This window comes from Mytilus californianus, unplaced genomic scaffold, assembly GCF_021869535.1.
Source record: "Mytilus californianus isolate M0D057914Y unplaced genomic scaffold, xbMytCali1.0.p SCAF_8, whole genome shotgun sequence".
In the NCBI taxonomy this organism is placed as follows: domain Eukaryota; kingdom Metazoa; phylum Mollusca; class Bivalvia; order Mytilida; family Mytilidae; genus Mytilus; species Mytilus californianus.
Genome location: NW_026262734.1, coordinates 28,357,955 through 28,502,133, shown reverse-complemented (window position 1 = coordinate 28,502,133; position 144,179 = coordinate 28,357,955). Strand labels below are relative to the sequence as shown.

General features: G+C 32.1%; 5 protein-coding genes and 2 long non-coding RNA genes across 64 annotated transcripts; 4 read left to right on the top strand and 3 right to left on the bottom strand.

Moving 5' to 3' along the window:
- Positions 1-5,544: 5,544 nt before the first annotated feature.
- LOC127711970 (complement C1q-like protein 3) lies at positions 5,545-15,223 on the top strand. The gene is made up of 2 exons (XM_052218126.1): positions 5,545-5,782; positions 14,769-15,223. Exons 1-2 carry the CDS (start codon positions 5,545-5,547, stop codon positions 15,221-15,223), a joined length of 693 nt encoding a protein of 230 aa, XP_052074086.1.
- Positions 15,224-22,515: 7,292 nt separating this feature from the next.
- Positions 22,516-26,770, bottom strand: LOC127712604 (probable serine/threonine-protein kinase clkA). Of its 50 annotated transcripts, none has more exons than XR_007987182.1 (8): positions 26,561-26,770; positions 26,213-26,386; positions 25,429-25,863; positions 24,212-24,820; positions 23,779-24,124; positions 23,430-23,603; positions 22,995-23,255; positions 22,516-22,907 (listed from the first exon to the last, which is right to left on the bottom strand). XR_007987182.1 is itself a non-coding variant. In XM_052219130.1 (8 exons), the coding sequence occupies exons 1-8, from the start codon at positions 26,768-26,770 to the stop codon at positions 22,836-22,838; spliced, it is 1,761 nt and encodes a 586-aa protein (XP_052075090.1). In that variant the 3' UTR covers positions 22,516-22,835. The 50 variants fall into 50 exon arrangements, 30 of the variants coding, with proteins under 30 accessions (XP_052075090.1, XP_052075085.1, XP_052075100.1 ...); XR_007987185.1 differs by having other exon boundaries at positions 24,386-24,820; XR_007987186.1 differs by having other exon boundaries at positions 24,473-24,820.
- Positions 23,028-26,469, top strand: LOC127712608 (uncharacterized). 5 transcript variants are annotated; one of them, XR_007987203.1, is made up of 7 exons: positions 23,028-23,109; positions 23,458-23,544; positions 24,153-24,326; positions 24,675-24,761; positions 25,370-25,543; positions 25,892-25,978; positions 26,415-26,469. It is a non-coding gene; the product is annotated as an uncharacterized LOC127712608 (long non-coding RNA). The 5 variants fall into 5 exon arrangements; XR_007987201.1 differs by having other exon boundaries at positions 25,892-26,065; XR_007987202.1 differs by lacking the exon at positions 23,028-23,109 and adding an exon at positions 23,234-23,370 and having other exon boundaries at positions 25,892-26,065.
- Positions 26,771-34,262: 7,492 nt separating the features above from the next.
- LOC127712603 (protein pelota-like) lies at positions 34,263-52,556 on the bottom strand. 2 transcript variants are annotated; one of them, XM_052219121.1, is made up of 13 exons: positions 52,409-52,556; positions 48,343-48,435; positions 47,652-47,802; positions 47,060-47,150; positions 45,903-46,066; positions 45,365-45,425; positions 44,607-44,647; positions 43,826-43,946; positions 39,150-39,270; positions 38,540-38,611; positions 37,854-37,960; positions 34,951-35,081; positions 34,263-34,915 (listed from the first exon to the last, which is right to left on the bottom strand). In XM_052219121.1, exons 1-12 carry the CDS (start codon positions 52,447-52,449, stop codon positions 34,999-35,001), a joined length of 1,146 nt encoding a protein of 381 aa, XP_052075081.1. In that variant the 5' UTR covers positions 52,450-52,556; the 3' UTR covers positions 34,263-34,915; positions 34,951-34,998. The 2 variants fall into 2 exon arrangements, with proteins under 2 accessions (XP_052075081.1, XP_052075080.1); XM_052219120.1 differs by having other exon boundaries at positions 34,263-35,081.
- Positions 52,557-66,561: 14,005 nt separating this feature from the next.
- LOC127712150 (uncharacterized) lies at positions 66,562-106,032 on the bottom strand. Of its 3 annotated transcripts, none has more exons than XM_052218416.1 (5): positions 105,850-106,032; positions 100,117-101,224; positions 73,707-76,574; positions 72,130-72,162; positions 66,562-71,225 (listed from the first exon to the last, which is right to left on the bottom strand). In XM_052218416.1, the coding sequence occupies exons 1-5, from the start codon at positions 105,985-105,987 to the stop codon at positions 71,194-71,196; spliced, it is 4,179 nt and encodes a 1,392-aa protein (XP_052074376.1). In that variant the 5' UTR covers positions 105,988-106,032; the 3' UTR covers positions 66,562-71,193. The 3 variants fall into 3 exon arrangements, with proteins under 3 accessions (XP_052074376.1, XP_052074377.1, XP_052074379.1); XM_052218417.1 differs by lacking the exon at positions 105,850-106,032 and adding an exon at positions 105,410-105,589; XM_052218419.1 differs by lacking the exons at positions 100,117-101,224; positions 105,850-106,032 and adding an exon at positions 93,131-93,344.
- On the top strand, positions 73,242-132,928 carry LOC127712151 (CDP-diacylglycerol--inositol 3-phosphatidyltransferase-like). Of its 2 annotated transcripts, none has more exons than XM_052218421.1 (6): positions 73,242-73,344; positions 118,788-118,922; positions 121,908-122,061; positions 127,168-127,249; positions 129,031-129,112; positions 131,280-132,928. In XM_052218421.1, the coding sequence occupies exons 2-6, from the start codon at positions 118,829-118,831 to the stop codon at positions 131,426-131,428; spliced, it is 561 nt and encodes a 186-aa protein (XP_052074381.1). In that variant the 5' UTR covers positions 73,242-73,344; positions 118,788-118,828; the 3' UTR covers positions 131,429-132,928. The 2 variants fall into 2 exon arrangements, with proteins under 2 accessions (XP_052074381.1, XP_052074380.1); XM_052218420.1 differs by lacking the exon at positions 73,242-73,344 and adding an exon at positions 106,113-106,275.
- On the top strand, positions 110,881-114,523 carry LOC127712152 (uncharacterized). The gene is made up of 3 exons (XR_007986970.1): positions 110,881-111,090; positions 112,346-112,434; positions 114,036-114,523. It is a non-coding gene; the product is annotated as an uncharacterized LOC127712152 (long non-coding RNA).
- Positions 132,929-144,179: the final 11,251 nt, after the last annotated feature.

Genomic DNA, 144,179 nt, shown 5'->3' with positions numbered 1-144,179 from the left:
CGTCCTGATTTAATGAAGTTTTTGCAACTTGGCGTTAAATGTACATCAATCAATTAAACAATAAATTGGATGTTTAATAACTAGCATAACTCTTACCCAAACAAAATGAGACTAAAAACTTACGTTATGTTTAGTTAGACGAGAACTTATCAAATATTTAGTAGTTAATTAGTCGATGCCGAAACATTTTATGTATGACAACCAGGAGAGGAGTAGTTCACCAACTGTGGTATGGATTAAGTTCTAGTAAAACGTAAAATTTCACTGGGCAGGATGCATATTTCTTCATTCGACAAATTGTATGATACTGGTCGTAGGTCGTGAAATCGATATTTACTACATGACCGATTGTGTAGAAGAAATATCCTTGAATATGGTTTCACGCCGTAAAATGATTCGAAGACAGCAAATAAACATTGATCATCAAAAGACGATGAATAACATATAATTGGTCTAAACCGGGAAATATATACATGTTTTATTGAGATGCCCATTAAATCTATTGCAGACGAATGAAGTCTACACTTAACGTAAAACGTCGATGTTTTTTTTATGTTTTTTTATAGAATTTTCACTTGTTGGAACCATAAGAAGGGAAAGATAACAAGGAGCCAATCAAAAACCATACTGCGAAGAAAAACGGTCAATACCGTAGCCAAAAGAAAAATTTCTTAAGCAACCTACAAATCACTAAATAGAAAACTAACGATGGAGCAGTTCGAACCTCACCAAAGTTCAATAGATGCCCCGGACGGGTCAGCGTATTCTGCCCGAATAGTAAAACTCGTCATTTAAATCCAAAATGTGTTGATGAGTCTTATCCAGTAATAAGGCATCATACAATAATGGAATGGTAAGTTTCTCTTTTCTAACCCTTCGACATTACCAAATTTATAGGTCATGTAACCTCGCTAACCATAAAATTTTAACAAAGATGAAAGTTTTAATATAAATGAGTTTTAAGCAGGACAAAGAATAGACAGGTCGTTTACGATAGAGACATTGAAGGCACTGAAAACAACACTGAAATTTAGACCTTCTCGAAGCACTTTAAAACAAAACTATGCATGAATTCAGGTGATCTGTTACACAAGTTGCAAGTCATATTTCTCATGCCAAGTAAAATGGCGGTTATACTGAATCGCATTCGATGTTTTGTTTGAGGAAAAGAGGGTGAGTTTGTGGCTACAACAAATTGAACATATTCGTTATCATCTGTGACGCAGATATTGATAACGGTCATCTAATTCATGATAACGTCCATAAAACTTTGGAATGGACGACTTGCACATACTTGTTAATTCAAATTTAAGATAAGGAATAGCTTTCACAAGTTTTGATGACGTAATTGATAACAGATATGTTTGACATTCAAGACTTATAGTTATAACCAACATGTTGAATTGTACAACGCAGTTCAAGGCTGCTCTTATTTCAATCTAGTAACTAGTACCGTATTGAGTATTTGTCTTATCTATTTAGAACTGATTTTACATTAACATTGCCAAAACGTGGTGCATGAATCAACCCTCTAGGCCGAGAATTATCAATTCATTGTCCGGTTTTATACAAACTATTGATACACCATTCAATAAAAGAGATGTTTTAAATACTTTTATATTTTAGAATTCTTCTATTTTGTTCAAAAATAAACCTTTGGTATACCCTTCATTTTTAAAAAGCGATATCAAAACTATCAAGGAATTCAAAAACTACTGATTTTATTAGCTGCAATGAAATTTATAGGAAGTTTATTAAACGGATAAATTGTATTTTTGAACTTTCCAGAATTAAACAAGCAATTCCTAATATATTTTGTGAAAATTTTGAAATCTTGCGGAAAACAGAATTCTCATAATGAAATGAAATTAAAGCTATCAAATGACCTTGAGATTATGAACTTAAACAACCAAATAATAAAACCATCAAAGCTTAAACTAAAATGTATTACGTTATTAAATAAATACGTATCTCCAAAATGTCAAATGAAATGGAAGGAAGTATTCTGAAACAATTTACTTGGAAATCTGAGGTCGGGATTAAAACAAATGGGCATTGAAAATAAAGTAAAAGAATTTCAATGGAGATCCATGCACACTATCTTATATATCGAAGGTCATTACAAAAAAGGGAAACTATGAAATGGAACCCCCTACTTGTCAAAACGACAACATTTTGGTGGAGTACATCAAATTGATTTTAAACAACCTTCAAGAAATACTAATCCAACCAAACATAAGAATATATGCTGTTAAGAATTAACACAGGCGTATTAAAATATGACAATTTTCTCAACACAATTATTACATATTCTAAAATGGACGCCATGGAAAATTATGGATCCAATAAAATACAACTGGCCGAATGTCTTTTGAAGCATTCCTGTTAGTTAGTTACTCATTTGAGTGATTTGCGAACCTTGAGATCTAGATGAATAGCAAATATCAAATCACTCAAGCATTTTTCATCACCAGAATAAGCGTATTCGAAAACTAGAAGAAATTGTAAATTGTTAATCTGCGGAAATAATTGAACTTAAAGGTGAAAAGGCTATCGCTAAAAGTGAAAAGATAGACAGCGAGCAGCAAACTTCTGGTTAAAAGAAAATACGATTGAAAAGAACTGGATGAATAACAAATTTCAAAACACGGAGAGCAGGACCAGAATGAACGCATTCGCAAACTGGAACAAATTATTGCTAGTCATTGTTGACGTCTGTATAGTGCTCTATATGTGCTTACATCCTTCGGTCACTGGTGAATAGTTCTTGCATTGGCAATCATACCACATCTCCCTATTTTTATAAAGATGTAAATTATAAAACCCACTGCAAGATACATCTCACTGTAAGTACGAATACATGACGAATAAACACATTAACGAATAAAACTTTGTTTTAACTGTTCAGATCGGAAATAACCATAAGCTTTGAAAACGTAACAAAATATAAGTTCAATAACATCAATTCAATAATATGAAATACAAAATAAAGTTACATTCCTGAAAAACGTAGGAAACGATGACTATAACTTGGTTATATAGCTCTTCAACTGTTTCGGTTCTTATACATCCTTGGCTTTCATATATTCGGCTTTGAGCGTTCTCGATGAAGGTAAATCCAGAAAAGCGCTTCGGGCGCATGAAATTTATAACAATTTTATTTCATTTTTACAAGCTATTGCGGTAATCAGGCGTCAAATATGGGCAATTCAACCGAGATACAAAATATAAAAATACTTTTGCAGCCATTTAATAATACGATTCCGATTTAAAAAATAATATAAGGACAGTGACATTGTATCATATTCATGGTGTAAGAAAGAGGCGGAAGATACCAAAGGGAAATTAAAAACTCTGTTGTCGAAAAGAACTTGGCAAGACCATGGTAATAATAGAAAAACGACGAAAAGCAAACAGAAAAGACAATTCCACAAAAAACTAAATAGAAAACTAAGACTGAGCAACACGAACCCGATAAACTGGGGGCGAACCTAGGTGTTCAAACAAAAAATCTCCCTATAACACTATGATAAACGGAAGAAAAAAGATTACTTCAGTAGATTGATAAAGCACATTTCGATCTTAATATATTGTATTGACACCGGTCTTTTTTTTAAGATTGAATATTGACCTATATATGTTTAAACTATTTGTGTTGTTGGTTTGCTATTTCATTGGCGTATTGCCAAATTTATCTTATTGTTCACACACCAAACAGAAAAATTAACTACAAGTGGGAAAACAAGCAGTAATTATCAAAATAAAAATTTATATGGTTTACGTATAATTGAATGTAATCGTATTTAAACAACGCTTAAACAAAATATTAAACATCATTTGTTTTGTTTTGTTGGGACTACCGCAATAATCCATATGATCTCATTTTATTCATCTGTATATTTGAATGCCTAAAACAAAGTATAGAATCGAATGTTTGTAAATGAAAATATATATTCAGATGTGATAAAATTTGTTCCGATAAAATTTGTTCCAGCTATTTTGATTATCAATCATGAAAAAACAACGACTTTAGACTTGGTATTATCTACTTCTCCATCAGGCACACTGCATTTATGATTTAGAGTAAGGACTTAAAGGCTCGGATTCAGAGAAGGGTTATATGGTTTCCTGGAAACTGTTACCCTGTATAAACACTCGATTCAACGTTCTTGTTTAGTATAAAGCAAGGTATATTCATATCTCATTTACGTGTTTTCGTCCTGAATATACACGATGATGCTGGACGTTATGCAGCCATATATTATGGTCAATCTATTCTAATAAAAAATGCTGCTTCAGTGACAATAAACCAATTAGTACTTTTCTTTTTTTCATACAAATTTATTTTACGTTTCTATGTATGTTGGCGTTTGTTTTGTAACAGTTCAGTGTTTATGTTGTTCCGTTGTTTTCCTCTTATAGTTGATGTGTTCCCTCGGTTTTGGTTTGTGACTCGGATTTCAGTTAAATCGATTTATGACTATTGAACAGAGTATACTACTGTTGCCTTTATTTACAATAGTACATCATTTAATTTTGGCTATTAAGGATGCACTTTGTAAAAACAGCTGTTTCACAAACCACGCCTCTTTTGTGGAGAAATTTAATATTCATAGATATTTTATTGTGTTTACCAACTGGTTCCCAGATATGATATATATGCTTCCTCTCGTAGAGACACACTTTGAAAATGTTACCAGTATAAATACACATGGATGGGGAACAATTGAATTCTGAGGAAGACCCAAAGTGAAGGGAGGGGTAGTACACAATTTTAGTATAATTTAAACTCTCAGAAGTTCGAGGCATGTAAATGTTAAAAATATGCCGCACAGCCCAACCTTTGAAAAAAATAGTAGTGCATATAAACTTTCAACTCTATGAGATATTTTTTTACGAAACTTCATAGTAGCACAGTTTTAACCGTAAAATGCATTCCTATGGGAAATTGTATTGTCTATATTCACAGAAGTGCACCATTAAGGGGATTCCCTATAGGAATATAATAGTGTACCTACATAGGAGCGCAAAATGAATATTGTCAAAACTTATTTCTGCATTACTTCAGTTAAATTATTTTCTGATTTTTGTTTGCATTTTTTTCAGACAACTGTTTGGTCGACGAAAGTATCAACACTTCCACGTGCTCGGTTTGTCTGATCGTTTTCAAACTGTACTAAAACGTTCCGAAGCTATTTAAATTTTTATTAAAATGTTGAAAATATTTATAATGGCGACTTGCGTCGCTCACACGGGCTTTGATAAAATGTTTGATATCAGAGGCTTACAAATCTTTCGTGACAACTTCTATATGTCGCTATTCTAGTTGAATTGTACAACGCATTTCGAGGATTGTTTCTATTTTAATCCAGTTATTGTATCTCTATCTAATCTATTTAGAACCACATTTCTACTGTCACAAAGTAGTGCTGTATCACAATGTCTGTTCAAATGTCTGTGGTCGTTTTCCTGCTATTATCGATAAGTTATTCTCATGCGTCATTTGAGGATCTTGAGGCCCGCATAAATAGCAAATTTCAAAACATGGAAGGCATTTTGCAAGAACAGAATGAGCGTATCCGAAAACTGGAAGAAGTTGTGACCAGTCAAAATATAGAAATAGATGAACTTAAAAGTGAACTGGCTATCGCTAAAAAGGAAAATATAGACAGAGAGCAGCAGATTTTTGGTTTAAAGAAAATCGTATTAAAAGGTGTTATTGAACAGTCGACCGGAAAGTTAGATGATGAAATCCATAAGAAACAAGCGCATCTTGGCAAAGGTACGTACAGTTTCCTTGTCCTTCCGAAGCATTCTAACAGCAATAACATATTTTTAAAGTATTCTTGATTTGAATTATAATTATTTAACTTTATAATTAATGTACATCAGGTTTATATAATTACTTGAATACAGTAGCACATGAATCAACCGAACACCTTTTGGCCTTTAGATGTTATTTCAATAAGATGGGATATCTCGTCTATGGGGTTATTGGGATTAATCAATTGTAAATATCCAGTCTGGGTTTCTATACATTGTATGTTTAACACTGTTGTATATATCATATCCGATAGCGGTTAGAAAAATATAAACATGCATGATGAATCAGCAGACGTTGATTCATGAAGGTGTACAAATGTTCGCCAAACACTTGTACTTGTCGGGTAGTGAAATATAAATTTTTAATGCTCTGGGTTTGTGAGGTTTAACGGACAATTTCATCCCCGGCTACAAATGAGACAAGTACCTAAGCTAAGAACTACAAGGGACAAAAAGTGTCAATTATATATTTGATTAAACAATCATAATCTATTGAGGAATATTAAACATTCTTCTGCGTTTCTCCAAAAACTTGCAAATATAAAGTATATAACATTGTTAATCGTTTCAACAGTCCGGGATTTTTGAAACCGGATTTCCGAAAAATAGTCTTATTTAAGTCGAGTAGGAGTAAAGGACGATCCTGTCAACTTTCTTGTGGAAAACTGACTTATACTGTGAAAAATACGGTTATTGGTCTGAACAGATTATTTTAACAAAAAGAATAATTTTTATTTTTGTCGATTCAAAACTTCCTTTTAGACCGGTTCCCATTTGCATTTTACAACTAAATACAGTCAAACCTGAATATAAAGGTCACCCTTGGGACCACAGAAAACTGACCTTACAAGAGAGATGACCTTTGAATTGAGGTTATACTACAGAGGGAAAAGCAGAGGGTGACCTGCCAAGACAGGTTTTTGCTGAAAAGAGGTGACCTTTATAACAACTTTGACTGTATATTGTAAATTTAAACATATGTTTAATTACATGTACTAAAAAAAGGAAATGGTGTCAAGAAAATGACATGATTAGTAATAACAAAAATATCAAAATGTATGCGTGTTGGATCAGAATGAAAACTGGGAAAATGCAATTAATGTTTATGTATTCTTTCATTAGAAAGGATCTCTTTAGATAATGTAGAAGTTGAAAAAACCTTGGAATTTATATTGATAAATATATATCATTGTAAAATCAAATTGATAAAATATGTGAAATTGATCCAAGCATGTTAAAAAAGGTTGAAACATAATTTACCATTGAAGGTTCTTATTTTTTTCTTACAATAGCTATATGATACCAATAGTTGACTACTGTGTTATCCTGAATTGCATAAGCTAAAAAAATAGTGCTGCACGATTAATTTTCAGCGGTTTCGTGATTCTGTGTGTTTAATTACTATTTGCACAAAGATATAGTAACAATATTTTCAAGCTATCTTAATGTTTTGAATGGTCGGGTGAATGTTATAATGATGTTACTCCTATTTTTCTAAATTATGAATTTGGGAAATTGCATATAAAGTTTAAATGCGCAATGTCATAAATATTTGACTGAGATATAGAGATTATGTATGAATCGAATTTATTGACTTAAAGAGCAACTCTTTGTTCAATTGTGGTTTTAATAAAAAAAAAAAAAAAAGTAAATAAAGCACCCTCCTTTTTAGAGGTAGAACTCTACAATAAAAAAAATTGTTTTAAAATTTGTCCTATATTTCTATTAAAGATAGACCATTGATGTTTGAAATCTGTAATATCCCCAATTTTGTAACGCTTGATTTGTTGAGATTTACTCATAAATTGAATTCAAATCATGCAAAATATTAAAGCATAATATTACTTAAATAATTTTGATAATATATTTTTAGAGCAAAGTATCTGCGAAATAGTGGAGATACAACGCAATAAAAATATGTTTCCCAACTTCCGGTTTCAACTAGACGACTAAGGTCTTCGTGTACTAAAACCTAATTCTGATGTGTTTGATAGTACAATTAAATATTCTGGTCTTATTTTATATAATTAGCTCGAATAATCTGCAAAATAATATAAATGGAACAAATAATTTTGATAATCCAAGATCAAATATTCAAATTATTTTTTTGTTTTTACAGAATGAAGATACCTGAATCAAATGCATTTTGTTGCTTATTAATTACATATGTTCTAATTCAATATTTCAGCTTCAATATATATATGTTTTCGGGGAAAGACCTTTTGCTTTTGTTGTGATTATTATTTTTTTCTACTGCCGTCTGTTTTTTAGTTTTAAGACATATTGAAAGGATTTTTGACGCATGATATCCTACAGTGAAAAGGATTTCCCTATTGAACCTGCGTTAACGAACACTTATTCTTATAGGAGTAATCTCCGCATGTCCTTTTTTCTTGTTATCTTTATCTCTGAAACCATAAAAGATATCGACAATTGTTTTCCCCCAATTGTTCGTAAAATCTTAAGAATGCTAACCGAAGTGATCCAATGACATCTTATGGGAGTTATTTGTCTTTTCAAATTTAACATAGCTGATATGTTGAATTAATTCTTACACCTTAAGTCATAGAGACCTAAAGACTTTTGATATGAAGTCCATGGTTCATTAAGGGGAAATTGAGGTTAAGGTCATGTTCTTAATTATGAACTAACTTGTTATCTTTATTCTAAAGAAACCGTAACAGTTAATGATAAGAGGCTTTTGCCCAATGATTGTTTACGACATGGAGTAACTTCGTCACATTTGAGTAGAAGTGTCTCGGAGACACTTTTTAGGAGTTTTCTCCCCTAGTGTATTTGAAATCAGTATAACTCCTCAACAATACAAGTGAATGATCTGGGGTCTTTCGATTTGAGAACAACTGACCTATGACCTTGAAATTGAGGTCAAGGTCATGAACAAATCGTGAGATAATCCGATTATGTTACTCTTAATAATAGATATATGTACTAGCTGCGAATCATCGATTTTCAATCCGTTAAGATAAATGCATTTTGTGTTAATTAAGTTTAATGAATAAAGTTGCACAATTAGAATAGTTATTTATTTGGCTATTAATCATTAACATTATATGTGATTTCTTTAGATAAGCGACTTCTTGAGAGGATCAAACCTTCTCCGAAACAGATTCATACCACAGCGTTCTACGCATACATAAGTCAGCACTTAAGCATGCTGGACCCAAACCGTATTTTGGTATTTGATACAGTAAAAACGAATTTAAATGGCGGCTACAGTCCAAACGCAGGAATTTTCACAGTCCCTGTTGATGGTGTGTATGTTTTTACGTTTAGTGTGAGAGACCATAGTAGCAGCTTCTGTTCATACGAAATAATTAAAAATGCCGAAGCTATAGGTTCGGCAATAGGTGTTTTAGATGGTACGACTATGCAGCAACACGTGATTGGGACAGTCGTAATTTCGGCAAATCAAGGTGACGACATTTACGTTAGAACACACTCAAGTCTCCAACACAAAGGTGCGATACTGAGCAACGATCATGGAAGAACTTCGTTTGCGGGATGGTTGATTTCTCATTAAAGTTTTTAGCTGAAATATGGTATTTGAGTATCTGTGAAAAGTATCTGATGATAAATAGATCATTCTTATTCAAAGAGGCAGAGAGTTAATGCTTAACCTAAGCGATAATCTCCTAGCCACGTTTCACTTACGGAGCCATCATGTCGTGCATTGTTTTTCGTTTATATCATCAACATCAATAAGACAAAACTTAAATAATGAACGCTTTTAAAAGAATAACTACGGAAATGCGAGTTCTTGATACACGAACTTAACAAATCCGATAAAAAGGTGCAGCTATTGTATTGCTGTCTTCATCTCAGAGTGGAAATTGCGGCCTCAGTGCACATCAAATGGTTACGCCTACACCTCATTGCAAGTTTAAGACATCCCCTTGTAACGGTTTGTGTGGCCTTTTTTGTTAGATATCGATAACGATATATATACGGTATATTCAATCACTCAGATCCTGGGATGTGTCAACAAAGAGCAAAGAAATCTAGGTTTTGGTAATAAAGAGTTGAAACATAAAGGAAACAAGAAGTTGTCTTTGACTGTTACCATAAAGGGGACAAAATAATCAATCTTTATCAATTGCATGTTTCTGAGATTCCAAGCAAACATAATACAACTTTTAGGGCATGTGTCAACCAAAGAAGAAGAACTGGATCTTCCTTTACTGTATTGGATACTTAAATTACATAAGTGTCCTTACAAACAACGTTATATTGCTGGGCCTTCCAAGTGCTCCTATCTAAAATATTAACACCAGTCTTATCAGCAATCATAGCTGGGCTTCAAAGTTATTGTGAAACTACCTATTCTAGAGGTGGCGTAAATCCAAAATTCCAAAAATCTTTAAGAGTATCTAAGACTCTTTCATCTTGCAATAGTATTAAATCATTTGACTTTTTTACACTTTACACAAGTATTCAACATTCCAAACTAAAAGACAATTTGTAAGAGTTGGTCCTGCATTGTTTCATAAAAACGAATGACCGACGTATATACAAGTATCTTGTCTTACGGAGGGATAAATGGAACTTTTGTAAAAAAAAATCACTCTGATTCAAACACAAAATTCTCTGATACTGACATTATAAAGATGCTTGATTTTTTAATTGACAACATACTTGCTACGTTTGGAGGACATGTCTTTCAACAAACAATCGGCATTCCCATGGGAACCAACTGTGCTCCTCCTCTTGCCGACTTTTTTCTTCATTCATATGAGGTTGGCTTCATACAGAAAGAAAAGAAAAGAAGTTAGCAGTATCCTTTAACTCCACTTTCCGCTATAAAGATGATGTTCTCTGACTGAATAATTCAAAATTTGGTGACTATGTTGAATGCATCTTTCCCATCGAACTTGAGATAAAGGATACAACAGATACAGTTAAGTCTGCCTCACATCTTGACTTACATCTAGAAATTGCCAACGAGGGTCGGTTGAAAACAAAACTTTACGACAAAAGAGATGATTTCATCTTCCCAATTGTGAGCTTTCCATTTCTATGTTCTTACATGAGCAACACGCCAAGTGCCACATATAGAGCAGGATCTGATGACCCTTCCGGAGCACCTGAGATCACTTCTTGTTTTGTTTTAAGGGGGTTCGTGTTGCTCTTACTTTAGTTTTTAGTGTTGTACTTTGTGTTTTTTTAATTTTTCAATGTGTTGTATATACCGGTAACCGCCTCGTCTATCCTTTGTCATGACAACGTTTTTCTGTTTCAAATTTTTACAGTCGGTCAAGTTTCAGGGTTAAAAGATTTACTTTAACAATTGGTTTATTAATTTGGTGATGTCTTAGGGTTAGATAAGAGAAAACTACCAATCCGCTATTTTGTAATGCCTTATCACAAGATACTTATCAACATATTTTATAGGAGTTACAGGATGGGTGTCGCATGTTGAGCAGGATCTGCTTACCATTCCAGAGCACCCGAGATCACCCCCAGCTTTTGGTGGGGTTCGTGTTGCTCAGTCTTAAATGTTCTATGTTGTGTTTTGTGTACTGTTGTTTGTCTGTTGATATTTTCTTTTTTAGCCGTGGCGTTGTCAATTTATTTTCGACTTATTAGTTTGAATGTCTCTTTGGTATCTTTCGCCTCTCTTTAACAATCAACCATTCGAATTAACTTACCAACTCCGAATTGTAAATGAGTGCACAAGTGTGAATAAAAAGTAATAAAATTACAAAACTATTGTGAATAACAAACGTAGTCAACTTCTATGTATGTTCTAAAAAGTCATTGCCAATGTATACGGTTAGTTTTGAAATTCTTTATAAAAAATTAAAATATCACTGTGGATATAACACTTTAAAATTAAATGCCATCTGGCACGCTCGAATCCGAATATTTGAAAGTCAAGGATGTATAAATACCAAAACATGTGAGGAGCTATATGTAACAAAACGGACCTAAATGTAATAGACAAATCCATCTAAGTTCAACCTTGCCTGAGGGAGTTCAAACCATCCTCATGGGCAAATATTGGCGGTTGACTATCATAGTCCCGACTTGGTAAAGCCACTTTCAAAAGAAATGTGATCAATTGGACCAGGTTTTACAGTGCATCACATTCTCACCTGTATTATAGTCATAAATATGATTTCAGTTCATATTAAAAGACATTATTGCTATTTAGGAATCTGCGACACTTGAGCTATTGATGTCATACACCATTGTTTTGGTTTTTTTTTTGTGGCGTCAGACATTTTTTCTTGTGATGTAAGTATTTTACGGGAACGTCTGTAATGTCCATTACTGATGGATATATAACTATAAAGTGTATTATTACATGACCAGCAACAACAATGCATCATTCTACAAATTAAAGACTAACGATACATTCCTGAAAACAAAAGAAACAATGCTTATTATCTGACAATAAAGCAATAATATCGGTTGTACGATTTTATTCACCATTTGCAAAAATACTTTTGACAGCCATTTTACAGTATGATGTCATATCAGATCAAAGTACATTCAAACGTTAGGCCAGTGACATCCTGGTTTGGCCAATTTTGCAAAACCTACACGTACGTTCTTGTGAATATGCATAAAAAATAGTCTTTCTTTCAATCAACCATAAGACTACCGAACGACTTACTAGCTGAGGTTACAAGAACGGCTTCCCAACAACGCTCCAGTGAATGTGTATATGTATTTTAATTGATAAGTAGGTCTAAACAAGTGACAACTCTACGACAGATCCATCCATTGGATCAACAGTGAAGGTGATACACGGCTGAAAACACATATTATATTCATAACTACTCTAAATATCAGCCCAACAATGTTAAATCTACGGAAGCTGATATTTAGATTAGTTATGTATTTTAATTGTACACACTCCGGTTTGTATTTTAATTTGGTTTTTGTATGCTGTTTATCGGTGAGCATGCAGCATCAAGCCTGCTACATGCGTCAGAGACGTAATAAAGGTAACCTATAAGAAGATAAGGTGTAATACATATTTGTATGTAAAAACATTTTATAACCCCGCAAAAATAAAAATAAAATTCATAATCATAATGGAAGTGGTTGTGTATTTATAGATCCCAAACAACCAACCCTTGGTATAAGTGGTTGTGCGCGGACACTACATCGTAGTCCTGTGTGACCTGGTTTACATTTATAAATCCGACACAGAAATAGTTATATTCTTGATAAAAACAGTTATCATAGTCATTACACATTTTTTAAAACGATTCATACTATTATATTGTTGACAATTTCTTGAATATTTTGCGGTTTGCGGATATATAATGAATGGAGAACAGTCCTGTACCTTTAATCTGAAGAACACATATCTTTGGCGTAGACTTTTTAGTGATTATGACTGAGGTCGATTCTTTCGAAACATTTGTAAAATGTGCAACACTACCCATGAATATTGATATCGATATTTCCAAATATTTTTAGCTTTAGAAAATGAATAATATTGAGGACTTACATCTCTAATAAAAATTATGATAAAATGTTTGATTACAGAATTGAATGACATAATTGTCTTATAATGATAACCTCTTTGTTCAATAACAAAGATTAATTCTATTTTAATCAAGTTACGTTGTCTTTGACTTGCCTATTTTAGACCTATCTTACATTTGCATCAACAAAAAATGTTTGGTGGAATGTCTTTGGTAGTTTTTCTGCTGTTCTTTGTTAGTTATTCCAATGCGTCAATGGAGGAACTGGAGACTCGGATGAATAGAAAATTTCAAAACATGGAAAGAAAATTGCGGGACCAGAATAAACGTATCCAAAAACTGGAACAAATTGTGACGAGTCATACAATTGAGATAAATGAGCTAAATGGTGAATTGGCTCACGTTAAAACGGAGAATTCGGACAAGCAGGAGCAGATTTCTATTTTAAAGAAAATAGTATTGAAAAGTTTTCGTGAACAGTCAAAAAGAGAAGAAGATCCTAAAGTGCATGATAATCTGGTTCATCTTGATAAAAGTAAGTGAAATTAATTTACAATTATAAGTAAGCTTGCCTTCTAAAGCACTAGAACTAGAGAGGCGAACGATACGAAATGGACATTCAAAATCCTAAGTCGTCTAAAATGAACTAACAACGCCATGGCAAAAAACAAAAAACGAGCAAAAAAACAAACAATAGTACACACAACACAACATAGAAAACTAAAGACTGAGCAATACAAACCCCACCAAAATCTGGGAATGATCTCAGGTGCTCCGGAAGGGTACGAAGATCCTATTCCACAATTAGGCACCCGTCGTGTTGCTCGTGTTAGTATAAAACTGGTGATAAGTTGAATTCGGTAGGTCACATTCGACAAAAAGAGAACATGAATGTGGTTACGACAATTGGGAAATATATGTCGTCATCTGTGAAACGGTCAACCAAACTCGTGATAGTGTCCGTAAAAATTTTCGAAGGGAACTACATCTCTTAGAACTCTTGAAAATCAAGCACGGCAGTAGTTACATATTAATTTTGTGTGTTAATTTACGTTTTTTGATTGAGTCAAGCCTTCCAATTGATATTTTATAGTGTGTCTTTCTATGTTGTGATGTTATACTATTGTTTCAGGAAAAGGGAGAAGGTTTGGTACCATTAAAACGTTTATTCCCGCTGCAAATGTTTGCATCTGTCCTTAGTCAGGAATCTGATGTACAGTAGTTGTCGTCTGTTTATGTAGTTCATACGTGTTTCTCGTTTCTCGTTTTTATATAGATTAGACCGTTGGTTTTCCCGTTTGAATGGTTTTACACTAGTAATTTTTAGGGCCCTTTATAGCTTGCTGTTCGGAGTGATTCATTCCTCTGTGTTGAAGGCCGTACCTTGACCTATAATGGTTTACTTTTATAAATTGTTACTTGGATGGAGAGTTGTCTCATTGGCACTCATACCACATCTTCCTATATCTATTTGTGATTTTTCAGATAAGCGACTTCTTGAGGGTATCCAACCTTCTCCGATCCCTGTTCATGCCACAGCGTTCTACGCATACATGAATCAGACATTAACAACGCAGGACCAAAACCGTATTCTAATATTTGATACAGTAAAAACAAACATTAATGACGGCTACAGTCCAAACACAGGAATTTTCAGAGTCCATTTTGATGGTGTGTATGGTTTTACGTTTAGTGTAAGGGAAGACGGCAGTAGCTATGGTTCATACGAAATAATCAAAAACACCGAAGCTGTAGGTTCTGTGATAGGTCTTGTAGAGGGTACCAGTATTCAGCAACAAGTGATTGGGACAGTCGTAATATCGGCAAGTCAGGGTGACGACATTTTCGTTAGAACACACTCAAGTCTGCAACACCATGGTGCGATACTGAGCAACACTCATGGAAGATCTATGTTTGCTGGATGGTTTATATCAAATTAAAGTATTTAACTTAAAGATGGTGTTAGAGTATTATTAAAAAGAACCTGGGGTAATAAGTAGATTATTTTTATTCATTAATGCGGAAAGTGAAGGCGTAACCTATTCGATATATCGATCCACGTTTCACTTACAAAGCCACCATGTTTTGCATTGTCCTTTTGTTTATCTCAACAAGAAGATATATGAAGTCAACATCAATTAGACAAAAATCCAATAATGAACGACTTAGAAATGAATAAGAACGGAAAAAAATACGAATTGGTGATATACTTACTTGAAAAATCCGAAAACAAAGGAGCAGAGATTGTATTGTTGTTCTTCGTCTCAGAATCGCATCGGGACCTCAGTACATACCAAAAGGTTAAACCAACAGAATTAACTTCGACTTTTACCAAGAAATAGGGCAAAGGAACAAATTGTAGGTTTCTAAAATTTATCTTTTGTAACAATACCAATTAAAACTCATTAAACTTTTAGTATAATAGTTGATGGTATATTCGAGTATTCCCTACTGCATATTTACTCTTTGTGTCTCCAAAACATGAACTTGAGAATTTCTTAAATTGGTAGAAAAGGGACCTTTTGTCATCTACAACTTTCTTGAGATAGAGCACAAATGTTCTCATTATGAGCCACGTTAAGTCTGCTGCACATCTACGTTGTATGGTCGTCATCCGGGTCACAAGGTGATTTTCTGGAATAAAACCCGATTTCATTTTTATACGCCCGTCTTTAAAGACGGGACGCACTATGGTATACTGTTGTCCATTCATCCGTCCGTCGTCAACACTTCGGATTTTAACTCAAAAACGCTTTCACAATGTTTATATCTATTGACGTAAGCTCCCTTTCGGTTTTTATAAATATAAGATTTTACCGAGATTTGGGATTATATTCATAAAAAAATGGGGGAAGTTCCAGTTCACTGACTATAACTTTAAAATGCTTTGATCAAATTTCATGTAATTTTGGTGAATTGTTTATATATATTGACATAAGTTCCCTTTCGATTTTTAAAAATTTCTGATTATACGCTTTGGAGTATTGGGACTTTATTCGTAAAAAAAGGGGAATTTTCCAGTTTTTGGACAATAACTCAAAAACGCTTTGAGTAGTTATCATGAAACTTTCGTGACTTGTTTATATCTATTGTAATAAGCTCCTGTTCGTTCGTTTGGTTTTTTTTTGTTTGTTTTTTTTTTATATAAATTTCTGATATGACATTGCGGAGTTATGGAACTAAATTCGTTGAAATATCGTCGAAAATCTTTTTTTGGGGGTGTTCTATTTGAGCAGTGCTCGCAGTATTTCTTGTTATCATATAAATTCATTTGATGCATAAAGACGAGCTAAAAGGGCGACGGACGTATCATGCGCTCATGGCGCAGCTCTTTATTAAAAACGTTTTGACCTTAAAGTTTGTGATTTCCGAAATATCTATATTTATCACTGCGCCGCAGCATACTTTTAAAACCTTTTTACCGCCTGATGTTGTTTGAAGAATACAATGGACATCACAGTTGGATCAGAAAAGTTAGTATGTCATATGATATCAGGGTCATTTCAAATATGGTCCACCGACATCATAATTCATCACTAGTTTCGTCACGCGAAGAAATCAACTGTATAATTATCAAGCGTGTAATCATATTTTATGTTCGTCAAAACAGGGACAGAAATTAATATCGATGTTTTTCATTACGATGAGCACTGAAATAAACATCGTCTTCCGGCACAAAACTGACAAATAAATAAATTTCTATACACATCATAAGGAGGTAAATCATCGACAACATATGCTTAGTTGATTTAATAATTTGTAACGGAGACATTCAGATGTTCACAGGGTTACCGCTTGGTTCACAATTGCTTGACAGGTATCAGACTTTTACATTAAAAAAATGAAATTGAGTCTGTATTTGACTTACAAATGCGTCAAATGTAGCAATGGTTTAACGTCAAATGATAAAACTAATCCAGTTGAAACATAGATAAACGTTCATCATTCGGTTTATCGAGCACAAGTTTACAACATAGGTCAGTCCGTAAAGAGTGCTTTTTTAAAGACCATGTTGGAAGGAAGTAATGCTGTGTTTAATACATCAATTTTAATAATTAATAGCTAAATTTATGTCTATCAAAAATGCTAATAGTTCCTATTTCAGCGCATTACAGAAATTCCAGGTTTGGGACATCGTCAAGGCAAAAGGGGTATTCCAGAATGATTTCAATCTTGCCCGTTTTCTAGAAAGCCTAAAACATAAAATTTGAATTTCTTTGATTCCTGGATAATAAATTCCTGGTCATTTAACTTTTTAATTGCAGAAAGTATTTTAGTGTTTTTTAAGTATCTGTTTATGAATATTTTTCTTTTAAATCTGTAATCAACACACATTACTCGGATACGGACAAATTTTACATGTGGTCAAATGGAAAATAACACCAACGGACATGGGTCTCGATTAACAGAATGACGCAAAAGAGATAATGATACTTAACAGATACGCTAAAAGTCACAATTATGTAAAGTCTGTAAGATAAAAAGACATACATGAACAGCAAAATTATCTCAAGTCATTTGTGTTAGATTTGATCGACGTACAACATTGTGGATACAAATTTTGACATTTTTTTAAGTTTTACAAATAAATAAGCAGGTTTTAGTTAACAGACAAAAATATCATTCTTAATTGATTTAAATTATGAGCTTTTCAAAGATCCCTAAATCGTGATCAAATCAAGACATATGTTAGTTTTATTGTTGGTAGTAAAATAGCGAAAAGCGTCTGACCATAGGTCATGAGAGGTCTTCATAAAACACTGACAGTGCGTGAAAAATGAAAATTAATCAGATAGATATGTTTAATCTTACCGACGGTGCTCATCTTGTATATTGACATATTTTTTATTTGTGCTTTTATCGAGATTGAAGAAGACCGATAAGACGTGGAAATTAAGTGATGCCCAGAAGCCTCTGTCTTTATGACCTAACAAACGCGAAGTTCATTGCTTGTTCATTTGTTGTAATTAGACAAGTGGATTTTGATTTAAAAAATCAGTTTTCCGCTCGCCTGGCTTTGATTGTACATGTCTAGCATCATTATCTCGAACATCAGTTATTTTTGCAAGATAGTTTTGTTACAAAACAATTAATGATAAAATTATTAGAGATTTGATAAACTCAATTTTTTATTATGTAAAAAAAAAATAATCTTGTTAAGTCATTTGTAAGATATCTTGCTGTATTTCACATTTATTCAAATGAATCAAATGAATTAAAAATTTATATATAAGAGGTTGTGAAAAAGAGCATAGCTTTATTTGTAAGGATCTCGGATTCTCTCAGCGTAATGCAAGGTAGTAAGATCATACGGGATTAACACATGCACTGTCAGGCACTTGTCCCTGAAAAATTACCTTTATATACCTTAATATAACAAGGGGGTTTGTTCAGAGACAAGTGCATGGCTGGATTTATTAAGCCGAGAAAATCCAGGTTTAAGCCGGTTGATAGATTTAAATTAATTGATACAAGTGGTTAAACTGTGCCATATGTGTGTGATTATATTTTTTCTGTTTCGTTGACTTTATTCATATAAATTAGAATAAATATATTTCTATATCAAAGCTTTGGCATAATATACTGTGAAATGAAAAGTAGATATAACACCTTTATATGGGTTAAACTTCGATATTCTAGTATCAAACCTGTGATACCATTGATGATTCCATCTATAAAACTTCGGACAAACAGTAACAGATAATACTTCAATTTTTTTAAACCAATTTTTGTTGACTATCTAAGACACTGGCATTTTCACTTTATATATTGTATTGACTGTACATTTGATAATAATACTACTGTTTGACCTTAATATTAATGCCAAAAAGCAATTATTTAGTGTTGTCATTTCTTGTTTCTTCTGAAACAAGCTGTATATTTTTCAATCAGTCATTGCAAGTGGCTCTCAAGAGCATAAATAGCTCACCTGGCAAAACTATGTCATTTTGATATGTCATTTTACTTTAATGAAATCAGTTATGTTTAAAGATTACTCCTATAAGGGGTCAATTGATGATTTCAGTCAAATTGACTTATTTGTTAGATCTAATTTTGCTGACCATGCTCGCTATGTAAAGTTTCTCTCTGTTTATAATGATTTCTGAACAAATAGGTAAACTCATTTTTCTAGGAAGGTAACTCTTAAAAGGGTTCAATTGACAATTATTGTTATGTTGTCTTATTTGTAGATCTACATTTGCTGAATATGTTTGTCAAAACAATTTCTCGATATCTATTTAGTTTCTGCAAAAACACATGAAATGGATACAGAACATCATAAAATGACAATAACTCATATAAAGGGTCAATTGACGATTTCGTCAATGGAAATAATTTGTAGATCTTATTTTGCTGATCAGTATACTAATTAAGGTAGACTAACTGCCTATCGCCATCTTAGATTGTACAATAACAGTACATAATCGGTCTAGTTCTTTGCTTAAATCTGTAAGCTTTGAGACAGATTTGGGATTAATGTTTTTTTAAGACTGTTTATCTAAATAAAGACAAAATTGTGATTTATTGCATTATTCAGACTGTTTTAACAAACATCAAATATATGATTGTGTTTGGTCCGACCGTGCAAGACTCTCATGGGTAGTCAAGGTCGTAAAAAAAAACCCTCGTCGTGTTTGATTCAATTTGTTTTAACTTAGTCAAATAAGGGAAGATAACTCGTATAGTAAAATGTTTATGAAGGAATGTAAATGAAATTTTCATTTTTTACTTATAGAAAGAAAACAAGTTCGGCGACACCAATTGTCTTTTTCCTTTCTTATACTATATTGTAAAACATCTTTTCTCACATTTTATTTAAAATTCTATCTCATAGATTTTTTTTTATTCGCAAAAAGTAGTTTTTTTCCATGAATAATCTATGCAAAATTGGGCAGTTTTGTATGACTTGTAGCTTGAAAAATAGCGCGTTGACACATACTTATACTTTTGAAAAAAGCATGGTAAAATCAACCTTTTGGCGTAGTATAAAAAAATTCTATCTAAGGAAATATATACTGATTCAACTTAAAGTTGGTTTATGTCTATTATAGTTTTAGAAAAAAATGCAAAAAGGTTTAAATCGTCATTTAAAGGGAATCACACCTATAAGGGGTCAATTGACGATTTCTGTCAGGTTGACTTATTTGTAGATCTTAATGTTCAGATCTGGTAATTTTTGCTGAAAATGTTTCGATATGTTATAGTTTTCTAAAACTTCGAAAATTGCCGAAAATTGACATTTAAGTGCCAGTCTTTGTAAGAATCAGGCAATTTTGAAAAAAAATAAAACAAAACATGGACGAAAAAAAAAACATCGACCTTACCATCCTATTTTGGAGTTACCCTCATCCTGAGTTAGAAATGGTAGGTCTTTCATTTCTGCGTGTCTGGTAATTCGAGTAAATCTTTAGATAACTTTTGGTTAGAATGATAGTAATATACGGAGTTAGCTCCCCTAAATTGTTAATTTCTAGTGCATTTCAACCAAATTATATCTTGAATTGCCAGAACAGGAAAAGGAAACGAATGTTATATTTGTGCACCATTATACATTTTGAACATAAATTAATGTCAACTTGAGTGGGTTTTTGTTTGTCATGTTTTCATCACTGCCTGATTCTTAGGCAGATTGGCACTTAAGGGCTATAACTCCAAGATGGGTTGTCTGGTTGTGATTTTTCTGACTTTTTCATTAGAGATAGACCTTATCCTGCTAGTCATTTTTAGTCGCGTCAATTTTGCTCTAAGTCCTTTAGTTAACAAGATATAAGCCAAAGGCTGCATTTTATCCCCAATATTCTTTTTTTAGCAACAGTTGCCATGTTTGTTGATGAATCAAATCCACATATATATTTTTTAAACAAGATTCTCCAAGGAACATTCAGGTAAAGTTTGTTTACATTTGGGTCAGTAATTTCAGGAGATTTAAAAAAAAGTTATAGACAAATGACACACGGACAGACTGACAACTGAAGCTGGCAAAAACTCACGTGACCTTTCGGGCCAGGTGAGCTGAAAATGGATGCAAACACAAATATAAATGCAGATGGTCATTTAATATTGTATATTTCATGTGCAGTTTGTCATGTTGAAAAATAGACTATAACCATATTGGTTGTATTCCCTCCAAGCTCAAGGTAATTTGATATCAATAAAATTTCGTACATGGCTGAAACTTGTGTCTTGCCTGTGACTGCTGCTATCAGTATTAAAAGAGTTGTTTTAACGGTTAAAAAACAAAATCCATTTATCAGTAAAATACAAAAGGGTTTGCGTGTTAAAAGTTCAAAATTGTACACAGGGTGCCATCTCTTGATTATGAAATGAACTGTCCAACCAAACATTGCTAGTCGTCTAGATGTTACTGTTGTTCTATAGCTAATTGTTGAAGAACTTTATATACTTACGAAATAAAGATCAGCAATGTTTTTTATTTGTAAATATTAATATGATAACTTGGATAAGTTGTCTCAGGTGCATTAACTTCATGTTGTTTTCTTCATTTAAATTAGTATCTAGTAATTCCATCTTGATTTTCAATTTTTCAAGGCATAAACAACACTTAAGGATGATTGAGACTAATTTTTTTTTAGATATGAAGATTGTATTTAGCATAATATATAATTAACTAAAGGCTATATCTAAGCTACTGTGCACATTGCAGACCGAGTTTTACTGTGTGTATTGGTGTGTGTTTGTTTATTCTACATTGGCTAGAGGTATAGGGGGAGAGTGGAAATCTCGCAAAACATGTTTAACACTGCCACATTTATGCGCCTGTCCCATGCAGGAACCTCTAGCCTTTGTTAGTCTTGTGTGTTTTTTAATTTTGGTTCATTTATGTTTTGGAGTTTAGTGTGGTGTCCATTTCGCTGAACTAGTATACATTATTGTTAAGGGGCCAGCTGAAACCCAACTCCGGGGATGGGATTTTCTCACTGCGTTGAAGACCCATTGGTGGCCATGGGCTGTTTTCTGCTCTTTGGTTGTGTTGTTGTCTCTTTTGACACATTCCCGTTTCCATTCTCAATACTTGTTATTCCAGTTTTCAAAAAGAATGTGGTATTTTGGCAGTTGAAAGACTATTGACATGTTATATGACAAAAGGCTGATTGCTGCTCAATAAATTCAATACCTTAGCGAAAGACTAGTAGTTCTACTTGGTTGTTTCACGAACAGTAACTTTACAATGTAGTTACCGGTACATGAAAACTATGAATAACAAACAAAATTTTATAAAAATCTAATTTTTATTTCTTTTCCAATAAATAATTATATGACAACAATAACTTTAATGATTTAGAGCTCTAACATGGGGTTTTAGGCCTAATAAAACAAATTCCTTGATTCTCATCCCCCCAGACCTTATATTTATTATTTAATGAATTAGAGCTCTAACACGGTTTTTTAGGCCTGATAAAACAAATTCCTTGATTCTCATCCCCCCAGACCTTATATTTATTATTTAATGAATTAGAGCTATAGCGTGGGTTTTAGGCCTAATAAAACAAATTCCTTGATTCTCATCCCCCCAGACCTTATATTTATTATTTAATGAATTAGAGCTCTAACATGGGTTTTTAGGCCTGATAAAACAAATTCCTTGATTCTCATCCCCCAGACCTTATATTTATTATTTAATGAATTAGAGCTATAGCGTAGGTTTTTAGGCCTGATAAAACAAATTCCTTGATTCTCATCCCCCCAGACCTTATATTTATTATTAAATGAATTAGAGGTATAGCGTGGGTTTTTAGGCCTGATAAAACAAATTCCTTGATTCTCATCCCCCCAGACCTTATATTTATTATTTAATGAATTAGAGGTATAGCGTGGGTTTTTAGGCCTGATAAAACAAATTCCTTGATTCTCATCCCCCCAGACCTTATATTTATTATTTAATGAATTAGAGCTATAGCGTGGGTTTTTAGGCCTGATAAAACAAATTCCTTGATTCTCATCCCCCCAGACCTTATATTTATTATTTAATGAATTAGAGCTATAGCGTGGGTTTTTAGGCCTGATAAAACAAATTCCTTGATTCTCATCCCCCCAGACCTTATATTTATTATTTAATGAATTAGAGGTATAGCGTGGGTTTTTAGGCCTGATAAAACAAATTCCTTGATTCTCATCCCCCCAGACCTTATATCTATTATTTAATGAATTAGAGCTATAGCGTGGGTTTTTAGGCCTGATAAAACAAATTCCTTGATTCTCATCCCCCCAGACCTTATATTTATTATTTAATGAATTAGAGGTATAGCGTGGGTTTTTAGGCCTGATAAAACAAATTCCTTGATTCTCATCCCCCCAGACCTTATATTTATTATTTAATGAAGTAGAGGTATAGCGTGGGTTTTTAGGCCTGATAAAACAAATTCCTTGATTCTCATCCCCCCAGACCTTATATTTATTATTTAATGAATTAGAGCTATAGCGTGGGTTTTTAGGCCTGATAAAACAAATTCCTTGATTCTCATCCCCCCTAGACCTTATATTTATTATTTAATGAATTAGAGGTATAGCGTGGGTTTTTAGGCCTAATAAAACAAATTCCTTGATTCTCATCCCCCCAGACCTTATATTTATTATTTAATGAATTAGAGCTCTAACACGGTTTTTTAGGCCTGATAAAACAAATTCCTTGATTCTCATCCCCCCAGACCTTATATTTATTATTTAATGAATTAGAGCTATAGCGTGGGTTTTAGGCCTAATAAAACAAATTCCTTGATTCTCATCCCCCCAGACCTTATATTTATTATTTAATGAATTAGAGCTCTAACATGGGTTTTTAGGCCTGATAAAACAAATTCCTTGATTCTCATCCCCCAGACCTTATATTTATTATTTAATGAATTAGAGCTATAGCGTAGGTTTTTAGGCCTGATAAAACAAATTCCTTGATTCTCATCCCCCCAGACCTTATATTTATTATTAAATGAATTAGAGGTATAGCGTGGGTTTTTAGGCCTGATAAAACAAATTCCTTGATTCTCATCCCCCCAGACCTTATATTTATTATTTAATGAATTAGAGGTATAGCGTGGGTTTTTAGGCCTGATAAAACAAATTCCTTGATTCTCATCCCCCCAGACCTTATATTTATTATTTAATGAATTAGAGCTATAGCGTGGGTTTTTAGGCCTGATAAAACAAATTCCTTGATTCTCATCCCCCCAGACCTTATATTTATTATTTAATGAATTAGAGCTATAGCGTGGGTTTTTAGGCCTGATAAAACAAATTCCTTGATTCTCATCCCCCCAGACCTTATATTTATTATTTAATGAATTAGAGCTATAGCGTGGGTTTTTAGGCCTGATAAAACAAATTCCTTGATTCTCATCCCCCCAGACCTTATATCTATTATTTAATGAATTAGAGCTATAGCGTGGGTTTTTAGGCCTGATAAAACAAATTCCTTGATTCTCATCCCCCCAGACCTTATATTTATTATTTAATGAATTAGAGGTATAGCGTGGGTTTTTAGGCCTGATAAAACAAATTCCTTGATTCTCATCCCCCCAGACCTTATATTTATTATTTAATGAAGTAGAGGTATAGCGTGGGTTTTTAGGCCTGATAAAACAAATTCCTTGATTCTCATCCCCCCAGACCTTATATTTATTATTTAATGAATTAGAGCTATAGCGTGGGTTTTTAGGCCTGATAAAACAAATTCCTTGATTCTCATCCCCCCTAGACCTTATATTTATTATTTAATGAATTAGAGGTATAGCGTGGGTTTTTAGGCCTAATAAAACAAATTCCTTGATTCTCATCCCCCCAGACCTTATATTTATTATTTAATGAATTAGAGCTCTAACACGGTTTTTTAGGCCTGATAAAACAAATTCCTTGATTCTCATCCCCCCAGACCTTATATTTATTATTTAATGAATTAGAGCTATAGCGTGGGTTTTAGGCCTAATAAAACAAATTCCTTGATTCTCATCCCCCCAGACCTTATATTTATTATTTAATGAATTAGAGCTCTAACATGGGTTTTTAGGCCTGATAAAACAAATTCCTTGATTCTCATCCCCCAGACCTTATATTTATTATTTAATGAATTAGAGCTATAGCGTAGGTTTTTAGGCCTGATAAAACAAATTCCTTGATTCTCATCCCCCCAGACCTTATATTTATTATTAAATGAATTAGAGGTATAGCGTGGGTTTTTAGGCCTGATAAAACAAATTCCTTGATTCTCATCCCCCCAGACCTTATATTTATTATTTAATGAATTAGAGGTATAGCGTGGGTTTTTAGGCCTGATAAAACAAATTCCTTGATTCTCATCCCCCCAGACCTTATATTTATTATTTAATGAATTAGAGCTATAGCGTGGGTTTTTAGGCCTGATAAAACAAATTCCTTGATTCTCATCCCCCCAGACCTTATATTTATTATTTAATGAATTAGAGCTATAGCGTGGGTTTTTAGGCCTGATAAAACAAATTCCTTGATTCTCATCCCCCCAGACCTTATATTTATTATTTAATGAATTAGAGCTATAGCGTGGGTTTTTAGGCCTGATAAAACAAATTCCTTGATTCTCATCCCCCCAGACCTTATATCTATTATTTAATGAATTAGAGCTATAGCGTGGGTTTTTAGGCCTGATAAAACAAATTCCTTGATTCTCATCCCCCCAGACCTTATATTTATTATTTAATGAATTAGAGGTATAGCGTGGGTTTTTAGGCCTGATAAAACAAATTCCTTGATTCTCATCCCCCCAGACCTTATATTTATTATTTAATGAATTAGAGGTATAGCGTGGGTTTTTAGGCCTGATAAAACAAATTCCTTGATTCTCATCCCCCCAGACCTTATATTTATTATTTAATGAATTAGAGCTATAGCGTGGGTTTTTAGGCCTGATAAAACAAATTCCTTGATTCTCATCCCCCCTAGACCTTATATTTATTATTTAATGAATTAGAGGTATAGCGTGGGTTTTTAGGCCTGATAAAACAAATTCCTTGATTCTCATCCCCCCAGACCTTATATTTATTATTTAATGAATTAGAGCTATAGCGTGGGTTTTTAGGCCTGATAAAACAAATTCCTTGATTCTCATCCCCCCAGACCTTATATCTATTATTTAATGAATTAGAGCTATAGCGTGGGTTTTTAGGCCTGATAAAACAAATTCCTTGATTCTCATCCCCCCAGACCTTATATTTATTATTTAATGAATTAGAGGTATAGCATGGGTTTTTAGGCCTGATAAAACAAATTCCTTGATTCTCATCCCCCCAGACCTTATATTTATTATTTAATGAATTAGAGCTATAGCGTGGGTTTTTAGGCCTGATAAAACAAATTCCTTGATTCTCATCCCCCCAGACCTTATATTTATTATTTAATGAATTAGAGCTATAGCTTGGGTTTTTAGGCCTGATAAAACAAATTCCTTGATTCTCATCCCTAATAGACCTTAATGTATTAATTGTATTAATTGAAATTCTCATTCCAGACACTGTCACAACTTGTTATCCTATGGTGTGGTTTAAAAATCATCAATTTATGTCAAAACTGTTAATAGAGTTATCACCTATTTGAACATTACTCATATGCAGCTTGTATGGCAAATTTATTCCCATAGTGAGTGTACAGAAATATAATGCTTATAAAATCAGTAAAGTTAACTGTTAAACAGTGTGAAACATGAAGTGTTGACTGGGATGAAGGGCAAGAAATTTGGACTTCCACTGGAAATGATTCTTTGTTAGATAAGGGCAGACATTTTTCCTTGCACAAAGAAACCTATGGACACTCAAGAGTTGTTGCAGTTGTTTGTAATATACAGTATTGCATTCTTCCAATAAAGGTCTTGGATTTAACAAACATCCCCATTCCAATCGAATGCAACTGTAAATGAGTTGACCAATATCTGTGGTATTTGTTTGGGTTTAAATGACTCTTTAGAAAATCCCACTCATATTTCTTACTCAATTTCCATGAGTGGTTGATCTAAGGAAAAAGTGCCTTTAACTTCTCCATCAGTGTTTTTTTTTCAAATCTTACTTAACAATCTGAACTCAAAATGTACAACAAAGGGGTAGCTGCTTTAAATAGCCCCAGTGACAAGTCAATTATTTGAAGAAAATAAAATGTTGATTTGATGAATAAACATGTGAGAAAGTGAAATACTGCAAATTCAGAAATTATTGCGAATATTGTGACTGGGTTGGTATTGCAATAATAAGAACTTGCATGGTGAAATCTGACATATAATTTGTAGGCAGCTTTTCCTGTATTCGAAATAATTATTCTAATTTTGGTCTGTCATGTTGAAATCGCAATAATAAATGCACACAATAATTTCTGTATTTACAGTAGAATGATTTTTGAAGAACTTTTCTAATGAAACGTTGAAATATACTCCCCTAAGTGGCCAAAAATAGATAATTGTGAAATTAGTTAAAAAAAAGTCGCATATATATATTGTAATCAATTCAGGCCTATGAAACATAGAGCACAGGGTTCAACTAACTAAATATTCAAGACATATATACCGGGTAAAGTTATTCGTTATAACAAATTCATAACTATAAAAGATCTTGTCGACTATGTGCTTCCTTTCCTGAAACCACAGTAAATTGGCTTATTTACTTTGGTTTTGTTGAAAAATTGAACTTGATGCTATCTGTGACATCATAAAAAGAATGCCAATAGGTAAATTATCAAAAATGAACATAGTTTCTATCCAGTCATTGTTTTAATTATAATTTATTGTGCTATTAAATAGGCATTAATATTAATTTGAAATTTTAGCTAGAAATGGGGGCCATTTTGGAGCTTTATAGCGCCTTCTCCTTTAATACTAAATTAGCATTTCTATTCAACATTAAAAATGTTTCAAACAAAAGTTATTTTGCTCCATACTGATTCATTTATTATCTGTCAACTAAATGGACCTCCTTCAATTGTGTTAATGGCTTAACTTCCATTGACCATTAAAAAACTTTATACAAGGAAGTTCGCCTATGCAAATAAATTTTATATTTACATTTTGAAACAATGTGTAGTTTTATTTACATGTATATGAAGGAAAACTGTTGTACATAAATAGTAATAACAACCTTTGATTTAGTGACCAATACACAAATAAAATACACACACGATTTTAACATTTGGAAAGATGAGAAATATATTACATTTATATTTCATAACAATTAAACAACAGATAAAAATTTTCATGGTGAAATAGCACTTTAAAAACAAAACAAAACAACATTACCGGTATAAAGTTTAACAATGAAAACACATGGTATACATGATAAAATTGACCTTGTTTAAACATGTTAAAGTTATCTTAAAACCACTTCAAGTTGTTAGTTACTGCAGGAATTGAATATACTTTTATATTGTATCATAATCTGTATCAAAGTTATATTTTTCTCAAATGTATAAGATCTATATGGCTGCAAATACTTTTTTTTTTAAATCTGACAAAACAAATGCCACTTTCTTCATTAATTTTAAATGAAGTAAAATACAACACAGTTTTAACTTAATGCTTATTTGATCAAAGTCAAGATCTGTTAAAAAGTTTATTTTTAACAACAGCTGTAAAATGCAATAATGTTGCCAAATTATCAAATTATCAAAACTACCACTACAAAAGTCAATAAAATGCTCCGCAGGGCGCAGCTTGATACGACCGCAGAGGTCGAACCCTGAACAGTTGGGGGAAGTATGGACACAACATTCAAGCTTGATACAGCTTTGGATTTGGATTGTGATTAAATATTTGACACAGCATAGGTTTCTAACACAGATTGAATGTGGTCTAAGAACTTAAAAATTTTAAATTGGACATTCACCTATTATGGTCTAATATCCAAAATCTAAATACATGGTTAGATTCAGCATATCAAAGAACCCCAAGAATTCAATTTTTGATGAAATCAAACAAAGTTTAATTTTGGACCCTTTTGACCTCAATGTGGACAAAGTTGATAACGGGGCCCAAAAATCAAAAATCTAAATACATGGTTAGATTCAGCATATCAAAGAACCCCATATATTCAATTTTTGTTGAAATCAAACAAAGTTTAATTTTGGACCCCGATTTGGACCAACTTGAAAACTGGGCCCATAATCAAAAATCCAAATACATGTTTAGATTCAGCATATCAAAGAACCCTAAGAATTCAATTTTTGTTAAAATCAAACTAAGTTTAATTTTGGACCCTTTGGACCTTAATGTAGACCAATTTGAAAACGGAACCAAAAATTAAGAATCTTAATACACGGTTAGATTCGGCATATCAAAGAACCCCAATAATTCAATTTTTGATGAAATCAAACAAAGTTTAATTTTGGACCCTTTTGACCTCAATGTGGACAAAGTTGATAACGGGGCCCAAAAATCAAAAATCTAAATACATGGTTAGATTCAGCATATCAAAGAACCCCATATATTCAATTTTTGTTGAAATCAAACAAAGTTTAATTTTGGACCCCGATTTGGACCAACTTGAAAACTGGGCCCATAATCAAAAATCTAAATACATGTTTAGATTCAGCATATCAAAGAACCCTAAGAATTCAATTTTTGTTAAAATCAAACTAAGTTTAATTTTGGACCCTTTGGACCTTAATGTAGACCAATTTGAAAACGGAACCAAAATTTAAGAATCTAAATACACAGTTAGATTCGGCATATCAAAGAACCCCAATAATTCAATTTTTGATGAAATCAAACAAAGTTTAATTTTGGACCCTTTGGACCTCAATGTGGACCAATTTAAAAACGGGGCCCAAAATCCAAAAACTAAATACACGGTTAGATTCAGCATATTAAATAACCCCATGAAATCAAGAATAAAACCCCATTGAAATTGGTCAAGAAATAAGCAATTTATAGGAAGTATTTTCTTTTGCACAATCCTGTGCTATTAAATATTTCTTGCTATTGCGCAATACTGTACAATTGACAATTTCTTGCTATTGCGCAATATTGTGCTATTGGATATTTCTTGCTATTGCGCAATACTGTGCAATTGAAGATTTCTTGCTATTGCGCAATACTGTGCAATTGAAGATTTCTTGCTATTGTGCAATACTGTGCAATTGAAAATTTCTTGCTATTGCACAATACTTATTATATAATAATTTACACATCCTGTTTGGTGTGTATCTCCTACCATATCATTATTATTTGATTTTAAATATAAATCAGAAATAACCAACTTAAAATGGAAAATTTTAAAAGAAACAAAAAAGGAAAAAAAGAAAAAAAAGGAAAAAAAAATAAATCCCCCCCCCAAATTTTTTGAACCCCCATTATGATTCATCACCCCCAAACTCAATCCCAGCCTTCCCTTTGTGGTATGGTACCTTGCAGTACAATTTCAGAGAGATCCATACACTTGAACACAAGTTATTGTCTGGAAACTAGAAAAAAATGTGTTTTTTGGCCCCTTTTTGGCCCCAAATTCCTAAACGTTTAGGGCAATTACCCCCAAACTCAAACCCAGCTTTCCCTTTGTGATATGGAACCTTGTAGTACAATTTCAGAAAGATCCATACACTTACACACAAGTTATTGTCATGAAACTAGAAAAATGCTTGTTTTTTGCCCCTTTTTTGGCCCCTAATTCCTAAAATTTGGAGGCAATTACCCCCAAAATCAATCCCAGCATTCCTTTAGTGATATGGAACCTTGTGGTACAATGTCAGAGAGATCCATACACTAACACACAAGTTATGTCTGGAAGTTACAAAAATGCTTATTTTTTGCCCCTTTTTGGCCCCTAATTCCTTTACTGTTATTACCATAACCCCCAAAATCAATCCCAACCTTCCTTTTGTGGTATTGAACCTTGTGGTAAAATTTCATAAAGATCCATTCACTTAAACTAAAGTTAGAGTGCGAAAACCAATGTGTCTTCGGACGACGCCGGACGACGACGACGCCGGACGACGACGACGCCAACGTCATACCAATATACGACCACAAAAATTTTTTTGCGGTCGTATAAAAAGTCTGAAAAGACCAGTTTTTGTCTGAATTTGCATGAATTTTTACTCGACATTCTTAATTTGTCTGAATAATTTTTAAAAGTTCTTGACATAGTATGAATTTGTCTAATAAGGTTCTTGATTTTTCTTGGCAAGTGTCTTGACAGTATGAACATTGTCTTAAAATTTCTCGACACTTCCTGTATCATCTGATAAGAGTCTGGATTAGTCATCGACCAATTCTTGACTGTCTTAAATTTGTCTCGATCTGTCTTGACATATTCTTGACATTCTTAATAATGTCTGAATATGTCTCGACATATTCTTGACATTCTAAATAATGTCTGAATATGTCTCGACACATTCTTGACAGTCTTAAATATGTCTTGACACTATCTCAACAGTATAAATTTCACCTGAAATGTGAACAGACTTATTCTGCACTGTTTATGACATTCTATTGCTGTTGTATACTCCTTTTTATTATGGCTAAACTAAACTTTGAAGAATCAAGGATTAATTTGGTATAGTAAGATACCCTTTTGGTGCAGCTAAGTTGGAATATCCTGAATAATCCCCCATGTAGTTTAATTTTGATTTATTTTTATTAAACATTTAAGTAATTGTTTTCACTTGGAATATAAGTCGAAGGTATTGACAAACAGCATTTAGATTTTTGCCGTTCGCAAAACTGCCAGTCAAATTTGCTTTACTAAAATAGGTGTCTTGTATCTCTTTTGGACCCCACAATTCATCTTTTGGGTTTGTGTAACTAAAAAAAGAGGGGGGGGGGGGGGGGGGGGGGGGGGGGGTGGCTTTCGTTTAGGTCAAAGAATTTGTTCCCATCTTGATTCAAAAACCTTATTCATTTTTTAGAACAACCCAAAAACATTTTTTATTCAAATTTGAGTGTTGAATTTTATATCAAAAATAAATATTTGTGATAACTCCTTCCTGAAAAGAAAAAAATGTTTAGATCTATATTATGCATGTCTGTTTGAGAACCATTTCATAAGACCGATGACTTCTATAGAAATCATTGATGGGACCCATTATAAATACATTTTTTTTTATTATTCCTGGAGTAGATAATAATTTTCTTTTAATCTTTGGGAATTATTCAATTTGTTTTTATGTTAAAATAATTAACTTCATAATTTTGATGAAGAAAATCCATTTCAATTCAATTTTTTTTCATCAAAATGATGATTTTCATTTTCATCTATCAACAAACTTTTTAAATTGTAGTGGCATGGTCGGTCAACTGATAAGTTGTATGGCTGATTACAGGTGAAGTAATAACTTCTATTTGACAGTTGCGTGTACTCTGGGGTGTGGAATACCTTAATTTTATGGGGAACATCCTGTCCATGTGTAATACTTAATATATTCCAACAGATGACATTACACAAATTTTTCTTCTGTTAAATGAATGATTTGTATATCATCATAATTTGCTATTTATATAAACCACATTTTGGTATAATAATTATTTACCATATCAACATTGAATATTATGAATGTAGAATGAAATATGTCTACAGTATGATTGGTTTGAATCATATAATTTATAAGATTTAGGAATCAAAATTTGTAATTATTTAAAAACCCACATTGAAATTGTTTTATATCAACACACCCACATTTGAATTATTTTATACTTTAGATTTCATAGCCATATTTGCATTTGTAAAAATATTTATATACCCAAATTTTCAATTATTTTACATGCCCAACTTTTATTTTTGTTGTAAAGAAGTGTAACTTGAAACAACAGTATATCATATAAAGAGAAATAAAGATTAAAGTTATATCATGAATATTGGTCATGATTTGTAAAACTGAGAACTGTCTAGTAAATTTAAGACACGATTCAAAATGTTCAGAATATGTCAAGCCATACTGAGAAAAAATAAGAATGTCGAGAATATGTCGAGAAATTTCAAGACAGTATTCAAATGTCAAGAATTTGTCAAGAAATTTTAAGACCATATTCAGAATGTCGAGAATATGTCGAGTAAATTTCATACAAATTTAATATAAATGAGAATTTGTCAAGAAAAATTAAAACACAAGTCATACTTTTAGAGAATGTCAAGTAAAAGTTCACGCAAATTAAGACAAAAACTGGTCTTTTCAGACTTTTAGACTTTTGTAGTGTACTGTTTTTGTATGAATTTTGTTGATTTGAGAATATAAACATAACATTAAGATTTTATGAAATCCACATAACACACAATCAGGAATTGTTTTCTCCATAAAATGTGAATAAATGTTTTGAAATTAATTATACAAAGGTAATGATGCACATTTACAAGGAAACAGATCACAAACTGTACCAACTCCTTTTTCATGTTCAAAATAATTTTTTTCAGCAGCATAGAAAATCACAGACATCACAGAACTTCCTTCAGATTCTTCAATACCTTTCATACTTCATAAGTAGTCATTTTTACCAGTTACTCCATAAATAATTAACACTAAACATTTGTATTTCTGAAAAATTATGTTAACAAATTATAACATAACAATATTATTATCTATAAATGTATTAACTAAATACCAGGAAAAATACTATGATAAATAAAACAGTGAAACAGGATTTTGCCAAAGTAAACTGGGTTTTACAAGGAATAATGCATATGCATCTAGAATAAAAATCTTGCACGGTACTCTTGTTCCTTCTTAACAGTATACATATACTACACACATAACTACCATTTAGCTGTATGTGGTGACTTTATTTAGATCTGATTTCTGAATAAAAAACATGGGGCTGTTCCATTTTTTTTGTTTTATATAGGGGTTTTAGAAGGCACTTTTTATTTTACCGTTTAATGCATAAAACTGTAATTGATTATTTCCCATAACTGTTCAGGATATGTAATGCATAAAATTGTAATTGATTATTTCCCATAACTATTCAGGCTATCTTTCTAAAATAATCACCACCTATTAAATTTTAATAGTGTACCTTCCAACCCCTAAGTTTATAGAATATGTCGTGATATACTTTTCTGTTACATAATTTGTTGAGGAACTAGCATAATAAACAAAATGTTTCACCAGCTGTTTTAACTTTACTTGATTACACCAATAATATATGTAAAAGATCATACTCATGCCAACAGACCATCAAATATCCATTTTGTGAATTTGTGATTTAGACATAATAGAAATTGATCTGCAAGATCACTCCTAAAATTGCATGTGTAAAAGGTGCACAATAAAACTTCAAGTAGGAAGATTCTAACGAAGTGATGTTGTATGATTTGAAGATAAATAAAGCACAAAGACAACAGATTTACAATGAGGGGCAGATAGCAGAAAATGATCCCTGTGTCACCTGGAGTCACCAAATGACACAAAAACTAGTATTCAAATGAATACTGATGAATTAACAATGACCTATATTCCATGGACTTGCTCTCAAATTCTATTTCTCATCTTGACAGTTCCTGGATGGTAATCACATGATAAAGCAAGACCATGACCATCCCCAGCATCAACACAAGCTGAATGAACATTGCACATGTAACCCTGAACGGGGTCAAATGAGCATTGGGCATGTAACCCTGAGAGGGGTCAAATGAACATTGCACATGTAACCCTGAGAAGGGTCAAATGAGCATTGCACATGTAACCTTGAAAGGGGTCAAATGAACATTGCACATGAAACCTTGAATGGGTCAGGTTAATTATATTTTTTTAAAAGTCTCGTCTTTCATCATCCTTCCTCTTCTGAATCATCATCCTCATCGTGAATCGGGAATCTTAAAATGGCTGCCACACCAGATAATTGTCCTAGTTCTGTAAAAATAAATAAAAGCGTCAATACCAGTGAATTACCATAGTTTTCTTTCATTGCAGTGGCCATCCTCTGCAAGAATGTCACACCTCAATAGTGAAAAGAGAAAATCATATTGGAATATGTTGTTTGTTCCGTAACTTTTGAATATAATAGTTGTGGATGTCCTGATCCAAACAAGACCTATTAACGTCTTTTCCTTAAATGTGCATGCAAAATAACTTCTTATTCAGTCTTATGATAGAAAATTCAAAGAATTGTAAATAATGAAATACAACAAGAGAAATACCAAAAAATATTCTGTTACTGCGATGAGTTTTTTTCTTGTATAGATTTTTTCCCCTGATATATTTATCTTATAATAAGTTAGATTAATACATAGCATTTCCAGACCGTTGTCAACTATCATATTAAAGTGAGGTTTATTAACACTTAACCAATTTATAACACCTTTCTCTTGTAAATTAACAATCCTTAACAAAATAAGCAAAATGACTTCACTTTCATTTGTTTCAAAAGTCATTCCACTTCCTTATTCCTTCCGTTTTATATACGTATACAGAAAAAGCACAACATAGATATCAGTAGCTGGAGTTATTTAGGATAGAATGGAAGTAGACTCATTGATCAAAGGGGCACAACTCAACAATAACATATATTGTCTACAACAAATATTGCATCTTACAGTTTTTGTATCAATTGTTTTGACCTATTTGTTTTTGCTTTATTTATTTATGTGTGCTATTTTTGTATTATCTACACTGTGTGATTCCAGTTCTCTTCACCTTCAACACCTTTACATCCAAATTCAGATTTAAATAAAATAAAGTAAAAATATAAACTGTTAACACAGAGATACATGTATGTCTCATTTTTTTTCTCAATTTTGATAGTATATGCAAATGCAGAAATTATAAAATGACAATATTTAAGCAAACTTTAACTTGTAAACTATGTAAAAGTTTCAAAGTCAATGAATCATGATGAAGAGGTGCCATATAATCTCTATGGAAATGCCAATACATTTGCATACCAAATATCATTGACTTAACATTAATGGTTCATATTAAACTGATCTAATCAAACTATATAACATGTCAACTATGCAAAACATTCAAAGTCAACAGACCAGGACTGAGAGGGTGGGGCCAAATAAATTCCATGGAAATGAGATGCGCTAATGCAAATACATCTGCATACAAAATATCATTGATCTACACATAATTGTTCCCCTTAACTGACCTAATCAAAAACTAATACATGTAAACTAAGCAAAAGTTCAAAGTCAATAGACCATGACTGAAGGGGCAGGACCAAATTATCTCCATGGAAATGAGGTGTGCTAAGGCTAAAACATCTGCATACAAAATATCATTGACCTAACACTAATGGTTCCTCTTAAACTGACCTAATCACAAATTAATACATGTAAACTAAGCAAATGTTTAAAGTCAATAGACCACTACTGAGCGGGCAGGACGAAATAATCTTCATGGAAATGAGATGTGCCAATGCTTATACAACAGCATACCAAATAACATTGGCCTACCACTAATTGTTCCCCTTAAACTGACCTAACCACAAACTAATACATGTAAACAAAGCAAAAGTTTTAAAGTCAATAGACCATGACTGAGGGGGCGGGACCAAATAATCTCCATGGAAATGAGATGTGCCAATGCTAATACAACTACATACAAATATCATTGACCTTCAACTAGTGGCTCCCCATAAACTGACCTAATGACAAACTAATACATTGTTGACGAGGCCCCTGGAAACATCACCCCTAAGTCTCGCTTTTTGTGACTTTGTCAAAGTGAAACAAAAAACTGAATGACACAAAATAGCCAATCGTGCTGAAATTGGCATATACACCAGTCCATCAATCTATTTCATTATTAATCTAAGTTTAGTTCAAAGAATGATCACTGTAATTTAACATAATAACATGCTTATTCTATGGACCTTTGTATCACTAAAGTTAAAGTTGATGAAAAGGAAGTTTTGTCTGTAAATATAACTCAACTCAGCTGAACTAAAATTGCATGTATTTGTATGGAATGACAAGACCATAATGAAAATTCTTCTCGTTTCAAATTTTTTTCAAAAAGTTGATCACAATGAGAGGTAACTTTGTACTTCCGATTTCCTTGGACTATGATAAATTTGATACTTTCTTTTGTAATTTTTAAGGCTATGTTGGATTTGTTTTTTCCTACTTTTTACTGTTCTTTACTACATTTGATTCATTTGAGGATGTAAATATTAAATACATATTCAAATTGACAGCATGAACCTGGCTTTATGTATGAACCAGATTTTTAAAGGGCTAGCTCATAATATAACAATTTTCAACAAGCCATGACTTTGAGATGAAGAACAGCAATAAAAGCGCTGTTCCTTTGCTTTATGTGTTGTTTTTTTTTGCTGTGCATGTATTGATTTTGTGTCATAGATGGATACCCATATCCTTAGTTTTTCTATTTTGTCGACAACTAAACACTTTGTTAAAGACTCCAAACAAACATGCATTTATAAGCCCTCATAACTAATTGATGAATGAGTACTTAGTGGAGAATAAGAAAATGCCACTTTTAAAGTCTTGTTTGACCTGGTCAGTGATTGACTGCAAAACCTCAACACTTTTAGCTTGCACACGAACATGATACCATTGAGGCAGTTGTTTACCCTGAATAATAAAAGTTGCTGGAAGGTCTTTTAACCTTAAGTCAAAGAAATAAAACTTAAAAGAGGCCATCATTTTGACTTACGTTCCCCAGAAACATGTAGACTTGAAAAAATTCTAACTTCCCCTCCATTCTCCTTGACACCATCAACTATTTTTATATATCTTTTCCTCTTTTGTACATCTTGAGCCCTACAATTACAATATCTCAAGTATACTTTATGCTACATATTTTCATAATATCATATTATATATCATGAGCATGATTATATTAAATAATAAATGGGGATCTTCTGGGTTAACATTATTTCAAAATCATAGGGGGAAATTTCTTCTCTTTTTCAAACTGATAGGGAGAAGTGGCGAGACTTAAAAGAGAGGTGATTGTTTGCTTGCAGTCCCCATATTTCCCTAAAGTTATGCCATAATGAATGTTTTGTTTACCGTGATAAGGAAAAGGGATTTCTTTGCCCAATTGCATAAGCACTTATTATACCCAAGGTGCCTGTCCTTTCTTTAAGAATAGTTTCAGAGGAATGAACTGCTGGTAGGGTTTTCCTACCATATAAATCAAGCATCATAGGAAATGGAAAACCCAGAAATCTGTACAAAACTTTCTTTTTGAGATCATGTTCCAAGTATAGTTGGTTTCAGTTGATTAGATTTATAGCTGTTTGGACAAAAAATTATGGAAGACAATAAGCCCTTTGTGTACATCCTGCTAAGAAAGTGATAGTTAAGTAGAAGTCAATGAATGTTGTCAACACATACCTGAACAACTCATCTGATATCAACAGAACCTCTACAGCCTGCAAATCTACTGCCTTTTCAACATGTTTCACTCTGCAATACATATAAATAATAATTTTACTATTGGACCAAATGTTATCATTATTTGGACTTAAGTACAATCTATCATTCTACTACTACTTCTATACAAGTTATTTGGAAAAAAAGACAATTCTATATTTTATCATCAGATAGGCTTTTTGTTTTTTTTAATTTCAAATTCAACAAATATTGATACATTAAAATACTTTTAAACTGCTTTTCTGATTAAATGTTATTTGTAAAATCTTAGGTTTAAATGGGCTGAAGATGAATGCCCATTTGGCAGGCGACAATGACAAAATCCAACAAAGCTTTTAGTTATTTGAGCAGTTTTAATGTGCCTGTAAAATATATCCCATCGATAAATCCATTAAATGTTTATTTTTATTTATTTTGCTTTTTAAGAGATCATTAAAAAATTGGAAAAATTAATAACACTTGTGACAGCAAGTAGAAAGTAAACCATAGTTGTCTCATTGGCAATCATACCACATCTTCTTATATTTACATTATATAAACAGAAGATGTCTAAAGCTGGAAGACATTTTACCCATATGAGGCTCTGTCTGCATCATTCATCAGCATTTGATAGAATTCATCTAAAGCTTTAACTTCTGCCGAAGCTTTGGTATCAGCAAGTCTTGGAGCCAAACTTGGGTCTTGTAATACTTCTGTAAATAAATAGGGAAATTTATTCTTAAAGTTTTAACCTATACCGAGGCTTTAGTATCAGCAAGCCTTGGAGCCAAACTTGGGTCTTGTAATACTTCTGTAAATAAAAAGGGAAATTTATTCTTAAAGTTTTAACCTCTGCTGAGGCTTTGGTATCAGCAAGCTTTGGAGCAAAAACTTGGTCTTGCAATAATTCTGTTAATAAATGGAGAAATTTATTCTTTTATATCTAAAGTGTTAACTCATGCTGATGATTTGGTATCGGCAAGGTTTGGAGCTAAACTTGGGTCTTGTAATTCTTTTGTTAACAATGGAGAATTTATTCTTAATTATCTTAAGCTTTAACTTTTGCAGAGGCTTTGATATCAGCAACTTTGGACCAAACTAGGGCCTTCAAATTTAAAAGAACACCACATGTTTTAGTTGTTATTTGAACATTTTTTATAAAAATTCTCATTCTATTCTGATTGTGGATGACCTTGTTGGCCAAAAAAAATACGTCTGTTAAAGGTTACATCATTAAAAAATAAATGTGGATAGTGTCCACATGTGGACACAAATGATGCCCCCGCTTGCATATCATATAGTTATAAAGGGACATAACTGAAGAACAGTAAAAGTGACGCTACCCAAATTTGAACTTGATCTGAGTTTTGTGTGTAAGTCTCATAACATTTGGTTGAGGCTAACTTAAGTAGAGAACAGAAACTAAAAATTCAGCAATTTTTCTATTTATAAAGGGGCATAACTCAATAATGGTTAAAGTGACACTACCCAAATTCAACTTGATCTGTGTTTTATCAGTGGAAGTCAAAATTAAACATTGCATTGTATAAAGCATTGATTGTAGTTGATTCAACTATAATCATGGACAAAGGAAGATAACTCCAATTTTAAAAATAAAATGCTCCGCAGGGCGCAGCTTGATACGACCGCAGAGGTCGAATCCTGAACAGTTGGGGCAAGTATGGACACAACATTCAAGCTTGATACAGCTTTGCATTTGGATTGTGATTAAATATTTGACACAGCATAGGTTTCTGACACAGAATGAATGTGGTCTAAGAACTTAAAAATTTTAAATTGGACATTCACCTATTATGGTCCAATATCCAAAATCTAAATACATGGTTAGATTCAGCATATCAAAGAACCCCAAGAATTCAATTTTTGATGAAATCAAACAAAGTTTAATTTTGGACCCTTTTGACCTCAATGTGGACAAAGTTGAAAACGCGGCCCAAAAATCAAAAATCTAAATACATGGTTAGATTCAGCATATCAAAGAACCCCATATATTCAATTTTTGTTGAAATCAAACAAAGTTTAATTTTGGACCCCGATTTGGACCAACTTGAAAACTGGGCCCATAATCAAAAATCTAAATACATGTTTAGATTCAGCATATCAAAGAACCCTAAGAATTCAATTTTTGTTAAAATCAAACTAAGTTTAATTTTGGACCCTTTGGACCTTAATGTAGACCAATTTGAAAACGGAACCAAAAATTAAGAATCTAAATACATGGTTAGATTTGGCATATCAAAGAACCCCAATAATTCAATTTTTGATGAAATCAAACAAAGTTTAATTTTGGACCCTTTGGACCTCAATTTGGACCAATTAAAAAAACGGGGCCCAAAATCCAAAAACTAAATACACGGTTAGATTCAGCATATTAAAGAAACCCAAGAATTCAAGAATAAAACCCCATTGAAATTGGTCAAGAAATAAGCAATTTATACGAAGTATCTTCTTTTGCACAATACTGTGCAATTAAATATTTCTTGCTATTGCGCAATACTGTACAATTGACAATTTCTTGCTATTGCGCAATATTGTGCTATTGGATATTTCTTGCTATTGCGCAATACTGTGCAATTGAAGATTTCTTGCTATTGCGCAATACTGTGCAATTGAAGATTTCTTGCTATTGTGCAATACTGCGCAATTGAAAATTTCTTGCTATTGCACAATACTTATTATATAATAATTTACACATCCTGTTTGGTGTGTATCTCCTACCATATCATTATTATTTGCTTTTAAATATAAATCAGAAATAACCAACTTAAAATGGAAAATTTTAAAAGAAAAAAAAAATGAAAAAAAAAAAAATCCCCCCCCCACAAATATTTTGAACCCCCTTATGATTCATCACCCCCAAACTCAATCCCAGCCTTCCCTTTGTGGAATGGTACCTTGCAGTACAATTTCAGAGAGATCCATACACTTGAACACAAGTTATTGTCTGGAAACTAGAAAAATGTGTTTTTTGGCCCCTTTTTGGTCCCAAATTCCTAAACGTTTAGGGCAATTACCCCCAAACTCAAACCCAGCTTTCCCTTTGTGATATGGAACCTTGTAGTACAATTTCAGAAAGATCCATACACTTACACACAAGTTATTGTCCTGAAACTAGAAAAATGCTTGTTTTTTGCCCCTTTTTGGCCCCTAATTCCTAAAATATTGAGGCAATTACCCCCATCATCAATCCCAGCCTTCCCTTTGTGGTATGGTACCTCGCAGTACAATTTCAGAGAGATCCATACACTTGAACACAAGTTATTGTCTGGAAACTAGAAAAATGCTTATTTTTGGCCCCTTTTTGGCCCCCAATTCCTAAATGTTTCGGCAATTACCCCCAAACTCAATTCCAGCTTTCCCTTTGTGATATGGAACCTTGTAGTACAATTTCAGAAAGATCCATACACTTACACACAAGTTATTGTTATGAAACTAGAAAAATGCTTGTTTTTTGCCCCTTTTTTGGCCCCTAATTCCTAAAATTTTGAGGCAATTACCCCCAAAATCAATCCCAGCATTCCTTTTGTGATATGGAACCTTGTGGTACAATGTCAGAGAGATCCATACACTAACACACAAGTTATGTCTGGAAGTTACAAAAATGCTTATTTTTGGCCCCTTTTTGGCCCCTAATTCCTTTACTGTTGGTACCATAACCCCCAAAAACAATCCCAACCTTCCTTTTGTGGTATTGAACCTTGTGGTAAAATTTCATAGAGATCCATTCACTTAAACTAAAGTTAGAGTGCGAAAACCAATGTGTCTTCGGACGACGCCGGACGACGCCGGACGACGACGACGCCAACGTCATACCAATATACGACCACAAAAATTTTTTTGCGGTCGTATAATAACTTGATATTTAGAAGAAAATAAAAATTTTGCAATTTTTTCCATTTATAAAGGGGCATAACTCTAGAACGGTTAAAGTGACGCCACCAAGATTCAATCTTGATCTGTGTTTTGTGGTAATAAGCATTGTGTATAAGTTTCATAACATTTGGTTGAGGCAAACTTAAGTTAGAGAACAACAACTAAAAATTTTGCAATTTTTCAATTTATAAAGGGGCATAACTCTAGAACGGTTAAAGTGACGCCACCAAAATTCAAACTTGATCTGTGTTTTGTGATAATAGGCATTGTATATAAGTTTCATAACATTTGGTTGAGGCAAACTTAAGTTAGAGGACAGAAACTAAAAATTTTGCAATTTTTCCATTTATAAAGGGGCATAACTCTAGAACGGTTAAAGTGACGCCACCATAATTCAAGCTTGATCTGTGTTTTGTGGTAATAAGCCTTGTGTATAAGTTTCATAACATTTGGTTGAGGCAAACTTAAGTTAGAGGACAGAAACTAAAAATTTTGCAATTTTTCCATTTATAAAGGGGCATAACTCTAGAACGGTTGAAGTGACGCCACCAAAATTCAAACTTGATCTGTGTTTTGTGGTAATAAGCATTGTGTATAAGTTTCATAACATTTGGTTGAGGCAAACTCAAGTTAGAGAAAGGAAACCAATTTTGGGACGTACGTACGTACAGACGGACAAGGGTAAAACTTAATGCCCCCACCGCTAAGGCGGGGGCATAAAAAATAGGGTAGGTAGGTCAGTATTTCCATTTTATTTTATTTTTCCATTTTATTTTTTGCGACATGATTATGAGTCGTGCGGTCCATTTTGCAGTGGTCCGAGTTGTCCATTTGGCGAGTTTACCCGTAATTTTAATGATTGGATTATTTCCCTTTGTCATTGATTGGAAAAAATGGCAGCAAAGTGTTTATTTCATCACACGAGTCGTGAATTTCCTTAAAACAGCTGTCATATTCACGTTTGTGAACATTAGGATGTATCAGGCAATTGATTTCTTTTATTGGCAACTCTAACTTCGCTTTTGACACGAGTTCAATTAATTTTTCACTTTATGACGGAAATAAAATGACTTAGGGTCAGCGCTTAAAAGCATGGTCGATCGGGTAACTGTAAACAGACATATATTTTTTTTTGGCCTAACTTCCGTGAATAAATACAAAATATATCCCTTAAGTTGATTGAGTGAATCTTGCATTTTCATAAATGACCAAAAGTAACACTTGACTTCTTACAATTGTGCTGACTAGCTAAAGTAAAGTTTATATATAGATGTTTAAGACTACACAGTTTACAAGATTCTTCCAGCTTCAGTCAAGAAAAGACTTTAAATAATGACCATTTAACCATGACATACACTGATTCCCAGTTCTTACCCTTCAGTGAATGTTTAAATCCTGATGAAGAGTGTACCAGTACAAATTTTGATTTATTATCTGTAAGTATTTTCCAGTCCATCTTCACTGCCATTGTAAACATATACTCTGCAAACTGGTCCTAAAAAATAAAGATAATCAATTGTTAACATCTACTTGAAAAAATATCCCTGTAAAGAGAGATTTGTTGTAAGCATATCTTGGGAACTGGTTTTGTAAAGGAGGGACATTAGCACAATTAAGAGTCAAGGGCTTTAAATTCTATTAACAGTTCAATGATACATCTTATTTTCAATTCTATTTGTTTGTTTGACATGATCAAATATTTGAATAATTTGAAGGCAGTTTTATACAGTTGGCAGATAGAACAAAATTTATTGAATATCAAATCTGCTGCATTTAAATGATAAATATTTTTTTTTCATTTCAATGTATTTTTTGTTTGTTTATGAAATAGTATAAATCTAATACAATGTTTATTGTAAGGGAAAAAACTCTTCCTTGCTTCCTCTTCAATTAATAATAAGAAATGGAATACAATGCAAAGACCCCTCCAAGATATATAAAACATTTACGCATTGAGACATTTAACATAACCTTGAAGATAGGACTTTGGATTTGTGTCAAACTTTCAAACTCCCCCATGACTGGATTGGAAATTTACTAATATAAATAATAAATTTCTCTGTTACTCCACAAAAATTAAGATATGATTTATCTACCATTACTGACAACAATTCTATTCTATTTGTTCAGTGTTAAATCATGATGTCAACATTACCTTTACAAAGCCTGGACTTGCAATAAGAACACACTTCACAACTGAAAATAGAAATATATTTCAATAAGAATTTGTTTCACTTATCTGTGTTTGTTTATATCACCTACTTTAACCATTCAGCTCAAAGGGAGACATAAAATCGGTTTCCACCACAGCTGAACACAATATTTTATGCTATAAAGTCAGAAATTACAGTAAACCAACTTAGAATTACAAATATGTCAAACTTGGAGATTTTCTAATTTAAAAACATGAGGTTAGAAAATGGTGAAAATATTTTGTTTGACCAAATGTCTGACAGTCCTTTGATGATTTTCAAGAAGTCTGTTTCAAGCATTTTTTTCTCCTAGCTATTTTGATTTTTGTATGTAAGGTCAGCTGATTATGAACCTGCATTTCGGTGTTTAATTTAAGGAAACACTGTAAGAACAAATTTCAGGATAATGGCTCAATTTTATCATTTTCCAGAGTCATGACAGTGCATCCCAATATGGGTAGGAAATATTTTCTTCACTGTTGAAAGTAATATAAATAATGTAAGAGGAAGAACACAAAGTATAGTTCATTATAATAACTTTACTATTGATTGATTTTATTAACTGTTTACTGTTTTATGCCCAGAAGGTATATCCCAAAATTTTTATTGATTGGCAATGACATTATGTAAAATCAGTCAGTAAAAAATATATAGATTCAGAAAGGGGGAAGATAATACGCTTTATAGATATGTGAAGTCATTGGTATATAACAGTACTTACTGTCAAAATTAACATGCCGTAGTACCGCCTGTATAATCTGATCATAAAACTTTGTAAGACCCTGTTAGAAAAGAAAGAAATAATTGGTATTATATAAAACTTATCTTTAATTATTTATACTAATGCCATGTAGAAAGGTGGAACTTAAGTGTACATGATTGAACATTGTTTGAAATATTTTTAAGTACAATTAGTCATTGACCACCAAATGTCAGTTTATCTGGTTAATCATGTTCAAAGGTCACACTCTGGACCAGCAAAAACTGACCTCATAATAGAGATGACCTTTGAAGTGAGGTTTAAAGTGTATATATATAATAACAGTGGCATAAGTAAAGATGACCTGACATGACAGGTATCACTGCAAAGAAATGACCTTTATCATGTTTATGAATATGTATTTCTGCTCCATTTTTCATTGACTAATTAATTTTTCATTTCCACAGTGCAGCTTTTCAATGAAAATCATTTAGCAGAAATTCATAATAACATAATTTGTTAACCAATCACAGCTCTATGATAATTTCCCTGATTATACCTTATCGTGTTGAGCACACATTCCTTTCCTTTTCCGAGGTATAGTGGTTTCTATTTTGGCACGTAACAATGTCATATTGGGTGTAATGAGACAAACATGAGCTAATCCTTCCTGCATTATCACAGCAGCTAAATCAGCATGTTGAGTGGGATCACAAGCCATATCTAGAAGTATACAAAATTACACATAAGTAGACACTATATAACATTGTCAACTGAGGCGAAGCCAAGGTTGACAATGTCTATTCGAGGGGTAACAATCTGTTCTATCACCCTCTCAAATATGTGTTATTTAATTTATTATACTGAATGTTCTGTTATTACTGTCTATCAAATTAAAATTCAAAGTGATAAACTATGATGTCTTGTACATAACAACAATCTGTATTTAATAAAGCACACACTTGATCAAGCATCTCCATGAAGGGTAATAGAGTATTTGCCATGGGATAGAGTAAATTATCTCCCTCGTATTAACCAATCAAAATCTGGCATTTTGACATGAAGTTTAATAAAAATAAATTACCTATTTTTAACTATAAATCAGAGAATCATAAACCATCAGACACTATGATAGAACAACCACAGTATAATGTTAAACAATAAGTCTGTAAGGCTAAAATGACACAAATGGTCTAGACATTAAATCTTGTCAACTTTAACAGTACAAACTACTAGGTACACATAATGTAAGGATGACAGAGGGAGAAATTGGGAATAATTGTTTGTCAAAAGAGGGAGATTTAACCTCTGTCAGTAGATTTTAAAATTCAAGCAAAAATATCAGGCAGTTCCTATGGATACGTGAAGAGTCGACACCTACATCATGTCCACTGTATGCAATTAAACTATTTTTGAACAGCACATCATCATTTCCCAGAAGAGACTGTATGGACTCTTGATAAAAATGTCAAACATGACCAATTTTAAGTGTAGAGATGTGTTTAAGCTATAATAGTATGATTTATTGTTCTTCATTGATAAATCTAATTTTACTATTTTGGATTATATTTAAAGGGAAGTAATATGTGTGCATACTTTCCTCCAAAATAAGCTACTAACAAACATTTATCAATTATCATCATTTAAGCGAAGATGTATTGATATTATTCAACAATATATATTACTACATAATCAATATGCATGACAAATAAATACCTATTCTATCTATTGCTACACTATCCCATTCATGTTTGCCTAGTGCAAATTTTCTATTCAGTTCCAGATCTAAGGTGTGATAGGCTCCCATCTGAAACATATCATAATACATGAAGTTTGAATAAAATTAACCCCATTAGGACATTGCTGCACAGAAATTTTTGTTCAGATAAGAGTCCATTTTTAAAGTAGGTTAACCTCTTTAAGTGATGTATATATCATGAAGTACATTTTGTTTAAGATCTCTTAGCTTTAGAATAGTGTTTTTTTGCCTTTTTCTTCTCAAAGAAATTTTGGTTGTTTTTCTTTAATTTATAAAACAGTTTACAGTATATGGAAGTTGTTTATAATTTGAAATACAGACAGCTTAAATCCTTACTAGGTGATTAAAATATCATGTTTATAACATGTCCCATCAAACGATCATAACATTTGGAAAGTGTAAGTAGGAAAATTGTAAAAGAAAATTAAAGCCAATTATCATTATGAGGTTTTAGTAATACATCTATATATGAGTAATTAATGTATAATCTAAAGAAACAGACTTAAACGCAATAAGATGCCCAAGTGAAGCTTTATCTTATTGTATTACCTTGACATATTGGTTCTCCTGTATATTTCGACCTTTGACCCTAAGAACACATCCTTGTGTATCAAAGTCGATAGTTTCCACCTGGATTGTAAGAGTTGTCCGCACTTTGTTTACACTAACACTTCCTGTCGCAGATTCAGTTTGTACTTTTCTGTGAAATAAAACATAAATTGTAAGAATACGAATAAAAGGGGATGTAGAATGTGAATGTGTCTGTGAACAACTTTCTCATTAACTTAGTGGTGAAACAGTTCATACTAAACAATGAATGCTTAACACCTAATGGCAGATATAACATGTATAATTAGGATAAACATTAATTTCACATGATGTATCCTACTTTGTACTGGCCTGAAAAGCTGAGTCATATTTTGAATACATATTCCACAAACTTAAAGTCTCCAGGAAGACAAGTTACATAACTGTTGACATATCTTTGTTCTTACTCCAGATATTGTTTTCTTGATGGAGAAACGGCAAACTCCAGACTGGGGATCAAACCCACAACTACCAGCACTGGAGGCAATCACTCGAGAAGTTTAACAGTAAAAGTCAGTATGTTGAACACACAGACCAGATGCTCAATTTTACCAAAATTTTATTAAGGTTCCATAGGCCTATAGAAACAATTTTTACAAGTTGGACATCAATTGAAAAACTGCCTCAGAATAATAGACATGCAAAATTTAACCTGATTGTTGTAGATCTCAGTGTATCACCAACTGCTACCAAGTTGTAGGCATGCCACATGTCCTCTGGTTCCTCAGGGACCAGTTCTACTGACCTAAAACAAAAAATATATAAAGCATGAATTTAACATACATGTAATATAAATGTACCATGTTACAATCCCAATTACAAGAAACAATATAATTTAACAAATCAATATATTCAAGCAATATGAAATGAACATTTTTACATATAGTATTTTCTACAGGTTTTAAGAGGGTGTGGCCCCTGTCATGTTTTCTTGACGCCCTTGCCTTAGGCGACATATCCCTTTTGGGCAGTATTTTACAATGCCCTGCCATAATTATAATCAGTACTGAAATTAAATTTTTAAATAAGACCATTTCAACTTATTCACTTGGACAAAATCAAAATTTAGATGACCAACATTTTATAGAATTTCACAATTATGTTTGAATATTTATGGAAGCAAGTACCAATACTGTTGATGGTCAACTGGTATTGAGACACCAGCAACTTTGTAGAGGCAAATTTTATGATACACCGGATGTTACGTAGCCAAACAGCTGATTATATTTTCATTTAGTAATACCAGATTTACTATTTGGTTGGTCAAGGGATGAGAACAGATGAAGACTTCCTTTCTGTTGTTATCTCAATAAAACAAAAGTTAGAATGGCTGACATAGTTTTGATTGCATTACAACACATGACTAGTTGTCTGATTGTTTTTCACTGACCAATTGCCTAGTAAGGTGGTAAGGGAGATAATAACACAACTTCTCTAATAAGATAATTAGTCATTTTAAACAAGTTAACTGATTAGGTTTTTAGTACCAATAACCAACACATTTTCTCCAGAATTTGATTTGATTTTGATTTTTGGTGTTTTAATGCCACTTTTAAGCACCGATTTTGGGCTATTTCGTGACGGCCAGTTTTTATTGGTGGAGGAAGCCGAAGTGCCCGGAGAAAACCAGACCTCCGATAGGAAAACTGACAATCCTAGTCAATTAAGATTGGAGTCGAGTGCACCCGCACGAGCGGGGTTCGAACTCACAACCTCAGTGTTGACTGGCTATATATAGCTAGTTATTACAGTAGTAACTACTTAGACCACTTGGCCACCGATGCCCCTTTCACCAGAATTTACAGAATTCTTGGCAATGTGAGACTTGGCACTTTTACAAAAATCCTCAGACACCCTGGGATCCAGTATTAAAGTTTTTAAGTTTTTTTTAAAGTTATCAAATAAAATGAGGCAGTTGCACTTTCAAGTTTCTATGAGGTGAGTCAAGAAGTAATCATTTTATTACAAAAAGGAATGAAATTAGTACCCAAATATACTCTATCTTTATTTCTAAAAAGGAAAGATGAACCAATGGTATATTTCAATTAAATCCCTGTTAGTAACAGTGCCTTTATATCTCTATTAAAGGTGCCTTAAATGTGTAGTCCTCTAGGTTAAGGGTGCCCTTAAAATGCAGCCAATAACACAAAGAGTGAACTTCTGAGAACACAATTACCCTGCCCTTTTCAAGCTGCAGAAAACACTTACATACATCATGCATTACACATTGAAGATTGAAGAATTTTCTTTTATTATTTAGGTCGTGAACATCCAATTACACAAAAGAAAGCAAAACTTGAATAAACAAAAAGACTTTAACATGTTTAAAGTTATAACAAAATAAACTCCATGGGAACTGTTCACAAAAATAGGGAATAAGCAAATAAATATTAATAAAAGAATTCCAATTTCCCCTGTGTTGCACATATTTTATCTGTCCAAGGGCAATAACTAAAAAAACCTTCTTTAAATTCATTATAAATATCTTAGAGAATTAGAGAAATGAAGGCTTGAGAGCAAATGCAATGCATTTTTTGATATAATCAATATTTCCAAGGGCATAACTCTTTTTAAAATATTTGACCAGTACTGATTTTTTAAAATGGTCCAAGAAATTTGCTGATATAAACCTTTGATATAGATTTGATAAATATCTGGTAAAAATTGTTCATGTGAGAGCTCTTAAAATGTTAATTTCCATATGATTAATATTTCCAAGGGCACAACTCTTTTAAAACTTGTTGATAGGCACTTATTTTCGAACTTGTCTGAGACATTGCTGATATAAACCAATGATATAAAGTTTTATAAAAATATGGCAAGAATTGTACAGAAAAGTGTGCTAACAATGCAATTTTCCATATGATTAATTTTCGAAGGGCATTACTCTTATTAAAATTGTTGATCCGCACTGATTTTTGAACTTTTTCGAATCAATGCTGATATATACACCTACATGTATGATCTAAGTTTCATAAAAATCTGTCAAGAATTGTACACATGAGATCACAAACAATGCAATTTTCCATATAATAAATATTTCCAAGAGGCATAATAAAACTTTTAAAATTGTTGATTGGCACTACTTTGATCTTGATAGGTATATTGTGAAACATCCAAGGATATTACTACACTATTAATTTACTTAAGTGGGACCCTCCTTACAATATCACTGAAAGTTTTAGCTGGTTCTTCTGCTGTTTGAATCTTGGTGAAAATATCTGGTGGTAGTAGGTTCCAATCTTTAATTGTGTTTGGTATGAAGGTGGATTTTAATGAGTCTGATTTTGTTTGCAGTCTCAGGAAATGCCAGCTATATGCATGTTCTTGGTTGTCCTAGATGTTTTTTTAGTTGATAAGATGGTAAGTTGGCTTGACCGTGTATGCCTTTGCAGAGGAGGATAAGTCTGTTTTGGGTTGTACAGTCTTTTACGGATGGTAGTTGCGGCGGGTCTAAAATTGCTGTCATACTTCCTGGGTCGTAATTGTAGTTTGATGTTATGAACCTTGCCGTTTTTTTCTGTACACTTTCAGAGTTCGCGAAAACTTATTTTGACCCGTCAGTCATGGGACCCACAAAGCATGATCATTTGCCAGTCCTACAAAATTTTAGCCAGTCCTACAAAATCTGTCAATTTTATCCTGAAATAAAATTAATAACATATTTTATCGAAAAATAACTTTATTAATACTAGTTTTATTCTTCGCACCCACAGGCAAATTAACAATGAAGGACCAGTTCAGGTCTTCTGATTGTTCTTATTTAAAGTCATCTTCACTATCCATTTCATCATCTGAATCACTTTCTCGGCTGTTACAGTATTTGTTTGCTCCATTGTAGGGCTCAATTGGCCAATCGCCGATTGTTTGCCAGGGATGGCTCTATGAACAAATTTAGTAGGCCATGTGTAGATCGCCGCTTTGGTTTGTTTATAATAAATCCGTAAACCAGTACTGGAAATTGGCAGCGGGTACATCTGATAACCGATGTAAACACTTATTGGAAACAGTTGCAGTACATCTAATAACCGATGTAAAAAAGTTGCCGAAATATTCACTACAAAGGCCATTTTTACATCTGTCATCGGGACCGGCACTAGCCTTCAAAATACTGGTCCGAGCCTCATTTTGACCGACAGGACCGACCTGCGAACTCTGCACTTTCCTGCTGACCTTGAAGATATATTCGGTCTGGGTCCCAGAAAGTGATTGCATATTGGAGGACAGGTTGTATAAGTCCTTTATATGCCTGGAGTTTAACTTCAAGGGGACATGATGAAAGATGCTTGTCGAACTTTTCTGAAACAATGTTGATATAACACTGTTCTGTTGACAGCTGTTGCCATGTTGTAAGTCACATTATTTCGCGAGCAAATTTGTAAATCTGATTACCATAAAGAATAATGACAATACAATGAAAATAAAATTTGTAATACTTTATCCTCTTTCAGTTTCACAGGTAACAACTGATTCATATTAGGGTTTGAAGGGATTCTGAAGGAGAAGGTTATATGTGTTTGTCAGCGTGTTTAAGTTGTATTATCTACATTCGATTTGATGCAAAATATTCAACTAGAAACTTGGCAAAAAAAATATGATCTTATAAGTTATAGACTTAACGCCACGTTCACACAAGTATGCTTAAAACTGTACATAAATTTTACAGTATACAGTAGAATTCTGCAAAACTGTTGTGATCTGTGAAATATGATGCATACCCTGCATTGTATTTATCAATATTCCTAAAGATTTGCTTCATTTTTAGTGTAATGTTATTATCATCCTCGTTAGATCGAAAACGTGATATATTTTTGACAGAAAAGTTTGCAGGAAGTTGGGCAATCAGGCGGCCTTCCGACTCTTAGAAACAAGTCTTTTAATTGGTCCAAGTCTCAATATTATCCAATCAAAATCCCAAATGGAAACTTCGGATTTTTTTCTAGGGGAAGCAACCTTTCTCTATGTAAAGTAGATTGCAACACGATCTTCTAAAAAAAACATCTGTTATAATTTTTTTTCTGTCTTTTTTTGTCAAATTATTATATTTGGCAGACATTCTGATCATATCAAATTGAATTTTTCTGGGTGAAGCTTTATCTTTTGTATTCGTTATAATATTCTCTTTTCAGTTATAAACTTACAAAATGCAGCCACTAATTCAGTGGACATGCAACTAGGATGAACACAGTAATAATATTTTTTTTAGTAAAACCGTTGATACTATTTATGAAGGTCTATACAGGATTTACAGAATAGAGAATAATGGGCAAAAAATTCAGAATAAATGGCGAAAAGGTAGAGAATAGAGAATATTGTTCGTTAAATGGGGTGCTAAAATATAAATAATAGAGGAAAATGGGCAAATTGGATCAAGAATAGAGAAAAATTTTCTAAAAAATTCAAGAAAAAAGAAATGATGGACCCAATCCATACCACCATTTGTAATTTCGTTCCATGTTTCAGAGACATTTGTACACAAGTGATTGGTATTCCGCTGGGGACTAACAGTGAGCTTCAGATTTTTTTACTGTTATAACAAACCGGGACACAATAGGGGCCCCATAATAGTATCACGACTCTTCACAGATAAGACTAACGCGAAGGTACCCAAATTGCACCTATTTTGACAGTTCTTTCACGTGCGTGTATTTAAACAAGAGGCTCATGAGAGCCTGATATCGCTCAACTGTAATTTCAGTTTCAGGCATTTGACTTATTTGTAGATCTTACTTTTCTGAACAATTTTGTCATTTACACTTTCTCTCTTTCTATACTAATATTAAAGATAATACATAACCCAAAACTGTAAAATTTCCTAAAAATTAACATTTTCTGGACATTAACCCAACAATAAGTTGTCCTATTGGTCTGAAGATTACTTGACAGGTAGATCTAAACCTGTTTAACACATAAAACGTGTTGTTTCCTTTTTTTTTTTTTTCACCTATGTCAGTTTTGCTCTTACTGCCAAAAACTTCATTTGACCCCTATGTTCTATTTTTAGAAACTAACGCCATGTTTTTGAATGGATCAAACCCCTAAGTACAATCTATAAACTAGATACCCTAAGGAACATTCTATTAAAGTTTTAAAGTATTTGGCCAACTCGTTTCAGAGAAGAAGATTTTTGAAAAAGTAATTACTTTCACAAAAAATGTTAAAAAAAAAACCATTTAAGGGCAATAACTCCTTAAGGGGTCAATTGACTATTTTGATCAGGTTGACTTATTTGTAGAAAAATAAACCATTTCGGACAGTAACCCTACAATGGGGGGGGGGGGGGGGGGGGGGGGGTCCAATTGGGCAGAAAATTTCATTGCAGATAGGTTTTGACTTATTCATTACTTTAACTCCATGTCACTTTTGCTCTAACTGCTATAGTTTTTGAGATAAAAGCCAAAAACTACATTTGACCCCTATATGTTCTATTTTTAGCCATGTCGGCCATGTTTGTTAATGGATCAAAACTTCGGATACAATTTATAAACCAGTTACCCTAAGGAACATTCAGTTGAAGTTTAGAAGTATTAGGCCCAGTAGTTTCAGAGGAGAAGATTTTTAAATGTTAGCAAAAATGATGAACACATTGTGTAAAATCGTCTTTAAAGGGCAATTACTCCTTAAGGGGTCAATTGACTATTTTGGTTCTTAAGTTTTTTGTAGATCTTACTTTGCTGAACATTTTTGCTTTTTACAGTTTATCTTTATCTTCAATAATATTCAAGATAATAACCAAAAACTGCAAAATTTCCTTAAAATTACCAATTTAGTGGCAGCAACCCAACAATGGGTTGTTTGGTTCGTCTGAAATTTCAGGGCTGATAGATCTTGACCTATTGAACATTTTTATCCCTTTCAGATTTCCTCTAAATGCTTTAGTTTTTGAGATATAACTCAAAAACTGCATTTGACCTCTATGTTCTATTTGTAGCCATGGCGGCCATGTTTGTTGATGGATCAAAACTTCGGATACAAGTTATAAACTAGATACCATAAGGGACATTCAGTTAAAGTTTAAAGGTATTTAGCCCAGTAGTTTCAGAGGAGAAGATTCTTGAAACATTTTACGACGACGACGACGACGACAGACGACGGACGACGACGGACGCCAAGTGATGGCATAAGCTCACATGGCCCTTTGGGCCAGGTGAGCTAAAAAAAAAAAAACAGACAAAAGTTGCCATTTTATGTTTATTTTGTAGATGTATCATTATTCACTATATAGTTCCACAAATATAATTTTGAATTCATACTGAATTATAGAAAATAGATTTAAACCGACCCCAAAACGACCCAAGATTACGTAATAAGGAGTATCTAAATCGCATCCATGCTTAACAACACATCTGTAAAAATCGAATAACTAATGTTTTGTTTAATTTTTCCACATTTTTTGGACAATTTGACAATTTGACAATAGTTCATTCTTGTTATGCATTTTGTATATGAAATGGATATTTCAATTTCCCATTTTCAAAAGTAGACTTTTTGTAGACGTCGCATGTGTACTTGTTTCACTGAGGACTTTATCTGTTGATACATAATAAGACTTTTTGTGTATATTTAAGTATATTTAGCGATGTTGAAAGACGTGTATAATGGCAAATCATAAAAATAAGAATTGTTTAGTCTCTTAGAAAAGCTATACGACCATCCTCTGCTTTTTTGTAAAATGGATGCAATTTGGGTACTCGGTGCAATTTGAGTACTGTGACATTACACTCTACGAAACACGACATGATAGATAATTGTTAACAATACATGCAGGGATTTAGAATAGGATCAATTCTGTTAACTGTCTATTTCCCCCTCTTTTTTATGAAGTACAGCAACTGATATTGCAGTGTATGCCTGCATAAATTCACATAGACAGATTAAGGTTTTCAGACAGTTTAAAAGTAACTAAGAACATTCTTTGATACGGTATATTATTATTTGTGTTGATGGCAGATCTTTGTTAAGTATTGATAAATTCATTTGCAACTCTTATAGACGTATAATAGATAAACTTGTTTTTCTTTTACATGTAATAGCTATAAACAAACTTATCCTTACAGGTTATCAATTTAGCATTGAAGTAAGTGAAGATCTTTTAATATGTTTAGATGCATAACTGAATATGTATTGCTATAACACTTGTGGTACTACACATGCACTATCGATAATTATATTTTGTCATTACACAAGGTCAAGCTTTAAGAGACTGTTCATGAAGTCCTTACACTAAATGCATCGGAGGTGTACTAATTAGTCAGAAAGAACATGATTTATTTATTAGTTGAATTCGGCTTTGAAATATAACTTTCATCTTTGTCCATTGGTCCATATCGATAGTTGCTCATCGACGATCATACCACATCTCCTTATTTTCACATTTTTATTGGTTGTAATTTATTTTCACATTTGATATTGGTTGTAATCATTTTCACATTTTTTATTGGTTGTAATCATTTTCACATTTTTTATTGGTTGTAATTCATTTTCACATTTGGTATTGGTTGTAATCATTTTCACATTTTTTATTGGTTGTAATTCATTTTCACATTTGTTATTGGTTGTAATTCATTTTCACATTTGGTATTGGTTGTCATTCATTTTCACATTTTGTATTGGTTGTAATCATTTTCACATTTTTTATTAGTTCTAATTCATTTTCACATTTATCATTGGTTGTAATTTCATTTTCACATTTTGTTATTGGTTGTAATTCTAATAAGAAATCATCAGATAATGTTTAGTTAGAATTGGCTAACTCATATCAGAATCGGAAGGCAATTTTAGACGACGGATGCATTTGAAGAGATGATATAATCTTATTAAGTCAGAAAATATTACTCCAAAATAAGAAAGTTAAAACGTTCGTCTCGTTCAGCACACAATGCCTAGACGATTAAATGTCAGATAAATAGATATCACATTAGTCCATAATGGTCATATTATGCATTAAAGGGAACCAAAGTCAACGAATGAAAATATATGTAACGGTGGCCTTCTTTTGTCTATTTGTCTACTTACATGTATACGAAAAGATGCATCCAAGCACTATGTCTAGTTTAAATAATCATAATGAAGAATGACTGAGGTATGAACTTGCATGTAAAACTTAATTAAAGTCAATGATTGATTGATTATTGGTTGCTTAACCAACGATAATGAAGTACAAAATGTAGGTCAAAGTGAAATATTTTAGTCTGGATGCTGATCTACCCTATAAGGTCCAATCATACTCTAGTTTACAATGAACATGATTCTACTATGTATAGTGACTTAGATATGTAGTTTGACATGAAATTTAACTAAGGTTTACATGTATCTAACCCTTAGCAAAGTTAGGGGGAACCTTTAAATATGGGTCACATGACCTTCAACTCAAGGCACATACACGAAAAATGAGGCAGAAGATACCACGGGGACACTCAAAACTCGTTAGTGAAGATAAACTGACAAAGCATGGCAAACCAAACTCCGAAAGTCGACGAAAAGACAAACATGTTCACAAAACATTACATAGAAAACTAAAACTGAACAGCACGAACCCCAACAAAACTTGGGTGATCACAGGCGTTAGCGCACCTAGAAGCTCTTACATGTGGAATGTGGTGGTTGTAAGCCAAGCAGTTCTCACGCCATGGCGGTAGTTAAGAACACAGGCGTGAATGCACACCGGCTAAAGGCTTTACTGCAACAGCTCCCATACTTTATTCAAACAAATTTAAAAAACGATATCAAAATCCCTAATGCGCCTTAAAATGACTGCAAACTAAAAATCTCCATGTTATAATTTAAACAGTGTGAACATATGTATTTTTTTCCTAACTGAAACCGCAGCACACGGGACCTTTGGGGGTTTCCAAATTTGCGAAAAAAAATAATCACACTTTGTACCCCGATAAGTTAACCACATTTGAGAAAATGTCTCCATGCGCGTAGCTACGTTTACGTCAAAACGCCCGGGCGTACACTTGAATTTGGTATAAAAAAAACTTTTCATCTAAATAAAATTAAAAGAATTGGTTAACAGTTCACCAACCTTCTAAGTCTTTCTTCAATGGCTTGTAATTGCGAATAAAAGTGACGAAAATTAGTAGCATATTATATATTTGTACATTTTCTGTCAAAGTCTAAATCTCCCCTGAATTCTACACTCCTTTTTATACGACCCAAAAAAAATTTGCGGTCGTATATATATTAGTATCACGTCGTCGTCGTCGTCATCATCCGAAGACATTTGGTTTTCGCACAATAACTTTATTATTCGTAAATAGAAATCTATGAAATTTATACACAAGGTTTATGACCATAAAAGGAAGGTTTGGATTGATTTTGGGGGTTATGGTCTCAACAGTTAAGGAATTAGGGTCCAAAAAGTGGCCAAAATAAGCATTTTTCTAGTTTTCAGACAATAACTTGTGGAATGATGTATGGATCTCTCTGAAATTATACCACAAGTTTCCATACCACAAAGGGATGGTTAAATTTGGCTTTAGGGCGTTATGGCTATAACCGTTTAGGAATTATTGGCATAAAAGGGGAAAACAAGGGTGTCCTGGTTAATGGACAATTACTTAAGTACACAACATAATTTAAAAGCAGTGTAAGGAAAGTGATTCAAACACAACATTTTGAATTACCTCCCTAACACTGCTTTTGAATTATATATAAAGAAATGTTGTATTGTCTTGAGGTGATTAGCTGTCAATTTCATTTTTGAAGTTACTATTTTCAAAATGCTGATGAAGGTAATTTAATTTTAGTCATGATTATGTACGTCATTTTCTATTTTAAGACTTTTATGATGTATTTATATGGGCTATTATGTTTGCAAACTCCATTTGAAATTTGAATTCAGATTATGAATTTATCTTGAGGGAAAGACATTTTCGGGGGTTGTGGGGTGGGGGGTTGGACAATTCGCAACATCATAGTGTATTGCACAAAAGCAAAAAAAAATAATATAAATTCACATCACATAACCAATTCAAGTTCTTTGACTACAATTATTCTGTGTCAGAAACCTATTATGTGTCAAATATTTAATTACAATCCAAATTCAGATCTGTATCAAGGGCGAATATTGTGTCCATTTTTGCCCCGACTGTTCAGGGTTGGACCTCTGCTGTCGTATCCAGCTGCGCTCAGCGAAGCATTTTTTTTTAATGCAATTCATTATGTGCTAAGATTGGATATGTGGTTTGCATTTTTGTCGAGCCATTGACATTTATGTCGCGAAAGTGAGACATTTCGATCCTAAATTTCGTCAGTAGTGCCAATATTATAACTATGTACATGTAGGTTCAGTATGTGGTTAAAGTTTAAAGATATCAATAACTTTGTCAAACCTTCGTAAAATTTTACAGTAGCTGGACAAACACTGTTTATGGTCAAAAGAGTATCCAGAGCATAATGACGAAATTATATATGATCAGTATTCCCGTTTTTTATGGATAAAAGGAAGTTCTTTTTACATCAACAGTCTGGGGTTAAAATTAGTTACATTTCAATAACTTTGTTATTCCTTTGACGAATTTAATGAAACTTTCTTGAAGTTTTTTTTTCATGGTTAATTTATGAAGCAAAATTTTTTTCGTTCATTTTTCAGTTTTATACTGACAGACGGAATTTAAATCAGACGATCTGGAATTTTTGTCACTTTTGTTTCGAGCGACGTTGATCAATGTGTCTTTTGCAGACGAAACGCGCGTCTGGCGTAAGTACAAAATTTCTATCCTGGTATCTATGATGAGTTAATTTTCATGATGAATGTCATTCTGGATAACTCTTAAACATCCGGAGGCTTCGTCCCCGCTAATCCACTAACAGCAGGTTCTTTGGCCTGGACCCGCTTGGGCCTTCATGTCCCTCACCGAGGTTCGGGCGTACACGTAAAAATGACCTAGCTACGCCACTGGTCTCGGCTTTAAAACGAGCTACATATTCAAGTTTACGATATGAACAAAGGAATGGAAGAAAAGGCTACTATTATTCCCCAATTATTGGCCAATCTATGATATATTCTTAATTTACGTATTTCATATTTAATTACTTTATCATTGGACAAACATAAAACATATTCAATGTCAATTGTCTGTGAAATTGAATCTAAGGAGGCAAACGTTTGATGGATATCTTTCAGCTTTGATTCCAGTAAAAGATTACGTCACCTTATGACCTTAGTATTAAAATAACTTTTTTTTAATTTTAAGAACCTTTATTGTTGAGGAGAGAGGCTTATATTGACCTGATGGCATACTTTGTATAATCATTCCTTTGAATATGTATGTTTCTTTTCTGTTATGATGCCAAGAAATTTCCTCCGTTGAAATTTTGCAAACATCCCAAAGAGCAAATTACACGGATGATTTATATTGACTATTTGGTAAATGGCCGTGTTCTAAGCGACACGTATATACATGAAGGTCATACATTAATTTGTTTAATGAAATCAAATATCTAACTACTAATGAGTGCCGTAGGAGGTCCACCGGAGTTTTGAGCGAGGATTTCTTGGTATGTAACATATAGACTGAGGGTTAGAATTCATAGAACAGACAAGGTGCAGTGGCAAATATTTCATGTATATTTTGGACACAGAGAGGGTACCCCCAGCACGCTTTGCAAAAAAAATCTTCTTTTTTTCTAGGTGCTTTCGGACTTTATGTTTTATTAGAATGAAATCGGTCCTGAATATTACGTTTTGAATTGTAGTTTCACTTTCTATATTCGGTAATATGTGGCAATGCAATGATACATGTAATAATTGATTAAACATCCAAATACAACTTTTCTGTACAAATTTCAGTCTATCATTACTAAATATGACCTTGACCTTGGACATAAGTGACCTTTAAACCAATTTTGTACTTCTCATTGTATGTGATCATATATCCAAGTACATTGCAATCCTACACGTATTTTTTTTTAATTTAGCATCCGGAAACCACTTTTCTGTAAGAGATTTAAGTCTATTTGTAGTAACTATGACCTCGACCTTAGATGAAGTGACCTCAAAATCAATAGGGATCTTCCTCTCCTTTTATGTGACCATGCATCTGAATTTGGTTGCAATTCGATATACATTATTGGAGTTAGCACCCAGAAATGAAAATGACTGACGGACTGACTGAGAGACGGACCAAAAACTATATACATCCTTGCTACTTCGTAGAGCGGAATATGCTGATAAAACTTGTTTAAAGATAACGTAGATAGAGTAACCTACTCGTTTCATGAACGGTACTAAATTTGGGTGTGTGTAAACATTATAACCATCCTTCAGAGATTAAGATAGTTAAGAGATAACGTAATAAGATGCATCCCCATGTTAAGTTACAAATCGATAGGATACCAAAGGCACTTACTTAAATTTTAAAACTTACCTGAAATCAATGCAGCATGATATGCTAGTCAGGAAAACCAAATTTAAGTTGACTCTCCTACACCAATTTAAGTAATTATAAAACAGTATCATAGACCTTAACTTAAATGTTAAACGTGCCAAGTTTTCAGACAAATGAAACATACAAGAGGAAGTCTGGATGGTGGTTCTTCATTTCTGTATGCTTTAATTTTTAGACCATTTTTCTGTATTCTTTTTTTTTGTTCCCCTTATTCTCTATCCGTTATATATAATCACCCCATTATTCTCTATATATATTCTTCCATTTTTTTTTTTACTTATTTTTACTTTTTTTTTTTTGGTCCTTCATTTTTTATTTTTTTCAAATTATTCTCTAATTTGTAAACCCTATCCATACCTTATACAAAGGAGCCACCAGACCATCAAAAATTTAATAGCACACAAATTTGAACGGGTCATTAACACAAATTCATTCGCAACTGAAATTGAGACTTCAAACAACCAAAGTAAATGAAACAGGAAATGTAGGTCAGATTATATCGACCTTTGTCAAGATCTATCATGCTGATCTAGAAGAAGCTAAATACAAAAGTTACAATTATGAACACCACAACGTGTGCCTCAAAATTTAAGTTCATGTAGTAGGAAATGAAGGTCATACATTTTGGATTTAATTTTGATGGGAAGCCTTATCTCACCAAGAAGTACCCCTATTTTAGGTTTCAGGACTTGTACGTCTCTTAGATGTTTTTCAGAAACGGCTTATTCAAGATGCTTTCCTTTATCAATTTAAATGACTGCAAGTCACTTAGTATAGGATATGGATTTAAATCACTGTTTTCCAATCATAAAATGATGCTTAATAGTAGAAATAGGTCACACTGATAACTTTTTATAGGAGTTTTCTTCAACGCATTGGTTATTATCAAACCAAGTCGAGTTGGGTAAAATATTGTTTAGATGGGTCAGAAGATATTGTCTGGAAAGTCAAATGTGATGCCCGGACCTGTTCAAACCAAAAAGATTCCAAATTGTAATTTGCTGCTTCTCTGCTGAACATACAACATTTAAAGTCCAGCAAAAACTGGTTAGCTGACTGAGAGTCAGAATAACATGTCTGGGTTGATAGACATGTCTTTCTATGGACTGTTGCCTTTTGAACTAGCAAGTTAAAATCAGGCTAAGGATGTCAGACAAGTACAAAGTAGGGTTCATATTCAATGTTCTGCATGGGGTTTATAGAATAGAGAATAATGACCAAATATAACGAATAGATAAAGAAAAATAAAAAATAAAAGAATAATGCGGTGCAAAAGTATAAAAAATAACTTTGAAAAATAAATTAGGCACTACTATATACAGATTAATACAGATTAATATGATTGCAGAAAAATTAACAGTAAATCATAACAAAAGCCCTAAACCTTTTCTTTTTTCAAGCTGCCGCTGAACCATGAAAATGAGGTCAAGGACAACAGCCATATGGCAGACGGGAACTTTAATTGTAACATTAGGCATCTGTTTACAAGGTATGAAACATCGAGGTCTTCTACCCTATGAAATATAAAGCTTTATAAAAATAGTTTACGCTGAATTGAAAATCCTGTAATTACTCCTGTTCTGATATGTTGCACATCAATTAAGGCTTGATGGGGGACATATCAAAACGATAGCAAATAAAGGATTTGATTCTAACTTTAGTTAGATTTGAATAACTTTATTTTTAATGACAAAGAAAATCGATTTTGTCCTCAATACACATTTAATTTACCGCTGGACGTTAAATAGTTATGCATCATCATTATCATCTGTAATGCAATATACACTTTATACCTTTCATTTCCAAACTTGAGGGTATCACCACACTAGTAGTCAGCTCGTTTGTGCCGACAGGAAATATCATTGACCAGTGGCGGATCCAGGGGGTGGGGGTTTCCGGGGGGTTGGAAACCCCCCTCTTTTTTGACGATTAATGCTTTTGAATGGGGACATATGGTTGGAACCCCCCTCTTTTTTGACGATCAATGCTTTTGAAAGGGGACATATGGTTGGAACCCCCCTCCCCCTTTTAAAAATGGATGGATCCGCCCCTGAATTGATATGTTCATTTTATGTAAATTTACCTTTTATACAATATTGTTTCTACCCCCAGGTATAGATTGACTTAATCGAATTTGGCACATTTTTTAAAGGAATTTTCAGTCATTAATGCTCTTCGACTTCTTAATATTTGATTTGGCTTTGCAACTGTTTTGATTCTAGCACCACTGATGAGTCTTATGCAGACAAAACGTGCATCTGGCGTACACAATTATGAGCCAGGTATCTTAGATGAGTTTCTTTTTAAGGGGGCCTTAGTGGCTAAGTTGTTCATCTACTGCTATCACTAGACTAAGTTCGAAACCTGCTTAAGGTAAGTACAATCGATTCCTGTCTTAATTGACTATGATTTCCAGTTTTCCTGCCAAAGGTCGGTGGTCCTCCATCAACTAGATATCATTGAGATGGGAGCCATCTCTGTGGGCCCCGCTGTGAATAATGTGTGGTAAAAAATTTGTATCTTTATCATTGGACATGGGGTTGTCAAATGAAACCGAAGTTTATGACCTTGACCTTTGACCTAGGAAGTTGTACATAAATTATGACACACCCTCTGGTGTTAGTTTATATACATGTCAAGTATAAACTTTGAAATCATAACGGTTCTCAAGATATAGAGCGGACACGATCTTTACCATAGGACATGGGGTTGTCAACTAAAACCAGTTTTTGACCTTGACCTTTGACCTAGGAAGTTGTACATACATTATGACACACCCTCTGGTGTTGGTTTATATACATGTCAAGTATAAACCTTGAAATCATAACGGTTCTCTAGATATAGAGCGGACACAATTTGTTACGGACGGACGGACAGACTGATCACTGTAGGGCGTCCACCATTCAGCGGGGCCGTAATAACAAGAGGGCACACGATGAAATGTCTCGCCTGCTTTGCTTTTTATGATTGATTTATGTTGATAATCCTAATGATAAAGTTTTAACTAAAGATTTCACATAAACTAACATTATCAATGATCCATGAAAATGAGATCAGGGCAAGATAAACCAAGCCAGATAGACATGTACACCTTAAAATCATTATATACACTAAATATAGTTGACATACTGCTTATAGTATACAGTAAACAGACCAAGCCATGAAAACTTAACATTGACCAATGAACCATGAAAGTGAAGTCAAGGTTAAATGAACCCTGTCAGACAGACACATACACTTTACAATCATTCATACATTAAATATAGTTGACCTTTTTTGCTTATAGTACCTGAGAAACAGACTAAACCAGGCAAACTAAACATTGACCAATGAAGCATGAAGATAAGGTCAAGGTCAGACAGACATGTACACTTTACAACCATTCAATATCCCAAATATAGTTGACCTATTACTTTAAGTAGTAGATTAAAATACTCAGCAGGGAGCTTGATACGACCCTATAGGTCAAACCATGAACAGTTGGGGCAAGTATGGACACAACATTCAAGCTTGATATAGCTCTGAATTTGGATTGTGATTAAATATTTGAGACAGCATAGGTTTCTGACACAGAATGAATGTGTTGTTAGAACTTAAAAATTTGAAATTGGACATTTACCCATTATAGTCCAATATCCAAAATCAAAATACATGGTTAGATTCAGCAAATCAAAGAACCCCAAGAATTTAATTTTTGATAAAATAAAAATTTAATTTTGAAACTTTTGGACCTTAATTGTGACCAATTTGAAAATCTGGCACAAAATAAAAAATCAATTACATGGTTAGATTGAGCGTATCATAGAACCCCAAGAATTTATTTTTTGTTGAAATCAAAAAAAGTTTAATTTTGGACCCTTTGGACCTTTATGTGGACCAATTTGAAAACGGGGCTCAAAATTCAAAATCTACATACACGGTCAGATAGGCATATCAAAGAACCCCAATAATTCAATTTTTGATGAAACAAAATTAATTTAGGACCCTATGGTACTCAGTGTGGACCAATTAAAAACCGGGGCCCAAAAATTCACAAGATAATTTTACACGGTTCAATTCAGCATATTAAAGAACCTCCAGAATTCAAGACATTCTAATAAACCCCATTGAAATTAGTTAAGAAATCAGCATTTTATACAAAGCATTAGAAAAGTATTGTTTTTGGCCCCTAATTCCTAGGGGTCATAACCCCCAAAATCAATCCAAACCTTCCTTTTCAGGTATGGAACCTTGTGGTACAATTTCATAGAGATCCATACACTTATGCACAAGTTATTGTCATAAAACAAGAAAAATATTTGTCTTCGGCCCCTTTTTGGCCCACAATTCCTGAACAGTTAGGACAATGACCTCCCATATCAATCCCATCATTCCTTTTGTGGTATAATTTCATTGAGATCCATACACTTATACTCAACGACTGTACAAGACCCTCATGGGTAGTCAAGGTCGTTAAACACCCCCTAGTAGTAGTACTTGTACTCAAGTTATTGTGACGTCATACCATCATATGGTCGCAAAAATATTGCGGTCGTATAAAAAGACCAAAACACATAAACTTAACATTGACCAACGAACAAGGAAAATGTACACCTCAATCATTCAATACACCAAATATAGTTGACCTACTGCTTACAGTATCCGAGAAACTGAACTAAGCATGTAACTTTAACCTTGATCACTGATCCATGAAACGAGGTTGAAGTCAGGTAAGCCATGTCTGACACACATGTAAACCTGGCAAGGAACCCAAGCAAGAAATTCACACAACCTACACATTTTTCAAGCAGTCGGTGAACCATGAAATGAGGTCAAGGACAACAGACATAACAGAGGGAAACTTTGTAACATAGGCATCTGTATACAAGGTATGAAGCCTCCAAGTCTACTATCCTCTGAAATATAAAGTTCAATACAGATAGTTTACGCCACCACCGCCAGATTGAAATCCTATGTCTCGCATTCTGCGACATTCGTAAAAGGCAAGACAAAAACTGTCCACTAAGATATAGTCTGGAGTGTTGAAAGTGGATTTGAACACCAGTAATCAATCATCAATCCAACCTTGGACCTTAACTATCCTTATTTATACTATCTGCAATTAGCATAATAGGTGAAATCTATCTCTTCATTCAATCTTTAATCCATTACTGAATTTCCAGATTCCTTGAAGTTAAATGGAATCATCCTTTCACCATATTTATGGTACCATTGTTGATGTATATAGGTTTAAAGAATTCAATAAACTGAGATTTGCAAATGCTAATACAACTGCATACCAAATATCATTGACCTAACCACTAATGGTTTCCCATAAACTGACCAAATCACAAAATAATACATTGTTGACACCTCCACTGACACTAAAACAGCACACCTAAGAGTCCCTTCTTCGACTTTGTCAAGGCGAGACTATTCAAAAATGTTTGCGAGAAATGTGTAAAAGACACCAAAATATAAGACAACATGTGAACTTTTGTGAAGCAATATTTATTAGAGTTTAAATATATTTATATCCAATTTTGTTTCAGCTACATAACTTAATCCCAACAACTTGTAATACACAGGTAAACAAATATCGTAATACACAGGTAAACAAATATTGTAATACACAGGTAAACAGAAAGAATACAATCACAACTCTGTATGTCTCCAGTTTGTAAAATACTACTGCAATAACAAAATATTAGGATTTATCTCCTTAAAACAGACATAAATCTATTTCAGATGGATAAACTTCCCCTTTTCAAAAGTAACCTTTAAACTGAAAATGTATAAAAATATATATATATAGGAAGTCACTTAACCCTGGTTCAAGATATTTTTTTAGCTGCAACTGTAACATTTTCAAAGCAACAATCTCAATAAAAGACCAATAAAAGTTAAAATCATAAATATGATTCATATCTTGGATACACTGCAGTGGTATTTTAGAATTTTGAGACAGTACAGGATATAAGAAAAAAATAATCATCTTAACAGGATATAACATTTTTGACACTTATATTATTTCAGGACTGGTTTACTTTGCTATGATTAGGAATGAGCAACCGAGAACAGAAGCACAGAGTTACATTGATGGCACATACTTTTAATTATAATACCAGCCAATAACAATATGTTAACTGAAATATGTAACATTGTTATGCATTTATCCTCCATCCCCCTCTTATATTTCATAATTTTAAAGTTTTAAACAAAACTATAAATATTTTATTTATGAAATTAATTTTTAACAATACATTACTACCTATAACTGACAAAACTAAAAAAATGCTTCTTTTGCTGACAAAACTAAATTTTAGGCACTTGCAAGTATCAGACAAAATGCTATTTACATTAAACCATAATGTTAATCAGCTGTAAAATACATTTGCCATTCTATGTTTAATTTAATACATTCTTCATTATTAAGGCATATACAAGAGAAGAGAGAAAACTGAAAAACATTGCAATAATTTCTGATTGAAGATCTTGCTATAGATAATTTATTCGACAATATGCATAATTTCAGTTAGAAAATTACCTCTGGTAGTAAATAATTTGTGACACCAGAATTGCAACTATGTATTTACAGTAAAAGATTGGTAAAAAATGTTTTGGCAAGGAATACACAATGATAGAGGAAAGGACACTTACACATTTTTTAACAGAGAAAAAGTCTTACAGCATTTAGTTACATGTAATGTATAATTCTCATTTTTGAACTTCCCCAAAATGCTTTAAAAAAATGAGTTTGATCTTTTTATTAATAATATTTCATCAACATTTATTATATTTCATGAAAAAATAAGCAAAATGTATACAGATCTCTGAACTGAAAATGAAGATAATTGTTTGAAGACAGTAAAAGACTCTTGAGTCAGTTAGTGCTTACATAACTATCAAACCGAGTTATAAATTATTTATAATTAGAAAGCATCACAAGGTTAATTCCCATAACTGCAAAAAACTTAAGCTTGCATCACATTGAAAATCATAGTTTTTCATATGTCATTTAAACTTGAGTGATTAATATGCAAATAATAGGCTTGTGACCCCTATAACTGTTATATATCATTAAAAGGTGTCAAATGTCTACAATATTATTTGTTATCAGATTTGTAAGTTATGTGGGTCCCTATTAAAAGATCTAGATAAACAAACTATTAAATCAAAAATATTTCATACTTATTATTTCTTAATTCCATGTAAAATATGACTACAAAGGGTAATAGATTCTAACAACAGTACCAAAAGGGACCTGTGGACAATCATTTTTACATAGGAAATTGACTCTAGACTTTTCTATGATCTTGGCTCTAACAAAACAGCTATACCTCTTTTCTAAAGAGCTATTTTACAACTTATAAATGATTATTAGTTATTCTAAATTGTTCATGACTTAAAAGTGATTTTCCTAGTAACATTATTTGCAAAAACCAAAATTCTTGTCCAAAAAAAACTCTGACTTTAAATTATTTCTTCTAGTTAAGTGAATAAGAATATATCTCAATTTTTTCAAAGAAAAGTGTTGCAGAAAAAGAGCATTTAGCATACAAGAATATAGGAATTACTGTAACAGACTATATGTTTCTGTTTTTGATGATATGAAAAACAATACATATGCAAGACAAACAGAACAATCGCCAAAAAAATATGACATTTAACATAACAAAACATAAACTCATGTAATATATATATACATTTGTAACACATGTTTCCATTCATACATATGTAGCTGAAACAAATCTAGGACAATAAACCTCTGCCTTCTTATACACTTTTTTGTTGTTGTTATCAAAGACACATGTGGACCTCTTGTTTCCATTAGTTTTGTTGTTCGATACAAAAATGATCTACAGCTGAAAAAAATATAGTACTTTGAAATATCTTTCTTATTCTTATCATCTGTAATTTATTTAGTTATCATTTCATTACAAGAATCAACAGAATGTGTTGAGAATGTAGTACTTTTTTTAACTAGAATCACAAATACACTGTTAAATGTTCATACTCTTTGATGGGATGAATTACATATTCAAACTACAATTATATAAAAGTATTTTTTCTATTTAAATAAAACTTTCTACAATGATTAACCATAAACATAAATTAAGACACCACTTGGTAACTAAATACTTCTGTGTATGGAAATGCATTTTATTTAAGTTGTGTAAATTATTTTAAGCTACATTTAACTCTTATCTTTTTTATTCAAAAGAAAAATGTCAGATTTGTTGCTAATTATTAGAGTCAAAATTTATGTGACCATATTTTAACATCACTTCCCTCTAATAAACAACTTTTGAAGACATTTTTCCTTATCTTATTTGATAACAGCAATAATACCTTGCTTTTAAAGGGAGGAAACTCCTTTATTTCAAAATGCAAACAAAATGTCCACATGGCACAATCTTGATATCAACATTTTAAATAATTTTTTATTTTCATTTGTGCTAAAAAGTACATTTATAGAAGTATATTTAGCCCACACATTTGGAATTGTAACATTTCAAATACAAATGTCAATATTTTCAACATATAAATTTTTCAAAGCAAAACAAAAAAATGGAAACAAAAAAGTACAATTAAAATATAGTAATGTTGAAACACATTGTTTGACAGAAAATGCTATTTTTACACTTGAATTCAGACAAAAAAAATAAAAAATAAATAAAAATCCCTTTTTTCCTCGAAAGTATGAACATATAAATTGCATTTTCTTCAAAAAAATAATCAAAACCTTAAAGTTCACATTTGGCAACTACAATACAGTTCACTATAATCTGTAAGTAACACATCTGTCTCTGAACAATGGACAAATCTTATCTTCTTTTTCATTATGGACCTTAATAAGTTAGTCACACTATATCTTTAGTCACATGATACCTTGAAATTTGAACATATAATTCATTTTATGTTAAATTTTGGTCTTTCAAATATAAGTAAAAACAGACTAAACTGTTAATTTTTTTAAGATCATTTAATTCACGATTATTCAAAAAAACAAAATTCAAATCCAAGAAAATGATGAATCATGTTCAACTTTTCTTGAATTGTGTTTGTCTGTAACCATGGTTACATACCCTGAAATTTTCTTTTAAATGAAACTGAAACCATCATTTGCATCTATAAATAATTTACTGAAAATACAAATTGATGATTTCATAACTTAAGGCTTTCATATGTATGAAATATTTAGAAATAAATCGAAATTCAAAAGTACAATTTCCTTGATTTCAAAAAAAGCAGAATGTGAAACTTTTTTTTAATGCACCTCTGACTAAACTTAACATAATTATAGTAACAAGTTTTTTTTTAATTTGGGGAAAATAAAAACATATAACTTTGAGATGAAGAACAGCAAGAAAAGGACAGGTGCATGAAGGGATTTTTGGTCACAAATAAAGACACCATATCCCTTCGTTTTCATTATAAAAGCTTATCAAAAGTTGCAAAATCTAAAATTTCATCCTGATTATAAGAGTTAACAATTCAATCTAAGTAAGAGAAAAATATTCATTTAAGCAATTGCAACATAAATTTCTCTTATAGGTCCATATTGAAACATTCAACTGTAAGTTTTTTCTGGTAAAGACCGTTTTTCCTCAAGAAGATAACAACAGGCACTTGAATTATATATATCGTGATTTTGATGAACAAGTAATAAAATAAAAGACAAAATAATACTGAGCCTTAGTTTTTTTTTAAAGATTTTCTCATTTATACAGGGCGATAATTTCAAAGAGAAAAAAAGATGCAGTGACTTAAAAGTAGAAAAGAAAAAAAGATAAAAAAAAAAAAGCAAAGGATAAGTGAAAAGAAAATTGAACATATTCTTAACATGCATGTCTTTACCAGAAAATATATACCCCTTCTTCAAAACAACTTTTAACAATAAATACAGTTTCTCATGTTATAAACTATAACAAGAAACAAAATCACAAATTTATGCAGTTAACTGCTTATGTCATTGAAAAATCTAATTGACTGTTTACGACATTGTAAAAACTAACAATGTCAATGATGTAAATATGTATCGATTCCCAGAGAAAAAGCAATGATTTCACTAGCCAGCAGTACTAATGCACACAACAGAAGTTCATGAGGTTAATCTGTGGTCTTCAAGCCTTGTATACTAGTACTTCATTTGGGTCTGAAAAAGAAGACAAAATTCATAAAAAAATAAGGAAAAATTCCAATAATGCCAATATCAATTGCTTTAATACTTATAAGCTAAATAAATTGGCTAGAAACTGCAATTTTTTTGGCTTTTGCTCAACCATGCTGAGCAAGTTTAAAAAGTTCTCTGCACTCATGGAATATAATGTTATCACCAGTTTTTCATTGTTTTTGTAATTAACAGCACTTCTGTTTAACAAACAATTTTTATAGATGAGTCTAAATGTTCTGTTTCAATGATAACCAGATAATTTATTTTTAAATTTGATCGATAAGATTTGTGCCCTAAATATTTGATCCAACTGTTATATTGTTTGTCAGATTAATGAAACATTGTAGCAATTTGTCTGACCAAATGTCTGAATTTTTTGGTGAATCTGTTGGTCTGGATGGTTTGTTTGTTCATTATTATAGATTGGATTGATTTCATTTTTTGTTTCCCCAATATGTTTTCACTCATATTAAGCTCTATAGCTTTTATTCAAAGATGTGTTAATTGGAAAACATATATCATCGTCATTAACAAAGAACATTGTGAAGAGTTTGATACAGAACAAAAGTCAGTAAATAATGATATCTCACCCTAAATAAGGTGAGAAAATAATAAATGTGTTTCTTTTTTTTATATTCAGATCAATATACAGTGAAACCTGTTTTTAAAGACCAACTAAGGGAGAGCAAAAAAGTAGTCTCATAGGACAGGTGGTTTTTTTATACAGGTTCAATTTATATGAAATGCACTATATATACATGATATATGCAGAGGGACCTTTAATTTATAGTCTTATAACACAGGTTTTTGCTTAATACAGGTGGTCCCTTAAGCAAGTTGACTGTATATGGATAAACATGTAACCATCGAGTACACATGTACTTACATTTTTTACTTCCATCTAATGCTCTTTCCCATTCTGAAAAAGAAACAATTAAATGAGATGACCATAAGATTTATTATAATTTTCCCTCAAATAATGTCAACATATATAAATCTTGGATTAATAGCATTTTTCGTATATATGATATAAAAATATTAATTTATAAAGCCTCATTAATCTTTCTTCAGGGTCCAGTAAAAGGCCTCATTCGCACCTAATTATTTGAGAATCATGCACAATTTGAAAAATTATTAGAGTACCTCAATAAATTTGACTCCCATAAGATCCTGATTACATGTTAACTAGATAACCCTTATCATTTCTTTTGTTGAAGAACAGGAGTTCAATGTTTGTCTCCTGTAAATTATGTTTCTTATGCCAAACTATTCTTTTCTAGTATGTTTTCCTTGAAATGGTTTATATTGTAAATGTGAAGTTTTTGCAAAATACAACTGGTGCAGCTTTCATCAACTTTCATATGATGGTTTGCCAAAAAGTGGCTACAAGGAAAGTTAAACTGTTTACTTACACAATGAACAAGATAAACAAAACATAAAACTGTTAGCTTAATGACAATAGAACAAGCACTTGTAATTTGGAATGTAACCTTGAGATGTTTACTGACTGGATTGAATTATCTCCCCTGTCAATGACCTTGTATTTACACAAATTCAGGATTAACCAAGCAAATGAGGTTCAAAGTTACTAAAAGTATCCATTTAAATGTTAAATAAATGTTCTTTCTACTTGACAGATTTTGAATAATGTGCAACTCTCATCAGGTGTAAAGTTTTTATTTCAGATTTCAGGAGCCATGTATTATGTGTGTATATTATTAGTACATAAAGTACATAGATATCCATATTTGAATTTCAGTGAGTCTACAAACATTTAATCTAAAAAAAAAACCTGCATTCCAAATATCAAATTTACACTCTCTAATAACAGATTTGTAAGTGTAAACTGTATATTATTAAAAAAATCTGTATTTTTGTTTTACATTCAAGTGAAGAAATTATAGGTACTTCACTTGCAATTTGGTCATCAGAAATTCCAAATCTTGATTTCTTACAATAAACAGATAAAAGGTTCTTGTTTCTCCACAAGTGTCAAATACTGAAAACAAGCAACACTCATACAGGTGTACCTATGACAACAAATGTCTATTTTTGTGCATGTGTTTAGCAGCTAGATTAATCAATGACATGTTGTGAATAGGTAGGTAAAAATAATCAATATTTATAACACTATGTAATCTTGTTTTTACATTGTATGTAATCACTGTATTGGACTTGAATACATGTTATTGAAAGTTCATTTATAGACCTTAAAATGATTTTTACCATGCAAAAATTTTAATCAACATTCTTGTTGCTGGGCCACACTCACCATAGATTCCCTACATTCAAATTAGTAAATCATGTAAATTAAGAAATTAAGGCAAGATTAAGTACATAAATGCATCTTGAAATTCGCATAAAATTCATGTCATACAAAAAAGCCTACAATGAATGTTGAATAGACAAATACCCTTTTTTTTAATTATTAAACACAATGTCCTTCCTTATGTCCAAACTTACCTTTATTAAGATAACTAACAGCTTCTGGGAAATTGAATCTTTGATTAGAATTGTTGTCTCCCGAATCCTGACGGAAGAAAAGCTGCTGTTTACACTTATCATCTTTTGGCAATGAATTCACTTCTAAGTCTATTCTATCTCCAATTGTAATAAGAACTACATTATCAGATTGACTAACGTTCGATTGTTCCTTGGAATTTGATAATTTTGAGTCACTTGAGATCTGGGCAGCTTCTATGACCTGGTTAGGCTCGCCAATGAACATGATAGTATTGTCTTTATGAGAAAGATGTTTGTTTTGAACATTAGGGTTTATGATGTGTTCAATAACACCATTTTTGCCAGCTAGAGGATGGCTTTTTTGTGAGGAGTCTGTCCCAAATTCTTTATTACTATTTGAAATAGATAATTTGTCTATCACAGAATTTTCTGAAGAATTTTTCCTAAGATTTTTGGAATCAGTTTTTGGAATATTACTTGAATTACTTTGTAAGCTAGAAGATGAGCACTTTTGTATGTTTTCGGAATTATTATCGGCAACATTAGACTCGTTTGCAGAGTCAAAGAAAAATGATATGCCCAAGTTACGAGGGGCCTGACTGACTCTTTTATCCATGAATATTACAGACTGTTTTACTCTTTTAGAATTATTAACTGTTTGTTTTACAGACTTCACTTTCTCAGCATTATTTGTTTCACAAATCTTTTTAGGGTTTGACACTTTGTATGATGATTCACTGCTGGACTTGTCATTTTCAAGAGAACACTCTAAATCTTCATTTATCTGCTTGGCAGTTTCAGACTCATATTTTTTACTATATGATACGGTCATTTGACTATCAATGATATTTGTATCATTTGGAATAACATCGCCAAATGACACATTACTACATAGACTAGTATTACTTTCTTCAGTTTTAATGGAATTTGTAGAGCTAACAACTTTGATATCAAATCCAACTTTGGGAAAGTCAGTATCCACTAATACAACATCCTGATCACTAAAGTCACCATCCACTAATACAACTTCCTGATCACAAACATTTAAAACTTCTTGACTTCCATATTTTTGTTTGATGGAAGAACTTTCAATTTCTTTTACGTTTTCTGGATGAGAACCAATGGAATGCCGCCTCTCCTTAATTTGTCCTTTCCAATTGGCTGCTTTCAAGTCCATGCTTGTTTCTTCAGGTTCATCATCTGCTGTAGAGCTTCCCAAGGAAGTAACACTAGGTTTTGGAGAAGCGGCCATTTTTGCATAGGAAACCGGGAGACGTGGGGATAGACTATTTTGTAGCCAAGCTCCTTGTGAAGAAGCAGGGAGGGATTTCACTGATTCAATATCACTGTCATCTTGAGCTTTTATAATACTTTGAACTTCCATTCGAACATCACCAGTAGAGTTCCTCCTAGCATCACGGAAACCTGGTTGATTAGAGCTGCCAAGGGCAGGAAATGCTGATGGACTAAGGTCTCGTGTTCTTTCTCCTTCAATGTTTGATGAAAGTTTGTTTAAAGGAGGAGGTGTCACTGAACGGGGAGCCTTGCGTCTTTCTTCCCTTTTAAAAGGTTTAGGAGGAACTAAAGTTTCCTTAGCACTTACTATTTCCTTTGTTGTGGGAACCTTCTTTTTCTTTTTGCCACCAACAACTTGAAATTCAGGCTCCTTTCTCAATGGTTCAAAGTCTGTGAAACGATAGTCTTCATTCTGCACCAAATCTAGCTCATTAAGAAACAATGAAGTTTTGTCTTTGTTATTGTTAACTACCATGCCATTTAACCCATTTTCAGTTTGATAGGTTTCTTTATTAGCACTTTTCTCCATTATTCTGTGTTTGATATTGTTCGTTTGTGATTTGGGTTTTGTAGAAATGTTTTCTACTGAATCATCTGCATCAAAACCATTCACAATACAATTCTCTATCTTGGAGTTAACTCCCTTTCCTTTAGGTTTATTAGACTGATTTTGTTTTTCAACAGATTTGATTGTTGATTTTTTGTCTTTTTTAATTGTTTTTTCTACACTTTCTGATGGAACACTGTTAGCCTTCTGTTCTACTTTGGCTTCCATTGAAATTTCTTCATCTGGTAAACTCACCGATTGTTTTATGTCTATCTCATTTGTAATTATTGTTTCAATTCGTTCCTGTGAATCAGTATTCTCATCAGATGAGTTTTTAGCAGTGGTATTTCCCATTCTATTTATAACGTTTAAATGTGATTCGTTAATAACACACTTTTTATCATTATTATGATTTTGAACACTTTGAGTTTTGTAATCTATATGATCTGTTTTATTAGAATTAATAAGTGGGGTGGTTTCATCGATTATTTTAGCTTCACTTTTTTCCTCTCTTGTTTCTTTCACTTCACATTTTTCTTCATTAAGTGGTTTATTTAATTTTTTGTCCTTGTTTTTCTTGTTGTTTTTCTCGGTAGATTTAGAAACCACTGCCACTTCATTTGTAATGGTTTGACTGTTTTTCTTTGGCTTACGCCCATTTTTGTCACCATCAATGAAATCTAATAGTTCGTCAATTTCTTTATTCCCTACATAATTTTCAACCTCTTCAGACAAACTGACTTTTTCTTTTTTAATTTTTTTACGAACTTTCTTTTCTGTACGATTTAAATCGTGACTTTGATGAAATGGTGAAGAATCTAATTCACTTAAGGGTGTACCTCCTAACGTATATGGATTGAAGTCTCTCAGGCTCTGAGGAAAACTGTTAGCTCCAGGATAGTTTTTACGAATAACTGAACTTGTAGAACCAAGTTTTGGAGAGCCTCGCATCTGATAGTAGCGATCTATTGGGTTGCCGTTCTCATCGTAATCTGAGTTTCTCCTGGTTTTGTCATCAAGATCATCTGAAATCATATAGTGAAACATTTTAGATTAAATGTTATAATGATTTTGTTTGTGAAAGAAGTAAGTATGTACAATTAATATAGAAATGGACACTGTAGCATGTGTTGACTGTTTTAAGTCTTTTATATAATATCACAAGACATATCTTTGTTTGTTAGAAGATTCAAACAAAAGGTCAAATCATAACAATAAAGCTCAAATCATAACAATATATTTGAACCTCTCCACCATTTTAACAATCATTTCACTAGTCATTTATTCATAAATATTGGTTGATATGTCTGGGTGTTTGTTCATTTTAAATTTTATGGCAAAATCTTCAGCCTCGTAAATTGCAAAAAAAAATAATTGCTGTTTCAGTAGAGTCTGTCAAATAAAAATGTTTTCCTTACTTAAATTTTTCAAGGGGCCTAAAGAACCAGTGTTTCAACTTTAAATAGCTTTCTGAAAGCCAATTGACCTCTATGTACTAATAATTAGCTACTTAAGTAAAATAAAACTGGGACGAAAAAGACAAATATCATCTCTATATATATATATATATATATATATCTTTTTTACACAATGTACTTTTTCAAAAGCTCAGCTATTGAGAGAAAAATTGCCTTGTTTTGCATTCTTCAAACTATTCAAGTTCAATTATGTATTGTCAATTTATGAAACCACAAAATAAACTGGTTACATACCAAATCTGTAATGTTTACATATTTTATTTGACATATACGTTCCATAATAAATGGAATAGAATTTCAATCCATTTAAACTTTACATATAGCATAAGCCTAAAAATAGCTATTTGTTTGTCACGATGTTAACTTATGTCAAATGTACCAAGTTTTTAACCAGGATTTATCAGCTAAAAAAAGTAGAAAAAGCACCCTCTTGAAAAAATAAAAAACAAAACCCAAAATGTAAGACTAAAGTCTAAACTGACAGTAGTGGTTCCATATGCAAGCAAGTTCAAGTAATTTATAGGCCACATTTATTTTGGGACAGTGACAAGCAAATTTGCTTCTTACTGAGTAAAACTACATCTTCCTACCTATGTTTAACCTTTAGTATGTTTAACCTTTATTACGCAGCAGACTGATATAAATAATATAAAGCACATGATGAATCAATTGTCAACAACCATGTAAACAATAAAAATCAATTTCATTTCCTTCAGATCAGTGCCGATTTCATATTAAACAAGCAATCAATACTAGAATTCTGTCTTTTTGATATATTTATATAAGAAAAATGAGATGACCTTACCTAAGACATGGTAAATACAATGTGATATCCTAATAATTTGTCTATCTTATCTCAACCTGGATGATTCACTGAACCATCACCACACCAGGTGAAAAGTTAAAATCAACAGTCTTAGAACACATTATGAAACAGCTGACCATAGCTGACAGTCTGTATAACATGAATTAGTCAACAATCACTTTGTAATGACAATGTAATTTCATCCACTGTTCTTTTAAACTTATCATTATGTACAAATGAACATGTAAGGTGATCACACCTTTATAACCACTTAGGTTTTACCGGTTATAAAATTCCCGAAGCATGATATATAGCCCATGTATAAATATACTGAACTTTCTCACACTGCCGTGACTCAATACAGTTTGTTTACATTTCAATGTACAATTGTAAAAAGAAATTAAACAAATTTTAACTAAATATTTATGAATGAATGCTATATAAATACAGGTTGAAAAATTAAATGTACCCAAGAAATTTTACATTAACAATTTGACAAAAGGTTCAATACTGTGTTCATTTCGATAAAAATGTATTAATACTTCAACAAGGCAATTAATCTTGATCCATGAAGTAGTCATGAAAGTTAACTGGACTTAAAAATTATTCAATTATTTAACTTTCTATTCATAATTTGTAGACAATATATATATATATCTTGTATTTCCTATTTTAAAATTTTTTGGTAAACTTCCTTTCAAACCTCCCTCTGGTCGCAGAATAAGTATTGACATACATGAAGGTGGTTTCCAAAGGAAGTATTGCGCCCAATATAATACTATTGCCAAATTACATCTTTATTTCCCTTGTTATTTTGATTTATATACAAAATACATCAACAAGCTATTGAGGATAAATTTTTTATCAAACTAAAAATAGCATTAAATTTCTGTTGCACATGGTTAATGCATGACGACTTTCAGTTTCCTGATAAAAACATAATAGTATGATAATACATGTATATAAATTCCATTCAAGGAAGTTCAAGTGTTGCAATTGATTAGTTCCGTCATAAAAACTCCTACTGCAATGGAAATTTTGATTGGCTCAATGCCAATGTGCATTGTTATGATTTGCTGTATAATAAAAGACACCTAGATGCTTATTTGCTTGTCAGTGGCAAATATTTAATGCATATTTAGAACAGATCAGACAATAAACCATTAGAAAGGTTCTTCTTGAATATGTTGGCTGGAATGAAGGGGTGGAAATTTGGATTGCTGTCGCAAACATGTGAAAATGTTTGGTGGTGGAAGAAATACTGCTTTTCAAAATTCAGATATGGAACTTTAACATTCAAAGAGTTTTTAGAGTCTTATTTTATGCCAAAAACATCATTTCAGATTGTCCATCCCCTTTACAACCTTACATGGCTCTGTATTTATTCACAGTCAAACAGATGTCCCCTTAGCACAGATCATATTGCCAGACATGTGAAGTCCAAGTAACCATATTTCTATGGTCCAGTCAGCTCTTGGGCTTCCCAAAATAAAAAGGACTAGGTCAAGCTTATGACAATTGATTTCTTATAAAGATTAATAAATACTCTGTTTAGTTTTAATTGTTTCATCACATTTATTCTTAATGCAGTTCAAAGACTTGTTTGTCGACAAGGATCTGACAACACTCTGTTTTACTGAATGTTGAATGTTTACTAAATTGTTGACTTTAAGATGTATGTTTTGTTATATTGTGTGGTTTGTTAATGCCCGGCTCACACTATCATATTTCCATGTTCAGTTAACCATCAAATCTGGATCAATACCCTCATTAAGTTTCAAGTTGATGTGACCACTAGTTAATAGTAAACTAACTTAACCTTTAACATGATAAACAACCATCAGACTGACAAACAGACCCAAAAACACTCTTTTCCAAAAACACATTTCTGAAATATTTATACAAAGTTTTGAAATCCTCTTTTCTAAGTTAATCATTTAGTTGATTAAACATTCTTGATAACCTTTTCACTTTCAAAATGTTGGGATAAACTGATCATGTGCATATATTTAGCACTGCAAATTAGTCCAGATCTTACAATTAAAACTTTTGAGATGGCCCCTTATATAAACTAGTTTCAGATGATGTTAACAGCACTGTAATCAGCTAGCTACCTGTCTATGTTGGAATCCTATGCATGTGTTTAAGTGTTTTAGCTACTGTATACATTAATGGCCTCTCATCAACCCAATACACATCAAAGGATTTCATTAGTGTTTGATAAAAGTACATTAAAACCAAGCAGTCTATAAAGTAGCTCTTTTCCAAGATTACAATTAATAATTCATCTCCTGTGCAGTTCAAAATCAATTTCCATATGAAATCAACAACTTCCCACTTTTCTGATTCAATTATCAAAGAGCTATTGATATTGACGGAATGTGAATTCTATAAATGGTGACAGAAAGCTGATAACATGATAATGAAGTCTTATTTTATGCCAAAAACATCAAATTTACCAATTCTCTTACTAGAACATTAGAAAAGGCAGGAAATGAGGGCAACTCCCCAGGCTGTTCATTCAACCTTTTACTGGCAATGTACACAAGAATTATGAGATGAAACTGACAATATAAACAAATAATACATTTAGCATTCTAGTAATGAAACTATTCACTACATGCAATTATGAGTCCATAATGAAATATGAAGTAAATCTTGTCTATGTCCAATAATTTATGAGAGCCAAGATGGAGTATCCCCTGCCCCCTCCCTATGTTTTAGCCTGTCCAAAGAGTTTGACCACACTGACCACATTAGCCCCATCTTACCAGCATTCTATACAATTTTGTCTGCAAAAAATCCAATTGAACACAATTCTGAAGTTAATAACACCTTGTAAAGTCCTTAAATGTTGATTATCCAATGACAGTTCAACATGTTGATTTTGTCTTCCACATAGAGTAATCAATAAACACAACATAGAAATCTTGGTCTTATCTACTCTTGTTTACAGTGGAATCTAAATGTTCTCCTCAAGCATTCTATTTATCAATAAAACTAATTAAACCATCATAAAAGTGAAATTTATTAACTATTTTACCTAAGGACTGAAGAAATGAATAACATTAACAAAAAATGTGCATATTTATAACATCAAAATCCAATCGAAAAGGGATAGTAAATAAATGGATGTTGAGATTGATTGTTGCTTAAACATTTTTAATATTAAGTCTCAAGAGAATACTGCAGAACAACGAATTACACATTATACATAATAATCCTATTTTTGCAATAAATTAGTTATTGAATTGCTGATTGTTCAGTTACTGTTGTGAAAATTTTGGCAGATGTGTAACACCAAGTGGTGGGGTGATGAAGAATACAGACAGTTTAAGATTATCATTATCTTACAATAAGCCAAAAATGGAGATTCATAATATAACTCCTTCAAAAATGTCAAATCAAAATGACCATACAGAAAACTACATACAATATCAATAACAAATCGAGGCAAGTATGAAAGATTTCTAACAATGCTATGCTACAAAAGGCCAAAATCAAAAACTGGCGAAAGTCCCATAACTCTTGCAAAAATTGTAAAATCAATACATGTAGTTGGATCAACTTCACAAATGAATCAATGTTACAAAGTATAAAATGGTTAGAGTCCCATAAATGAATATTGCAAACTTTTATAATAAAAATGGTAGTATGTGGTATGTGGTGTGGACTCTCATTGCAGAAGGGGGCACGTGCCCCCCCCCCTCCCCAGTCGGGGTCACAAAAAAAATTTCTAACATAATTTTTTTGCTACTGTATCTGCTTATCAAGATATCTAGATTGAAAATGAAGACACAGCTTGATTTGACTTCCTAAACTGGTCGTTAATTAACTCCATCTTCAACATGCATGATTTATGACAACTTATCGATGGGTGTGTAAATACAGGGTTTCAGCTAGGATTTTTAGGGCTTTAGTCACTTTTGCGCGAGATGAAAATCAACCTTATTTTGGGTAAAAGCAAGGGACCAAGGCTGTATATTACTAGCTTTACAACTTTGTCAGAATTTGAAGGACTAAGGCATGCTAGGCAGTTATTGCATGATTTGTCTGATGTGGCTATTAAATATGAAGATTATGATATAGGATCCGTAAATCTAGTTCACAATTTCACTTCAATTAGTTTCAGTGGACATTCCTGATCATCAAAAGTTGGATTTCATTTTTTTTAAACCAGGATCCTGCATAATTGCCAGAAATGAACTTGTAACTATTTCACTGCATAATCATATATAACGTTTATATCGATATTTGGAATTCATTTCTATCAAGTTGGAAACAATGATTTGTACAAATCCTTATTGGAATGATTCTAATGACTGTAAAGAGGTTGTAAATTAATCAAGAATAGATCATCACGTTTACTTCGGTTTTCAAATGAAATGAAAACGGGAAGTGACAAGTGGATCATAAATTCAGAATGAATCAGGATTCATCTACGGACTGGTTTGTATTTAAAAAAGGCAGGAAATAATCATTTTTCTAATTAAATTTGCTGAGTAAGAGATCGATATTTGTCTCTCTCGTTGAATTTGAAACTAAATGATTTTGTAACTTACGTTTTTAGTGTCTAAAAATTCTTAGGAATACTTTCACGCATGTGTAGTACATAGTAAAGGAAGCACCTGTTTGACTCGTGATAACATTTCTGAACGTTTTGACGTTCCTTTAATAAAGTCACATCTTTGCAATCAAAATTGTCGAAAGTTTTTGATAAAAAGTTATATCAAATATGACGGAACTACGAGAAACGAACTGCAAATTGTGATCGTTTGAGAAATATTGAAATTAAAATGCAAACTGGCCGGGGGGAAACAGTTTTGTTCAAATGACAAAACTACGACAAACATTAACTGCAAATTTTTTTGGGGAAAATAATTATGATGGTCAATTATGGGGTTATAATTAAGGGATTAGTGACTGATCTGATGGCGATATGCGGATTACCTGTAACCACAACTTATAACACCTGTTGTAAATGTTAATTAGCTGAGGGTCATAAACTTGTCAGAAACACAAAGACAGGTAGAATCGATTATAGTATTTTCATGCGAAAATAATTTTACACTTTCCAAATTTAAGTGACGAAATCGATTTCAAATACTTTGGCCATTTTGAAAACCGTTTTGTAAATGACGAAAATGACGAGCGCTAGCAAAATCATTGAAATATTGACACCTTTGTTTAATGTCTATATCCAGAAGCATTTATGTAAACTACATGTTCATGCTGATTGGAATTAATACCAATATATTTATTGGTTTCTAATACAGTATTACAGGATCAAGATCGATTAACAAGTGAAATCTTGATCAGGAAAGAAATTACCAAATAAAATCGGTCTTAAAAGAATATACATGTAGATATTTAGTGTCAAGAATGTGATTATCGATATCTATGAGATACGTCTTTATTACCAAACACTCACATTGTATACGGTTTCTGGGGAATGTGTCCTTCTCAGAACAGTCCTTTTAGAACTTTATTAAACAACAAATGATTTTTTTTCAATGCATACAGCATTTTTTTTTCAACTGAATGTCGTGTTTCTGTTCCCCTTATTTTTTTTATGGAAACCAACAATTTGTCTTTAAAACAAACCTTCCCCCTCCAAAAAACATGAAGGGTCTGTGCCTTATATATACTCATTAATAAAATGATATTGTATTTTAAGAAAACCTACTTATAGTACAGTAATATGTGTATATTTTTTCTTGTTTCAATTACCATATATGAGGGTATGAATAGGTTACCATGAATGAGGGTATGAATGGTTTACCATGAATGCGGGTATGAATGGGGTTTACAGATTAGAGAATAATGGTCAAAAGGTAAAAACTAGAAAAAAATGGGCCAAAAAATATAGAAAACAGATTAAAGGTGTGATGAACTATAAAGAATAGAGAACAATTAGCCGCAATTAAAAGAGTAGAAAGAAATGGATCCAAAAATAATGAAAGTTTATAGAAATGAAGACTCCCCCCTTCACGACCACCATCATCCCGAAAACATGACACCACCACCACCCATACTCGCATATAAACATATCTAAACAAATCTTTAATTTTGGTTTCATGGTGCCCCCCAGACATCGGGGTTCTGGATCCGCACCTGTATGATATTACCCTAAACTTAGAACAAATCTTATTTAAATCCATTTGATCCTGAATGTTGAATTAAAAAACATAGTATACAATATATATCAATGTATTCAGTACACAGTACTTTGTACAAGTTTCGCTTTCAACCATTCAGTTCTTTGGGAAGAGCTGTGAATTGCAAAGATTCCCTATATAAATGGACAATCAAGAAAAAAAAAATGGGGAATGTGTCCATGGGACAGATGATGCCCCCGCTTGCATATCATATAAAGTTATAAAGGGACATATATGAAGAACAGTAAAAGTGACGCTACCCAAATTTGTACTTGATCTGAGTTTTGTGGTAATAAGTATTGTGTATAAGTCTCATAACATTTGGTTGAGGCTAACTTAAGTTATAGAGAACAGAAACAAAAAATTCAGCAATTTTTCCATTTGTAAACAGGCATAACTCTAGAACGGTAAAAGTGACACTACCAAAATTCAAACTTGATCTGTATTTTGTGGTAATTAGCATTGTGTATAAGTTAAATAACATTTGGTTGAGGCAAACTAAAGTTAGAGAACAGAAACGAAAAATTCAGCAATTTTTATGTTTATAAAGGGGCATAGCTCAAGAAAGGTACAAGTGATGCCACCCAATTTCAAACTTGATCTGTATTGTGTGGTAATAAGCATTGTGTATAAGTTTCATAACATTTGGTTGAGGCAAACTAAAGGTAGAGAAAGGAAACCAATTTGGGATGTACGGATGGAGGTACGGATGTACAGACGGACAAGGGTAAAACTTAATGCCCCCTCCGCTATTGCGGGGGCATAAAAATATACTGTTATCATCTAAGGCTGTGATGTGTTCAACTGTTGTAGTACTAACAATCATGACTTTTAAAGACTTTCAGGAAGAATAGAGAGTACGTAGTGAAGACAATTACTGGTACTATACAAATTAAGTGTAGTATACTATATTTGTTTTCAACTTCCCATTAGCATGATTAGCCTCTTGAGGTCTCTGAATGCATAAAAATCAAGAACAATTCATACACCACTTCACTACCAATACCATGCAGACAGGATAAGGATAACTTAATACATGTACAATAGGTACAAATAAAAAGTTAGACACAATGAGGTACTATGATTCCTACAATAAAGTACATTATATCAATAAATCCCTAACCCTCCTGTTGGCTAAGGCAGAGTTTGACGGGCAACATTTCCTTATGGTAATAAACTGCTTCGCCGAGCGCAGCTGAATACAACCGCAGAGGTCCAACCCTGAACAGTTGGAGCAAAAATAGACACAATATTCAAGCTTGATACAGGTCTGAATTTGGATTGTAATAAAATATTTTACACATTTTAGGTTTCTGACACAGAATAAATGTAGTCAAAGAACTTGAAATTGGTTGTATGATTTGAATTTATATTCAATTGAAGATTTCTTGCTGTTGTGCAATACACTGTGCTGTTGCGCAATACTTAGTAAATCTGTTTTCAGAATTAGCAAAATAAATTGTGACCCCCAATTTTTCTTAATTTCTTAAATCTTGAGGAATAACCCCCATCCCAAAAAAATAATATTTGAAGAGAATTTTCTTATGAGGAAAAAAAATTGCCCCTCCCTCAAATTTTTTTTTTGCCCCTTAATTCCTGAACGGTTTGGGCAATTACCCCCAAAATGAATCCCAACCTTCTACTTGTGGTATTGAACCTTGTGGTACAATTTCAGAGCAATCAAAATACTTATACACAAGTTATTGTCCTGAAACTAGAAAAAAAACTTGTTTTGGTCCCTTTTTGGACCCTAATTCCTAAACGATTGGGACCATCACCCCCAAAAACAATCCCAACCTTCCTTTTGTGGTATTGAACCTTTTGATTAAATTTCATAGAGATCCATACACTCAAACTAAAGTTATTGTCCGGAAACCAAATGTCTTCAGACGACGATGATGTGATAAAAAATTGTTTGTGGTCGTATAAAAACCAGTAAAATGTTTGCTGCCTCAATCTAATTTCATTTTACTGGTCTGCATATTTAATAAATATACTTAGAACTTTCAGTTATTATTGAATGTCCAGTGAAATTTTGTTTTGACTGGTCAATAACTGTCCACTGGACTGAACATCTAGATAACATCCAGTACCTTAGGGGTTTTTATTTTAATACAAGAAATTTAATCCTTTCAAATGTAGGACCAAAACCCCAAAATAGATTAGTAACATCACCAAGAAAAATTGTTTCACCTTCCCAGCTTAATAAGGTTATATCTTTTATTGATTAATTTCCTTTCTAGCTTTATTCATATATACACTTACAAATGTGTACCCATACAGTTATACAAAGTGTGTATATTAATCATATCCCTCATACCCAAAATTGTTCTAGAAAATGACCTTTTGTTCTATAAAGTGGATCTATTGCGCAATACTATGTGTCAAGTTTAAAAAAACATATATATGTGCCATAGCTTAAAAAAAATATTTTCAAGGCCTTTTTGCAAATCAAAATGGTTAATGGGTATAGGTTATCCTTGACAAAGAACAATAGGTAATTCTCCACTGACAATGAGGAAAATAGAACTTATATAATGTGTAATGAATTGTACTCAAAATTTCCCCCTTAATGTTCCTTATGGATTAATCAGCAATGCATCATCTGTTTTTACAGTGTCCTGTATAAAGTAAGGAAAGAATACACGGAAAATGTCAACAGCTGGTACTTGTGAATGAAATAATGTGCTTATATGTATATGTAAAGAAAAATACCCATCAGAACTACAGCTAGTGTATCCTAGTTGAAAGACATTTTCTTTAGAGGAAATTTACTCAGAAAATTTTAATTTAAGATCAAATATGATATTCAATTTTCCAACATTTTTAAGTATAAACATATTTATCTATTTAAAAGAAGAAAAAAAAAATCTTTCGTTTAAGCTTTCAACAAACAAGGCTGCCTGTCTGAAATATGTGTTCAGATGAATGAATTCTGAACTTTTGACCTTCAATTTCCCCTGTCCAAAAGGATCATTATATTACATAACTTATAATTTTCATATTTATTAAAATCACTAGTCTTAATACAAAAATTTACCTTATAAATTTAAGACTTGTTTATTACAAAACAGGTGAAATGTTTTCCATAGCCAGACCCTATGCTTGTTAAGCAATAACCATGTGACTGCAGGTATGATAGATGACATGTGTAATTATAAAATATTTACATATATATAAAACTTGTTATCAAATTAACAGTTGGATCAAAAATTTACATTGCTATAGATTTTTGTGGCATGTAATACCTTGAAATGAAATGTACATTATAACAAATCAATCATGTAACAGACGCTACTAACACACATGGAAATTTTCCATTTATGAATTTTACAGCTGAGAATTATCTCCCTTTTAACATCATGACTTACCAGAGTATTGAGTTAGAATAGGAACTCCAAAGAAATCACAGATTTTCACGTGGGGTAAATCCTTCAGTGCCGATCCAGCAAGCCACATGATTAAGCCCCTCCCCTTGGCTTACATCATGGGAGAGATGAACCACATTTACAGATATGACAACGAGTGAAGGTCATAATCAATTCACATTTGACAAGTAAAATTTGTTCAGTTGTGATAAAGTTGTTCAAACTCCTTGTTCAAAGTACGACACATATAGACAGAAAAGAGGAAAAGAATAAAGATAAATAGGATTAGTTCAACCACACATAAAGTTCCCTTGTCTAAACAAGAATTAATGTTGTTGATTTCTACCTGTGTAACTGACAAGATAATCTAAAGTACTCTGCTGTCACTGTACTATATACATTTGTATATTTCATACATTCAAGACAATCCACTCAGGACATGTTCACAAATATATTATTTTCTAAGATGAATGAATTAAAGAGATGACCAACTGTACATAACATCAAGAGGCTAAATAGGGAAAACTATAAAAATGTATATTTAAAAATTCATGAATTCTGCCCTTCATTCTAATTAAATTCAGGTTTTAAACCTTTAAATCATATTTACCATATATTTACATGTGTTTCAAATGTATCTACAATAATTAACCCAGTCTGTAAGATTGTATTTGAAACTGTGACCCAACTTTTCCTGTATAATCTTATTCATCAATGTATCAGTGTATAAGAATAATTTTGCTGACATATTCACAATTTAATACTGAAAGGGCAACAACTCTAGGAACTTAAAGGCAAAAAATGCAAATCTAATTTATTTTGTTTTGAATACATCTGCCAGTGTTTTTCCATATGACATACATAGAAGTTGCATAGTTATCATGGATTGGCCCCACCATGGGTTTTATTGTTTCAACTTGTTATTTCACTAAAATATTGTATATTGATTTGTATAAAAATATTGAGAGACAACTATTGACCAGAGACCTGAAAGGATGAAGGTATTAACAACTATAGGTCACTGTACAGCCTTCAACAAGAAGCAAAACCTTTACAATTTAAAAGTTTTTTTTAACTTGTTCCACCACCACAAAAAAAAAAAGAATTCAGTGGAAATCCTTTCTGGGATTCAAAACCTTTTTTGTATTTATTTTAAAATACACAAATCAATGATAGCCACAGCATATCAAAATATTAGAATAATGACAATTTATGGACCTTATAAAACTGCCTAATATAAGGTTAATAAATTTAATATAATTTGGCAACTAATTATATATATAACACATAAAAAAATACTGAAAATTCTATCAAGCAGGCAGCTATCATTACAAAAATTCTAAATTTGAACCTCACAGTTTCCTCAAGACAAACAGGGTAACCTGTATTTTATTTATATGTCTTTAAATATTTCCTGATCTACAACATCATCTCAAAATCACAAATATTGACAATACAATGAGAAAGTGTATTAAATCACCTTATAAAGCAAAGCAATTCTCAAATAAATGACCATGTCCAGAGTGACAATCAAACAAGGGATACTTAACATTGATCAACCTAATTGGAACTTGACCATATTAAACAGAACTTGATTTCAGTGGTGAGAACAAAGTGAAGTCTCATTAAACATCTATTTCAGATCTCTCAGCCATTAACTGCTGAGGATGTAATAATGCTGTCTGTGTCACAAGCAAAATTTCCAGACCACAGAGAATTCCAATATTGATTTTCAGTGACAAAGAGCTAACTGCTGTGGTTTCAGGATAATTTTAATGATTGTCATACAACTTAAAGACAAAATAAAGTCATATATCACACAGATATAGCACAGTATATATTAAATTATATCTTTGGAGATGTGCAGTTCCTGTAACTAGACTATAAACAGCTTTATAAGTTTTATATATAAATTCACATCATAATGAACCTGTTCATGTGTACTAAGTTTCAAATTGATGCCACAAAAATTTCGTTGTAAACTAACTTAACCCCTTATAAAAGGATGAAAAAGACTAGAAAACATCATGCATAAAACACTCGACCAGACATTTTAGCTTGGTGCTAGGTCAAAAGGTATACATATATCATCATCTGAGAACATCAACCTAACTGTATAGATTAAAAAACTAAACTGTACTTGTTTACACAGAAAAAATTACTATAAATTTCATTGGCATAATGTATATTATGGAGTGGAGTGTTGGAGTGGAGTATTGGAGTGAACTTTTGGAGTGAAATTTTTGGAGTGAGATTTTGGAGTGAAAATTTTGGAGTAAGATTTTGGAGTGAAATTTTTGGAGTGAGATTTTGGAGTGAAATTTTGAAGTAAAATAGAACACAAGAATAATAGAAGAACTGCAATTACAATGTTATGTTCGAGATTTTCATTGAGAAAATATATCAAGACATTTTACTATTAAGGATTTACATCAAAATTTCAATTTCGGATACAATAATGGGGTTGGGGGGTTCCTGGCAGATTTTTTTCAATTGCATGAAATTGTAACATTCGGCACAAACAAATCTGTGGACCTATCATTGCTAGTTTTATGCAAAAAAAAGTGCCTTCCAATCACCCATTACATTTATTTATAAATCAGCCCTCTGGCGATAAACTTTTTTGTAGTTGGTTGGATCAGGTTCCAATTTCTTTTTAATCCTACATTTAACTTTTGATGTAGCACCTAAAAGAAAAACTATGATAGGATATTAAATTTTATTTGCTATCAATGTTTGTCTACACACATAAAAGGATTGTAAAAAATGTCAGTATTTAATGCTGTACTGATCCAGCATTTCTTTGTGTCCTTCATTCAATTGGTCTTTAATTTCGTCGTGTACAATAACATGCTGCATTTCGAATCTTGGTATAAGTGAAAGTATGTGCTCTGCATGTTCTTAGAGTCTTTTGACAATTCGACTTAAGGCTGAAGTATGAATTGAAGTCATACCTTTTTAAAAGTAAATCATGTGGCGACTTTCTATGCTTTTTTTTTCTAGAAACCATTTCTTAATTTTCGAAGTCAAGTTATACTTTAACTCAGGGGCTACTGCGGGCACTGCATGATAGAACTGCAGTATCGGAAGAATGTAAAGTTGAACAAGTTATGTTGAGCAAGTGTGGACGCAGTATTGTGCTTAACTTAGTAATGTCCTGGACATACTTGCAGAGACTCACATTTTTTACATGGCAGGGCTGGGATCCCTAATATAATCATTTTTCGAATCTAACAAGTCAAAACCTTTCGAATGAATATATCAACATTTCTTTTTGAATCTTTATATTTCGCCCTCTTTGTGGCCCCCATATTTGAAAAGGATCAGTCATACCATATCATTTTTCGTTGAGCGTCATAAAAATTAAAGAACATAGTTCCAATGTCCCTCGCATTGCACATACATGTATTTTATCTATCAAAGGTACAAGGGCAATAACTAATAAATTGCTTCGCCAAGCACAGCTGGATACGACCGCAGAGGTCCAACCCTGAACAGTTGGGGCAAAAATGGACACAATATTTGCGCTTGATACAGGTCTGAATTTGGATTGCAATTAAATATTTGACACATAATAGGTTTCTGACACAGAATAACTGAAGTCAAAGAACTTAGAATTGGTTATATGATTTGAATTTATATTCAATTTTTTGCTTCAATTCAACTTGATCTGTGTTTTGTGGTAAAAAGCAGTGTGTACAAGTTTCATAACATTTGGTTGAGGCAACTAAAGTTAGAGAACGGAAACTAAAAATTTTGCATTTTTTTCCATTTATAAAGGGGCATAACTCGAGAATGGTTAAAGTGACACCACCAAAATTTAAACTTGATCTTTATTTTGTGGTAATAAGCATTATTGATACAAAGTACATGTACATGTATTATAAAAATCATATCATAATCAAAGAATGAAGTTATAAGTTTTACTAGACATACATGTACATAAGGTGATTCCATGTTTTTAGACTAAATAAAAACTGTAGATTGAAAATTGGTTTACTTATTAATTATTAAACCCACAACTCCACTGTACTCAACCCTTCTGTACATGCCTACTTTAAATGACATTTGCTGCCATGCTTAATTGAAACTTCGGTTTAATTAATTGTGATATAAATTTTAGTATATTTCACAGATATTTTGTTTCATGTATCTTGTATCTCGTATTTTGTTATTATAAAACACCAATGCAACCACGCATCCCATATTGGCTAATATACTATGTACTCCAAAATTTCACTCCAAATCTCGGATATAACATTGTAATTGCATTTCTTTTCTTATTATTGTGTTCTTTTTAACTTCAAAATTTCACTCTAAAATCTCACTCCAAAAATTTCACTCCAAAAGTTCACTCCAACACTCCACTCCATAAAATACATTATGCCAATTTCATTATATGTTACAATGTGTTAAGTGTAATGTAAGATGTTTTGACATTTGTCTGTAAACTGGTACAAGTTGTAACCTTGACAACATGTCTGTGTCTAGCAGTATTTAGCCCAAGAATGTGCACTGAGTCTGGCAGTCTTTTTGGGGCTTGCTGGGGCCAGAGTCAAGATTGTATAGTGGATATCTAGTTTTGCCAGAGGTCAAATCAAGCTTTTCTCTTACTGTCAAATGATTATAAATCTAAGGACATGCATGGAATCTATTGTTTGGTAAAATTTTAGGGCAGACTCCGGACCTTTTCAAACATTTGAGTAATATTATTACCCAAGTTGATAAAGACTAGGAATAAGCAAGGATTCATTAGAATTTAGAAGAAGACTCCATATATAAGGGTAGTTATGGGGGTACTTTCATGACGAATAACAGAAAAAATCTCTCCAAATGACGTTAATTGTAATTTTTGGTGCATGACGATAAAAAGTACATATTTTATGACGATATTTTTGTTTACTGATATTGACGAATCACGTCAAATTCTTTCCAAAAATAACAGTAACGGATATTTATTTGAGACCTATGACCAATCACAATAAGGATATTTTGACAAATCACAATAAATTTTAACCAATTTGACGCTAACAGTAACCGAAAATGACTGCTTGACGCCCGACGGTAAAGGGCATTCCTACCCTCATATATAATATTTTGCACATAATTAACACTAGTACTCACAGTTTGTTTTTGAAAGATGTCAGGATTATCGTCATAAAGAAAATGTACATTTTATCGTCATGCACCAAAAATTACAATTAACGTCATATAACTGCAGTGCATTTTTTTAATTTTTCCTAGAATACTGATACGTTTGTCATTGTGGTCAATGTGGTTACTTGTTGTTGCTAGCCTATCCTTATTTAATAAGAACAGTGATATGCTTGCTGTTCAGTGTGAGCCAAGGCTCCGTGTTGAAGGCCGTACTTTGACCTATAATGGTTTACTTTTACAAATTGTGACTTGGATGGAGAGTTGTCTCATTGGCACTCATACCACATCTTCTTATATCTATATATGAGTCCATATATTTTAATGATCCTTTTGCAATTGCTAACATGATCATGACATATACATGTAAAAAATGTATATATATTCTCAAATGTTTGTCAGTAATCTGCTCAATTTATTAATGAGTGTTAATGTGGAGGTTGAGCACTATATCTATGACCATAAGTATTTTCCTTTTCATTATAGCCTCAACACAATACTACATGCACCTGTCAGAAAAGGTTTTGACTTCCAAACTCCACTGACTAATTTACCTTAAATATCAATTGTTAATATATTAAAGAAGATTGTGCAGCATAAAAGATACTCCTTTCTTACCTGAATCAGGTATTTCTGGGCAATCTCCTTTTATTTCATCCGAAATAAATTTCAACTTCATTTTGTGTCTACTTCATGCATCCAGGATGTTAATGTATAAAATCCATTGTAGTGAATAAACTTCCTTAAACGTGTACACAATAAGCTTGGTGAAAACTTGTGTTATCTTTTCCTATTTGTATATGTTTTTAGAATCTTTTTAATCCTTTTAGCTTTAGATCACATGATATTTGATAATCATAAAAAAAAAAATGTAATAGTATCTATTCCAAAAATTAAATATAAATAACATCCATTTTTTAATTCATGTCAACATCAAAATACCCTATCAATTTGCATTTTTCTTTTCAAACCTCACTATATAATTATCTATTAAATGCTGCCAAACACTTCGAAATGATAGGAGAAAAAAAGTTCTGATTCCTCAGTAATAGGAAATCCCGAAAGGTAAAACAAAGACCAAAAAGCCAATACTTGAGATCACCTTGTTATTGGCATATCATCAAGTCCATCATATCTCCTGCCAACACATTGTCAAATAACATGCTGTAGAAATGGACATTCTTCATTCACTTCATACAGTGAAATGAATCAGGATAATTAATTTTGACTGCAATCAGTCTATCACTTTCTTGCTAAGTCGAACTATTGGCAAGTTATATTCATTCATTTCTTCATTGTTTTCTAACTAGGTATATGAACAAAAGATGGAAGAATCGCAGCTTCTACAAATTTCTGCTTCTCTGATTTTTTTCTTTATCATACACTGATTAATGACTGCAAATATTTCAAAATTTTTCAGATAAAGTACATTTAACAGTACAATCAGACAGCTACATTCGGTTTCAAAATTCAAGAAAATCACTTAATTTATATGTTGAGTCACAAAGTATCTAAAAATCCAGTAGTAAATATAAACAATTGCAAAATGTAATTGCAACTGAGTGTGCACTCTATAAGATGTTCACAGATTAATTTCTCATCTATTCAATTTATGCTCTTTTACATGTATTTTAAATATATATTTGTGATTTTTTTTTTCAGTCAGGTGTGCAAAAAGTCAGACAAAAAACCCAGTGCAATTCCAATATCACTTGTTACCCCCCTTTAATTTCACAAATTTAAAGGTTATCAAATAATGTCCATGAACATTCATCAATCAACCGAATATCACATAATTATGTGTCTTTTATATAAAACTTCCTGTTAAACAGGAAGATAAAAGCTTCACTTAAATGTGTTAGGATATAATCAGATTTGACCTGTTTCCTGTTTTCTTAAAGACAGTTTCTTTTTCTTATTCAGCTGATTTTGCTTTATATTTTTGTTTGTTGAAATATTGATTAATATACATTTGTACTATGATATCAAATTATTGGTTTTATAAGAGCATGTCTGATGATATTTGTCCTACAGTACCAAAGTATCATAAATTGATAAAAACCATCATTGTGAAATTCTAATAGTGTTTCAATATATATTGTCAAGTTTACATTTGTATATACACATGTAAACTTGACATCTAGTGGGGACCATTTTCTTATCTACATAAATTAAAAGTGACGAAGCTGTAATTAAAGAAATTTTTGCCATGTTTTTATTATTGTGATAAAAGTCACTCACAGTCTGGAGTTGAATCACAACAAGAAATTGACTGTGTTGTCATGATAAGTTGTAGGTGTTTGACAGATCCGAAAATGCTGACACATTACAAATGATCATGTCAAGCTGGAGAATAGATATGCAGTCATTCTGTTCAGTAGTTTGCAGAAATTTGTTCCTTAAACATATTGAAAAGTTCAAAGTATTGGCAAACATGAAGTAGGTGTCCAACAGATACAAAATGCACTCACATACTACAACTAATCACTATCAAACTGTTGACCAATTACAATGTATGAAGTCATTCAGTTCAGCAGTACTGGAGAAATGAGTGATGAAAGTATTAATGTCATTCAACATACATGTATATATGTATTCAAAACATTTCTGTTTTCAATAATAAGCCAAAAACATAACATTTTTGTTTGAGGCAAAGGAACAAATAAATAATTCCCAGGCAAACAAAGCAATACATGTTCTTGGAAAAGCAGTTATAGTTGTTAATGTTTTTGTATTACAAGAAAAAGATGAAATTTAGTGCCTAAGCAAAATTAATATTTTCCATGGAGTTTATATGCATTTATTTTAAAACAGTTTAACCATGCCATTTTGAAAGTGGCCACCACCAGATATTTTAAAAACAGGAATCTTCAGATAATTTATGTCTTCAGAAATTAATTCTTGAAATCATATTCTACCTAGATATTAAATTTTGTTCAATTCTAATCATAATGAAAATTAGAACCCCTAGATAGAGCAATGAAAAAATCCATCAGTTGCTAAAAGAAATCCCAAAAAGGATTTGGATAAAAAAACAAAATAAGAGGTGAACAAAGGTATTATATGAAAAAGATCCTGAGAAAGTTTCAATTTATTATAATCAAAAGGTCAGGAGTTGATGAGTTGTGGATACAAAATAGGTACCGGGTAGTACCCCTTAGATAAAGCAATGGCAAAGTCACTGTAGGGTGTCCATGTCATGCAAGTAGACCCCTGAAATCATTGGGATGAAGAAATGAAAAAGGAAGCGCAAAAGTTCATCATTTATCAAATGAGTAAGGTTCTTTGAAAGTTTCACAAAATTTCTGTCATGAGGTTCAGGAGCAGTTGTGGATACAATAGTGGGACAGAAGGACAATCTAAAGGATGGATAGACTCCCCAACCACTATATGCATCTAGCCTTTTGAAATGGTCGTAATTAAAGCCCCTGACCACAACATACCAGGCCTCTACAATAACTTTTTTTTCAACTTGTCCAGTAGGACAAGTACATACCAAAACTTACTTGTCCGAATGAAATTGTAACTTGTCCAAAAAAAATCTTAATAATAACCTTTTTTGCATTTTAAGTTGATTGAATTAAAACAATAGAACAGAATTTGATTTTAACATATCTTTTGCAATACTTATACAAAAATATGAGTCGAGAACAACTGAATCTAGTCATGTCACAGGACTTAGGTTCTAGTTTTCATCAATGCCAAAGTCTCAGCAGACTCTGCACATGAGGCACCATCTGATAGGATTGCCAATGTACACGCATTGGATTTGTATCCTGGTTTTTTAAGTTGAAAAAAGTTTATTCAAATGCAATCAATAAAAAAAAGAAGATGAGGTATGATTGCCAATGAAACAACTTTCTGCAAGAGATCAAATGACACAGAAATTAACAACTATAGGTCACCGTATTGCAAGTATTGTTTTTTTCTACATATGATCAAATACGATTTTGTGAATTTTATGGTAAATAATTTCTTCATTTTTATTTAAAAAATATTTTTGTTAAAAAAATTACCGGTATGGTATTCATTATAAAGCAACAGAATAAGGTAGGAAAAACGAGGTACTGATTTGTCTTGGTCCTGAAATGTCTCCTGGGTTACCAAACTGTCTATTTATTATGTCTATTAAATATGTCTCCTATGGTGCCAAACTGTCTATTAAACTTGGAGCTGGCTTCCGAGCTGGTGACGAACTGTCTTGTAAAATTACCTTATCTACAAAGGCAGCCATATTCATCAGTAAGACTGGTTTCCCAGAACCTGTTAAAAAGTACCTGACAAATAACCAGTTTTAAATTATTGATTGCAAGTAAACATGTCGAATTGATACTTGTTTTTATGTTCTTTTCTTGTTTTTTGTTTATAATTAATTTGTTCATCAAAGTTGGATTAAATTTATTTTCTCCAGAATAATTTTACTTGTCCTGTCGGACAAGCTTGATATAGCTTTTACTTGTCCGACCTTTGTTTCCTCTGGTACCGGACAATCGGACAAGCGTTATTGTCGAGCCCTGCAAACACTGTGTATACGTATATAACCAGGTAACTTACAAGTGCTAATTAGAAAGCTTTAGTGACAAAAAATGTAGCAATACCCCAGTGAACCTTCCTCTTTATGAGGATTGGATCTGGACTCTGGAGTAGTGGTTTACAAGTCTGGCTTCACATTCTAAGCACATGGTCGTTTCTCAAGAGATGACTTAAAAATCAAATCTGTGTGGACAGAAGATTTTGAAAGTGGAAATTACTAAAACATTGTTTGGTTAACTATTAGGCCTTGATATAATAATATGAACATAATTTTCAACACAAGAAATCAATTTGGAATAGCATATCATACTTCTATATCAATTTTCAATGAAGTCTTAGCACAAAAAGATGTTTATGAAAAATTATAATTTTTTAGTTAACTGTTTACACAGAAATATGTCTAGAATTTTGAATTTTGTACTTTTGCAAGTAAATTGCAAATGTTGAAATTAAAATGTCAAAGTTCAAACATGTATATGCAAAACATTCAAAGTCAATGCATCATGACTGAGGGCTCAAGGCCAAATAACCTTCATGGAAATGAGAAATGCCCATGCTTATAAAACTACATACCAATACCATTGACTTATCATAAAAGTGCTTCCCTTTAAATTAAACTAAAAACAAACTTTATGAAAGTTTTTCTTGTAAAGTATGCAGAAGTTTTAATTTATCATGTTTATAGTCAATAAAACTGAACAACACAAGATTAGGATTTTTTTTACAACAATATCATGTACAAAGGGAAGTAATCATAACAATATCAAATGATTGTCTCCCCTATTAAGATTTCTCTTTCATATAGATCATTATTCTATAATTGCATTAATGCTGTATTTTATTCATTATTCTCTTGTCATAAAAGTATCATTGTAATAATTTTATGAAATTTTAAAACTGCGAGGGTCTATGATTGTAGAAAAAAGAATTTCTAAATTTCTATTTCTAAAAGGGTTGATAATCATTATATAATAAATACTCGGTGTATGTTTGTCATTGGTAAGAAATATTTGAGAATAATGATACTTTTGTACATACATGTACATCAATTACTACACAAGAAATGTTTAACAATTTATCAACATATCAAAAATCATGGCAAAAGGGAGACAACTCTACTAAATCATAGGCTATCAACATGAGCAATGTTTTCATCATTATTATTCCTACATGTAAGGTTGAAGATTTGTGATTCTGCTTGCTAGCTGCTAGTCCCTTTAAATATTTTTATTATTGGTTCATTCAATAAAACTCCTATTTGAGAAATGTCTTGTATAATAAGTGTAACAACACTGATTTACTGAAAACTGTTGCTGAAAAGCTACTTACATATGTGTACATGTATATATATATATATATATATAATTCGTCTAAATAACAGCCCAACAATGTTAGATCTGTAAATTTGCGCAAGCAAATTTTTGTTCTTCCCTGGCTGGGATTCGAACTCATGCTAATGAGATATCATGGCACCAAATATATATGTACATGTATGTATGTCATTTATTATTCAGGTTAAATGGACAACAAAAACACAGGTATTTGTACAAAGAAGACAACGCTGAATTATACCATATCAAAGAAACAAGCTCAAAATACTACAGACTACATTCTTATTTCTGCTGCTATCTTTTTTTAAAGAAAATTCCATACAAATATGTCACGAACATTGCCAGGAGACATGATCTTGATCACTGAGCAAAAACATATTCACATATATAGAATATACAAAAAAGAGATTGTATGAAAGACAGAAACATGGACACACATTAACAAGTATACCCCTCCTTTTGGAGCAGGTGATAATAAATTAAATATCAACATACGTTATGCAGTCAAATGTAATCAATAATTTACCAATGCAGCAAAGGAATTAGACATAATATTTGATGTTTAAAAATTAAACTTGTAAAACATAAGATTTAAAGCAAAATTTATATCTCACTTTTCAGATATATAAATTTAGCAATTGCAAGGGCATTTAGACTAATGGCCCTCTATTGCTGTGGGTTCTTCAAAGTACATGTAAGACCACATGCCCTGACATGTCACATGTACATTGAAAAACAAATGAAAAATGGACATCATTCATGTATACTCATATATATATATGCAAAATGCTATCTTTCAGAGAGTCCTGACTAGTAAAATAAGAATTAGTCTAGCAAACCAGAACATTTAACTGGTCCCACTGTCCCAGTTGTCCACAGTCCAGTAAACATATCTGTTCCTCTCCAGACGTAGGAGTCAAATTAAGAAAAAGTAATGATCTTAATTGATACAGTTTACATTTTGAATATAGCCTTAAATGTTTTGTTGTTTAAAATCATGTAAACTGTTTCAACACAATTATATATCACAATAGATTTTCATTGATTCCTTTAGAAGATGCTATACAAATTTGTAAGTACCAGCTACATGTATATATATAAATAATATTCAAATGCGATCTGAATTTAAAGAAAACATGGTATTTTCATGATTTCGCTGAAAGAACAGATTTCATCGAAATTTATGGTTTGGCTAAACTTTGGTTGGTCTGACAAGTTATTCAAGTTTTAGACTTTTGAAGAATTTGGATTAGACTGATATATTGGACCAGGAATTTTAATTCAACTTTTTTGTAAATTTGTCATGTTTGTAAGCCAGTGTTTGGAAAACATGAAAATTTGGTTAAACTTTATTTTTCACAAACAAATGAAAATGATTTTTTTTTAAATACAATGTACATGTAACACTGCCGGAAACTATCCCTCAATTAAAATATTTTGTGTCAAAAACTTTTTTCCCTAATTGCACTGAAAGCTCATTTCAAGAAATACTTCTAAACAAATACAATGAATGTCTAACCAATTAAAAAATTATTCCAAGGCCTGAACCAAAATATTATACTAGTGACAGGCTAGTGGTTTTCTGCACAGGTTGTTTTAGGAATTTACCGGTACTTGTTGTTAACATTCAAAATTGATTGGGACTTAGTCTGGATAACAAACATGTACAAAGAATATATTGAATAAACGAGTTCAATTAGAAACGGGATTCAGAAGAAAAAGATGAAGCATTTTACAAACCCTTTGATCCTCTCTTTTTCTTTTTCTTTCTCCTCCCATCATCAGCCAAATCTAGACTTTGTGCTATAGGTCTTCCTTCAGGCATGTCATCAACTGAGGAGCAACTGTTTGTTAGCAAAGAACAGATTGATTTACCCACTTTGTCAACTTGGTCTTTTCCATGACCAAATGGAGGGTCCTTATCACCACTAAACATATCATCATGATGACGAGAATACACAGATTTTTCTACATGTACCCCAGTGCTATTACTTTTATCATATCTAGTAAAGTTACTGTAGCGACTGGGAGTTGGACTACTTAATGGGAAGTGAATATAATCGTCTACCCTTCTCAAAGAGGAAGCAGAGTTGTCTTTAAGTGCCTTACGACTATTGTCAAAAGAAAAGGTTGACGATGACATTTCACCATATTCCTCTGTGCTCTCCTGAGTCATAGGAGTGTAATAATTACGACTCCTTCTTTCATTGTATAATGTGCGATGAGGAGCAAACTTCACCTCATCGTCACTGTCTTCACTGGTTTCAAAATCATCCTGTCCGCGACTGTAGGTACGAAAAGTTTCCATTTCTGTACCCTGATAAAAGTCTTGATCGCTCTCCTTAGTTCCAGATTTATCACTGCGCGGGGACTCAATGTCATTTTGTGATGCTTTATCTGACTCAACATCATATGCCTCATCATATTCATTATGATACATTGGTGTCACTTTAGGGGGGAAGTAATCGAAACTGGCTGCCCTTTCCTCCCCTTCACTCTCTTCCTGATCTGAGTTACTACACAGACTTGTTGTTGCCTTACTAGAATTATAGATCCCTGAGTCATTATCAGTTCGCTTCTCCTCATCTGGAAAGGATGGGATGTCAATAATGACGTCTTTATTTGTAACACGAAAATATGAAGATTCAGATGTATGGCAATGTTCATCAGAATCATCATCCTGGTAAATTGCATGTCTATTTGTGAAGTGTGTAGAACTTTGGTCCCTGTGGGACATCTTGTCTCTGTCCTGAGCCAGACTAAAATCTCTTGCCTTGCTCACCAGACCTGTGAAATCGTCCTCTGTAAGATCTGCTATAGCACGAGCCTTTTGCTTGATGGTATCAACCTACAATAAATAACCATATGTTAACATAGAAAATCCAATGTTAATTCTGAAAACTGTAAAATATTTCCTAGTTCGATGAAAATAAAAAGTTCCAAAATTGGATGGGGCTAAAAACTCTGTGGCTTTTCTAAAAAAGATTTTTTTGGTGTACATGTACATATGCTTTATGGCAAAAATTATGGCAATTCAGAAATCATTCTCAGGGGGTTCAGTTTTGATAGGATCCTTAATAATAAATATCAGTGGTTCAAAAACATGAGAAGCAAAATTGTAAACCAATATAAACCTGTCCTTATCCAATCTTGGCACCTCACTTCAGATCACATAATCTTCATTCAAAGCATTGTTGGTGTTGTTCATGAGGCAGCCAATCTGAGGCCAAAATAAAAAACACTTGTGCTTGGGGTTTACCTTCCTATCCTTTTTTGTAGACCTCAGAGTGCCTACCCCTAAGTATTTATTGTTTTTTTTTACGTTAAAATAACATCTAACCTACAAAAAAGCCTTGTTCATAAAGGAGAACAATCCTAATTATATATTAACACATAATTTTTATGGGGGCTTCTGACTTGAACATTTATAATATATGTTAATGTTTACAGTATCATTCTTTGCAATCCTATTCTTACTATCAAGTTTTTATGCATTATATACTTATGAAGTTAAAATTATTGTCAGAAAGTACAAGCAGGGTTCTCATTGATTATTTTTGTAGCCATTTCCAGGGACTCATTGTGAGAAAAAAATGTCTTTATTATAATAAATAATTTAATTAATTCTCCATGACAATACAAGAACAAGAAAATTACATGAAAGTAGATTTTCAAAATGATGATATCTGGGCTCAGCTGGTGCAAAACTGTAGGTTTTTAATGGATCTATGGACTCACCAGTTCAGAATTAATGAGTTTTGAGTTCAGATTTTCAGGAGTCCAGGACAAATGGATTCATCTTAGGGAGAACCCTAATAACAATGCAATTCACCATGCTCATTCCTCTTACTTTGTAAAGACAGGGATACAGTTAGTCCTACCTAGCCTACATGTAGGTGTTGTTTCCGTTTGCAAAAATTCTAAAATTGGAAAAGGTCAGTAATTTGAAAATTATAGGAAACAATAGTGATATAGTATAATTTATATGAACTGTTATTTTACATATGAGAAGTAGAACATGTCATTGAATTGTAAAGTTATTTTGCTTTGCTTTTTTCCCCCTCTACATTCATTCGACAATATTTTCATGAAAAATTGATCATAAATAGGTACATATACAGGTACATGTAAACTTAAATATTCTGAAATCTTGAAGTACATTTTTGTAAAAGCTCCTATGTACCAAACTAATTAAATACTTTGAATAGTTTTTGTTACCCATATATATATATATTGTATAAGTACCTGGAAAATACATTTATAACTTTCGTCTACATTCATGACATTTGTACTTTTTGTTAATAAGGTTTATAAATTGTGAGTTTCAATATTGTATTTGTTTGGATAAAATGTCAATTATACAGTAACACCTTTCCTTATTTGAAAAAAGTTAACTGTGAAAATTTCTTATTTGAAAAAGTTAACTGTGAAAATCTAGAAGCAAAATACAAGAATGGAACATAATCAAAGTGCTTATGAACATCAAGGCCTGGTGATTGGGGGCGGGGTTTTTTCAAATTGCTTTCACTTTAATTTGCATAGTGAATTTTTAATCAAACATTACCTAGTACATTTTTTATTCAACAAAGAAACATATTTAGTCTATGAGTTACATTTTGCAACATATGTAGTACTAAGTACATTTATTTACAAACATTATTGGAATGCATGAAATGATGTTCCTTTGAAAGAATATACAATCAATCAATACTTTCACCTCGTTTTTAAACATGTCTGTGAGCACTCTATCCTCAACCTTTCCTCAGACATACATTGTTTGTACATGTACCAATGTATATACATGTAGTACAATAGACTGGCAACATATTGTTAATGTTGTTATGAAGATATCAACATCATGTGCATGCATGAGACTTCACAAGACTGTTATTCTTTATAGGACCTTTTAGATTAATTTTATTTTTAAAGGAAATTGTTCAATAAATTTCATTTGCCAGTTTCAATACTCATTTGCTGAAAGACATGAAAGATGGCCATGGATGGTAAACTAGTTAAATAGTATTAATTTCTCAATTTTATATTTGAAGAATTTGTATATATAAAAACATGTTCTGTCTAAAATAAGATTATTTAACACTTTTCTTGGTTTGCATTCTTTTCAATTTGGGTTGTTGTTTGATTTTAATGTTCAGTGAGAATTTTGGACAAATTTCATTTGCCAGTTTCAAATACTCATTTGCTGAAAGACATGAAAGATGGCCATTTTAAGTTAGTAAAAAAGTATTAATTTCTCAATTTTATATTTGAAGAATTTGTATAGAAAAATATTTTCTGCCTAAAATAAGAATATTTAACACTTTTCTTGGTTCGCATTCTTTTCAATTTGAGTTTGATTTTAATGTTCAGCGAGAAAAATCATAAAAAAAAATTCTGCCTTAATAACAAATTTAATGAGTCTCAGGCCTACCGTCATAAAACTTTACTCAGAACTTGGGAGTACATATATAATTTGTGATTGAAACACCAAATCCAACATCTTGATTGGTTGAATTCTGAGTTGAGTACGATAATCATACTCCAAGACCAGATCTCACAAAGATCTGTCTAGACTTATCATTTCTGAACTTTTCAAGATTGTTCAATGACGCATCATCTCAGCCCATTTCATAACAAAACATTATCTAAATTTGATTTGTTTTCTTGCTCTATCCTGTCATAGACACTTAAATAGCTAAGGCCATAATGGTATTGATTTTGATTTTCTTCCCACTGTTGGATTCACAATCAAGAGTTCTCAAATTTTTTTTTCCTGTTGCAAAATTCTAAAATTGTGTCAGTCCTTTGCAAAATTTCTGTGGTCAGGACCTTCAGACCACCTCTTTTCGAGAACTCTGCTGTCATGGCCTATAATGTTGAGTACCTGACTTCTAATACAAGATTTCTTAGTGAAAACACGTTTTTTCTTTGCTCATACTTTTTTCTAAAGTGAGTAATTTAAAGTCATATGAAGAGTTTCTGGAAATTAAGTTAAGGAAATGATTATACCATTGCATGCATGTATACATGTATTAAGTCCTGTTCCGAAGTTTGTCGATCATTACCTATTGATTGACAATCAACAGAGAATCATAGAGAATGTGAAAAAAATTGAGATGATTGAGTAATAACTAATATAATATCTATTTACATGTATGTTTTCCATGTGTTACCATTTGTAAATTAAACTTATCAAAACAATTTTTAAATGATTTTTTGTTCAAAAAAATTTCTTTCAGAATCAGTTTAAACTATATTTCTTCAATACTGAATGTTTACCATGTTTTCACTATTTATTTCCACGCACCAGCACTGAGGTTGCAAAACAAAATTTCTAAACTAACCTACATGTAGAAGTAAACTTCTGTGGGGACTGAAACAAATATGATTTTCACTAGCCAGCGTACTGGTAGTGATTGACAACCAACTCAAAAATTTGCAAAGAAAACCTTTACAAATTACAGTGCAAGTGGTTTTTACATTTTACAAATGACGTGTGCTTCAAATGGTTAGCAACAATTACCACTTTTTGAGGAGAATATATGTATCCCAGGTGAACTCATCACAAGCATGTTCATTTTCTATCTGGAAATATTAATTTACATCTTAAGAAAAGTTTTGATGAAGAATGCAATCCATTAGGTTTTAAAATATACTCATTAAAGTTGTGAATAATGACCACATAAGAAAGGTTTATTAACACTTCATTGCAAACTATTTGTGAAAGTCTCAAATTAAAAGCAAGAAGAAATTTAAAGATGAACCATTCTCAACCATAGATAATATCATAATATGTGTATCTTCTATCCCCCTTTTAAACATGTCATTATTTGCCAACTCACAGATTATAAAGGCTTTGTTAATGCAAAATTGTTATTACCCTATCAACAGTGTTGAAAGGGTTGGCATGACAATGTTTGTCTGACTAACAGGGTATAAGAAACAAGAAATAGTAATGTCATCATGTGTAATGTCCCCTACCTACTCCATATTTAGCACACATAAGTGCAGACATGTTGGTTTCTCTGCCGCCTACCTGTGTTTACAACTTTTCATATTAGTGCCATCTTAAGTCATCTAACTATGGTTTGATAATAAAAAATTTAGTGTTTCTTTTAAGGAAGACTACAAAAGGGAATTCTGGCTGTAACATAATCACAGACACGTCATTAGGGGCAGCGACACACTACTCTACTGGGAGACGACCATTACTCATGAATATTTAGCAGATGCAAATTACCAAGGTCAAAAGCCTACACAAATATTTCAAAAAGAATCGCGTAGAAAACATCCCAAAAAGTTCACTGAAAGGTTCAAACGAGTTTTACTTCTGATGAAATAATGATCTTAAATAATTTTAAGAAGTACTGTTTTCAAAAGCTACTGCGAACACAACTGACATACTAAATAAACGTGAAAAACATGCCGAAATTCTTCAAAACAAATGTGGCCCTGACATCGATACGATTAGAATACCTGTTTCTCAGACAAGCCAGACGGTAAAATAGAGTCATAAATGCTCAAAAACTGGTTCGTGTCTTCATTTCTAATTGCAGAACCAAGCAAAAAGGAATAAGTTTCTATTTCTTTTGCATTTTCGGCGTCGCTTTCCATTTTACCTCGAAGCCATCTTGAAAATTCCGATTTTTCGTCTCCAAGAGAAAGTCTCGTAAGTAACGAGACTTTACTGACCTTTGACATGAAATTGGTCTTCAAAGTGTTTGGCAAAACAGGACTTTTCTTTTAGCAGCAGAGAACACTTATGACACTGAATTCTTCGTCTGCTTCGGAAATTGATCAGGAATTTGCATGTCAGAAAGTCAGAAATATTTTTAGAAAGAACGTCACTGCAGCAAAGCAAAATGGCAGACAACATATTTTTATTTATCCCTAACATAATTGGTATGCAAAGAAACTACTATGTCATTTGGTCTCTGGTGGAGAGTTGTCTCATTGGCAATTATACCACATCCACTTATTTCTATATGATCTGATATATCATGATACTCATATAGCCAGTTAATCATCTTGTGTATTTCATCATTCATCTCACCACTCTAGTCTTGTCCAATAAATTATGTCGTCTTGAAAGGTTATTTTAATTGTATACTGCTGGTCCGTTCATCCTCAGACTCATGAGTCAGAGTCTGTACACGAAGGGTCTGTCCATCCCCAGACTCTGGTTGCCCTCATTTCAAATTTAAATGTGTGTATTAATGTATATAATTTTTGAAATGTTTAAAGGCAGTGTCTGCGTGACTCCGCATGCGGGGACGAGTAGCCAAATTCAGCTCTTGTAGGCTACGCATACCTGCTTCTGGTTTTATCATAAAATGTCATCAAATCAGGAATGAAACATGAAATATACAGAGAAATTATCGCAATTAGTGAATAAATTGATTACTACTTTCAGAGACATATACATGTATACACAGTACAGTACATGTGTATATATGTCTCTGCTACTCAGAAGTTTTATAAATTTATATAGTAAGTGAATATTTTTTCTCAGCTAATAAATAGTCTTAAAATTGAAGAATGTGATATACTTATTTTACATGTTTTATGTTGGGAAGACATTTAAAAGTTATAATGAATTGGAACAATTTGTTTAAGATTACCAATCAAATAACTACATACAATTATATATTAAAATGAAACTGAATTAATTGCGGCTTTAGAGAAAAGTAGATATTTTAAAATTTGGTTTCTGTTTTGCATTTTACTTGAAAATTACTTTCACACTCGAGTTTTCACATAGCTTTTTACAAATTCAGTATAATTTTATTCTTTTAATGTGCATTTATATTTAATTTCTAGTTTTTATCATGTTTTCTTTTACAGGGACTGTACAGTTTTATTCCTTTAGCATGTTTAGTGTGCATCTAATATGCAACGTTTATTATGTATTTTTAACTAATAAATAATTTAAAAATATTAGTTGCCATTCTCTTCACTGAATTCACAAATCCTCAAATTGCAGATAATTTCTGTGTAATTTCCATGTATATTTCACGTTTCATTCCCGATCCGATGACATTTTATTATATTTTATTAAAACTGGATGCGGGTACTCATAGCCTACAAAGGCCAATTTGACTACTCATTCCTGCATGCTGGGTTGCGCAGACACTGCCATGTCTAAATGGTCTGTTCCCCATGGTAAGTGAATAGTTTTGCCCAGGTTTATAAAAGATGGATATAATGTGGAAGTAAATTTCAATAATTTTTTGTGTTTGTTTCCTCTGTTGTCAATCTTCTTTGTCAATCTTCTTGGATTGCTCATTAAATATTTAATTTGAGTAATCATATGTTTGAGTATGAGTCAAGTGTTACCTGTGATAGAGGACAAAGTCAGTAAACCTTTAGATTACTTTACGGTGTCCTTTAAAGGTAGCTGGAGTGTCTAAATGGTCGACAATAGATTTTTCTTAAACTTCTGTAAAAGACTTCTGGGTCAATGTTCTCTTGAATTTCAATATACATGTACCCGGTACAAAGTAGGGGTCACAAACCTTGTTTTTTCGTTAAAATACATTGAAATTAACAAAATCACAGTTATTTTATGTGGGTTATATTAGGAGAAACTTGATTTTTCTATATTGAGGAAACATTAGACGATACAATTTGTTAAAATTCAATGAGAGAATTGCTTTTCATAAATACTTTCAAAATATCAAATAAAAATAGGGAGTCACCAGCCTTATTTTCTGGAAAAATAAAAAAAAAACAAATTGTCCTATCAAATTCAAGATAATTATCTCCCCTTGATTTTAAAGGGATTTTTTTCTGAAAATTTGAAATACACTGAATGACATTTAATTTTTTGATAGATTATTCCTCAAATTTCAAGTAAAAGATGTTTTTGTTGTATATTAATTTAGTATACTTAGTTAAACATTCATAATCCAAAAAAGTATTTATGCAACATGCCCATAACTTATGATAAGGGATGTTCAGAAAAAGACACCTGATCTACCTTAACAGCAGATTTTGTATAAATTTAAACATTCGTTGTTAATGATTTGAAATCTCAGTACAGACGGTGCGAGGGCTTTATAACCAGTCAAGGTAGTTAAAAACTGTACGCAAAAACAATGATTTTGAATGGCAATCAGGAACACAGATTCTGCTGTAAGGATAGATATTGAAAGGGTGTTAGGTTGTGAGGACTCTCCCATATGATATAGTATGAGACAGGTGTTACTTGGGATTTTTTAAGAGGATGAAGTCGGTATACTATAAATAGCAATTCAAAATATCATTTCTGCTTATTTTCTTCAAAATTTAAGTGCCAGTCTGTCTAAGAATCAGGCAAATTCTAAAAAAATCAAAACATGACATATTTCAAATATTCATCTCATATACAAAATATGTTACCTTCAGTTTATCCAAATAGAACTGTATAATCAAATTTTAGAAAATCAATTACAGTATTATGTATTAGCACTTCGAAGTTCTATATGTTTTACTATTTACCTATGTAAATTCAGGCAATTTCAATTCAAAATATTTTTTATTACCAGACCCGTACAATCACAATGATTTCAAATATAAATACTAAGCAAATAGAAATTTCAGGTTTAAGCCTTCGTCTGGTGGGTTTTTTTGTCTACTGGTCAAAATTCCATTCCAAAGATTCTGTTGCTTTGTTCATGAAAGAACACAATTTACAGAGTTACTTCCCCTAGCAGAACTCTTTTGATGTAAACAATACTGATGTCATGCATGTCGCAGAGCTCCAGATAAGCTGCGTATTTGCGTGATCACGCAATAAAAATGATTAAAAACCCAATGCAATTGCCCATTGCAGGGTTCAATAACCCAATTAATTCAAAGGAAAACCCAATTATATGCCAAAAACATGGGTTCTTAACGCTTTTATTCGCTATCGTTTGCGTTATTTACCCTTACTTGATTACAGTCGTCGCGTAAATCTATTTTTATAATATTTATAATTGGAAATGTCCTTTCGTTCTAAAAATAGAACCCTGCATCAAGTAGCTGTAATGGGTCCCTGTTGGAATTTTCCGTTGCTCAAAAGGTACACGTGTTTATGAAAACATTTCGATCTTCTCGGCGTTTATCCAATTAGCGTGTTACATGCTGTCATATTTTTTCGAATTGCTCGGGATTTATTATAACATACAATGAATTAAAACGAAAGGAAATGTCCGGTAAAAATATTGAATAGAAGCATGTTTATGGCTTCTTTTTGATAGCTGAGGGAAAGTTATGATGATAACAAGACTCAGCTAGTGATTTTAGGAAGCGGCCATTGAACGCACGGGCGTGTTTGCGTACCATAACGAGAACATTGCTAGAGCGATAAACACGGGGTTCCGTCAAAAACGAAATCAGTTGGAAAAAGTGAAAGGCCAAATCAATTATGACATGATATGTAGTTTGAAAGCATCGGAAACCAAAAGTTCTGATAAGGGACAATTTAACCCAGAATTATGTAAATTGAATTAAACGAAAACAGTTTATATATTATTTTTTTCATTTAAGTTGATGAGTGAATACACATATCCGTTTTTTACGTCAATGCAGCTTGACACTTTCTTTGTTTTGGTCTAATTGTTCTAGATGCTTAAGATAGTTGTCTTATTTGCAAGTGCAGTATAACATTGTCATTTATTTACTTGATGTTGCAGAATTATTTGTAAATTTAAGTTGAATGTGGTCTCCGTCATTATAAACCACCCTATAAACCTCAAGGTTTTGGGGTATATCTTAAATCTGGAAACTACTTTTTATTTTTATTCAAAAGTAGATCTGGCAAATAGGTGAAAGGACTGGCAAAACTTTCTTACAGCACCTAAATTTCACATATATTACAAAAAAATCTAAACACTTAGACACACCTACCCCAACTATAATTAAACTGTAGGGTGATCATATGGGATCTAGAAAGGCAATTAGTTCCTGTCCAACTAGTGACACCAGCTGCAGTTAACATAAGTTTTGAGAAAATACAAAACTGACAGAATGTTTAAAACGGGACACAAATTAAATGTACAATTGCTCGTCAGTGGATAAACCAAATAAAACAGCTAGCACATATTCTACAAAGAAAGAAACACATTTAAGATGGAAACACATCTGGGGTTGATATAATGTGATTATAACATGCCTAAATATTCAATATTGTGGTGATGAAAAAACCCAATACATTAAGGAGCTTGGTGGTGAAAAACCCAATTTGATATTTGCTTGAGGGGTGAATTGGAATTGATAATGCAATTAAAAAACTTTATCACCCAATTACATAAAAAAATGGTGGGTAAAAACCCCAATTTGTGAATTCTTATCTGGAGCTCTGCATGTGGCAGACAATGTTGAACTGTAGTTTTTCAATCTTATCTGACGATGAATGAGGGAATTCACAGTATTCTAAGGATGAAAAGACAACACAGTTATTGGACAATGTAATAGAATTGTTGAACCACTTCCCTAGGATTAAAATATTCAAAATTAGACAAAAATCAAGTCGGAGGGAATTGACTTTTTACAATATTGGGATCTTTTCCCACTTACATGAACATTCATACTTTGTTTGTCCAAAACACCAACAAACCCTAGGAATATGCATGAGATTAAGAGAAGGAATGTTGGTTGTGCACAACCGTCTCACAAAGGAAGGATCAAAGCCAGGCAGAGCAGTGCAGTGCCAATCCAGATGAGCAGGGCCTTTTTCTAGGTTCTAAACACAAGGTACACTATTTACATATTATTATATATTCAAAAGATAATTTTGGTCCTACACCATTCTCCTCCCCCATTATATATTTTACTGTAAAATATTGAAAATGGTTTAGGTTTAACATGAATATAAAAGGGGGGCTCATTATCAGACTCATATTTTGTTTTTCGGCAGATTTTTTTCTGTTAGATAATTATAGATTGAAAAGAAGTAAACTTTTTTTTTCTCATATTTTATAAAGAATGTTTAGAAAAAATGGTGATAATGCCAAAAATATGAGTTTGTTCTAAACTGAAGGAGACCCCTGGCCCTGAAAAATGTACTATTGCCCTTCCAAAGGAAGGTTCACATGTATTTCTTTAACAAATGTTTAAGTTTCATACATAATGATGCATTTAGACCTACAAAAAATAGACTTACAACTGAAAATTATTAGGTTAGATAGGTACGAAAATGATTTTTTAAAAAGTTTTTGACTGGTTTAAAAAGGGGAAATAATTTGATGCAATATATATAAATAGGGCACGTTAAAAACTTACAGAAATGTTTATGTATAGGTAAGGTTATCAAAGGAACAACTATTTTTTTCTCAAATACTGTAAATTCAGAAATTATTGCGTGCATTTATTATTGCGATTTTGTCATTTTAGACTTAAATGCGATTTTAATTTTTGCGATATTGAGAAAAATTCTGTTTAATTTATATAAAAAAAATTTCAAAATGAGAGTTTAAATTATTGCAATAATAACCATGTCGCATTTTTCGCAATAATTAAAACATCGCAATAATTTCTGAATTTACAGTAGGCCTTCAACAATTTACGGAACTATTTTGATGATATAACTGTACCTTATTGGCTTAATGTAAGGAATATGTTGTTTTTATCAGTGCTATTAAAAAATGACAAGAAAAAATTTCCAGTGTACTTTAGGCATTTTTAATCATAAAATATAGGGTCAGTATTTTTAGTACTTTAAACACATACATATTTTTAGTCTGCCTTAGGCCCATTACCTTATTTACAATTTTTGATCTACATTGTACTAAAATGTTTTAACCCAGAGCCCTTGAAACTCTATATATAAATGTAGCTAGCTTTCAGGGGTTAAAACATATTCTGCATAACTTTTACTTATGGAAATAATTTTCTTAGTTAATGTTATTTGCAACTTATAAGTTTGGTCTGAAGTAAGAGCTACAAAGAAATTTCATGTACATGTATATATATTTTTATCAGACTTAACAAATTTGAACTTTTTCTTCAGGGATTTGCTGAATTGCAGAGGTGATTTGTTAAGACACATACCTTTGATATTTGAAAGAACTGTTTACAGAAGACTATTGAATTGCACAGGTACAAATTATTTGAATTTAGATATTTTTTATGTACACCAGTAAATTTGAGTGATAGAATGTTTACTTCAACCCATCTCCACTAGTGGGCCCATTTTTGTCGGTGAAATATTTTTTTTAAACGATTTTGTGATTTAAGAAATAGATGAGAATTACTTCAGCTACAAGATGTTTTTGTCATACCCATCCACAACAGGACAGCTCTTTATCATAGATTTTCCAGTCAGTATGCAAATGCTGATTTACAAAATGATTTTTGCTGGTTCTGTTTTGAGCAAGTGGTTAATTCATCTTATGATATACATGTAGATATACATGTATATATGTCACAACAAGAACTAGGTCAATATGACCTACATGTACATTTTCTGCTGGAGCTACTTGGGTAAAATATTGACAATGCTAAACAAGAATTATGCAGAGATCACGTACACATGTATTGTCAACAACATCAAGAGTCTTTTTACTTGTAAAAAAATCATGCATTTCCTTTCCCTACTCAAAAACATATTGGTGTTTAAAAAAGTTTGATTAGGTCAGTTTAAGTGAGACTACTAATGGTAAATAAATAATATTTGATATATAAAGTTGTATAAGCATTCAATTTGATGCATCTTATATCTATGGAAATTATTTGGCCCTGTCCTCTTACTTCGACCCTTGGTCATGGTCTATTGATTTTATCATTTTAGCAACTAGTTTACATTTTAAAGTGTGTGATTTCATGTAGATCGGTTAACAAAGAACCACTTATGATAAGTTAGTTTTATTTGAGGGTAGGAATGCCCTGTATTGTCAGGCGTCAAACAGTCATTTAAGGCTACCGTAAGCGTCAAATTGGTTAAAATTTTACCGTGATTTGTCATAATATCCTAAAGTTATTGTGATTCGTCAGAGACCTCAAAAAGTTATCATCACTGTTAATTTTGGAGAAAAAGTTAACATGATTCGTCAAAATCAGTCGATTTCTTTACGGTAAAAAAGAAAGTGTACATTTTATCGTCATAGACCAAAAATTACCGTTAGCGCCCTTTGGCAAGAATTCTTACCCTTAATCTTAATGATGGACTGGTACCCCCATTACCACCCTCTTATTTGGTATACAGTTGTATTTAGCATTAATGGCATTTCTTATATTTCTACTGACATTTTTAGTAATGGTTCATTCACTTTGAATATTTGGCATATTTGAACATTTCAGAGTATAACTATTTGATTTCATCATTTGAATTTTTCTACCAAATTAACATATAGACTATGTCAAGTTTATTTTTTAAACTTTTACTATATTTTAGTGAAATACTTTTGATATTTCTAAAGCGAAAAATGACAAGTGATTGCAAAATCACTGGTAAGCAAAAAAACAAAACAAAAAACAATGTTCCACCTGGGACTTGCACATAAATTTATATATTGGTCCGCTTGTTCACATACATGTACTAAAATTAATGGTCGTTTCCTTAGTGTTCATTTTTTAAACTTCAATCATTTACATTTCATTCAACCATAGTGATTCATTGAACTTGAAATTAACAACATGAACTGTAAATGAATTGCTATTATATTTATTTTGATTTTTACTGAAATTTCATATGATTGCAGGATTGATGATTAAAAGATTCAACTACAGTTCAATGAGGCTCAACATATTGTGATGCCAATATTGTGCTCTTGAGTAGGAAGATCAAAATGATTGTAGCAAATGGACATAAGTAAATAACGTGCCTTCAAATTGACCAACATTTCTGAAGTGAAGGATGACAACTTAGCCTCTATTTGTTGGGAAATTTTATAGCCATGTTTGAACCTAAAGAACAGATATACAAAACCTGAATGACAGATGAAATAATAAGACATGATAAATATAAGAAGACTCTGAACAATCTGAAAACTGTAAATTCAGGAATTACATGTATGTGACAGAAGTTTTTAAAAGCATTTGAATGTTGAGATTGGTTGAGTATCTCAATGATAAGAACTTGCATTCTGAAATCAGAATTTGGAAGAGCTTTTCCTGAATTAACATAAATAAATCTCTAATTTGGTCAGTTACTTTTAAAAATATTATAATAAATGAATGCAATAATTTGTGCATTTTACTGTTTTCTTTTTGAAAAATGTTGCATGTTTTTATGACTTACATTTCGTCTCGCAGTGTCACAGTATGCAAGACAAAGGCATTACTATACGACGGTGGTAGGGCCAAATATTATATTTTAGAGGGTAGAACCGTAGAAGACCTGGATTCGTAATAAAAATAAGAAGAGCTTGTTAGCAGATACCTTATGTTTCAAAGTTTCCGTCTGTCATATGTCCAAAATCCTGGTCCTCATTTTCATGGTTCAGTGACTGCTCAAATTTTTTTTTAGTTTTTTGGTCATGCGAATTTCTCACTTATTATGAATAATATTAGGATATCTATATTTGGTATATGGGTTACTTGCTACGTCTCCATGGCAGTCAGACAGGGTTCAACTGACCTCCACCTCATTTCATGGATCAGTGATCAAGGTGAAAGTTACATGCATGAATAGGTTCATTTCTCTTATATAAGCAGTAGGTCAACTATGTGTGGTGTATGGAATGATTGTAAGGGATAGATGTCTGTCTAGATCTGACATGTTCCATCTGACCTTGTCCCCATTTTCATGGTTTATTAGTGATCAATGATAAGTTTTTGTGTTTTTGGTCCTTCTAACAAGTACTTTATGCAATAAATAACTTTATTTGGTTTATGGAATAATTATAAGTACATGTCAGTCTGGCAGGTTTCATATGACATTGACCTCCTTTTCAGGGTTCATTAGTGAAAAAAAAAAATGTTTTGGTCAGTTGTTCGAGTGCTGTAAGCAATAGGTTGGTGAATAGATCGATTGCAAGGTGTATATGTCTATGAATTTGGTGTTATCTGACCTTTACCTCATTTTCATGATTCAAAGGTCAACGTTGAAGTTTTGTAGTTCCGGTTAGTTTTCAATTATTAATAGCAATTCAATATTGAAGCATTTAACATAAAAAAATGTATAATTTGAATAATAGCCTATAATTTTGATAGAAAGAATACTAATGTGGAATATGCATACTTTACTGTTGCTAAGGAGTATTTATTGGTTGTTATGCATATCCCTTGTTTAAAAAAACCACCAGGTTGTAATACAAATTCTAAAGCATGATAGTGTCAGTAACTATAATGATATGTCTCAAACCAATATGAATCTGGTATAAGAAGTAAGCTCACACCAAAAATGTGAAACTTTTGAAAGAATCTATGTTGTTACTAGGGGGTTTAAGTTGTTGCTAATGAAATGTAGATATTGTTTAATTTACTGATTTTATATCGAAATGATTGATATCTGACCACTTAATTGTCGCTTTTTGCACTGGAGAATATTTTTGTATAAAAAAACAACAAAAAATTTAAGTTTGTTCATTTTGGTTGCTAAGGACAATTTTCGGTTGCTATGTAATTTTTTCCAGGAAAAAACTGGAAAAATTGACAACACTGGAATGAGACTAGCTTAAATAAATCATATTTAGTCCATTTATATGTATTTAGTCTTTAATATTGAATACATTTGTTACAATTTGTTTTTTTAGCTTTGTTGCTATAGGGTTAACTTTGTTGCCATGGTTACTCACTATTTGGAAAAAACCCACCGAGCTTTTATGAAATAATGAAAGTATGACCACTACTTGTTCCATATTAAGTAACACCATGTATATGCTGTTCTGGTAATAGAAAATATTTGAACTTGATTTCTGGCCTTTTTTGGCTTTTTTGGACATTATGGTCCATGGAGACCATCCGTACCCCAAAATTTCAAGAATGAAATAGAATTTCATCAAAACAGCTGTTCTTCAAGAATATTTGATAGTTGAAAAAGTTGCTGTAAAATGGAGAAATACTACATTTTATATGAACAGCAGTTTTCATGAGACTGAAATAGTGAAAAACTGTCAGTTTTATGCTAATCTCAATAATTCGTTCTTTGGAAAAATGAAATGGCTCTGTTTCCATAGCAACCATATGTAATTGGTCTGAAAAGTATTTTTTTCTTTATAACTTGTTATTCAGATGATTTGTGCAAGTTTTCATCAAAATCTGAGACTATCATGTTTTGGTCACTGCCTGATCCTTAGGCAGACTGGCACTTAATTCATAAAATATAAGTTTGAATCTTATTTATAAAAAAATGGGAAATCTAGGAGCCAAAAATTATCACACTTGCACATGTATGTTGCAAACACTGGCAAATGGAAAATGGAACTATTCACTGTTTGGCATATTCTCTGCATTGAGGCAATTGTTTATAAGTTCATGAAAACATTCTCATAAATGATAAAACAAAATTACAAATGTACCATATATTTATGTTGTTTCAACACAAGAAAACTAGAGGCTCTAAATTAAAGAGCCTGTGTCGCTCACCTTGGTCTATGTGCATATCAAACAAAGGGCGCTCTCCAACATTGTAGACGAGAATAGACCATGACAAAACTCTCTATTTTGTTGAACTTGTATTACTGATCTTTTAGTCTGTTTTGTTTCTCTATCTTCTTTAGTTTTTGCTCAAAACACAAAAGAGGGTAAAAAAAATCCTCATTTAAGGGCAATCACTCCTATGAAGAGTGACAGTCTACTAACTATATCGGCAAAATTTGACTTTTTAATAGATCTTGTCTTGCTGATCATTTTTGTGATTTAAAGTGTTTATTTATCTATTATAATTTAAATCATATAAGGCATAACAGAAAAAAATTTGTCTCTCTAAATATCATAGTTTTCATGATAATAGGCAAAAATGAAAAAAAATGGTAAAATTTGTCATTTATGGGCAATAACTCCTATAAGAATTTGTCGAACAGTTTTGACGTATATGGACAATTGCCGATTTGGTAGAGCTCATTATTCTGAACATTTTTGCTCCTTTCAGATTTTCTCTATTTATAATGGTTCAAAAAATAATCTGCCCTCTTGATTGGGAGGTGGGGTCATCGGACACATTTTTATTATGCCCCCGTCGTAGCGGACGGGGCATTAAGTTTTACCCTGTATGTACGTCCCAAAGTGAGTTTCTGTTCTCTAACTTTAGTTTGCCTCAACCAAATGTTATGAAACTTATACACAATGCTTATTACCACAAAACACAGATCAAGTTTGAATTTTGGTGGCGTCACTTTAACCGTTCTAGAGTTATGCCCCTTTACAAATGGAAAAATTGCTGATTTTTTTCGTTTCCTTTCTCTTACTTTAGTTTGCCTCATCCAAATTTTATGAAACTTATACACAATGCTTATAACCACAAAATACAGATCAAGTTTGAATTTTGGTGGTGTCACTTTAAACGTTCTAGAGTTATGCCCGTTTACAAATGGAAAAATTGCTGAATTTTAGTTCCCATTCTCTAACTTTAGTTTGCCTCTACCAAATGTTATGAAACTTATACACAATGCTTATTACCACAAAATACAGTTCAAGTTTGAATTTTGGTGGTGTCACTTTTACTGTTCTACAGTTATGCCCCTTTACAAATCGAAAAAATTGCAGATTTTTTTCGTTTCCGTTCTATAACAAGTTTGCCTCAACTAAATATTAAGAAACTTATACACAATACTTATTACCACAACACTCAGATCAAGTACAAATTTGGGTAGCGTCACTTTTACGGTTCTTCAGTTATGTCCCTTAATAACTTTATATGATATGCAAGAGGGGGCATCATCTGTGTCCCATGGACACATTCCCTATTTATTTTTTAAACTAGATTCCCTAATGATGATTGTGGCCAAGTTTGGTTAAAATTGACCCAGTAGTTTCAGAGGAGAAGATTTTTGTGAAAGTTAACGGACGACGACGGACAATGGACGGCAAGTGATGAGAAAAGCTCACTTGGCCCATAGGGCCAGGTGAGCTGAAAAAGTGCTTGTGATTTAGAGTTTCCTATTGACCTAACTGAGCATAATTTTGAGCAACGACCCTAACGTTTTTTTATGAGAATTTCATTTTGAACACCCATCCATCCATCTATTATGGGAAACCTAGTCTCATCAGGTAACTGTCTTTCTTGTCCTGCTGTTGTAATAACTGTGCATTTTGAACCCCAACTCAAAGGCAACCTCTCTTATAAAGTCAGTTTTCTCTGGTCTGGAGGCTGACCTCAGAAAAAGGCAATTTATGCAAGAATTTATTTAGGGGGAAGACTTTGCTAGACATTGTCTTACTAGACAGAAAATATTTCAATCTCATTTTTGGGCTGCCTGAATAGGAAAATAAGTTGTATAGAAACAACAACTATCCCAATAAAGGTCTGCTTTGATTACAAATTAATACTATGCATTATTACTGTATTTCAGATTATTTCCGAGTGATAACAGCTTTGCTGTCATTTTATTATATGAGAACAGATTATATATTGACTACTTTCTGGTATCTGTTAAGTGGACTTTTAGATGCCATTGATGGTCATGCAGCAAGAATGTTAGATCAAGGTACAGTGTACTCAGATTTATAAAACTTCATCTTAAAATTCTAGTATCAGTCATGCCAGTAAAATATAGTCTTAGGCACAGTGATCACCACATATTATTTATGGGTTTTGCTTCTCCACCCTTATATTTCTACTAAACTGACTGTTTTTCTCAGCATAAATTTTGAGATTATATGAGAAGTTTGGAAAATACTTCATAATCAGTATAACATCATAAACATGTATAATTTTGATAGAATGTAATTGATTATAAATTTCAATTATTTTTGTCATAAAATAAAGAGAGATACATTTTTGCACACACATAATAGTATTGCAAAGGGTGTTTAAACTTACAAATATTGTTCAAAATAAAAATCATTTCTATATATATGATTTTTTATACGACCGCAAAAAAATTTTTGTGGTCGTATATTGGTATGACGTTGGCGTCGTCGGCTTCGTCGTCCGAAGACGCATTAGTTTTCGCACTCTAACTTTAGTTTAAGTGAATGGATCTCTATGAAATTTTACCATAAGGTTCAATACCACAAAAGGAAGGTGGGGATTGATTTTGGGGGTTATGGTACCAACAGTTAAGGAATTAGGGGTCAAAAAGGGGCCAAAAATAAGCATTTTCTAGTTTCCAGACATTAACTGTGGAACGGTGTATGGATCTCTCTGAAATTATACTACAAGTTTCCATACCACAAAGGGATGGTTAGGATTTGCTTTGGGGGGTTATTGCTCAAACCGTTTTGGAATTAGGGGCAAAAAAGGGGTAAAAACAAGGTTGTCCTGGTTAATGGACAAATACTTTAGTACAGAACATAATTTAAAGCAGTGTAAGGGAGATAAATCAAATACATCAATGAAATTATCTCCCTTACACTGCTTTTAAATTATGTATAAAGTAATGGTTAATGAACAATTAAGATAATTTAAAACAGTGTAAGGGAGGTAATCCAAATACAACGTTTTGGTTACTTCCCTTACACTGCTTTTAAATTATGTTTAAAGAAATGCATATTTATAAAGAAAGACCAGTAAAAATATCTGCAAATGTTGCATCTTTTTTTTTTACAAAAAAAAACATATGAAAGATTTGACACTATATTTTAAATTCTATTATGAAATAGATTAAGTTAGCACTATGGTAAATTTAAATGGGTAATTATGGTTGCAAACTCCATTGGAAATTTGAATTGAGATTATGACCATATTTTGAGGGAAAGAATTTTTTTGGGGGGAAAAAAGGGGGGGGGGGGGTAAAAAGAAATTGTGGGGGGTCAATTTTTTCTCATTTCAGATTTCAGAAATTAAAAAGAATTATTCTTCAAATATTTTTTTTTTTTCAAATTTCAAATATTGAAAAATTTCAAGAAGTAATCTTAAATTGCACAGTATGGCGCATTAGATTTGTAAAATCTTTGACCACATTTATTTATTTGTTATGTTGAATCTAACCGTGTATTTAGATTTTTAATTTTGGGTCCAGTTTTCAAATTGGTCTACATTAAGGTCCAAAGGGTCCGAAATTAAACTTTGTTTGATTTTAACAAAAAATTGAATATATGGGGTTCTTTGATATGCTGAATCTAAACATGTATTTAGATTTTTGATTTTTTGCCCAGTTTTCAAATTGGTCCAAATTGGGGTCCAAAATTAAACTTTGTTTTGATTTCAACAAAAATTGAATATATGGGGTTCTTTGATATGCTGAATCTAACCATGTATTTAGATTTTTTATTTGTGGACCCCGCTATCAAATTGGTTCATATTGAGGTCAAAAGGGTCCAAAATTAAACTTTGTTTGATTTCATCAAAAATTGAATTATTGGGGTTCTTTGATATGCCAAATCTAACCGTGTATTTAGATTTTTAATTTTGGGTCCCGTTTTTTAAATTGGTCTACATTAAGGTCCAAAGGGTCCAAAATTAAACTTAGTTTGATTTTAACAAAAATTGAATTCTTAGGGTTCTTTGATATGCTGAATCTAAACATATGTTTAGATTTTTTATTATGGGCCCAGTTTTTAAGCTGGTCCAAGTTGGGGTCCAAAATTAAACTTTGTTTGATTTCAACAAAAATTGAATATATGGGGTTCTTTGATATGCTGAATCTAAACATGTATTTAGATTTTAGATTTTTGGCCCAGTTTTCAAGTTGGTACAAATTGGGGTCCAATATTAAACTTTGTTTGATTTCAACAAAAATTGAATATATGGGGTTCTTTGATATGCTGAATCTTACCATGTATTTAGATTTTTTATTTGTGGGCCCGCTATCAAATTGGTTCATATTGAGGTCAAAAGGGTCCAAAATTAAACTTTGTTTGATTTCATCAAAAATTGAATCATTGGGGTTCTTTGATATGCCAAATCTAACCGTGTTTTTAGATTTTTAATTTTGGGTCCCGTTTTTTAAATTGGTCTACATAAAGGTCCAAAGGGTCCAAAATTAAACTTAGTTTGATTTTAACAAAAATTGAATTCTTGGGGTACTTTGATATGCTGAATCTAAACATGTGTTTAGATTTTTGATTATGGGACCAGTTTTCAAGATTGTCCAAGTTGGGGTCCAAAATTAAACTTTGTTTGATTTCAACAAAAATTGAATATATGGGGTTCTTTGATATGCTGAATCTAACCATGTATTTTTATTTTGGACATTGGACCATAATAGGTAAATTAAAAAAATTGAAGTTCTTAGACCACATGCTTTCTGTGTCAGAAACCTATGCTGTGTCAAATATTTAATCACAATCCAAATTCAGAGCTGTATCAAGCTTGAATGTTGTGTCCATACTTGCCCCAACTGTTCAGGGTTCGACCTCTGCGGTCGTATCAAGCTGCGCCCAGCGAAGCATTTTATTTTAATTTACAACTTAATTTTTTTTCAAAACTATAGTTGTAATTAACTTTATTTATAAATGTATACCATGTATACCAGGGATCAATAAAAAAAAGAATTCATGTATGTATCTATGTTATGTCTGCATTGTAGGAAGCAAGTTAGGTGCACTCCTAGACATGCTGATAGACAGATGTGCCACCATGTGTTTGTTAGCAGCGTTATGCCATTTCTATCCAGATTACATGATGTTCTTTCAGATCTCCATGTCTATAGATATAACCAGTCACTGGTTCCATGTCCAAAGGTTAGAAGCATCTGAAATACAGTATAAATCCTCAGAAACAGGGTTAAAGCTAGGATTTTGAGGGCTTTGGTCACTTTTGCGCCATAAGAAAATCGACCTTTCCTTGGTAGTAGCTTAACATGATACTAGTAGTACTAAAGTAGTTATACTGCATATGGTTAAATACATGAACAAAAACATGAGTTTTTTCTTTTTCAGTATTTCATTAGTTCACATGTACAAATTGAAATATAAAAATTATTATGCTGTGACCAAGTGAAAAATTTATAAAAATCGCCAAAATCCATAACTATGACTGAAAGATGAATAAAATTCATGTAGACAAATTCATTTTCTGATGACAATTTTTTTATATTTTGTTAATTAACCTATAGCAATGGTAAAGAGACCAAAATTATAAGAAATAAATATCCTCACTATTCCTGGAAAGACTTTGAAGCAAAAATTTTCAAAATTTGAAATTTGACCTTTTGGTGACCTTTCTGCGCTTAAGCATGTTAAGAGGAAATTTGAAAGGTCAACTATGCCAGTATATCATAATCACTAGTATCACATTGGTTCATATTCTTTATGAAACCATACTAGAATGCCTACAAACTATTCAGTTATGGATATCAAAGGCCTGTTTTATCAAAAATAGCATGTTTTTAACCTTTTATCTTGATAGAAATTCTATTTTTAGTAACAGCCCTTTATAAGGCAAATCCTTGAACTTTTTGGAAAATTTATTTTTCTGAATTCATTACATGACTAAATCTTCCTTGTAACAGAATATGAAGATGATATTGTATCCTTGGTTCTGGATGACTTTGCATGGATTTGTCTGAGACAGGCACTTAAGATAAAAACAAAACAGTTGTTTTTCTTCAAAAGATACATATTGTACCGTATGTGTTTGTTTTGATTTTTATGTCTCAAAACAGGGACTAATATACTGAATCTATTGGTCAATGTTCCTATCCTTATTATTTGCTTATGGTCTGTATATGCTTCAAATAGAGAAAAAAAATTAATATTAGAAATAAAGAATAGAGAAAAATGGTAAAAAAAATGAAGAAGAGAGAATAATGGGTGCTTTAATATTCAGAATAGAGAAAATTTGAATAAAAAAATAAAAGAATATAGATAATGATGACCCAAGACTCCCTCCCCAACCAACTAATTTGCACCATAACTCAAAAGACTCCCTAACCCTGTAAATCCTAAAGCCAGAAGTATGTATACAGATTATGAGTAAGTATTTCAATACAAGAAAAAAATATATAATTGAGTTATCTTTCTTGTATTCATGTGTGCTCATACTTCTTTAGGTTAAAAGGAAGTAAATAAAGATGACTGGCGCCACCTAGATTTTACATCCAAGATAATAGGTAGAAGTAAATTTATTTTCTGCTGCCCTTGTAATTAGAAATCAAAATTGAAATAGTGAGAAATGAGTGTTCGCCATTGGTGTAGAAATAGCGAGAAATTTAGAGAAAACTCTCTGTGACGAGCAACATTTTCTGTGCCAAATTTAGCAAGGGGTGTTCTTCGTTTATACTATTTCGAAAATTCCGGAACCGTTGATTACCCTTAAAAAATGCAATTTTTCTATCAAAAAAGCTGCGGCACCATATGTGTTTTGTAGTTTCAATTACACCCAAAGGTGTTGATAATTCAGAATTCGACATTTTTTTCTATGGATCTTTGATAGTGAAAACGCAGGACCAAAAAAGGCTACCATTGTCGCCTATGTAAATAATTACTTCCTTGTAACCTAAAGCGAAATAACGATTTCTGGCGCATCACTGTATTTTTCGAGATATTTTAGAAATTGGATCGGTAAATTAATAAGGTACTAAGTGATAAACTGTATCAGAAGAAAATTGCTGATCGCCAAGAAACTATAGTCTATATCAAATTTTTACTGTTTTTTTATTCTTCTGCCTAAGGGGTAGGGTTCATTAACCTACTGTAAGAACGAGACTTCTGTCAATGACTCTGTCTTTAATCATTTCTCCTCATCCTCGATAACACTGCATGTATTTATGCATATTTAAAAAAAGGGGGGCCTATTTTTTCTGACGTTAGCGAAATTTTTGTATTTTTAATGGCAAAAATGTGCCAAAATGCCCCTAAAATATTAAAATTAGGTAAAAAATCAAAGGCAATACATGTTTCTCCTTAGTATCGTCGAATTGAATATTCTGCACACGATTCATATAAAACACATAACAGCAATGATAAATTCTTAGTTTCAGCACTTTTATAGTCTATTTCATAAAATATTTTGACTCTTATGCAACGGTGTTCATATATTCGGGATAAAGACATATAAGTTGGACACAGTTATCAAATCATCAGCCTAAAGTCTTTAATAGGCCTAAATCGAACTTCATTAATCAAACACCTCGTTTTAAACATAGCAAAACAGTCAAAATAAGCTGGCCAATGGCCCCAAGTCTGTAAAAAGCAACGTTTTCTGCAAAGGGGGGTACCTGTAAAGAAAGTCATTTTTAAAGGTGAAAAATTGTACCTTTAATCCAAAAATTTGAACTTTAGCAGCAGGAGTATATAGTAATCGACTAATGTAAAGATTGTCCGATTTTATTTCAATATATGTCAGTATAGGTTAAAAGGAAGTAAATAAAGATGACTGGCGCCACCTAGATTTTACATCCAAGATAATAGGTAGAAGTAAATTTATTTTCTGCTGCCCTTGTAATTAGAAATCAAAATTGAAATAGTGAGAAATGAGTGTTGGCCATTGGTGTAGAAATAGCGAGAAATTTAGAGAAAACTCTCTGTGACGAGCAACATTTTCTGTGCCAAATTTAGCAAGGGGTGTTCTTCGTTTATACTATTTCGAAAATTCCGGAACCGTTGAGTACCCTTAAAAAATGCAATTTTTCTATCAAAAAAGCTGCGGCACCATATGTGTTTTGCAGTTTCAATTACACCCAAAGGTGTTGATAATTCAGAATTCGACATTTTTTTCTATGGATCTTTGATAGTGAAAACGCAGGACCAAAAAAGGCTACCATTGTCGCCTATGTAAATAATTACTTCCTTGTAACCTTTAGAGGATTATACACAGAAGAAGGACCTACAATTAATGGCTGCCAATTTATTATTTTATATAAAAAATGAGGGCAGGCAAAGGCAAAATATGTCTGAATTTAACATTTTAAACAGAATTTAAGAAAAACAATGTTTTTTAAATAAGTTTTATAAGGTTTTCGTCTTTCTGTCAATTACATTTTCATCATGAAACTAAGGTAAACGTGGTTTGAAAAATTTCATACGAAATGACAAAATGCTGATTAATCGATTCTATTTGTATGAATTAATTTTGATGATCATTAATGACCCATCGGATAAGCAGATTACCTGTCACAACAAATTATGACACCTGTTGTATCCCTTGACTAGCTTGGGGTCATAAATTTATCATAAACTTGTCACAAGGTAAAAATTTGCACAATTTATTTTTTCTTTTACAAATTTAAGTGACGAAATTGATCAGAAATACTTTCATCATTTCGAAAATCGTTTCGTAAATGGCAAAAATGACAAGCGCTTGCAAAATCACTGATCAGAAAAAAAAAATCCAGTAGACATTAAACTAAATAAGAAAATGGGCTGTTACAACATAAAAACATGATAAGTATGTTAAAGTAGATTATAAATGCATATTGTTGATAACAGTAGAAATTGACAAAGAAAAAAGTTGAAATATCTTGTTTATGGCCATTTGATTTTATTCAAACACATAAAATTAATCTGACCATGTCTGCACTGTAGGTAGCTCCTTTCAGCTAACCTTGTCTGAGGTCACCACTTTGCAACCACCGTCTTTTATCAGTTTGTCCATGAATATATTATAAAAATTATTTAATGAGTTGCTCATAAATTAAAAAAAATCACATTTGACAAGTAACCATAGTAACAAACATAATGAAATTTGTATATTTTGGTATAATTCTTGATTTTCCTTGTTTTTGTTACAACTGTGGAATATATTATCTGGAAATCACTTGTCCAAAAAAGAATTAGGGTGATAACTGATATACAACACAGAAGAGTTATTTTACCTCGTTTTAGGACAGTCCTCAAATTAATTTTGCATCTTTACCTAATTTATCTTTTAGGAGTGTAATTCAGAAAAAGTTTGTGTTATTTAAATCAATTTGCTATTCTAATGTCGTGATGATGTAACAATGCTAGAGGAGGGACGACACTTTGCACACTGCACCCAGATTTGTCTTATATTATCAATCGGTGATCGCTGTGGTATTGTGTCATTTATATCAAACATCTCATGGTGTGGACATCACCGTTATTGACACCTGGACAAGCGAAATTTGTTGAATCAATTAAAAAAACAAGTAATATACAGAAGGGCTGATTATACAATATACATATACTTTGTACATACATAATAAACAAATTTGTAAGTTATTTCTTGGGAATAAACATATTTATACCCAAACTGACTGTTTATTACCAAGGGCTAATTTCGACATCAATAATCACTGAATTCTCATATTTTAATTTATTCAGTCGGTTTAAAGTTTTTAATCAGGACAAAGTTTTGTAAAATAAGAAATTTTAAATACTGCATTATTTCGTCATTTGTCAGTTAACAAAACAGAGATAACACTAGAGAGAAGGCAATTAAGCAATCCAATACACAAATAATGCATGATTGAATAATGAATAATGAAAAAAACTATCTTTTTTCATCATGGCTATTCATAAGACAAAATGTTCATTTTGTTTTCAAAATAATTAAAATACATATGAGTTTATATGCCTAAAATAACATATGTAGTCGCGGATTTGACAAATATTTTTGATATTTTACTTACCGGAAATCATATTTTAGCGACTTATTACGAGGCAACTTAAGGAGACTTAAGAAGATTTAGAATGTTCGAATAGTGTTCTTGAATTGACATTAATTTGAATAATTTTAAACAAAAATCTGTGACTCGTGATTTCGCAGAGATCGAAAAAAAATTATCTGTGTTGGTCATTTGTCTTAAAAATATATAGAATGCATGACGAAGACTGCAAACAATGTAATTTCACTAAATATATGATTTATTTTAATGCATATTACAGTTCACTGATGAAAGGTGCTACAAGCCACAAGACAATAGATTTAGGTGCTAATCCTGTACTGAGACATTATTATCATAACAGGGTAAGTGGAGACAAAATTTAATTGCCACAGGCTGATTCCTCTAAAGCGTACAAAGAAAATAAGTCCAGCTACAAGTTATACAAATAAATACTGGATATTCCTGCATCAAAAAATGCTCATAGATACTGACATCAAGCTCAAACAACTTTACTTCTCATGTCACTTTTATGAATGGAATAGTGTACTCATGTTAAGGATAAATGTCTATCCAAAAACAACACGTAAACCTCCAAACTTTTACTTAATCATATGAAACAATCTTTATGGTCCAATTCCACAGGCACTTGTCTCTGAAAAAACAACCCCATTATACCTTAAAATGACACTTAGTTGCGAACTTCTGTTATATTACGATTCCACGGTTGTCTATTCAACTGAAACTTGTTATTACATAAATCTGCATTAAATTATCTACAAAATGGTGTATAAGACACCTATTTCTGTTGTCAGATGAGAAGTGGAAATAATTTAAGGTAGACCTACTTCGAAGGCCTGCTATGAATGATTCCACCAACAGAAATAGGAAACATAACATGTTTCAGTTGTCTAGACAACTGTGGAATCAAAATATAACAGAAGTTCGCAACAGAGTGTCATTTGTCAAAAATGTGAGTTGGGTACCTTGTGTTATATTAAGGTATATAGATCATTTTTGTGCCTGTCTCAAATTCAGTGATATTCTATCTAGACTAATATTGTAAAACGGATGAGAAAGATATGTCAATCAACCAGGACACATTATTCTAACTCCAAGCTGACCAGTCTTATGTTCTTACTCCCAAATGCTGTGTGCTTAGTGAAGAAGCAGTGAATAACAATTTTCAAGTCTTTGGTTTGAACCAGCCAGGGATCATACCTACACTCAAGGCAAGCTTGCTGCCACAAGACCTCAGAGGCTATCATGCATAAAGATGTGGGTATACATCAGTAAGGCAGCAACCCAATGACACAAATAAGACATCTAGACAATATGTCAACCTCTTAATTAATCATCCAGAATCTTAAAATAGATGTGAAAAAATTAAACAGAAACTATCAAAAATCTGCCATCAACACCAAATTCTTCAAATAGCAAAAACATTAAGATATGGCATAATATAGTGTGTACATAATGACATTAGTACTGTTAAAAGGTAAAAAGGATTGTTTAATAATTTAATTTTGAATGTAACATGTCTTCTGATTGGCTGAAAGTTTTTTGTCTATCAGCTCATTGACATAATTTTGTCATGTGACCGTGATGTCATCAACGTTTTTTCATGATTTACTCCTGAAAATTGGAGTTTAGAATTAAATTATAAGGAAATACTGTAATATTTTTTCTGTCTATTCAAAATATCCTCAAAAAATGTGGTGCACCACATTTTTTATTTTATTTCTTCATAGACAGTAAAAAATATTACAGTCATTCCTTAAATATTTATGCCCTGTTTTCTTATTGCAAAGCATCTTTTGCAATGGTTAGGGGATAACAGAACAAATGGTCTACCAAATTAGCTCTGTGACTAGAATCAATCACAACCCCAAGGATTAGTAATAGTTACAAGTGGTGTGTTAGTGAATATAGCAGTTGGCTCTTTAATAGCAATTTGCAGCCTCTTGTTAAATATGTTTAGCCTTTAAATACCAAGCATTGTAAAAAGATTGTTTATTCAATTTAGATTTGTTTTAAACTGGCTTAAAAGGAAAGACATTATTTCACTGGTTGGTGCACACAAAAATGTATGAATCTTTTAAAGAAGACATGTAAAAGTATTAACATTTTGCTTACCATTTTTCAGAAAATCCTATTTGTGATGTGTGCAGCTAATGAGTTGTTTTATTGTATGTTATACTTAACCTACTTTACTTCTGGACCTTTCAGTAAGTATTTAGGATGACATTGTATCTTATATGTTTTTTGTAAAAGAACAATCTCTAAGATTGCTTATTCAATGCATATGTATATGAATATTGTTTTGAAAATGAAGCACCTCAGTCATTGTGAATTTAATTTTTAGGCTCTAACCTACAGCCTCATGCCTCTTTAACCAAAAATCTGCTAGTTTGTATTTATTATCAAAAATATAGAAATTAAAAAAAAAATCTGTGTTGTTAAATATTTTCGGCAGTAAAGGTAGATAGGGTGTCTTCCTCCATCTTCGATTTTGAAATACCAGAAAACAATCGGTCTAGATATTTAATAAAATGAACAAATTTTGAGAGTAGTCGGTAATTCATGTGTAAGAATTTTCATTTCAATATAGAAAATGACATGTTTTATCATATTTATGGTTGTATTTTACAAAAAACAGAATACTTTTGTTTGATTCAATTTTTTCCAACTTTGTCACATAAGGGGAGGCAACTCAAATGTAAGGGCAGATAATTCAGATAAAGTTACTTTTACAATAGAATGTGTTAGGAATTTACCTATTTTATTATGTAGCAAGAAAACGGGTCCTGTGACCCCATTTTTTCTTTTTCTTATCTGAAAGCATAAAATTAGAGCTATCTTCTCATTTTTTATCTCAAAATTCTATGGTGCAGTTTTCGTTTTATGGCAGAAAATTTGGTTTGTGATCCTAGGTTTCTTTACCGGGTTCATCATTTAAATAAGAGGTTATACAACCACAGCAATCTGATTAAAGTAATTCTGTTATAGGACTTCAAAGGCCTGAATGTACAGAAATACTATAAATATAAGTATAAAAACCCTTGAAACAAGTGAACCTCAGTGTAAATGTGCAAGTTGGCAAGGCTGAGACATCACACCTTGACACAATATTTAAAGTAGTTAAAATTTTAGTGCTTACAAAAAAGGGCTGTTCCATTTAAACAAACATGGTACCCAAGGAAGGCACTTTCAAAATGGGGGTAACCATCTATGGAGGCAAATTTACTAGATACCCATCCATAGTGAAGATTTTAAAGTGTCTTTTCTGGGCCACATGTATGTTTTTATGGAACAAATCTATGTGTATGATTTGATCTTTGTGCATATGCTCACATGTTTCTGGAATAACCATCCAGTATGCTCAATGTCAAAAGTTTTAAAAGCTTAATAAGGTAAAACAGTTGAGAGCAAAGTGTAGATATGATAAGAAAATATATTTGCCTTTTTTTAGGGGTGGGGGTTCTATGACATTTGTGGTTAAAACATGCATCAACAAATCTTTTGTTTCATACAGTGTCATTCCAAATAAATAAATATAAAATAAAATACTTTCCCTCATCACTTTTTTAGAGGTCAGTCTCTGAGAATCAGAAAATTTATCTTGCATGCCTCAATTACAGTTGACTATTCAACAAATTGAAAAAGAATGAAAGCTTTATTTCTGTTACAATACCTTTAATATTGTAAAAGTCATTCTGTTCATTCATACATGCGTAGTGTTCAAAATTCTTTTGTTCCATGGGATCCTAAAATTACAGAACCCGAACATTTATTAGTATGTTACTCTATATATTTATTCAGAAAGAACAGCTAAAATAACCATGAAACCATACAACCTTCTCATATATAAATTATTTATAAATAAAAAGCATTGATAATTCCATATGTATTTTATTAAATGTGTGATATGAATGGCACTTTGAAAGAAATGACCAGTTGAAATGATAATGAATGGGAAAAACATTGAAAGAGAATTAATTTCAGGACCTGTTAAGGCATTTTACCGGTACATGTTTCATATAATCTGCAGTTTTAAGGCTGGAATAAAGATATGGCGGTGGAAAATTCAAATTTAATGTGGTGTAATGTTGCATATCCTAAATGGTCAGTTATCATTCATAATATCTCTTGTATATAATATCTGTTATTATTTATTTGTTTTATTAAAAGCTGAATGTAGATAAAAAATACTGGACATATTTTGTTAAATCAATTTTACCTAAAAACATTTTTAAATGTGCAACCAAAGCTTAAACTAGCTTTTTATTTGATTTTGCTTATTTTACATTGGAATATTAAAGTCTTTTAGTTCATTTGAAGTATTTGTTGATTTAAGATATATTAAAATTTAACCTGAATTTGTTTCTATTCTAGATTTATTCAGCATAATCCTATACCTGTCTGCTCCACTAGCCCTCATCAAGACTGGTATCAGCATCCTTCAGTTAGTGGTGGCATGTCAGAATGTGGCCGCTGTGGATGTGGCAGATAGAGCTGCTGTTGCTGGGGACAAGAAACAGTAAATGGATAAATAATTAGAGCCAAAGAAAAAAATGTTGTTTATTTATTGTTAATGTGAAATGGATATGTTTGTTAGAGATAGATACTTGTGAATTGTTAGATCATCTTTGAAAGTTGTCCACATGTTGTGTAATTGCTTCTGTTGTTTTCATATTTGAGCTTGCCAAATCACACATAAACTTTAGAACTAATATACATATTTTATGAATTTGTTATTTTATATGTAAACACAATTTTTCCCTAAAGATGAAGAAAAGGAGATTAAAGGTACAGCTACATTGGCTACAGAAATCCAATGTCACAAAAAAGACATGTAGACTGTAGCAGTCAACATACAGTTTAGAAGAATAGACCAACTTCTATACATTATGTCAAGCACTAAATTGTCCTGGATATAGGAAATAGTGAAGAAACTTTACACAAAGATAAGAGAGGGGGTTAGACAACTTCACTGCTGGACTTTACTTCAAATTTGTAAATGAATTTTATTCGCTCCCAACCCTATTACCTACAGAAAAAATAATAATGGTAATGACTTAAATTTAATTAAGAAATTTGATTGAAAATGTATTTACAAAAATAACAAATTCGAAAGGTAAATTAAAAAAATGTGTAAGTCCATAAAACCTGACAAAAACCATATCAACCAAGGGGATCCACTGTGGTTTATCAAAATTTTTCAAATGAGTCATAATCAGTTTAAATGCACACTGAAAAAGAGAAAGAAAATTTAAGCAAGGTTACATAATATTAATAGTTGATGTTTCATAAATATTATTATCAAAGGGGTTACATGTCTATTTTAATGTCATCCTGAATCATTTTCAAAAACATTTAATTAAATAAACTAACTTTCAAAACAGAATTTTCTGGAACTAATATAATAATGTAACTTCAAACATTTTTAATTTTGTACATGTATTGAAAGAGAATGTTGAATATCTCATTGCAATTGTTTAATAATCATTTACTACAATTTGTTTTGCTTTTTTATTCATATTAATCTTAAAAATCTGTTAGTTAATTATGAATCAGGTAAATCTTTCGTATGTTATTCTCTTTATAGCTTTAATTTTTTTTTAATATATCTTATTGTATGTATTTCAGTGTATATATTGTATGCTTTGAATGTCAATGATTTTTATAGTACTGTGTTATTTTATTTTTATTTTTTACCTGTCTCTCAAAACAGGAGTGTTTGGGATTGTATATCAACCGTCAATATATTGAGGTTAAATATGACTGGTCAGATATGTTATTAAAGAAAATATGAGTTACCGGTATTTATGTGACTCTTATAATTTGGGAAATAAAAGTTTAGAGCATTACATAAAGTCTTCATTGCATGGTAAATGCATGATGAATTGTGATCCTTGTTGAAAGCAAAATGTTTTTTAAACTAGTAATACTCCCATTACATTGAAATAAGAACATTATTTTTGAATGAACAAATATTTTGTATATGTTATAGCTTACTTTATTAAAGCCATTAACAAATTTGAGCAGATGCATTTTAATTAATTAGCATTTTCTCATTTATAAATGGATAGTTTAAAGTCATTATAATATATGCCATATATATTTTTATAGATTTTCAAGGATTGAAACAATCTTTAATTTATTACTTAAACAAAAATGTATGTAGTTTGAAACCTTTTTATACGACCGCAAAAAATTTTTGGGATCGTATAATGGTATGATGTCGTCGTCCGAAGACACATTGGTTTCCGGACAATAAATTTAGTTTAAGTGAATGGATCTCTATGGAATTTTTTAAGAAGGTTCAATACCACAAAAGGAAGGTTGGGATTGATTTTGGGGATGATGGTCCCAATCGTTTAGGAATTAGGGGCCCAAAAAGGGGCCCAAAACAAGCATTTTTCTAGTTTCAGGATAATAACTTGTGTATAAGTATTTCGATTGCTCTGAAATTGTACCACAATGTTTAATACCACAAGTAGAAGGTTGGGATTGATTTTAGGGGTTCTGGGGCCAACAGTTTAGGAATTAAGGGCCAAAAAGGGGCCAAAAACAAGCATTTTTCTAGTTTTCAGACAATAACTTGTGTGAAAGTGTATGGATCTCTCTAATATTGTACCACAAGGTTCCATATAACAAAGGGAAGGCTGGGATTGAGTTTGGGGTTAATTGCCCCAAACATGTAGGAATTAGAGGCAAAAAAAGGGCCAAAAACAAGCATTTTCCTAGTTCCCAGACAATAACTTGTGTGTATTTGTATGGATCTCTCTGAAATTGTACTACAATGTTCTATACTACAAAGGAAAGGCTGGGATTGAGTTTTGGGGTTATTGCTCCAAAGGGGGTTTCAAAAAGTTGGGGGGGGGGGGGGGGGAATTTTTTTCCCATTTTTTTGAAGGGATTCATATTTTTTTTTCAAAATTTTTAAAATTTCGAATTTTGAAAAGTTTCAAGAAGAAATCTTCAATTGCACAGTATTGCACAATGGATTTATAAGATCTTTGACCACATTTATTTCGTGTCAGAAACCTATATTATGTCAAAAAATTGATCACAGTCCAAATTCAGACAGTATCAAGCTTGAATATTGTGTCCAAATTTGCCCCAACTGTTCAGGGTGCGACCTGTGCGGTCGTATCAGGCTGTGCTCAGCGAAGCATTTTATTTGCATTTATTCTGAACCTAACCTATTATCATTAAGAAATTACTGAGTTCATTTGCATTGTCAACTAAAAGTTTCAAAAGAAACCTGTTTCTATTCTAGAAAAGATGCTGAAAACACTTTATGCCTGATGAATTGTGATGGTAAGAATAATACAGGCAATTTGGTCTTAGGTTAGAAAAAAATGATTGCCTTAGAACTACTGTTAAATTTACATAGCCTTAAGTTTTTCAGGTCTTAGGCACCAGCTTTAATATTACTTTTTGAAGGGGAAAAAATAACATAACATTTTTCCATCCCCCCTAGCTGTTATTTGTGTAACATTGTTATAAATGTTTTCAATGTATAATATGGCATCTTTGAATAAAACAAATATTTTAAAAGATATAGGAATTGGACAGAATTTATGAGATCTTATTTCAACACTTATATCTTCATTAATATTCTTGTACATCTACAGTATTTAATTTTTTATGTACACATTGAATTAAATTTATTTATGCTATAATGAGATTCTATCTGGATAGAGATACAAATCTTTTAATATTGCTAAAAATGAATCATAATTAAGTAGCCACTTCCTTTTTTGATGGATTTTTGTGGAATTTGATGAACAAAATAATTTCAATTTACAACTTTTATACATACTGAATGAACGATCACTGTTTGATAATCCATATTTTATATAGATTGTAAATTTTATATCATATAGTATATCATTACCAGACTAATTCTTAAGACTGATCATCCACAGTTACTATTTTTGTCTTAGTATTTACACATCTCATTTATGTGTCATTTATTAACTCAGTAGTGTGCAATATTGAAATAAAATCGATCAATCTTTGATATTTTTCACATTATTTATCTCAAAAGAGGAATTTGAGATATGGATACACTAATGGATAACCTATACTCTGGTTACAAAAAAGGAAACTACAAAACAAGATTTCCTGTAATATTTGTTGATAATACAGCTGAAACCTCATGTTGAAAAATATAAAAATAAGGAAACACAATCTGATAAAATACAGATCCTGTGTCCACCCTTTGTTTACAAGGATCTGAAAATGATGATCTGTTTCTACTTTCTGTTTTAAAAACCTTTTGGGATCCTCTGGTTTTGTCATAATAATAAACACCTTCAAAAGTATGTAGGCAGAAATTTCATTGGATGATGTAATAATTACTAGAACAGAAAGTAGGACAGAGCGTTTTCAGATCCTTGCAAGTGAAGATTGGATACAGGATCTATATTTTAATCAGAATGAAGCAGATATGGTATGATTGACAATGAGACAACTATCAACCAGAGTTCAAAATGACATGTATGTAAGCAACTATAGGTACTGTAGGGCTTTCAACAATAAGCAATATCCATAATGTATAGTCAGCTTTAAAAGCCCAGACATGACAAAATGTGAAACAATTCAAAAGAGTAAACTGATTTATAACATAACAATTAATGAAAAACGAATATGAACCAACGACAACCACTGAATAACAGGCTCCTGGGAATTAGTTTTACTGTCATCTCCATCAACACTCTGGAATGTTATTTGATTTAGTTCAATCAGTTTATTGATTGATAAATTGTTTCTTGCTGCTATTTCAGAAACAGTTTGTATGACAGACCAGATTGCAGGCACTAATATTTGCTATGCTGTTGCAATATCATACATTTATCTCAGTTTATTATGCTCTACCATTCAGTAAAAGTGATAAGTAATACTTTGAATAGCGGGGACATAGAAATACCGGGCATCCATCCGTCAGTGCGTCTGTCCATCCGGTCTTATTAGCACTCTCACGTGTACAATTCTTGCCAGATTTTTATAAAAACTTAAATCATAGGTTTATATCAGCAATGTCTTGGGCAATTTCGGATATTAGTGCCGATCATATATTTTTAAAAGAGTTATGCCCCTTGGAAATATTAATTATATGGAAAATTGCATTGTTAGCGCTCTCATGTGTACAATTTTTGCCAGATTTTATCGAATTTATACTAAAGGATTTACATTGGCAATGTTTGGGACAAGTTCGAAAATTAGTGCTGATCAAATTTTTTTAAAAGAGTTATGCCCCTTTCAAATATTAACTATATTGGAAATTGCATTGAAATTGCTTTCAAGCCTTCATATAAGATATTTGTAAAAAGTTATAAAGAACAGTTATTGTCCTTGGATAGATAAAATATGTGCAATGTGGTGGACATTGGAACAATTCAACATTGAGTTTCAAATTTTTTTCTTGTTCCTGTATGTTGTTGAAAAAAATAGTTTGTGTGTTTGAATTAAGTCAAGAAAAAAAAATTGTCTGTCCTGAGAAAAAAATCACATACCATGAATGGTCGATGCCAAATGGGTTTCAACTCCATGATAGTCTGGTCTAGGTGTCTACAGATGTCGTTATATTATCTTCACATTCAATAATTCTTAACAGTTTTTGACATAATTTACTTTGGCCGCCACCCCTGATCCAGAAAGTTGTTGCGTCTAGGGATTCAATATCATCATTTTTAGCTACAGAAAATTTTGGATCCTAGGTTGCGGCCAATCTGGATTCAGAATATTTTTTTCTGTCATCTCCTTCACCACAATAATTTTTTCATCAAATTGGGGATCCAAATTTTTTTTTTTAGGAAAAACTATACCCTCCCCCCCCCCCCCCCCCCCTTTGAAGTTAAATGGTCGTTCCCTTAATGAAAGTGATATAGTGAAATACTAATTCGCTTTTAGCAGCCAATTTGGTTCAATTTTGTCAAAATAAGATAAAAAATATCGGTGATGAATTATTCACCTGCAAGTGAATAATTCGACCTCATTGAATCCGTATTCATGTGACCTTTAATTTAACCTCTTAGCTGGAGATGGGTTACGCATGTATTCAGCTATTAAAAGGAAAAGGATGTCAACATTGAAAGTGAAACAAGGATGAATAATTTGGTTGACTGATTCGATCCACAAAATAAAATCTTTCTCACACAGGTTAAAACGACGATAAACATACCTTTTACCCTACAATATGAAATCAAACAGACCTAGAAAAATCCAATTGCACGTGGACGCTATCTGTTTATATTTATATTTATGCTTATATCGGGTTATATGACCGTCGGCAGTCTTCGGATGTCATCCGATGGCTAATTAGATGACGTCTAGACAAAAATACACACGAAATGTTGATACATATTATCGAGTCCATGCATTGTTAATTGTTTATTTTGAGACATTTTGTAATTTGGATATACGTTTTAGTATGTTATAAATCAAATATGAGAATTTGAGTCAAATCGGTGAAGATGAATTTGACAGCTAATGCCCCTTTAAGTGAAATGAATAACTAAATTATATAATTTGATCCGCTTACAACTGTTCAATGTATGTTTTTTTTACATAACTTTACTATTGAAATTGAAAAAAAGGTCCGGTTAACTGATTAACTGATGACAACATTAAGTTATAGAGAAAGTTCAAGTTACTGTCCATTCCTGGGAAATTTTTCATTCTTCCCTATTATCAGAAAGGAAGCAAACATGTTTTAGAAAAATAAACCGGCATGATTAAAATCATTTCTGGATTCCGTATTGTATTTCTTTAACTTAAGTGGAAAACTTCTTTTTAATTTAATTTTATCATTTCAAGATTAACGCCGTCATTTGCACTGCCGATATAAATGTTATATTTGCCACTGGACATATAACAACAGTGAATAAATTCGGTTATGTTGCGCGTTTCTGTTGAAAATTGAATAAAAACCCCGCCCAATATTTAACACAAGCCTTAATCAAATGTTATCCATAACCCCTCAAATTCTATTCATTAGTACTATATTCCAGTTATAACAACGATACCGAATACGCCATTTTGACCATTTCAGTTTCTTGAACTATTTATTCTATTAAACCACAATATTATTGTAGAAACTCTCCGAGTAATTTTTCTGTTTTATATTAAAGAGCAACAAGCGATTTTTGCTGTACAAAATCGAAATACAACATTTAAATTTCAAGGAAAGGATATCTTAAACGGTAGAATTATGATCAAATCTTTAAGTGAAATATATTTTTTTCTAATTTTCATTATTGAGTAATTTTAATGTGTTTAATATTACAAAAGAATTCAACTGAGTTTTCATTTGATATTTTGTAGATGCATTGCACAGAAGAGGAATGGCTACAAGGGAAAATATTCGTTTAAACCGCTTGGATCCGTGACAGAAATTCAGCCAAGATTTACATCGGAAAACAAATTGAGGATAATGTTGTTGAATTTTAGTGAATACGATACAATATTATATACGATGGAATTACGGCTGGCAAATAACAGCTGTTTGTTAATAATGAGATATATTTGGTGTTCATTGAATTACTACAATCCCAATTTAAAAAAGCCAGTATCAGCCAGGTTTTAGTAAGTTTTCATCTTCATTCAATATCGCGCTACGTCCTTTAGAATTATTTCAATGGGTGAACACTTTTTAAGAAAGTGCCCATGGAAATATCCAAAGGGCAAAACGTCCGGATGAATGAAGATGAACAATAGAAAATTACTCTCCATTCCTGAAAAATAATGGAGAGTTTGAACAAAAGATTTACGTCACAAGTGTATTTTAATATCAAGTTGTTGCAAATGACAAGAATGAACTGTCCATTAACATAATCTCATTCTATATTCTTCTGTATCACTAGCCTGCCAACACTGATGTTTTGAGTTCGAATTCAATCTTAATTGACTAGGATTGTCAGTTTTCCTACCGAAGGTCGGTGGTTCTCTCCGGGCACTCCAGCTTCCTCTACCATTAATAACTGACCGCCACGAAATAGCACAAAAGTGCTGAAAGTGGCGTTAAAAACCAATCAGTCAGTTAATCAATCAATATTCATAAGTGACCCTAATTAAGACTATGATCTTTCAATTTGGTTACATGGTATTTCATTATTGGATATCCTGAAATTTGAAATCAATATTTCAGAAATCACATGTTCTACCTTTTCGTTTCATCAATCCTGTCCTCTTTATTGCTTTAACCGAATATTACATATCACCGGATTTTCACGACGGGTGTTTGCTCTTAAATGACAATTTTTTACTAAGATTTCTTAATTGTTGCTTTTTATATATTTTCTTAAAGGCTAAGCTAGAGAGAAAAACAGCGATTTTTTTAGCTAGATATGATTTACAAATAAGCAAATATAACTGATTGCAATAAAGCTAAAAATAAAAAAATTAAACAAAAAAAAAAAAAACAAAAAAATAATCCAAAAGAATCAAATAGAAAATCCAAAAGCGACAAAAGGTCAACTTTACCTTAGTGAGTTGCAACTTTAGTTTAAGTACAATTACCTGACGAAACGTGCGTCTGGTGTACAACATTTTAATCCCGGTATCTATGACGAGTTTATTAACACCCACTGGGTCGATGTCACTGCTGGTGGAGGTTTCCTCCTCGAGTTTAACACCAGCCGAATAGTCAACACTTCTGCGTTGACATGGATTATCATTGATATGGTAATAATCATGAATTAACTGTTTACAAAAATTTTAATTTTTCGAAATACTAAGGAGTTTCTTCCCCAGGAATAGATAATCTAGCTGTATTTTGCAATTTTTTTCGGAATTTTGGCTCTTCAACTTCATACTTTATTTGGCCTAACTTTCTTGATGCGAGCGTCACTGATGAGTCTTTTGTAGACGAAACGCGAGTCTAGCGTTCAAAATTTTAATCCTGGTATCTATGATGAGTTTATTTACACAATGCGTCGATGCCACTGCTGCTGGAGGTTTCCTCCCCGAGTTTATCACCAGCCTAGTAGTCAGCACTTTTGTGTTGACATGTATTATTATTGATATGGTCATAAATTATGAGTTAACTGTTTACAAAACTTAGAATTGTTCGAAAAGCAAAGGAATTTCTACCACAAGAATTGATTACCTAAGCTACATTGAGCAAAACCTTTCGGAATTTCGGGTCCTTAATTCTCTTCAACTTTGTATTTCAATTGGCCTTTTTTACTGTGAATCGAGTGTCCCTGATGAGTGTTTTGTAGACGAAAAGCGCGTCCGGCGTACACAATGTTAATCCTGGTATCCTGGTATCTATGATGAGTTTATCATTAACTGGATGTTTCTGTGGTTTTATGCAGACAAAACGTGTGTCTGGCGTATTAAATCATAAACTGGTATCTTTCACGAAGTTATTTTGTACAGCCACTGGCTTGATACCACTGATCTGGACGTTTCATTTCCGAGGGAATCCCCAATCCAGTAGTCAGCCATGAAATATCATTGTTACGTTCATTTCCTGTAAATAGACATAATAAAATGTTCAAATCGTTCTCAATACTAAGTTTAGTTTACTGCTAGTCATAAATGGCCTACGCTAGATTTTGCACAACTGTTTTGGAAATTCGGTTTATTTACAAAGCTCTTCAGATCTTATTTCATTTGTAATTATGCACCACGACTTCATATAAAACCTTTGACTTTGACTTTGGTTGTAGATGATCTTCTTTATCAATCTGGACCTTCATTTTTCATTCGAGCGTACTGATGTGTCTTATATAGACGAAACGCGAGTCTATCATACTAAAATCATAAGGCTGGAGTTTTCTATTTTAAACTTTTACAACTTTCAATACTATACTTTACTTAAGTCAATGTCTATTTAAAAAAAAAAACAAATTAGAAAGCTGTCGGTTTCACTGGATATTAAAAAAGATTTAAAATTGTACTTTTGTTTGAACTCAGATGGTAGGGAACACTAAAATAAAAAGTATAGGATCTGGCGAAAGACGTGGCAATACAATTATTGTGAAGGAAGTAAAACGTTCCCAAGAATTAGTTGGTGTTTACCTTGTAATTTAGATTTTTGCAAAGGAAACTTTCCCATTGAATAATTACAACGGCTATTGTTCTTAGTGGAATTCATTTAATAGGAACTTTAAATTTCACAATTTGATCAATATAGCTATATAAATAATAACCCCAAGAGATGAAAAACATTATACCAATACTCAAAACTGACACCCTGCATGTCGAATACAATTAGTTAAACATGTCAGAATTCAATATGGATTAAAATGTCGGAACTAATAATGTATCGTCCAATGTGTATATAAACTGTATATATGTTCTGTTCGTCTATATTTGTGTTTGTGTTTGTGTTTGTATTTGTGTTTACAAACTAACTTTGTGTGACCAACGATATTGACGTTCCCATCGAATCAATAGAGGCGGGAAAGAGTATGTCTCCAGTGTAACTGGATTACAAGACAAAAAGTGACTTACGTATACGAAGCACACCTGCACCTGCACATTCCTCTCCTTTTTCCTCACCACATTTTTCGTCATTATTATTAAATTATATATTACAAATAAAAATGAGCTATATATATATTCAAGAACTGCCTCAGACGGCGAAGAAGGGATCAAAATTGGAAAAATTATTCCTAGGCCCTGTACCGTCATAATTCAATCTGAAAACAAAACACCTAAAATACCATCAGCAGAAATGCTACACTTTATAAACAGTGAAATCCAAGTAGATTTATCTGCTCTTATAAGATACTTTCAAAGTACAGGCCCAAATAAGTATCTAGCATCTTTCAGAGATGAACATTCAAAAGAGCTATTTCAAGGTCTATTTAGAGAATATTTCACGGTTCAACGGCTCGATTTCAACATATCACAAGCATAACCCTTACAATGGGAAAATAAAAAAAAAACAATTGACATACCTTTATTTGGTATACCATACGAACTAAAACCCGAATATATTAGAAACAAACTACAAAAATATGTCGATATTGCTGAAATAAAGTACAGCACTTTTAAAGATTTCTCAGACATCGAAAGTGGAGTAGCCACAGTAGTAGCAAACAGTATAAAAGAGGATATACCTCGAAAAATTTATATCAAAGGGCAACAAATAACCACCAGATACAAGGGCCAACCACAAGGGAAACATGTTTTAATTGCCAGGGGTATGGACACATCTCAAACGATTGCCCGGAAGAAAAACACCAAGGTTGGAGTTCAGCCAGGACACGTCCTACAAGAACCTGAAGTACGGAATCAATAGAGACACAAGATTCGCAAGAATCTCAAGACTCACAGGAGACAACTATCAAAAACTCCGGTGATATAGAGATAGAGATCTACCAAGAAAATGACACATTGGAAGTGGCTCAAGCTAGTAGTTTGGATGCTACCTCTATAGAGGAAGAACTTGACGAATCAAAGAGTAGTAATGTTTCAAATGACCATGAGATAATACTCACCCAATCATTTGAGGTCAAATTCGACAAACCAGAATCAAAGACCGAAAAAATTAAAAAAAAACCAAACAAACAAAAGAGTAAAAAAATGCCAAATCACAATGAATATAACGACATAATGGAAGATCTATCTGAGATCTTAGGTAACATATTTGATTCAGAATCAGACAACGCCGAAAACTTAGATGAAAAACACAAAGAAATAAAACAAAAAGTAGACAAAAAGGGATTAAAACCAATTCTGGAGACTCAGTGGCTCAAGGAAATGGAAAAAACCAAATCACATCAGCAAAAATCCCAACAGATAAAGAAAACAAAGGAGCAAAAGTAGAAAAACAAAGAACCGAAAAAGAAAAAAAAAATCAAAGCGATAGTGACAATGAATTGGAAAAAGAAAACCAGAAGCTAAGAAACAGATAATTAAATAAATGAATAAGAACATTAGAAAAAAAAATATTAAAAAAGATAAAATAATCAATATTATATATTTAAAATGATAACTATCTATTCACTGTTACTATACTCTCTCTTACTAACACACATGAGCACTCTTAAAATTATCTCACAAAATATAAGGAAAAATATAAATAATAAATATAAAGATGTTATAAACAGTTACCAGGACGTCAATATTATATGTTTACAGGAAACAGGGATATTGAAAAGATTAACCCAAATATACATAGAAGCAACGACCAATTTTAAAATATATAGCTCAGATGGAGAAAATAGGGCAAGGGGTGTAAGCTTCCTCATATCAAAAGACGCAAATGACATTAGAGAACAGCAAGTTCCGGTATCACTAAAAGGAAACCTAATACACTTAGGATTCAAAATAGAAAATAACAAGTATCATATTTTAAATATATATGGTCCAGCTAATCTTACAAGATAACAGTTAGACTTTTATAAACAACTTGATGAATATACTGAGCACATAAAAATAAAAACAGATGTAATAATTTTGACAGGAGATTTTAAACTAATAACAGAGAAAAATGATTCAAAATCAGGAATAATTAGAAAATTGAAAACAACACGTTTAATAATTTCATGCGTCCGAAGCGCTTTTCTGGATTTACCTTCATCAGGAACGCTCAAAGCCAAACATTTGAAATCCGAGGGATGTATAAGTACCGAAACAGTTGAAGAGCTATATGACAAAAATACCTAAAACAAATAGCCAAATCCATCCAAGGTCAACTTTGCCTGAGGGAGTTGAAACCTTAGTTTCTTTATAACCTATAGAGAGACAATAGACACGTTCAATAATATAATTAAAAAACTGAACATTAAAGATACTTTTAGATATAGAAATAGAAATAAATGAGTATACTCATGGATAAATAACGACAACAGCTATGCAACACGAATAGATAGAATATATATTTCCAAATATATATGCAATAAAATAAAGGAAACATCATACATAACATTTACTAAATCAGACCATAAAGGATTTCAATTAGTAATATCAAACGGGCATTGAAATGGGGATCAGGCTTTTGGAAATTAAATGAATCAATATTACAACAAAAGAAATATGAGACATTAATAAGAAATTTTTGGAGATCATGGGGAAAAGAAAAATTAAATATGATTATTCTGGATTGGTGGGGAAAAGGAAAGAGGACTATAAAAGATATTACAATAAAGTACAGTAAAGTAATGGCAACAAAAGAAAAATATAAGTATATAGAATTAATAAAACAATTAGAAGAAGAAGAAAATAAAAACAAAAACGATATATCGAATGAAAGAATAAATAAAATAAAAAGGATATAGAAAATATAGATGACAAAAGGAAAAAAAGGGTAATAATAAGATCAAG

Coding starts and splice junctions, on each gene's coding strand:
- LOC127711970 (XM_052218126.1), top strand. CDS start 5,545: ATGGAAGGCATTTTGCAAGAACAGAATGAGCGTATCCGAAAACTGGAA. Junction 5,783..14,768: donor ACAAGCGCATCTTGGCAAAG/GTACGTACAGTT, acceptor GTGATTTTTCAG/ATAAGCGACTTCTTGAGGGT.
- LOC127712604 (XM_052219122.1), bottom strand. CDS start 26,770: ATGAGAATTTCAATTAATACAATTAATACATTAAGGTCTATTAGGGAT. Junction 26,387..26,560: donor CATTAAATAATAAATATAAG/GTCTGGGGGGAT, acceptor AATAGATATAAG/GTCTGGGGGGATGAGAATCA. Junction 24,821..25,428: donor CATTTAATAATAAATATAAG/GTCTGGGGGGAT, acceptor AATAAATATAAG/GTCTGGGGGGATGAGAATCA.
- LOC127712603 (XM_052219120.1), bottom strand. CDS start 52,449: ATGAAGCAAATCTTTAGGAATATTGATAAATACAATGCAGG. Junction 43,947..44,606: donor CAAGTCCAGGCTTTGTAAAG/GTAATGTTGACA, acceptor TTTATTTTTTAG/GACCAGTTTGCAGAGTATAT. Junction 38,612..39,149: donor GCAGACAGAGCCTCATATGG/GTAAAATGTCTT, acceptor TATGTATTGCAG/AGTGAAACATGTTGAAAAGG.
- LOC127712150 (XM_052218416.1), bottom strand. CDS start 105,987: ATGGAAAGCGACGCCGAAAATGCAAAAGAAATAGAAACTTATTCCTTT. Junction 101,225..105,849: donor CTGGCTTGTCTGAGAAACAG/GTATTCTAATCG, acceptor TATTTATTGTAG/GTTGATACCATCAAGCAAAA. Junction 76,575..100,116: donor GAAAAAGAGAGGATCAAAGG/GTTTGTAAAATG, acceptor ATATGATTTCAG/ATGATCTTGATGACAAAACC.
- LOC127712151 (XM_052218420.1), top strand. CDS start 106,236: ATGGCAGACAACATATTTTTATTTATCCCTAACATAATTG. Junction 106,276..118,787: donor ATTTATCCCTAACATAATTG/GTATGCAAAGAA, acceptor ACTGTATTTCAG/ATTATTTCCGAGTGATAACA. Junction 129,113..131,279: donor CTTTACTTCTGGACCTTTCA/GTAAGTATTTAG, acceptor TTTCTATTCTAG/ATTTATTCAGCATAATCCTA.